General features: G+C 47.9%; 2 protein-coding genes across 3 annotated transcripts in view; one reads left to right on the top strand and one right to left on the bottom strand.

The window, feature by feature from the left end:
• Positions 1 to 43,794, top strand: part of EGFLAM (EGF like, fibronectin type III and laminin G domains) — a 184,540-nt gene extending 140,746 nt beyond the window's left edge. The window contains exons 12-23 of the mRNA XM_069745931.1: positions 1,444 to 1,588; positions 1,672 to 1,861; positions 1,946 to 2,071; positions 2,647 to 2,890; positions 5,763 to 5,874; positions 12,273 to 12,389; positions 15,383 to 15,563; positions 19,037 to 19,115; positions 19,421 to 19,564; positions 37,435 to 37,518; positions 37,796 to 37,899; positions 38,784 to 43,794. Of these exons, the coding sequence (XP_069602032.1) occupies positions 1,444 to 1,588; positions 1,672 to 1,861; positions 1,946 to 2,071; positions 2,647 to 2,890; positions 5,763 to 5,874; positions 12,273 to 12,389; positions 15,383 to 15,563; positions 19,037 to 19,115; positions 19,421 to 19,564; positions 37,435 to 37,518; positions 37,796 to 37,899; positions 38,784 to 38,938 (1,681 nt within the window). The 3' untranslated portion in view covers positions 38,939 to 43,794. The remainder of the gene's footprint in view (positions 1 to 1,443; positions 1,589 to 1,671; positions 1,862 to 1,945; positions 2,072 to 2,646; positions 2,891 to 5,762; positions 5,875 to 12,272; positions 12,390 to 15,382; positions 15,564 to 19,036; positions 19,116 to 19,420; positions 19,565 to 37,434; positions 37,519 to 37,795; positions 37,900 to 38,783) is intronic.
• Positions 43,795 to 54,468: 10,674 nt separating this feature from the next.
• On the bottom strand, positions 54,469 to 123,359 carry LIFR (LIF receptor subunit alpha). 2 transcript variants are annotated; one of them, XM_069745929.1, is made up of 20 exons: positions 123,254 to 123,359; positions 82,667 to 82,812; positions 79,914 to 80,031; positions 79,130 to 79,278; positions 78,038 to 78,198; positions 75,094 to 75,268; positions 74,628 to 74,909; positions 67,300 to 67,432; positions 63,027 to 63,193; positions 62,675 to 62,820; positions 62,332 to 62,500; positions 62,108 to 62,184; positions 61,532 to 61,754; positions 60,430 to 60,606; positions 59,796 to 59,897; positions 58,538 to 58,705; positions 58,104 to 58,268; positions 56,612 to 56,705; positions 56,232 to 56,310; positions 54,469 to 55,425 (listed from the first exon to the last, which is right to left on the bottom strand). In XM_069745929.1, exons 2-20 carry the CDS (start codon positions 82,743 to 82,745, stop codon positions 54,805 to 54,807), a joined length of 3,285 nt encoding a protein of 1,094 aa, XP_069602030.1. In that variant the 5' UTR covers positions 82,746 to 82,812; positions 123,254 to 123,359; the 3' UTR covers positions 54,469 to 54,804. The 2 variants fall into 2 exon arrangements, with proteins under 2 accessions (XP_069602030.1, XP_069602031.1); XM_069745930.1 differs by lacking the exon at positions 123,254 to 123,359 and adding an exon at positions 91,038 to 91,169.
• Between the last annotated feature and the right edge of the window lie 20,820 nt (positions 123,360 to 144,179).

The following is a 144,179-nucleotide window of genomic DNA, read 5'->3' as shown; positions in this document are numbered from 1 at the left end:
TCTCTGTATGCAGGGAGCTCCCCCTAGTGGTGACTGCAGACAGGATCTTATCATGTATCTCTGTATGCAGGGAGCTCCCCCTAGTGGTGGCTGCAGACAGGATCTTATCATGTATCTCTGTATGCAGGGAGCTCCCCCTAGTGGTGACTGCAGACAGAATCTTATCATGTATCTCTGTATACAGGGAGCTCCCCCTAGTGGTGACTGCAGATAGGATCTTATCATGTATCTCTGTATGCAGGGAGCTCACCCTAGTGGTGGCTGCAGACAGGATCTTATCATGTATCTCTGTATACAGGGAGCTCCCCCTAGTGGTGGCTGCAGACAGAATCTTATCATGTATCTCTGTATACAGGGAGCTCCCCCTAGTGGTGGCTGCAGACAGAATCTTATCATGTATCTCTGTATACAGGGAGCTCCCCCTAGTGGTGACTGCAGACAGAATCTTATCATGTATTTCTGTATACAGGGAGCTCCCCCTAGTGGTGACTGCAGACCGGATCTTATCATGTATCTCTGTATACAGGGAGCTCCCCCTAGTGGTGGCTGCAGACAGGATCTTATCATGTATCTCTGTATACAGGGAGCTCCCCCTAGTGGTGGATGCAGACAGGATCTTATCATGTATCTCTGTATACAGGGAGCTCCCCCTAGTGGTGACTGCAGACAGGATCTTATCATGTATCTCTGCATACAGGGAGCTCCCCCTAGTGATGGCTGCAGACAGGATCTTATCATGTATCTCTGTATACAGGGAGCTCCCCCTAGTGGTGACTGCAGACAGGATCTTATCATGTATCTCTGCATACAGGGAGCTCCCCCTAGTGATGGCTGCAGACAGGATCTTATCATGTATCTCTGTATACAGGGAGCTCCCCCTAGTGGTGGCTGCAGACAGGATCTTATCATGTATCTCTGTATACAGGGAGCTCCCCCTAGTGGTGGCTGCAGACAGAATCTTACCATGTATCTCTGTATACAGGGAGCTCCCCCTAGTGGTGACTGCAGACAGGATCTTATCATGTATCTCTGCATACAGGGAGCTCCCCCTAGTGATGGCTGCAGACAGGATCTTATCATGTATCTCTGTATACAGGGAGCTCCCCCTAGTGGTGACTGCAGACAGGATCTTATCATGTATCTCTGTATACAGGGAGCTCCCCCTAGTGGTGACTGCAGACAGGATCTTATCATGTATCTCTGTATACAGGGAGCTCCCCCTAGTGATGGCTGCAGACTGGATCTTATCATGTATCTCTGTATACAGGGAGCTCCCCCTAGTGGTGGCTGCAGACAGGATCTTATCATGTATCTCTGTATACAGGGAGCTCCCCCTAGTGGTGGCTGCAGACAGGATCTTATCATGTATCTCTGTATACAGGGAGCTCCCCCTAGTGGTGACTGCATGGAGAATTTTTGTAAAATTAACCTTTTCTTCTCCAGGTATAATTGTGGTACTGGGACCGCAGTCATCACCAGTGACAGTAAAATTAGACCCGGTGCTTGGCACATTGTGACTCTGTACAGAGAAGGTCTTAATGGATGGATCAAGCTTGATAACGGAGCTGGGGTGTCTGGGAGATCACCGGTAAGACCTGAGTCTATAGTGTGGCCCCTTAATCTCATTTATAGTATTATATAAAGATCTGGGTTTGTGTTCTCCTCCACCAGGGTCAGTACAGTAAGATCACCTTCCGGACCCCCTTCTATGTCGGCGGAGCACCAAACATTTACTGGCTGGTAAAATCATCCGGGACCAACCGGGGGTTCAAGGGCTGCGTCCAGTCTCTGTCTGTGAACGGCAGGAACGTGGACATGAGGCAGTGGCCGCTGGGGAAGGCTCTGAGCGGAGCGGACGTGGGTGAGTGACCCTTGGGTAACATGTCCGCCCCCATTAATCATCTGCTGCGCCGCCGTAACCCGCTCGCCCATCGTTACTACACAGGTGACTGCAGCATCGGGGTCTGTGACGAAGCTTCTTGTGTCAATGGTGGCACTTGCACCTCCAGGTCGGCGGACTCCTACATGTGCCTGTGTCCCGTTGGATTTCAGGGGCGTCACTGCGAGGAAGGTGAGGCCGGCGGCGCGGCGCCCCATATACACGAAAACCCAAAAGTTTAGAAATGTCTTTTTTTTTAAACGGTCAGAGTTTAACCCCTGATGTCTCGTTGCCCGTCCTTGGAAGAGTGAGCGTCCGGAGAGCAGCCACCTAGGACGGCAGTGTACGGCGCTTGTTTCCGCTCCATGCTCTTTGGGATTAATTAACCCATTATTGATTCCCCCTAATGTGAGAGAGGGACGTCCGACACATGTTGTAGCAAAGAGAAGGGAAACCAAGTAAGTCGGCGTCCTCTTTCTCGAAGACTCCCATTGCAGGTGCATGGTCTGGTGAGAACCCACTTCACCTTGAGGCACTGAGGAGATCTAGCTGATTTATGGAGGCAATGCACTCTGGGAAATAAGTATGCAAATTAGCTCTGGTGGTATGCGGTATTACAGCTCAGCCTCATTCATTTTAGCGGAGCTACGCTGCAGTACCAGACACGTCCTGTGGAGAGATGTGGCGCCGTTGCCATGTCTTTCCGATCCTGTATAAACCCTTCATCTGGTCGCCTTGTCTCACGTCCGTTTTTTCCCTCCTCGCAGCCTTCGTCCTGGCCGTCCCCCAGTTTAACGAGTCCTCCCACTCCTACGCCGTGACTCGATGGCCGTTCGAGCCGCACCATTACCTCTCATTCATGGAGCTCGACATGACGTTCCGGCCGGATGCAGACGACGGCACCATCCTCTACAGCTACGACAAGGACAGCAGAGACTTCATCTCCATCGCCATGGTGGACGGCTACGTGGTCTTCAGGTTTGACTGCGGTTCAGGAACGGCCATGATACGGTGAGTGTGTGGGGCGCTAACTTTTTACACTTTTTGTCCTTTTTTTTTGTGTCCAACGTCTCCTACAATCCACAGAGCACAGACTGAGATCGATAATGGACGGGGATGGCTTAGCAATGGGGATGGCTTAGCAATCTTGTTCAGAGGGGGGAGGCTCCTGCTGCAGACAGTCGTTTTGGACAGTTTCTTGTTCCTTCAAACTGGAAATGACTCTTTTTTTGAGAGGAAATAATTATTTCAACCTCTAGCTCATCTCCTACATGTTATCATTCACCTGTTCCCACAATTAAAGGGGTCGTCTCATCTTCTATCTGCACAACCTCCTGATTGTCTGCTTGTCGGGGGATGGTCCAGTCCTGATGATTGACAGTCCAGAACAGCCGCATGGCTGAGGCACCGGCCCGAACTGGGCGATCGACAATGCTGCAAACAGAGGAGTGAAACTGACAAGATCCATTGAATCGGCCAGCCACGGAGCAGCGCTCACAAGCTCTATATCATCGAGCTCGTAAGCACTGCGCTCCTCGCCTACGAGACCGACCACCGCTGATTCACAGCAGTGAATTATAATATTCAAGATCCCTCCGTTCTCAAGATCAGAATAATTTTTATGTTCCTTTTTACAACCACTTTGGAATTTTACCCCTTTCAGAAGTAATAGTGAAAAAGAAGGAAAAGTCGACGCACCCATAAATGATCAAACAACTAGAAAAAAGGGAATTCCAACATCTGGATCTTCATTAAAACGACTCTTCATTGTAGAAAAATGAAAAAGTCGCAGGTCCAATACCGACTATGACTATTAAACGTGTTTCAGAGTTTCAGATTGCCGCCTTTAGCCAGTCATAGTCGGCACTGGACTCGCAACTTTTCCATTTATGTTCTACAATAAAGAGTAGTTTTAATGAAGATCCGGATGATGGAATTCCCTTTCATCTATTTCAGAAGTAATTTTACAAATTTTCAGGTACCAAGTGCGGCCAGTAGAGGACAGATTTGTGTCCGGTATTACTGTGTGCGGCCAGTAGAGGACAGATTTGTGTCCGGTATTACTGTGTGCGGCCACTAGAGGGCAGATTTGTGTCCGGTATTACTCTGTACGGCCACTAGAGGGCAGATTTGTGTCCCGTATTACTGTGTGCGGCCACTAGAGGGCAGATTTGTATCCGGTATTACTATGTACGGCCACTAGAGGGCAGATTTGTGTCCGGTATTACTCTGTGCGGCCACTAGAGGGCAGATTTGTGTCCGGTATTACTGTGTGCGTCCACTAGGGGGCAGATTTGTATCCGGTATTACTGTGTGCGTCCACTAGAGGGCAGATTTGTATCCGGTATTACTGTGTGCGTCCACTAGGGGGCAGATTTGTATCCGGTATTACTGTGTGCGTCCACTAGAGGACAGATTTGTATCCGGTATTACTGTGTGCGTCCACTAGAGGACAGATTTGTATCCGGTATTACTGTGTGTGGACACTGGAGGGCAGATTTGTATCCGGTATTGCTGTGTGCGTCCACTAGAGGACAGATTTGTATCCGGTATTACTGTGTGCGTCCACTAGAGGACAGATTTGTATCCGGTATTACTGTATGCGGCCAGTAGAGGGCAGATTTGTATCCGGTATTGCTATGTGCGTCCACTAGAGGGCAGATTTGTATCCGGTATTACTGTATGCGGCCAGTAGAGGGCAGATTTGTATCCGGTATTGCTGTGTGCGTCCACTAGAGGGCAGATTTGTATCCGGTATTACTGTGTGCGGCCACTAGCGGGCAGATTTGTATCCGGTATTACTGTGTGTGGCCACTAGAGGGCAGATTTGTATCCAGTATTACTGTGTGCGGCCACTAGAGGGCAGATTTGTATCCGGTATTGCTGTGTGCGTCCACTAGAGGGCAGATTTGTATCCGGTATTACTGTGTGCGTCCACTAGCGGGCAGATTTGTATCCGGTATTACTGTGTGTGGCCACTAGAGGGCAGATTTGTATCCGGTATTACTGTGTGCGGCCACTAGAGGGCAGATTTGTATGCGGCATTACTGTGTGGCCACTAGAGGACAGATTTGTATTCGGTATTACTGTGTGCGGCCACTAGAGGGCAGATTTGTATGCGGCATTACTGTGTGGCCACTAGAGGACAGATTTGTATTCGGTATTACTGTGTGCGTCCACTAGAGGGCAGATTTGTATCCGGTATTATTGTGTGCGTCCACTAGAGGACAGATTTGTATCCAGTATTACTGTGTGCGTCCACTAGAGGGCAGATTTGTATCCGGTATTACTGTGTGCGGCCAGTAGAGGGCAGATTTGTATCCGGTATTTCCACTAGAGGGCAGATTTGTATCCGGTATTACTGTGTGCGTCCACTGGAGGGCAGATTTGTATCCGGTATTACTGTGTGCGGCCACTAGAGGGCAGATTTGTATCTGGTATTACTGTGTGCGGCCACTAGAGGACAGATTTGTATGCGGCATTACTGTGTGGCCACTAGAGGACAGATTTGTATCCGGTATTACTGTGTGCGGCCACTAGAGGGCAGATTTGTATCTGGTATTACTGTGTGCGGCCACTAGAGGACAGATTTGTATGCGGCATTACTGTGCGTCCACTAGAGGGCAGATTTGTATCCGGTATTACTGTGTGCGTCCACTAGAGGACAGATTTGTATCCGGTATTACTGTGTGCGTCCACTAGAGGGCAGATTTGTATCCGGTATTACTGTGTGCGGCCACTAGAGGGCAGATTTGTATCTGGTATTGCTGTTTAGTGAGATAATGTGAGCGACTGTAAAAACAAACAAGCAGCTTTTGCATTTATAAAGTGATGAAACCTTTCTTCCAATGTTCTGATCTTCAGCCTCATTTTCTGATTTCAGAAGCGAAAATCCTGTAACCCTCGGCCAGTGGCATGAAGCGCGAGTCTCCAGAACAGCTAGGAACGGCCTCCTGCAGGTGGACAGCCAGAAGCAGGTGGAGGGGATGTCCGAGGTGGGATTTCTTCTTTCTCTACATGAAAAGTTCCACAACTTTTTAATAGACTTTTAGATTTCAATTTAAAAACATCTGCTGCTTGTCAGTGAATGAGAACAGTTGTTTCCATTCAGATTATTATTTATTATTATTATACATACATTTTTATAGCGCCATTTTTTTCCATGGCGCTTTACATGTGGATACGGGGCAAATATAGACAAATACATTAAACATGAGCAAAAATCAAGGCACACAGGTACATAATGAGAGAGGACCCTGCCCGCGAGGGCTCACAGTCTGCAGGGGATGGGTGAGGATACAGTAGGTGAGGATAGAGCTGGTCGTACAGCAGTTTGGTTGATCGGTGATTACTGCAGGTTGTAGGCTTGTCGGAATAGGTGGGTCTTCAGGTTCTTTTTGAAGGTTTCTATGGTAGGCGAGAGTCTGATGTGTTGTGGTAGAGAGTTCCAGAGTAGGGGGGAAGCACGGGAGAAGTCTTGGATGCGGTTGTGGGAAGAGGAGATAAGAGGGGAGTAGAGAAGGAGATCTTGTGAGGATCGGAGGTTGCGTGTAGGAAAGTACCGGGAGACGAGGTCACAGATGTATGGAGGAGACAGGTTGTGGATGGCTTTGTAGGTCATGGTTAGGGTTTTGTAGTGGAGTCTCTGGGCGATAGGAAGCCAGTGAAGGGATTGACAGAGGGGAGAGGCCGGGGAATAGCACAGATGGATTAGTCGGGCAGCAGAGTGTAGGATGGATTGGAGGGGTGCCAGAGTGCTAGAGGGGAGGCCAGAGAGTAGGAGGTTGCAGTAGTCAAGGCGGGAGATGATAAGGGCATGGACTAGGGGTTTTGTGGTCAAGGAAAGCACGGATCCGGGAAATATTTTGAGTTTGAGACGGAAGGAGGAGGCAAGGGCTTGGATATGTGGCTTGAAAGAGAGGGCAGAGTCAAGGATCACCCCGAGGCACCGGGCGTGTGGGACTGGGGAAAGTGAGCAGCCATTGACATTGATGGATAGGTCTGGTGGAGGGGTAGAGTGAGATGGGGGAAAGATGATGAATTCTGTTTTGTCCATGTTCAGTTTGTAGAAAGTGAGCAGAAAAGAAGGCCGAGAACAGACAGTGCGGGATTATGGTAATTAAGGAGGTGAGGTCAGGCCCGGATAGGTAGATCTCTGTGTCATCAGCGTAGAGATGGTACTGCATACCGTGGGATTCTATGAGCTGTCCCAGGCCAAAAGTGTAGATGGAGAAGAGTAGGGGTCCTAGAACAGAGCCTTGAGGAACACCAACAGACAAAGGGTGAGGTGAGGAGGTGGTGTGGGGGAGGGAGACACTGAATGTTCGGTCTGTCAGATATGACGAGATCCAGGATAGGGCCAAGTCTGTGATGCCAAGAGATGAGAGAATCTGTAGCAGAAGGGAGTGGTCCACAGTGTCGAAGGCAGAAGACAGGTCCAGGAGAAGGAGGACAGAGTAGTGTCGCTTGCTCCTGGCAGTTAGTAGGTCATTGGTGACTTTAGTAAGGGCAGTTTCGGTTGAGTGATGGGAACGGAAGCCTGATTGTAACCGATCAAAGAGGGAGCAGAAGGAGAGGTGGGAGGACTGTTCAAGATGGACGTGTTGTTCCAGTAATTTGGAGGCGTAAGGGAGAAGAGATATCGGGCGATAGCTAGACACAGAGGATGGGTCGAGGGAGGGCTTTTTGAGGATGGGTGTGATCTTGGCATGCTTGAAGGATGAGGGGAAGACACCTGTTGTGAGTGAGAGGTTGAAGAGGTGCGTTAGGGTTGGGATGAAGACCATGGAAAGGTTAGGGATGAGGTGGGATGGGAGCGGGTCAAGCGTGCAGGTGGTGAGGTGTGATCTTGACAGGAGGGTGGAGAGCTGATCTTCTGTCATGGTGGAGAAGCTGGTTTTGGAGGAGCAGGGTTGAGCAGCTAAGAGGGGCAGTGGGCGCTGTGTGCCAAAGCTTTCTCTGATCGTATCGATCTTCTGTTTAAAGAAAGAGGCAAAGTCTTCAACAGAAATGAGGGGGGAGGGGGAAGGTGCTGGGGGACGGAGTAGAGAATTAAAAGTGTTGAAAAGCTGTTTAGGGTTGTGAGACAGGGAGGATATGAGAGATGAGAAGTAAGTTTGTTTTGCGGCAGTGAGTGAGGACTTGAAGCTGGCGAGGGACTGCTTGTATGCAATGAAGTGGTCGGCAGAGCGGGATAGCTTCCATCTCCGCTCAGCGATCCTGGAAACCCGTCTCAGTTCTTTGGTCAGGCTGGTCAGCCAGGGCTGCCTGTTAATTGTACGAGTTTTACTATGCATGAGTGGGGCGGCCGAATCGAGTGTTACCGTTATTGTGGTGTTATAAAAAGTGGCAGCAGCATCTGTGTCATGAAGGGAAGCTATGTCTGTAAGAGGGAGAAGGGACTCAGAGAGTGACCAAAATGTCACGGTTCACACCGTGCTGACACCACTATGTCACAAATCGGGGGGTGACCTTTGTCCTGCACACGGCTATCACATGTGCAGGGGGCTTATCTTAGTTATCCCTCCACTGCTACAATGTGATGAAAACACAAACAAGGCTATTGACCTATCAATTTACCGCAGGGGCTTATTTTAGTTATCCCACTGCTGCTACAATATCACGAACTGCAGGGATTTATGTATATCCCGCTTTCCATTTCCGCTTCGGAACTTGCAGCTTTCTGGCGCCCCCTTTACCCTCAGGTCAGTCAGGGAACTACACGTGGGATAATTAGTCGCCGTACGGGCCACTTCACTGTGGACCGGCTAGCAGGCACGCTGCAGCGAGGGAATTATAAATGCTCAGGCCGCAGCCAGACAATAGCTTGCAAAACCACGTTCCGTACGTTTTAGAGCAAGGGAACGAAACTAGTGAATATTATAACTTTTACTCCATAAAAAGCTTAGGCAGTGTTTATAAAAGGTATATCAATATTTTACAATATGAGACAAAGTATGTACAGCAATTATAAAAATAAACAGGGATTAAAGAAAGATAAAACTCACATTGTGCTTAAGTCATTTCAGGCTAACCAGGCTGGTAGGCGGAGCCAAATGTCCCAGTTCATCAGACAAGACCTGCTGTAACAGCTCCTCAGGCAATACTGAAGGCTGGGTGGAGTGCAGTCACTATACCTGCAGGCTTGTGACATCACTAAAGGGGCTGAGTTACCACCGCCCTCCCCTTTCCCTCAAAGTTACAGATTTGCCAGCCTAACTTATTATTATCCTATCTTCCCTGGACAGCCTAGCAGAGTAACGGCACCCACATCATTCATCTTGAATTGAAATTAGCTTTCTATTGATACGAAATTTGTACTAGTTGTTCCACATGGTTCCAGAGAAGTCCGCACTTTGTACTCGTTGTATTTGGCTGCTAGCACTTACAGTGGTTGACAGATCTATCGATGGAAACTCGCAATATGGACTTCTTAGTTTTCTAGCCCAAATCAGTGGCCCAATGTATCCAGTGTAGACAATGCTCTGTGACTCCAGACTGATACAATGTATCCAGTGCAGACAATGCTCTGTGACTCCAGACTGATACAATGTATCCAGTGCAGACAATGCTCTGTGACTCCAGACTGATACAATGTATCCAGTGCAGACAATGCTCTGTGACTCCAGACTGATACAATGTATCCAGTGCGGACAATGCTCTGTGACTCCAGACTGATACAATGTATCCAGTGCGGACAATGCTCTGTGACTCCAGACTGATACAATGTATCCAGTGCGGACAATGCTCTGTGACCCCAGACTGATACATTGTATCCAGTACAGACGATGCTCTGTGACTCCAGACTGATACATTATATCCAGTGCAGACAATGCTCTGTGACCCCAGACTGATACAATGTATCCAGTGCAGACAATGCTCTGTGACTCCAGACTGATACAATGTATCCAGTGCAGACAATGCTCTGTGACTCCAGACTGATACATTGTATCCAGTACAGACAATGCTCTGTGACTCCAGACTGATACAATGTATCCAGTGCAGACAATGCTCTGTTACTCCAGACTGATACAATGTATCCAGTGCGGACAATGCTCTGTGACTCCAGACTGATACAATGTATCCAGTGCGGACAATGCTCTGTGACTCCAGACTGATACAATGTATCCAGTGCAGACAATGCTCTGTGACCCAGACTGATACAATGTATCCAGTGCGGACAATGCTCTGTGACTCCAGACTGATACAATGTATCCAGTGCAGACAATGCTCTGTGACTCCAGACTGATACAATGTATCCAGTGCAGACAATGCTCTGTGACTCCAGACTGATACATTGTATCCAGTGCAGACAATGCTCTGTGACCCCAGACTGATACAATGTATCCAGTGCAGACAATGCTCTGTGACTCCAGACTGATACAATGTATCCAGTGCAGACAATGCTCTGTGACTCCAGACTGATACAATGTATCCAGTGCAGACAATGCTCTGTGACTCCAGACTGATACATTGTATCCAGTACAGACAATGCTCTGTGACCCAGACTGATACAATGTATCCAGTGCGGACAATGCTCTGTGACTCCAGACTGATACAATGTATCCAGTGCAGACAATGCTCTGTGACTCCAGACTGATACATTGTATCCAGTGCGGACAATGCTCTGTGACTCCAGACTGATACATTGTATCCAGTACAGACAATGCTCTGTGACTCCAGACTGATACAATGTATCCAGTGCAGACAATGCTCTGTGACTCCAGACTGATACAATGTATCCAGTGCAGACAATGCTCTGTGACTCCAGACTGATACAATGTATCCAGTGCAGACAATGCTCTGTGACTCCAGACTGATACAATGTATCCAGTGCAGACAATGCTCTGTGACTCCAGACTGATACAATGTATCCAGTGCAGACAATGCTCTGTGACTCCAGACTGATACATTGTATCCAGTGCAGACAATGCTCTGTGACCCAGACTGATACAATGTATCCAGTGCAGACAATGCTCTGTGACTCCAGACTGATACAATGTATCCAGTGCAGACAATGCTCTGTGACTCCAGACTGATACATTGTATCCAGTGCAGACAATGCTCTGTGACCCAGACTGATACATTGTATCCAGTACAGACAATGCTCTGTGACTCCAGACTGATACATTGTATCCAGTACAGACAATGCTCTGTGACCCAGACTGATACAATGTATCCAGTGCAGACAATGCTCTGTGACCCAGACTGATACAATGTATCCAGTGCGGACAATGCTCTGTGACTCCAGACTGATACAATGTATCCAGTGCGGACAATGCTCTGTGACTCCAGACTGATACAATGTATCCAGTGCAGACAATGCTCTGTGACCCAGACTGATACATTGTATCCAGTGCAGACAATGCTCTGTGACCCAGACTGATACAATGTATCCAGTGCAGACAATGCTCTGTGACTCCAGACTGATACATTGTATCCAGTGCAGACAATGCTCTGTGACCCAGACTGATACATTGTATCCAGTACAGACAATGCTCTGTGACTCCAGACTGATACAATGTATCCAGTGCAGACAATGCTCTGTGACCCAGACTGATACAATGTATCCAGTGCAGACAATGCTCTGTGACTCCAGACTGATACAATGTATCCAGTGCGGACAATGCTCTGTGACTCCAGACTGATACAATGTATCCAGTGCGGACAATGCTCTGTGACTCCAGACTGATACAATGTATCCAGTGCGGACAATGCTCTGTGACTCCAGACTGATACATTGTATCCAGTGCGGACAATGCTCTGTGACTCCAGACTGATACAATGTATCCAGTGCGGACAATGCTCTGTGACTCCAGACTGATACAATGTATCCAGTGCGGACAATGCTCTGTGACTCCAGACTGATACAATGTATCCAGTGCAGACAATGCTCTGTGACCCAGACTGATACATTGTATCCAGTGCAGACAATGCTCTGTGACCCAGACTGATACATTGTATCCAGTACAGACAATGCTCTGTGACTCCAGACTGATACAATGTATCCAGTGCGGACAATGCTCTGTGACCCAGACTGATACAATGTATCCAGTGCGGACAATGCTCTGTGACTCCAGACTGATACAATGTATCCAGTGCAGATAATGCTCTGTGACTCCAGACTGATACAATGTATCCAGTACAGACAATGCTCTGTGACTCCAGACTGATACAATGTATCCAGTGCGGACAATGCTCTGTGAGCTGAACAGATCAGTAGCAGCGGAACAGATCTCTCTGCTGGTTTGTTTCAATGTATCAGTCACAGCATTGTCCGCTCTGGATACATTGTATCTACTTTCCTAATAATAGTAAATATTTATTTAATGTTGGTGCAATATAAATAAAGATTATTATTATTAATAATAAAATCAATTATTTCATATTCCAGGGAGGTTTCACCCAAATCAAGTGTAATCCTGACATCTATATCGGTGGCGTTCCTGATTACGATACGGTGAAGAAAAACTCCGGAGTCCTACGGCCGTTTAGTGGAAGCATTCAGAAAGTGAGAAATTTTGTTAATGATTTTTCTAAAGTTCTTTCTGCCAACACTAGAGGGAGCTCACAGAGGGTTTGTTATAGAGTTTTGTAGGAGCTCCCCCTGGTGTTTGCAGGAGGCATATGGAAAGTTATCATGTAACTTGTTAGCTATGGGCAGGGAAGCTGGGCAATGTTTAATGGGTAAATCAAGACTAAGATATTTATATAGGTCAAAAAATTTAGATTAGTGGGGTCTGACACCTGACATCTCCATGATCTGCTGTCAGCAGGTCCTGGAACTGTGATAGGTGCAGTTTATGGAGCCAGAAAATACTGCGCCACTCACTGTGTAGTGGCCATTCTCAGTACTGCAGGTAAGATCACACTCACTTCAATAGGAGCTGAGCTGCAGTACCGAGGATGGCCACTACACATCATACGGCGCTGTGCTCTGGCTCTATACACAGCACATCTGTAGGAGTTGCCAAAAGCTGATCAGTGATGGTGTTAGATGTCAGACCCCCTATCTGGTATCAATGACCTGTGTGGAGGATACGTCATCAATGTCTTCATCTTGGACAAGGCCTTAAGGAAATAGCACCAAGGCCTAATTACCATTTCTAAAGGCTCCAGAAACTGAGCAGACTCTTCAACTCTCCTGGTGTCACCATTAAAGGGGCTGGTCAGGTTTGTCACAATAGTCTGCAGTCCTGACCACATTCCAACTAGATGTGTCCAGCCTCGTGTATTGAGCAAGGCTGCGCATGTCTAGTCGGACTGTGGCCGGAGGTTCCTGACCGCACTTAGGGCTGTGCGACTGGGGACTTTCAAGCCAAACCTGGACTGAAGTGTATGCAATGCTCCCTCTAGTGGTCAATGTGCAATATTACATTCCTGAGTTTCTCTTTTTGGACAGCACATGGTTCTACATGTGTTAGAGCTCCGTCTAGACCCCAGAGTTGCAAAATAACAAGTGCTAACCCCTGAGCCACTGTGTAGCCATACTGGAACTCCCTAGCAATTGTCATTAAACTTCAGAGCTCCTTCTAATGGCCGGCACATAGTATTGTTGAGGCCGGCCAGGGCGGTAGTCATGGCTGATAGTAATCCCTGTATCAAGCCCCGGCCTCTTCCCATAGTAAAGTACAGCCTTTCGTTCGGTATATCCTCAACCGCCATTGATGCTTTGTAGACGGCACTGCACAAAGATAGACACAGTCCAGCTCAACTTTAACAACAACAGCTTTACTTGGTTCGGTACGCAGCATTTCCACATTCTTTCCAGCATCAACATCAGGTTTCACAACGTGCAACTCCTCTTCTGTCCCTCTCTCTCCATCGCTAAGCCCGCTTCCGGGACGGACTGTACATTTCGGTCCCTCAGCGTCCTCTCTGCTCAACCTTACTCCGTCTGGGGACTCCCTCAGCTGTTTCGCCCTGGTTCTGAGGGTGTTAGCCCACGCAATAAGCTGCCACATGATGAGCGACCTGCCCGTACTGTTTAGCTTCTTCTAACAACTGTAGTCCTACTAATACTGCACCGCTAGCACTGATGCTGTTGCTCCTTCCGATGAGGTACTGGTCAAGGATGCTGTATGGCTGGGCCTTATGCTTCTCCAACATTGTGTGGCACGGTGTTGCCCAGGGCTGGCTAGCCCAAGTGAGCTGCACGGACACCCTGGCCCCAACTGCATACTATCAGGAAGTCCTCCCTGCTTTATCCACTGTGCCCCTCCTATGTTTAACTATTTGCTACACAGAATACCTATTTACAACTAGGTCACTATAATGCCCCCATCTAGTGGCCAAAAAAGGAATACGCTACTTTCCCTATATAAATGCAGTACAGTGACAGCAACGCTACTTTACATAAATACACAGTCACATATACAGTAATAACAGAATTAAAGGGGTTGGGGCGCACATCAGTCCTAGTAACCCCTTACAGTATTACACACAGGAGCTCTCTCTAGTGATCGGCATGTTCTACTACAAATAGGAGCTCCCTCTAGTGGTCGGCATGTGCTACTACAAATAGGAGCTCCCTCTAGTGGTCGGCATGTGCTACTACAAATAGGAGCTCCCTCTAGTGGTCGGCATGTACTATTACAAATAGGAGCTCCCTCTAGTGGTCGGCATGTACTATTACAAATAGGAGCTCCCTCTAGTGGTCGGCATGTACTATTACAAATAGGAGCTCCCTCTAGTGGTCGGCATGTACTATTACAAATAGGAGCTCCCTCTAGTGGTCGGCATGTACTATTACAAATAGGAGCTCCCTCTAGTGGTCGGCATGTATTATTACAAATAGGAGCTCCCTCTAGTGGTCGGCATGTATTATTACAAATAGGAGCTCCCTCTAGTGGTCAGCATGTGCTACTACAAATAGGAGCTCCCTCTAGTGGTCGGCATGTGCTACTACAAATAGGAGCTCCCTCTAGTGGTCAGCATGTGCTACTACAAATAGGAGCTCCCTCTAGTGGTCGGCATGTGCTACTACAAATAGGAGCTCCCTCTAGTGGGCGGCATGTGCTACTACAAATAGGAGCTCCCTCTAGTGGTCGGCATGTACTATTACAAATAGGCGCTCCCTCTAGTGGTCGGCATGTACTATTACAAATAGGCGCTCCCTCTAGTGGTCGGCATGTACTATTACAAATAGGAGCTCCCTCTAGTGGTCGGCATGTACTATTACAAATAGGCGCTCCCTCTAGTGGTCAGCATGTGCTACTACAAATAGGAGCTCCCTATAGTGGTCGGCATGTGCTATTACAAATAGGAGCTCCCTCTAGTGGTCGGCATGTGCTATTACAAATAGGAGCTCCCTCTAGTGGTCGGCATGTATTATTACAAATAGGAGCTCCCTCTAGTGGTCGGCATGTGCTATTACAAATAGGAGCTCCCTCTAGTGGTCGGCATGTATTATTACAAATAGGAGCTCCCTCTAGTGGTCGCCATATACTATTATATATAATTAAAATCTTCTTTATATTGATACAGCATTTTTTTTGCTTGCAGCTAATACTCAATGACAGGATGGTGAACCTCGTGCACGGTCTGACTTCTGGGGTGAACATTGTAAACGCTCTCCATCCCTGCGCCAATGTGCCGTGCGCCAACGATGGGAGCTGTAGACCCAAACACGACAGCTATGAATGTGACTGCCCCCTGGGCTTTGATGGCAAGAACTGTCAGAAAGGTAACGCCTGCGGCCGCATTGTGCCTATGTGATTGTAGGTCTGGGCTTAGATTGTGACGCACGCAGCCATTACCCAGTGAGTAGTGTCCTCCTTTATTTTATTCCGTCTTTCTTTTTAATCCTACGTCCAGTTCCAGAGATATGGGCCGCTTTTTTGTTCTTTTTTTAAACTCTTTCCCAAGGGGCGTGGCTTATAGGATCCTTGGGGGCGGGGCTTCTCTGTATTATTACACTCTAAGCCCAGCCCAATTGGTAGATAATATAAAAAGTAGGCCAAAATTAAAAGGTTCATATCTATGGTGCCATATGAATGATTAAAATAAAGCATAAATATAAGAAGTGATACTTTATTAGATGTAATTCCTATATAATCCAGTAGGAGAATACAATCAGTAATGTCATATACTGTGACGTATTTACCCCGGAGGGGAATCTTCAAGTGTTGGGGTATAAAAGCCCCATTACTGGTATATCTATAATATAACGCTGGGAGCGTCACTCTGTCCGAAGCCTTTATAGACTGCGCAAGCGCCGGCGCAGTCTGGGCCTCACAGAGTGACGCTCCCGGGAGATCGCGGTGTGCGTTCACACTGAACGCACACCGCGATCTCCAACAGAGAAGCAGGGACCGCCAGGAGGGTGAGTATCGGCCATATTCACCTGTCCTGCGTTCCACCGCTGAGCGCCGCCATCTTCCCGGTCTTCGGCCTGTGACCTTCAGTTCAGAGGGCGCGATGACTCGCTTAATGCGCGCCGGCGCCGCCCTCTGACTGAACAGTCACAGCCAGGAGACCGGGAAGATGGCGGCGCGCAGAGCTGGAACGGGACAGACAGGTGAGTATAGGAAGTGCTGGGGGGCCTGAGCTGGCGGCGATACCGGCACCTGACCCCCACAGCGCGCCGGTGTCCCCGCCTGCTCAGGCCCCCATATGGGTGCAGCACATGACAGGATGGGGACGCAGGATGGGGACGCAGGATGGGTGCAGCACATGACAGGATGGAGATGCAGGATGATTGCAGCACATACCAGGATGGGGACGCAGGATGATTGCAGCACATACCAGGATGGGGACGCAGGATGATTGCAGCACATACCAGGATGGGGACGCAGGATGGGGACGCAGGATGATTGCAGCACATACCAGGATGGGGACGCAGGATGGTTGCAGCACATACCAGGATGGGGACGCAGGATGATTGCAGCACATACCAGGATGGGGACGCAGGATGGGGACGCAGGATGATTGCAGCACATACCAGGATGGGGACGCAGGATGATTGCAGCACATACCAGGATGGGGACGCAGGATGATTGCAGCACATACCAGGATGGGGACGCAGGATGGGTGCAGCACATACCAGGATGGGGACGCAGGATGGGTGCAGCACATACCAGGATGGGGACACAGGATGGTTGCAGCACATACCAGGATGGGGACGCAGGATGATTGCAGCACATACCAGGATGGGGACGCAGGATGATTGCAGCACATACCAGGATGGGGACGCAGGATGGGTGCAGCACATACCAGGATGGGGACGCAGGATGGGTGCAGCACATACCAGGATGGGGACACAGGATGGTTGCAGCACATACCAGGATGGGGACGCAGGATGGGGACGCAGGATGATTGCAGCACATACCAGGATGGGGACGCAGGATGATTGCAGCACATACCAGGATGGGGACGCAGGATGGGTGCAGCACATACCAGGATGGGGACGCAGGATGGTTGCAGCACATACCAGGATGGGGACGCAGGATGGTTGCAGCACATACCAGGATGGGGACGCAGGATGATTGCAGCACATACCAGGATGGGGACGCAGGATGAGGACGGAGGATGGGTGCAGCACATATCAGGATGGGGACGCAGGATGGGTGCAGCACATGACAGGATGGGGACGCAGGATGGTTGCAGCACATACCAGGATGGGGACGCAGGATGGTTGCAGCTCATACCAGGATGGGGACGCAGGATGATTGCAGCACATACCAGGATGGGGACGCAGGATGGGTGCAGCACATACCAGGATGGGGACGCAGGATGGGTGCAGCACATGACAGGATGGGGACGCAGGATGGGTGCAGCACATGACAGGATGGGGACGCAGGATGGGTGCAGCACATACCAGGATGGGGACGCAGGATGGGTGCAGCACATGACAGGATGGGGACGCAGGATGGGTGCAGCACATGACAGGATGGGGATGCAGGATGGGTGCAGCACATACCAGGATGGGGACGCAGGATGGGTGCAGCACATGACAGGATGGGGACGCAGGATGGGTGCAGCACATACCAGGATGGGGACGCAGAATGGGTGCAGCACATGACAGGATGGGGACGCAGGATGGGTGCAGCACATACCAGGATGGGGACGCAGGATGGGTGCAGCACATGACAGGATGGGGATGCAGGATGGGTGCAGCACATACCAGGATTGGGACGCAGGATGGGTGCAGCACATACCAGGATGGGGACGCAGGATGGGTGCAGCACATGACAGGATGGGGACGCAGGATGGGTGCAGCACATGACAGGATGGGGACGCAGGATGGGTGCAGCACATGACAGGATGGGGACGCAGGATGGGTGCAGCACATACCAGGATGGGGACGCAGGATGGGTGCAGCACATGACAGGATGGGGACGCAGGATGGGTGCAGCACATGACGGGATGGGGACGCAGGATGGAGCAGCACATACCAGGATGGCGACCATATACCAATATAAATGCTCGCCACCCGGGCGTAGAACGGGTTCAATAGCTAGTGTGTATATAATGTGGATGTACAGTGCTGTGAAATCTTTGCATTGTGGAGCCCCTGCTGATGCAGTATAACTACCTTATACCATATCTCGACATGGTGACAGGTATCTGTCTTCCACAGACTCACCTTTGTAGTAGAGTTTGGCTGTTCCTCACCCAGTTCTAAGCCTCCTACGCAGCTGTTTCCGTTTATGGCTTTGTTTCACCTTACATATTAAATTGATGATTATTATCACCCGTCTGGTATAATTGGTCACTCATATACCGGTCAGCAAATATTGGCTGTGCACGATCTATGTATTAGATGTAGTATATATATATATTATACGCCGGCGCTGAGCTTCTTCTCTGATTATCAATGTTCTTGTTTTTTGCCGACTGCCTGCAGAGTGTGGAAACTACTGCATCAATAGTAAGTAGAGTAAGAGCTTTGCTCCCTCCGTCTGCTGAGGACGACCCCTCTCCATGTCATATAGGGGCTCGGAGGGTCTTCCATTGTATTACCCAGCATGGAGGACAGTAGCTCCCCCTCTGGTTCTTTCATTACAGATTGGGTAGAGACCCCAGCACTGCGGTGATCAGATGATCGCCGGGTCAGTTAATGCATGTAGTAGACTTGTGGGGGGCAGGGGCAATTTTATAAACTGACCCCCAAAATGACCAGTAGAGGTAATGTAACGTGACATGACCTGTTCTTAGTCATTACAGAGGCCATCGAGATTCCACAGTTCATTGGGCGAAGTTATCTCATTTACGACAGCCGGGAAATCCTGAAAAGGTGAGCGGATATAGATGGGGCAGATCGCCACCAGTCGCTCTGTCTGTGCGGTTCTGATTTCATTTCCATTGCCTGATTTCATTTTCTGCCTTTAGAACAATATATATAGAGAGGTGTCAAAATTTACTAATTGATTAATTTGGGGCAATTTTGCTGCCTACAGCCACCACTAGGGGGAGCTTAGGAGTGCAAGTCTGGAAGTGTAAGCGCCTGTGCTCCCCTAGTGGTGGCTGCTGCAGTCTGTGCTTTGCAGTATGGCGTCTGCCATTCATATATTCATCATCACTATTTTTTATGTTTTCCAGAGTTTCCGGATCTCGAACAAATATTTTCATGAGATTTAAGACCACCGTGAAGGATGGGCTGCTCATGTGGAGGGGGGACAGCCCCATGAGGCCAAACAGCGACTTTATCTCATTGGGCCTTCAGGAAGGAAACCTGATGTTCAGGTAAATCGGTGCTGACTCTCTGTACAGTCACGGACTAAAGGTTTCAGATTGAGACAAGTTTTGGGTTTCACAAAGTTTGCTGCTTCTGTTTTCTTAGCTGCAATTTTGCATTAAACTCTCGATTGTTATGAAAAATGATCAGATGAATGGCAGATATAAATTCATCATTGAGAACTTCAAATCGAACGGGACAGTTGTTGTAAGATTTGGCTTTGGGGATAGCCAAGAATATCCAGCACATGCCAGGACCATCTCCTAAAGGGGATTCAGCTACGGGGTCGGGGAATGTCAGCAGGCAGGTGTCACTGCGTTCTACACCAGTGCGGAGCTTGCCCTGGAATGTCAGCAGGCAGGTGTCACTGCGTTCTACACCAGTGCGGAGCTTGCCCTGGAATGTCAGCAGACAGGTGTCACTGCGTTCTACACCAGTGCGGAGCTCTCCCTGGAATGGCAGCAGGCAGGTGTCACTGCGTTCTACACCAGTGCGGAGCTTGCCCTGGAATGTCAGCAGGCAGGTGTCACTGCGTTCTACACCAGTGCGGAGCTCTCCCTGGAATGTCAGCAGGCAGGTGTCACTGCGTTCTACACCAGTGCGGAGCTTACCCTGGAATGTCAGCAGGCAGGTGTCACTGCGTTCTACACCAGTGCGGAGCTCTCCCTGGAATGGCAGCAGACAGGTGTCACTGCGTTCTACACCAGTGCGGAGCTCTCCCTGGAATGGCAGCAGACAGGTGTCACTGCGTTCTACACCAGTGCGGAGCTTGCCCTGGAATGTCAGCAGGCAGGTGTCACTGCGTTCTACACCAGTGCGGAGCTCTCCCTGGAATGGCAGCAGGCAGGTGTCACTGCGTTCTACACCAGTGCGGAGCTCTCCCTGGAATGGCAGCAGACAGGTGTCACTGCGTTCTACACCAGTGCGGAGCTCTCCCTGGAATGGCAGCAGGCAGGTGTCACTGCGTTCTACACCAGTGCGGAGCTTGCCCTGGAATGTCAGCAGGCAGGTGTCACTGCGTTCTACACCAGTGCGGAGCTCTCCCTGGAATGGCAGCAGACAGGTGTCACTGCGTTCTACACCAGTGCGGAGCTTGCCCTGGAATGTTAGCAGGCAGGTGTCACTGCGTTCTACACCAGTGCGGAGCTCTCCCTGGAATGGCAGCAGGCAGGTGTCACTGCGTTCTACACCAGTGCGGAGCTCTCCCTGGAATGTCAGCAGGCAGGTGTCACTGCGTTCTACACCAGTGCGGAGCTTGCCCTGGAATGTCAGCAGGCAGGTGTCACTGCGTTCTACACCAGTGCGGAGCTTGCCCTGGAATGTCAGCAGGCAGGTGTCACTGCGTTCTACACCAGTGCGGAGCTTGCCCTGGAATGTCAGCAGACAGGTGTCACTGCGTTCTACACCAGTGCGGAGCTTGCCCTGGAATGTCAGCAGACAGGTGTCACTGCGTTCTACACCAGTGCGGAGCTTGCCCTGGAATGTCAGCAGACAGGTGTCACTGCGTTCTACACCAGTGCGGAGCTTGCCCTGGAATGGCAGCAGGCAGGTGTCACTGCGTTCTACACCAGTGCGGAGCTTGCCCTGGAATGTCAGCAGACAGGTGTCACTGCGTTCTACACCAGTGCGGAGCTTGCCCTGGAATGGCAGCAGGCAGGTGTCACTGCGTTCTACACCAGTGCGGAGCTTGCCCTGGAATGTCAGCAGACAGGTGTCACTGCGTTCTACACCAGTGCGGAGCTTGCCCTGGAATGTCAGCAGACAGGTGTCACTGCGTTCTACACCAGTGCGGAGCTTGCCCTGGAATGTCAGCAGACAGGTGTCACTGCGTTCTACACCAGTGCGGAGCTTGCCCTGGAATGGCAGCAGGCAGGTGTCACTGCGTTCTACACCAGTGCGGAGCTTGCCCTGGAATGTCAGCAGACAGGTGTCACTGCGTTCTACACCAGTGCGGAGCTTGCCCTGGAATGGCAGCAGGCAGGTGTCACTGCGTTCTACACCAGTGCGGAGCTTGCCCTGGAATGTCAGCAGGCAGGTGTCACTGCGTTCTACACCAGTGCGGAGCTTGCCCTGGAATGTCAGCAGGCAGGTGTCACTGCGTTCTACACCAGTGCGGAGCTTGCCCTGGAATGGCAGCAGGCAGGTGTCACTGCGTTCTACACCAGTGCGGAGCTTGCCCTGGAATGTCAGCAGACAGGTGTCACTGCGTTCTACACCAGTGCGGAGCTTGCCCTGGAATGTCAGCAGACAGGTGTCACTGCGTTCTACACCAGTGCGGAGCTTGCCCTGGAATGTCAGCAGGCAGGTGTCACTGCGTTCTACACCAGTGCGGAGCTCTCCCTGGAATGGCAGCAGGCAGGTGTCACTGCGTTCTACACCAGTGCGGAGCTTGCCCTGGAATGTCAGCAGGCAGGTGTCACTGCGTTCTACACCAGTGCGGAGCTTGCCCTGGAATGTCAGCAGGCAGGTGTCACTGCGTTCTACACCAGTGCGGAGCTTGTCCTGGAATGGCAGCAGGCAGGTGTCACTGCATTCTACACCAGTGCGGAGCTTGTCCTGGAATGGCAGCAGGCAGGTGTCACTGCATTCTACACCAGTGCGGAGCTCTCCCTGGAATGGCAGCAGGCAGGTGTCACTGCATTCTACACCAGTGCGGAGCTCTCCCTGGAATGGCAGCAGGCAGGTGTCACTGCATTCTACACCAGTGCGGAGCTCTCCCTGGAATGGCAGCAGGCAGGTGTCACTGCGTTCTACACCAGTGCGGAGCTTGCCCTGGAATGGCAGCAGGCAGGTGTCACTGCATTCTACACCAGTGCGGAGCTTGCCCTGGAATGGCAGCAGGCAGGTGTCACTGCGTTCTACACCAGTGCGGAGCTCTCCCTGGAATGGCAGCAGGCAGGTGTCACTGCGTTCTACACCAGTGCGGAGCTTGCCCTAGAATGGCAGCAGGCAGGTGTCACTGCATTCTACACCAGTGCGGAGCTCTCCCTGGAATGGCAGCAGGCAGGTGTCACTGCATTCTACACCAGTGCGGAGCTCTCCCTGGAATGGCAGCAGGCAGGTGTCACTGTGTTATACACCAGTGCGGAGCTTGCCCTGGAATGGCAGCAGGCAGGTGTCACTGCGTTCTACACCAGTGCGGAGCTTGCCCTGGAATGGCAGCAGGCAGGTGTCACTGCGTTCTACACCAGTGCGGAGCTTGCCCTGGAATGGCAGCAGGCAGGTGTCACTGCGTTCTACATGCAGCGCCCCAGAGACCTGGTCGTTGCAGAATGACACTCCGGCCACTAGGGGTAGAAAAAGGCTTTATTTATTGGGCCACTCCTCACACTGGTAAAACTAGAGGTTGGATAGGAAGTTAGACAGAAGCTGACTGGGTTGGATTCAGGCAAAATCCCGTGGCAGGAGGTGTTGCAGGGAGAAGATTCAGGGGGGTCCCTGTCAGGCGTGGGAACCTGGCAGGTACCTAGCGAACAGAACAGAACGTTATGGAACCGCGCCTGCACTACCTTGCGGCGGTATCCTAAGAAAGAGACACGAAGCGAAGGATATTGTGGAACAGTGAGAAATGAGATCAAGCACAAAGGAGAGCCAGTAGGAGTCTTGCCGTGAGACCGAGGCAACATCCTACTGAGGCGCGTAGCCGGTGGCCGGAACACCAAGGAAGTAACTGACTATGCCTCACTTCAAACTCCGCAGGACAGTTAATTATAGGTTGGCTAACTTAAATTTCCTACGAAGACATAGGGGGCAACGTGTGGAGAGGGGCGTCTCTGGGGTCCCGGAAGAGCTCTGAGCCTTCCCGTCATACAGGTGCGTCCTAGCCATAACATATCTGGGGGACGAGAAACTAGAAACATCTGGAACGAAAGAGAAAGAATTAGAAAGAACGAACGAACGAGAACAGAAGTTGTGAGGACTATTCCGAATGCTCAGCAGGGTAGCACTACGAAACACAGGCGCTAGTGGTAGGCAACGATTTCCACCTGCAAAGGGAACTCTGGATGTGCCCATCGGACCGGCCGGTCTCAGATAGCCCTGTTAACTGTGCTCTGGATTGAGGATCCTGAAGTCTTCAGTAAAGAGACTGCAACCCTGTGTCCTCGTTATTGACTGCACCTCACACCATCGCCACCTACATTACTGGGAAGCCCTGGGGACATACTTCACCTGTGGAAAGGTATACCATCTAGCTGCCATTCCATCACCCCAGCGGACCCCAAGCAGCGTCGGTCGCCCTGACCGAACACCACAGGTGGCGTCACGAATCCCTGACAAACTGTATTACCTTTATTGGACGCCCCTTAGCAGGGTCGTGGACCGGGTCTAGCCACCGTGACAGCCTCAGAACCGAACCAGAGAGGCCCAGTACCGAGAACTCGTGGCCCTGTGTCTGGGGGCGCTCCATACACCAGTGCGGAGCTCGCCCTGGAATGGCAGCAGGCAGGTGTCACTGCGTTCTACACCAGTGCGGAGCTTGCCCTGGAATGGCAGCAGGCAGGTGTCACTGCGTTCTACACCATTGCGGAGCTTGCCCTGGAGTGGCAAAAGGAAGGTGTCACTGCACAGTGAGGAGAAGGACTTGGGAGGCTGCCTGGGATTAAGGAGGGCAACACGAGTCACTTCTTTCCAAGAAAACCACTAAAGACTGACGTTCTGCAGGAAGTGCAGGGACCAGACTTCAGAAGACGGGGTAAAACTTATTTTCCATGATGAAGGCCCTTCAGACTGTTTGAGATATCTAGAAGAATGAATGTCCAGAGGACAAAAGTCAACGCTGCCATGAGTCCTGTGTCTGACCGCAGTAAAGCCTCCTGAGACCCTTCATGTGTGGAGACTTCTCATCCATGGAGAGGGTCACTCACAATTTACCTAAGAACATGGACAATAATAAAGAACGGGATCTAAATCTCCTCCAAGAGCAACTTCTCCAATCATCTAGGACAAAGTGGTGATAATGCTTTCTCCAGCAGGATGGCGACCAAGTCACAAGGAAAAGTGAGAAGTAAGTGGCTCCGGGAGCAAAATATTGATATTTTTGGACCACGGATGGAAACTTCTGACAACCTGTGGAGAACTCTCAAAAAGCGACAAACAAAGACCAGAATTTGTGATAACTCCGAGGTCTGATGAGACAAGAATGGGTGGCCATCAGTCGGGAGCTGCCCAGAAGCCAATATCCAGCTGCCTGGGGGAAGGGCAGAAGTGTGGAGAATAAGGGACAGTGCTGGGAATATTAAGGAGTCACAGAAACTTCATGGATGTCAATAAAAGTGTAAAAAGTTATAGAATGTTATAATTGTCCGTCAGTAACCAGAGAAACATTCGCCTTAGGCTCCCGTCACACTATCAGTATTTGGTCTGTATTTTACATCAGTATTTGTAGCCAAAACCAGGAGTGGAACAATTAGAGTAAAAGTATAATAGAAACATATGCACCACTTCTGCATTTATCACCCACTCCTGGTTTTGGCTACAAATACTGATGTAAAATACTGACCAAATACTGCTAGTGTGACGGCAGCCTAAAAGAGCGAAAAACACTGAAGAGGCAAAATGTGAAGAACAAAACTCTCAGTCTGAAAACTTTTGGCCCCAACTGTTCTGTACTATATGATCACCTCGGTATACCTATTCTCCCATGTAACTCACTACTGATACTGTACTGTATACAGCTATTACAGATCATAAAACCTGTATACAGGGAGCTCCCCCTAGTGATGGCTGCAGACAGGATCTTATCATGTATCTCTGTATACAGGGAGCTCCCCCTAGTGGTGACTGCAGACAGGATCTTATCATGTATCTCTGTATACAGGGAGCTCCCCCTAGTGGTGACTGCAGACAGGATCTTATCATGTATCTCTGTATACAGGGAGCTCCCCCTAGTGGTGACTGCAGACAGGATCTTATCATGTATCTCTGTATACAGGGAGCTCCCCCTAGTGGTGACTGCAGACAGGATCTTATCATGTATCTCTGTATACAGGGAGCTCCCCCTAGTGGTGGCTGCAGTCAGAATCTTATCATGTATCTCTGTATACAGGGAGCTCCCCCTAGTGGTGGCTGCAGACAGGATCTTATCATGTATCTCTGTATACAGGGAGCTCCCCCTAGTGGTGACTGCAGACAGGATCTTATCATGTATCTCTGTATACAGGGAGCTCCCCCTAGTGGTGGCTGCAGTCAGAATCTTATCATGTATCTCTGTATACAGGGAGCTCCCCCTAGTGGTGGCTGCAGACAGGATCTTATCATGTATCTCTGTATACAGGGAGCTCCCCCTAGTGGTGACTGCAGACAGGATCTTATCATGTATCTCTGTATACAGGGAGCTCCCCGTAGTGGTGACTGCAGACAGGATCTTATGATGTATCTCTGTATACAGGGAGCTCCCCCTAGTGGTGACTGCAGACAGGATCTTATCTGTTATGGCTAGCAATCAGGCAACACAGCGTGCAGTAATCAGCGCACATACAGAGATCTGGCAATAACCAAAAACAATAGGACGAGCTCTGAGACGTGGAATCTCTGTAGACTGCAGTACCTGATCTATCCTCACACAACTATAAGCAGCAGTGGATTGCGCCTAACAACTACCTATGCAACTCGGCACTGCCTGAGGAGCTGACTAGCCTGAAGATAGAAATACAAGCCTGACTTACCTCAGAGAAATACCCCAAAGGAATAGGCAGCCCCCCACATATAATGACTGTTAGCAAGATGAAAAGACAAACGTAGGAATGAAATAGATTCAGCAAAGTGAGGCCCGATATTCTAGACAGAGCGAGGATAGCAAAGAGAACTATGCAGTCTACAAAAAACCCTAAAACGAAAACCACGCAAAGGGGCAAAAAGACCCACCGTGCCGAACTAACAGCACGGCGGTGCACCCCTCTGCTTCTCAGAGCTTCCAGCAAAAGACAATAGCAAGCTGGACAGAAAAAAACAGAAAACAAACTAGAAGCACTTATCTAGCAGAGCAGCAGGCCCAAGGAAAGATGCAGTAGCTCAGATCCAACACTGTAACATTGACAAGGAGCAAGGAAGACAGACTCAGGTGGAGCTAAATAGCAAGGCAGCCAACGAGCTCACCAAAACACCTGAGGGAGGAAGCCCAGAGACTGCAATACCACTTGTGACCACAGAAGTGAACTCAGCCACAGAATTCACAACAGTACCCCCCCCCTTGAGGAGGGGTCACCGAACCCTCACCAGAACCCCCAGGCCGACCAGGATGAGCCACATGAAAGGCACGAACAAGATCTGGGGCATGGACATCAGAGGCAAAAACCCAGGAATTATCTTCCTGAGCATAACCCTTCCATTTGACCAGATACTGGAGTTTCCGTCTAGAGACACGAGAATCCAAAATCTTCTCCACAATATACTCCAATTCCCCCTCCACCAAAACAGGGGCAGGAGGCTCCACAGATGGAACCATAGGTGCCACGTATCTCCTCAACAACGACCTATGGAATACATTATGTATGGAAAAGGAGTCTGGGAGGGTCAGACGAAAAGACACCGGATTGAGAATCTCAGAAATCCTATACGGACCAATAAAACGAGGTTTAAATTTAGGAGAGGAAACCTTCATAGGAATATGACGAGAAGATAACCAAACCAAATCCCCAACACGAAGTCGGGGTCCCACACGGCGTCTGCGATTAGCGAAAAGCTGAGCCTTCTCCTGGGACAAGGTCAAATTGTCCACTACCTGAGTCCAGATCTGCTGCAACCTGTCCACCACAGAATCCACACCAGGACAGTCCGAAGACTCAACCTGTCTTGAAGAGAAACGAGGATGGAACCCAGAATTGCAGAAAAATGGAGAGACCAAGGTAGCCGAGCTGGCCCGATTATTAAGGGCGAACTCAGCCAACGGCAAAAATGACACCCAATCATCCTGGTCAGCGGAAACAAAACATCTCAGATATGTTTCCAAGGTCTGATTGGTTCGTTCGGTCTGGCCATTAGTCTGAGGATGGAAGGCCGAGGAGAAAGATAGGTCAATGCCCATCCTACCACAAAAGGCTCGCCAGAACCTCGAGACAAACTGGGAACCTCTGTCAGAAACAATATTCTCAGGAATGCCATGTAAACGAACCACATGCTGGAAGAACAAAGGCACCAAATCAGAGGAGGAAGGCAATTTAACCAAGGGCACCAGATGGACCATTTTAGAAAAGCGATCACAGACCACCCAAATGACCGACATTTTTTGAGAAACGGGAAGGTCAGAAATGAAATCCATCGAAATATGTGTCCAAGGCCTCTTCGGGACCGGCAAGGGCAAAAGCAACCCACTGGCACGTGAACAGCAGGGCTTAGCCCTAGCACAAATTCCACAGGACTGCACAAAAGCACGCACATCCCGTGACAGAGATGGCCACCAGAAGGATCTAGCAACCAACTCCCTGGTACCAAAGATTCCTGGATGACCGGCCAGCACCGAACAATGAAGTTCAGAGATAACTTTACTAGTCCACCTATCAGGGACGAACAGTTTCTCGGCCGGACAACGATCAGGTTTATTAGCCTGAAATTTCTGCAACACTCTCCGCAAATCAGGGGAGATGGCAGACACAATGACTCCTTCCTTGAGGATACTCGCCGGCTCAGATAACCCCGGAGAGTCGGGCACAAAACTCCTAGACAGAGCATCCGCCTTCACATTTTTAGAGCCCGGAAGGTATGAAATCACAAAATCAAAACGAGCAAAAAATAACGACCAACGGGCCTGTCTAGGATTCAAGCGCTTGGCAGACTCGAGATAAGTCAAGTTCTTATGATCAGTCAATACCACCACGCGATGCTTAGCACCCTCAAGCCAATGACGCCACTCCTCGAATGCCCACTTCATGGCCAGCAACTCTCGGTTGCCCACATCATAATTACGCTCAGCAGCAGAAAATTTCCTGGAAAAGAAAGCACATGGTTTGAACACTGAGCAACCAGAACCTCTCTGTGACAAAACCGCCCCTGCACCAATCTCAATCCCTATGCGGAGGTAGGGCATCAGACTTGGACTCTTCAAATACATCCTGAAAGTCCGACAAGAACTCTGGGATGTCAGAAGGAATGGATGACGAAATAGACAAAAATGGAACATCACCATGTACTCCCTGACAACCCCAGCTGGTTACCGACATAGAATTCCAATCCAATACTGGATTATGGGTTTGTAGCCATGGCAACCCCAACACGACCACATCATGCAAATTATGCAGTACCAGAAAGCGAATAACTTCCTGATGTGCAGGAGCCATGCACATGGTCAGCTGGGCCCAGTACTGAGGCTTATTCTTGGCCAAAGGTGTAGCATCAATTCCTCTCAACGGAATAGGACACCGCAAAGGCTCCAAGAAAAATCCACAACGTTTAGCATAATCCAAATCCATCAGATTCAGGGCAGCGCCTGAATCCACAAACGCCATGACAGAATACGATGACAAAGAGCACATTAAGGTAATGGACAAAAGGAATTTGGACTGTACAGTACCAATAACGGCAGAGCTATCGAACCGCCTAGTGCGTTTAGGACAATTAGAAATAGCATGAGTAGAATCACCACAATAGAAACACAGTCTGTTCAGACGTCTGTGTTCTTGCCGTTCTACTTTAGTCATAGTCCTGTCGCACTGCATAGGCTCAGGTTTACTCTCAGGCAGTACCGCCAGATGGTGCACAGATTTACGCTCGCGCAAGCGACGACCGATCTGAATGGCCAAGGACATAGACTCATTCAAACCAGCAGGCATAGGAAATCCCACCATTACATCCTTAAGAGCTTCAGAGAGACCCTTTCTGAACAAAGCCGCTAGTGCAGATTCATTCCACAGAGTGAGTACTGACCATTTCCTAAATTTCTGACAATATACTTCTACATCATCCTGACCCTGGCATAAAGCCAGCAGATTTTTCTCAGCCTGATCCACTGAATTAGGCTCATCGTAAAGCAGTCCCAGCGCCTGGAAAAATGCATCAACATTACTCAATGCAGAATCTCCTGGTGCAAGAGAAAACGCCCAGTCCTGTGGGTCGCCGCGCAAAAAAGAAATAATAATCAAAACCTGTTGAATAGGATTACCAGAAGAATGAGGTTTCAAGGCCAAAAATAGCTTACAATTATTTCTGAAGCTCAGGAACTTAGTTCTGTCACCAAAAAACAAATCAGGAATCGGAATTCTTGGTTCTAGCATCGATTTCTGATCAATAGTATCTTGAATCTTTTGTACATTTACAACGAGATTATCCATTGAGGAGCACAGAGCCTGAATATCCATGTCCACAGCTGTGTCCTGAAGCACTCTAATGTCTAGGGGAAAAAAAAGACTGAAGACAGAGCTAAGAAAAAAAAATGATGTCAGGATTTCTTTTTTCCCTCTATTGGGAATCATTGGTGTGGCTCCTTGTACTGTTATGGCTGGCAATCAGGCAACACAGCGTGCAGTAATCAGCGCACATACAGAGATCTGGCAATAACCAAAAACAATAGGACGAGCTCTGAGACGTGGAATCTCTGTAGACTGCAGTACCTGATCTATCCTCACACAACTATAAGCAGCAGTGGATTGCGCCTAACAACTACCTATGCAACTCGGCACTGCCTGAGGAGCTGACTAGCCTGAAGATAGAAATACAAGCCTGACTTACCTCAGAGAAATACCCCAAAGGAATAGGCAGCCCCCCACATATAATGACTGTTAGCAAGATGAAAAGACAAACGTAGGAATGAAATAGATTCAGCAAAGTGAGGCCCGATATTCTAGACAGAGCGAGGATAGCAAAGAGAACTATGCAGTCTACAAAAAACCCTAAAACGAAAACCACGCAAAGGGGCAAAAAAGACCCACCGTGCCGAACTAACAGCACGGCGGTGCACCCCTCTGCTTCTCAGAGCTTCCAGCAAAAGACAATAGCAAGCTGGACAGAAAAAACAGAAAACAAACTAGAAGCACTTATCTAGCAGAGCAGCAGGCCCAAGGAAAGATGCAGTAGCTCAGATCCAACACTGGAACATTGACAAGGAGCAAGGAAGACAGACTCAGGTGGAGCTAAATAGCAAGGCAGCCAACGAGCTCACCAAAACACCTGAGGGAGGAAGCCCAGAGACTGCAATACCACTTGTGACCACAGAAGTGAACTCAGCCACAGAATTCACAACACTTATCATGTATCTCTGTATACAGGGAGCTCCCCCTAGTGATGGCTGCAGTCAGAATCTTATCATGTATCTCTGTATACAGGGAGCTCCCCCTAGTGGTGACTGCAGACAGGATCTTATCATGTATCTCTGTATACAGGGAGCTCCCCTAGTGGTGGCTGCAGACAGGATCTTATCACGTATCTCTGTATACAGGGAGCTCCCCCTAGTGGTGGCTGCAGACAGGATCTTATCACGTATCTCTGTATACAGGGAGCTCCCCCTAGTGGTGGCTGCAGACAGGATCTTATCACGTATATCTGTATACAGGGAGCTCCCCCTAGTGGTGACTGCAGACAGGACCTTATCATGTATCTCTGTATACAGGGAGCTCCCCCTAGTGGTGGCTGCAGACAGGATCTTATCATGTATCTCTGTATACAGGGAGCTCCCCCTAGTGGTGACTGCAGACAGGATCTTCTCACGTATCTCTGTATACAGGGAGCTCCCCCTAGTGGTGACTGCAGACAGGATCTTATCATGTATCTCTGTATACAGGGAGCTCCCCCTAGTGGTGGCTGCAGACAGAATCTTATCATGTATCTCTGTATACAGGGAGCTCCCCCCTAGTGGTGGCTGCAGACAGGATCTTATCATGTATCTCTGTGTACAGGGAGCTCCCCCTAGTGGTGGCTGCAGACAGAATCTTATCATGTATCTCTGTATACAGGGAGCTCCCCCTAGTGGTGACTGCAGACAGGATCTTATCATGTATCTCTGTGTACAGGGAGCTCCCCCTAGTGGTGGCTGCAGACAGGATCTTATCATGTATCTCTGTGTACAGGGAGCTCCCCCTAGTGGTGGCTGCAGACAGAATCTTATCATGTATCTCTGTGTACAGGGAGCTCCCCCTAGTGGTGGCTGCAGACAGGATCTTATCATGTATCTCTATATATAGGGAGCTCCCCCTAGTGGTGGCTGCAGACAGGATCTTATCATGTATCTCTGTAAATCCAAAAATAGATAAATCTGAGTACTCGAAGATAATCCAAGAAAATAATATTTATTAATGTCACAACCGATCATACAGAATGCCAACGTTTCGGCTCATAGGGCCTTTATCAAGGCTAATTTATCTGTAAAATAAATACAACAAAAATATATAGCGTATCATATACATAAATATATTGACAGGTTGTGTACAGAAACAGAAAAACTCCATAATATTCGGACAAAATGAGTCCCATAAATGCAAAAGTGACTGTGGAGTGAAGACATACCCTAAATAAAGAGATGAAAGAGAATGTCCATATGAGTCATGTATATAGTACATAACAAATGCATCAAGTTAATCACCTCACGGTGTGGGAAAATGGAAGTGAACAAGCGAGGGAAAAGAATAGAGAGAGAGAGAGAGAGAAGTAGTGGCGCTCGAATCATGCAGGAGTGAAACAAGATACAAACAGATAAACATAAAGGGAGGTTACCTGTATGAAGGTAGGGCGAAACTACACAGAGAATGTAAAGGGCAAAAGAACGCAATTAGAAACCCATAGGAAGTGTCCTATAGAAACTGAAAAAGCCCCAGAGTAACCGATACCTACCGGGAGGAGTGAATCGCTGCGGATACAGGCGCCACCGCTAATGGAGGAAGGCGTAGTGGAAGAGGAGACCGCTCCTAATAAAGGGACGCTAATCGCCATACCGGAAGAGAGCGCGAGACGTATGGAGAACGCAGGGCGCATGCGCAAACGAAAGACAGGACGGAAGTGGGGCAAGGAGCCACCGGAAGTGTGGCACCGAACGAAACAGGAGAAAAGAGAAAAGGAGATAAAGGTGAGCGCATGCGCACAAGAAAAAAGAAGCGAAGACTGGGAGGACACAGATGGGAAAAGAATAAGCGGAGGAGATAAGTCTCACCGCTAGTAGAAGAAACCATCGGTATGAAGAGAAGGGGGAAGGGGGGAAGGGAGGAAGGGGGGGAAAAAAGGAAGGGAAGGGAAAGGGAAGGAAAAAAAAGGGGAAAAGAACAGGAGAAACAGAAAGGGAAGAGAAGAAAAAAGTAAAACACGCCACAAACCTGAGAAGATTAAGTAACACCACAAGGTGATAAGTCACGACTCATGTCTAAAGGAGAAAAAGGGAAAAAAAGAAGAAAGGGATCAATAACAATAGTATAAAAATAACAAATAAAGGATATGAACTCCACAGACACTATAATAAAATAAAGCAAATATAACGACTATAACAGGTAAAAAGAAGGGGAGAATATAAACATAAAGAGGTCAACCTGGCCTGTATAACAGCAATGAACCACTGGAATCAATAGAAGGTCTCATACTCCCTATTAAGACCATAAGGCTCCAAAGTCTGGAGCACATGAATCCAGTAGGCCTCCCTTTGCTTTAATTTCAGGATCCTATTACCACCTCTCCTCATAACGGGAACAGTGTCAATGATCTGGTAACGTAGCTGTGCTATAGAGTGATTATGTGAAACAAAATGAGCTGGTACAGGTAGAAGTAGTTTATTGCACCTGATAGTGGATTTGTGTTGTGAAATGCGGTCTCGGATATGTTGGGTAGTCTCACCAACATATCCGAGACCGCATGGACACTTAATGAGATACACTACAAAGGTGGAATCGCAGCTAAAATAGCCACGAATAGGAAATCTCTTGCCAGATCTGCGATGGGTAAATGTGTCGCCCCTAATAATATTGGAACACTGCCGGCAGTGTAGACATGGAAATGTGCCTGTGCGGGCTGTGGCCAAAAAAGTTTGTCTAGTCACCATTTTGGAACTGCCAACATCAGCTGAAACTAACAAGTTACGAAGGTTAGAAGGTTTTTTATGACACATAAGAGGGGCCACCTGGAATTCGGGAACACTCGGATAAGACAGGCCTAAAAGGGACCAGTGTTAAGTGATAAGAATAGTTTACTCCTATTTACTAGTTGTCATCCACGACACATTAAGCGGTCTCTGCCGAGATCACAGTATAGCAGGGTAAATAGGATCGTATCGGATCCGTCTCTACGCACTGTGAGACTTAACGAAATGACATCTAAGTTTCGTAATCGGGGATATCCCGAGTCATTATTAAAGACTTCATTAGACAATTCATCCTCTAATGTTCCACAACAACGTGTCAGTAGGATGGCATTTGTCAACACATATCATCCCTTTATGCCTATGTTCCATGGTCTGATTCGAAAACACTGGTCCCTTTTAGGCCTGTCTTATCCGAGTGTTCCCGAATTCCAGGTGGCCCCTCTTATGTGTCATAAAAAACCTTCTAACCTTCGTAACTTGTTAGTTTCAGCTGATGTTGGCAGTTCCAAAATGGTGACTAGACAAACTTTTTTGGCCACAGCCCGCACAGGCACATTTCTATGTCTACACTGCCGGCAGTGTTCCAATATTATTAGGGGCGACACATTTACCCATCCCAGATCTGGCAAGAGATTTCCTATTCGTGGCTATTTTAGCTGCGATTCCACCTTTGTAGTGTATCTCATTAAGTGTCCATGCGGTCTCGGATATGTTGGTGAGACTACCCAACATATCCGAGACCGCATTTCACAACACAAATCCACTATCAGGTGCAATAAACTACTTCTACCTGTACCAGCTCATTTTGTTTCACATAATCACTCTATAGCACAGCTACGTTACCAGATCATTGACACTGTTCCCGTTATGAGGAGAGGTGGTAATAGGATCCTGAAATTAAAGCAAAGGGAGGCCTACTGGATTCATGTGCTCCAGACTTTGGAGCCTTATGGTCTTAATAGGGAGTATGAGACCTTCTATTGATTCCAGTGGTTCATTGCTGTTATACAGGCCAGGTTGACCTCTTTATGTTTATATTCTCCCCTTCTTTTTACCTGTTATAGTCGTTATATTTGCTTTATTTTATTATAGTGTCTGTGGAGTTCATATCCTTTATTTGTTATTTTTATACTATTGTTATTGATCCCTTTCTTCTTTTTTTCCCTTTTTCTCCTTTAGACATGAGTCGTGACTTATCACCTTGTGGTGTTACTTAATCTTCTCAGGTTTGTGGCGTGTTTTACTTTTTTCTTCTCTTCCCTTTCTGTTTCTCCTGTTCTTTTCCCCTTTTTTTTCCTTCCCTTTCCCTTCCCTTCCTTTTTTCCCCCCCTTCCTCCCTTCCCCCCTTCCCCCTTCTCTTCATACCGATGGTTTCTTCTACTAGCGGTGAGACTTATCTCCTCCGCTTATTCTTTTGCCATCTGTGTCCTCCCAGTCTTCGCTTCTTTTTTCTTGTGCGCATGCGCTCACCTTTATCTCCTTTTCTCCTGTTTCGTTCGGTGCCACACTTCCGGTGGCTCCTTGCCCCACTTCCGTCCTGTCTTTCGTTTGCGCATGCGCCCTGCGTTCTCCATACGTCTCGCGCTCTCTTCCGGTATGGCGATTAGCGTCCCTTTATTAGGAGCGGTCTCCTCTTCCACTATGCCTTCCTCCATTAGCGGTGGCGCCTGTATCCGCAGCGATTCACTCCTCCCGGTAGGTATCGGTTACTCTGGGGCTTTTTCAGTTTCTATAGGACACTTCCTATGGGTTTCTAATTGCGTTCTTTTGCCCTTTACATTCTTTGTGTAGTTTCGCCCTACCTTCATACAGGTAACCTCCCTTTATGTTTATCTGTTTGTATCTTGTTTCACTCCTGCATGATTCGAGCGCCACTACTTCTCTCTCTCTCTCTCTCTATTCTTTTCCCTCGCTTGTTCACTTCCATTTTCCCACACCGTGAGGTGATTAACTTGATGCATTTGTTATGTACTATATACATGACTCATATGGACATTCTCTTTCATCTCTTTATTTAGGGTATGTCTTCACTCCACAGTCACTTTTGCATTTATGGGACTCATTTTGTCCGAATATTATGGAGTTTTTCTGTTTCTGTACACAACCTGTCAATATATTTATGTATATGATACGCTATATATTTTTGTTGTATTTATTTTACAGATAAATTAGCCTTGATAAAGGCCCTATGAGCCGAAACGTTGGCATTCTGTATGATCGGTTGTGACATTAATAAATATTATTTTCTTGGATTATCTTCGAGTACTCAGATTTATCTATTTTTGGATTTACTAGTGGTATTTTTCTGAGGACTCTATATCTATTTACAGTAGATCCCCCTGATCGTTTTATAATATGTATCTCTGTATACAGGGAGCTCCCCCTAGTGGTGGCTGCAGACAGGATCTTATCATGTATCTCTGTATACAGGGAGCTCCCCCTAGTGGTGGCTGCAGACAGGATCTTATCACGTATATCTGTATACAGGGAGCTCCCCCTAGTGGTGGCTGTAGACAGGATCTTATCACGTATATCTGTATACAGGGAGCTCCCCCTAGTGGTGGCTGCAGACAGGATCTTATCACGTATCTCTGTATACAGGGAGCGCCCCCTAGTGGTGACTGCAGACAGGACCTTATCATGTATCTCTGTATACAGGGAGCTCCCCCTAGTGGTGGCTGCAGACAGGATCTTATCATGTATCTCTGTATACAGGGAGCTCCCCCTAGTGGTGACTGCAGACAGGATCTTATCATGTACAGTATCTCTGTATACAGGGAGCTCCCCCTAGTGGTGGCTGCAGACAGGATCTTCTCGCGTATCTCTGTATACAGGGAGCTCCCCCTAGTGGTGACTGCAGACAGGATCTTATGATGTATCTCTGTATACAGGGAGCTCCCCCTAGTGGTGACTGCAGACAGGATCTTCTCGCGTATCTCTGTATACAGGGAGCTCCCCCTAGTGGTGACTGCAGACAGGATCTTATGATGTATCTCTGTATACAGGGAGCTCCCCCTAGTGGTGACTGCAGACAGGATCTTATCATGTATCTCTGTATACAGGGAGCTCCCCCTAGTGGTGGCTGCAGACAGGATCTTCTCGCGTATCTCTGTATACAGGGAGCTCCCCCTAGTGGTGACTGCAGACAGGATCTTATGATGTATCTCTGTATACAGGGAGCTCCCCCTAGTGGTGACTGCAGACAGGATCTTATCATGTATCTCTGTATACAGGGAGCTCCCCCTAGTGGTGGCTGCAGATAGGATCTTATCATGTATCTCTGTATACAGGGAGCTCCCCCTAGTGGTGACTGCAGACAGAATCTTATCATGTATCTCTGTATACAGGGAGCTCCCCCTAGTGGTGGCTGCAGACAGAATCTTATCATGTATCTCTGTATACAGGGAGCTCCCCCCTAGTGGTGACTGCAGACAGGATCTTATCATGTATCTCTGTATACAGGAAGCTCCCCCTAGTGGTGGCTGCAGACAGATTCTTATCATATATCTCTGTTTGCTGGTAGACAATATTTTTCTAAAGCTATTGCTATGGTTTGGAGCTCAGTATTGTAGAATGAGCCTCTAGTCCATATTAAGGTTTATAGGAAACAAATTAGAATTTTCCTGGGCTTTAATGCATTTGTACCAGGACCGGCAGATATCATATGCTATTTTGTAATACCAATGTCTTCTTTTGAGACAGAATGACTAGAAGACTGGGGAAGTCTTGCTGGAGGACCAACACATTTTGAAAACCCCCAGTAAGATGGTTCTGAAATCCCACTGATGACTTTATATTATGGATCCGCAATTTTCAATAAAACCAAAAGATCAATGCAGGGAGGAATGACAGGAGGGATCCAATAACACTTCCCCTTGGTTCTTCTCTCCATAGTTATAATTTGGGCAGCGGAATGGTTTCAGTTATCGTCAATGGAACCTTTAATGACGGCAGATGGCATCGAGTGAAGGCCGTACGGTAAGAGAATGTTATAATCTTCGATCTTGAGTTATACACATCAGCTGACTTTCCCTGAAACCTGCAAATCCATCGGGGTGCAAACTTCTAATGTTTATGGGGTGTATTAGCCGAGGTACAGGTCACCGATCACATCCTGCTCCTCCATATTGGCAGTTATGTGGCCCCTTTATGGACACTGGTGCAAGCGTGGAATAATGGCGAATGTATATGATAGAATTATTTGCAAACACACGTGAAATATCTATCCAGATACTAAATACATTTTCTGTTTCAGTGACGGTCAGTCGGGAAAGGTAACTGTGGATGACTATGGAGCAAGAACGGGAAAATCTCCAGGATTAATGCGGCAGCTGAATATTAACGGAGATCTATATGTTGGTGAGCGACGCTATCGGCTCTTATAATTTAACTTTGATCACAAATACTAAAACCCAACAGTATCTCCAACTCCATTTACTTCTAATAAACCTGACAACTTAACATGAACAGTATTGGTGCCACTGCGAGGCCTTCAACTATGTGGCGAGTGTCAATGGTAGGCAGCAAGGAGATGTGGTGGTCTAACCCCTCAGTGGTGGTCTCTGTTACTGATCCCTATCCTGAATATGGTCAGTGACGTGTAAACATATATCTGGACACATTTTTCATATTACCAAGGTTGACTGTTAAGTTAATGAACATGTGGGCGTTACATCGATGACATTTTTTTATGTTAAATTAGTATTCATTATACTTTCATAGTTATTAGTGCAAGTTTTGGTAGCATTTTTCTGTTTTTTTTGTATTAATCTAATTTCGTATTTGATTTTTATACATAAGTGGAGATTACACAGAAAATGTTAAACTTTTAGTTGATACATTTGTGCCTCATTACTTTTGTAACTTGTGCCTATTTTAAAGTCTACTTCACGCGTTCGCCTGTTTTTTATCTTTTGTGTGTCATTTTCGGCAGGCTTTCGTGGTTTCTAGATGTTTTTGACCATTTCATTAATTGTAGTTTTTAAGAAGTTACATCGTTTTTGTGCACTTTTACTCCAGTCCCCCCTCCCGGAGCAATTTTATTTTTTGTCTTCACTTTTTACAACTTTTTATTTCTTGAACTTTGGAAAAAAGTTTAAAGGCAAAAATAAAGAGCAGTTTTGATTTTGTGCATTATTCATTAAACATTTGCCTCAGTTTAAAGAACTAGGAGCAAAAAAAACATTAAGGTATGCTACATTTCATGACCCCTGTAAGTAATGATGTTTGGTTTTGGCTTCCAGGTGGGATGAAGGAGATCGCGTCACACACCAATCGGCAATATATCGGAGGCCTTATAGGCTGCATCTCTCACTTCACCCTCTCTACAGACTATCACGTGTCGCTGGTGGAAGACGCATCGGATGGGAAAAACATTAACACTTGTGGCACCAAATAGGAACAGGACACATTCTTAGGTTTGTTCGTTTTTTTATTCTGATGGGAGAAAGGACGACTTTTGCACTCGGAGGACAATCTGCAATCCTTGTCTTTCCAAGTCTGTTACAAGAAAGCCAGAAAAACCAAAAAGAATCTTCTAAAAGAAGTTTGTATTGCGCGGAGAGCAGACTCGTGTATGAGAAATGCGTGCCTTTTCCGCACAACCAGCCCAAAATGGTCATTGAGAACCCGGACGATGTCATAGATCCTTTTGTCCACCCCTTGACTGGTCATTAGCAGCTATTTATTTTCCGAGGACTCGGTTTTACATAACTATGTTTTTCCCCAACTCTTATTGCATTCCTCACGGTACCGGACCTCATTTTGTTGGTCTTGCAGCATTTGCAGTCATCTCCTGTCTGAATGGCCATCGTGGGAGTTGAGAAGTGATCTCTAGGTTATTTTGCTATAGAGTGGACTTTCTCTCCGTCCTGCACAGACTTGTTTTAGGCCCCTCCCTTCCAAAGGTTGAAAGGAGACAAAATGCAAAAAAAAGCGTCCCGCTCTGGAGGACCAGACACATCCTTTTATTCCAAGAATTTTGTAATGCTTCATTTCTCCTCTGGTGGTGCTGTAGGGAAATTGAGCACTTGTATTTTTTTATTTTTCACAGATCACAGCTGATTGCTGGAGGTCAACTTATTATTTTATTTTTTTTTAGGAAAAATTTCTAATGAAAAAAGTTTCAAAAAGTGGTCAACCCCCTTTTAATGTGCATTTTCATAATTAACAAGGCGATAGCACACCGTGGTGTCCCACCCGAGACCATGATTAGAGATGTACAGGTTTTATAGAAGGCCGCTGTCAAACATTGCATTATACATTTTTTTTTATGTTTTCGGTTTAAAGAGGACCATTTCCATTAACAGAGGAATTCGATGCAGATTATTTTCTCCTACATCTTCCCTTTAAGTCGTCATAATTGTCTTTTCTGCTGTATTCTGGTGCTATAATAAGCCGACTTAGAAGCTTTATGTTTAACTGGAAATGTCCACAGTCCCAATCCTCTACCATAGACCACCAGCCATGTCACAATCAACACCGCCTCAACCACATACCACCATCAAATTCTCCATCAACTCCTCCTCTTCCGTAGACCACCAGCCATGTCACCATCAACTCTGCTTCAACCACAGATCACCATCGATTTCGCCATCATCTCCTCTTCCGTAGACCACCAGCCATGTCACTCCGCCTCAACCACAGACCACCAGCCATGTCTCCATCAACTCCTCCTCTACTGTAGACTGCCAGCCATATCTCCATCAACTCATCCTCTGCCATAGACCACCAGCCATATCTCCGTTAACTGCGCCTCAACCACAGACCACCATCGATTTCTCCATCAACTCCTCCTCTACTGTAGACCACCAGCCATATTGCCATCAACTCCTTTTCGAATACAGAGCACCAGCCATGTCTCCATTAATGTCTCCTCTACCTTAGACCACCGATGTGTCCATTATTTCATTAGATACCATTCTTCGCAAACCATGTCTCAAACTCCTCTTCTACCATAGATCACCTTCCATGACTCCATCAACTCCTCCTATCATAGACCACCAGCAGTCTCCTAAATTTTTTTCTCTACTGTAGACCACCAGCCATGTGTACATAAAATCATCTACCATAGACCACCAGCCTTGTCTCCATCAACTCTTCAATTACCTTAGACAATTAGCAATGTGTCCATTAATTCATTACATACCATTGGTCATAAGCCATGTCTCAAACTCCTCTATCATAGACAACCAGCCATGACTATCAACCCCTCTATTGCAAACCATCAGCCAAGTCTCCATCAACTCCTCCTCTTCCATAGACCACGAGCCATGTTTCCATCAGCTTCTCCATTGTAGACCACGAATTTCTCCATCAACTCTTCCTCTACTGTTGACCACAGCTATGTCTCCATCAACTCTTCCTCTACTGTAGACCACCAGACTTGTCTCCATCAACTCTTCCTCTACTGTAGACCACCAGACTTGTCTCCATCAACTCTTCCTCTACTGTAGACCACCAGACTTGTCTCCATCAACTCTTCCTCTACTGTAGACCACCAGACATGTCTCCATCAACTCTTCCTCTACTGTAGACCACCAGACATGTCTCCATCAACTCTTCCTCTACTGTAGACCACCAGACATGTCTCCATCAACTCTTCCTCTACTGTAGACCACCAGACATGTCTCCATCAACTCTTCCTCTACTGTAGACCACCAGACATGTCTCCATCAACTCTTCCTCTACTGTAGACCACCAACAATGTCTCCTTCAACTCATTTACCTTAAAGCACCATAGATGTTTCCACCAAATCTTCTTCCAGCATAGACCACCAGCAATGTCTCCATTAATTCATCAGATATTACCGGTCACCAGAAAGGTCTCCCTTACACTTTTCACCTTCCTAGACCACCAGGGATTTCTACATTGTTTACAGCAGTGATGTGGATAATTGGGAAAGTTACCATCTTTCTTACTGGAATTCCACTAGCGATGTCGGAGTATTTATTTTCATTCATTTAAAGGTGGCGTTTGGACTAATTTCTTGTTTTAGAAGATAATAATTGGACTGTGTCTAGGGAGTTGTCCATCCATCTCCTTCTCACAATCCTATGTCTGGAAGGCAACTGGACGCAGCAGAAGTCTCCCCCACTGTTCTGTCTGGGGCTGCAGAGCAATACTGGTGGCCACCACCTCCTGGCCACCACGCAGGTATTTCTAGCTTCCTGCAAGGGCCATAAGGTGGGACAGATGAACATGTCCGGATGTAACCACAGGAGACACAACTCATTTATTTCCTGAATATTTTTCTATGTGTAGACATCTCGAATGCAGAATTTAGTAGTTTTACATTTTTCTATGCTACATTTGGCATAGATTGTATCGGCCATCTCTTACCTGAGCCCCAATTTGTGTCCTCCTTACATTGCAAAAGGTTTTTTTTTTCTTATATACAAATTATTTAGAAGAGAAAAAAAATCTCGTTACCAGTCCTGGTTGAGATTGGGAGTAGCAGGGTGGGCAGTTAGCGGGGGGTGCAGAGGTAAAGGTCATGGGTAGAACATGGTTTGTCTTTTGAGAATAGTATGGATAGACAAATACCAGTACAAAGCCAATGCGGTCTTTAGTCTAAAAAAAAAAAACACACAAAAAAATCTAATTAACCCCTGAAGGACAAACTCCTAGTGATCCCAAGAAGGGGACTCTGCAACCTCATCCTGAATGGAATACAGATGCCTCTGCTACCATCATTGTGTATGGGATTGCCGAGGACAGCAGAGGTGTCTGTGCAGGCGCTCCTCCCCGACATTCATTATCTGTAGGACTGCTGGAAACAGCCAAGCATTGTACTAGGCAGTTCCATAGACAATGAAAGGAGTAGAGATCGAGCATGTGGACCTTTGGTCCATTCATTGTCTATGGGATGGATGGAAATAGCCAAGTGCTGTACTAGGCAGTCCCGTAGACAATGAAATTAGCAAAGTCCAAGCATGCACCTCTCTGCTCCATGCGTCAGAAATATGCAAGCATTGCACTAGGCAGTCCCATAGACAATGAAAAAGCATAGACTGAACATGCGCACTTCCGCTTCATTCATTTTTTATGGGACCGATGGAAATAGCCAAGTTCTGTACTACGCAGACCCATAGACAATGAAAGGATCAAAGACTGAGCATGCACACTTCCACTTCTTTCATTGTATATGAGACTGATTGAAATAGCCAAGTGACGTAGTAGGCAGGCCCATAGACAATGAAAGGAGCAGAGACTGAGAATGCACACTTCCACTTCATATATTGTCTATGGGACTGATGGAAATAGCCAAGTGCCGTAGTAGGCAGGCCCATAGACAATGAAAGGAGCAGAGATTGAGAATGCACACTTCCACTTCATTCATTATATATGGGACTGATGGAAATAGCCGAGTGCCGTATTAGGCAGGCCCATAGACAATGAAAGGAGCAGAGATTGAGAATGCACACTTCCACTTCATTCATTATATATGGGACTGATGGAAATAGCCGAGTGCCGTATTAGGCAGGCCCATAGACAATGAAAGGAGCAAAGACTGAGAATGCACACTTCCACTTCATATATTGTCTATGGAACTGATGCAGATAGGCAAGTGATCGATTTGTCTTTCTTCCATAGACTGATGGAAACATTCGAGTGCTGTACTAAGCAGTCCCATAGACAATGAATGGAGTGAAGGTTGAGCATACGAACCTCAACTCCATTCATTATTTATGGGATGAAAAGAGCCAAGTGCTGTACTAGGCAGTCCTATAGGACGATTGTAGCCGAGGACACACATGCGCACCTCTCTCCTTTTCAGGATGAGGTTGCAGATCTCCATTCTCAGGATCGCTGGGCGTCTCAGTGATAGGAACCCCAGCAACCCCCACTTTAATCACCCTAATGTTCTATAGACCGAATAGCGGGGTTCCGGACTTTTCCATTTCGCTCTGCCGTAGTAATCAGATGTTCTCAGTAGTCTGTCGTGGTGCAGACCCTCCTCACGTTCCGCGACTTTACGACCCGACCGACCTATTTTGTATTGTGCTTGACTTTCCGTTTTGTAGATCGGACATCGGCATTTTGTACTTGTATATTTTTTATAAAACTTCTCCTGAACTCGTCATCCGGTGTCCTGTAGCATTTCGACCATCGTCCTTTTTGCACAGTTTACATGTGTTTGTAATATAAAATCTGTCTTTTGCCATTTGTCCATTTCCTTCGGATACTTTTTTTTTTTTTTTGTAATTTCATGTTTGTTTTACATCTTAATAAAATATTAAAAATATTGTAAATGTGATCCTGAGTGGAGATGATTGGAGGATGCGTGTAAATACGTGGGAGCCCTCGCCAAAAACAGTGGGGAATAAAAAAAGTATTTAGTCAGCCACCAATTGTGCAAGTTCTCCCACTGGTAATGATGAGAGGCCTGTAATTGACATCATAGGTAGACCACAACTATGAGAGTCACAATGAGAAAACAAATCCAGAAAATCACATTGTCTGATTTGGCAAGATTTATTTTGCAAATTATGGTGGAAAAAAAGTATTTGGCCTCCTAAAAACATGTAAGATTTCTGGCTCTCACAGACCTGTAACTTCTTCTTTAAGAGGCTCCTCTGTCCTCCACTCATTACCTGTAGTAATGGCTCCTGTTTATCAGTATAAAAGACACCTGTCCACAACCTCATTCAGTCACACTCCAAGCTCCACTATGGTGAAGACCAAAGAGCTGTCGAATGACACTAGAAACAAAATTGTAGCCCTGCACCAGGCTGGGAAGACTGAATCTGCAATAGCCAACCAGCTTGGAGTGAAGAAATCAACAGTGGAAGCAATAATAAGAAAATGGAAGACATTCAAGACCACTTATAATCTCCCTCGATCTGGGGCTCCACGCAAGATCTCACCCCGTGGGGTCAAAATGGTCACAAGAACGGTGAGCAAAAATCCCAGAACCACGCGGGGGGACCTAGTGAATGACCTGCATAGAGCTGGGACTAATGTAACAAGGCCTACCATAAGTAACACACTACGCCACCATGGACTCAGATCCTGCAGTGCCAGATGTGTCCCCCTGCTTAAGCCAGTACATGTCTGGACCCGTCTAAAGTTTGCTAGAGAGCATTTGGATGATCCAGAAGAGTATTGGGAGAATGTCCTATGGTCTGATGAAACCAGAGTAGAACTGCTTGGTAGAAACAAAACTCGTGTTTGGAGGAGACAGAATGCTGAACACCATACCTACTGTGAAGCATGGGGGTGGCAACATCATGCTTTGGAGCCGTTTCTCTGAAAAGGGACCAGGATGACTGATCCGTGTACATGAAAGAATGAATGGGGCCATGTATCGTGAGATTTTGAGTGAAAACCTTCTTCCATCAGCAAGGGCATTGAAGATGAAGCCTGAATGGGTCTTTCAGCATGACAATGATCCAAAGCACACCGCCAGGGCAACGAAGGAGTGGCTTCGTAAGAAGCATATGAAGGTCCTAGTGACCTAGCCAGTCTCCAGATCTCAACCCCATAGAAAACCTTTGGAGGGAGTTGAAAGTCCGTGGTGTGCAGCGACAGACCCAAAACATCACTGCTCTAGAGGAGATCTGCATGGAGGAATGGGCCAACATACCAACAACAGTGTGTGGCAACCTTGTGAAGACTTACAGAAAACGTTTGACCTCTGTCATTGCCAACAAAGGATATATAACAAAATATAAAGATGAACTTTTGTTAATGACCAAATACTTATTTTCCACCATAATTTGCTAAATAAATCTTACCAAATCAGACAAGGTGATTTTCTGGATTTGTTTTCTCATTGTGACTCTCATAGTTGTGTTCTACCTATGATATCAATTACAGGCCTCTCATCTTTACCAGTGGGAGAACTTGCACAATTGGTGGCTGACTAAATACTTTTTTCCCCCACTGTAACTCTACACAGTACCAATGAGATTTTCGATGACCTCCATAAAGAAGACTACACTTGACAAGGGGGATACCCATAATTAACCCTATATACTTCCCACATATCAGACCTCCTAGTTTATTAATTCATTCCCTGCATAAACTGTTGCCTTACATCACCACTAGAGGGAGCTCAATGTATAACAGTACGCATTTATCTCCTGAGCTCCCCCTAGTGGTGGATGCAGCCACCCAGAAACCACACGCTCACTGCTATAATTGTATATTAAACACAATAAAAGGACAAAAGATTTTTTTTTTTCTCCAATCCTGGACACTTCCATTAGCCAATTGAATATTCATAAGTTGCAGAATGCATATACATTTCTATTTTATTAACTTTCTTGCAGACTTTCTTCATAGTGAAGATTTTTTTGTGTGTCTTGCTGAACATCAAAATGTCTCTCTAGATTCCCCAGACTTGATATAAGTAGGAAAGGAGCATAAAAAATAAAAATTAAACTTGTAATTTGTATGTATCCAGGAGAACCGTGTTATAAATTGTCACCTTAGTAATATTCTCCCTTTTTTTGGCCCCAAACATAAGATTCTACGGTGCTGTGTCCACTAAAGATCCTTAACACCCCAAAAAACTAATGATGCATGTTCTGAGTTGTGCAGCAGAGGTTTGAGCCACACCCACTCTGACATCACTTCCTGCTCTGTTGCTATTGGCTGAAGTTGCACCCCATGGACGCCCTGCACTGCCCTGCTCCCTGCAGGAAAACTTCTTAGAATACTTGTCCTGTAAAGTCACTTCTTAGGATTTGGAGCTTTGTATTAGAAAACAGAACGAGATATTCTGAAATGTTTTCGCACGAGATCTTGGACCTAAAAGTGAAATCGTGTTAAAAGTTGGAATATCCCTTTAAGTATGATGGGATAACGCTCTTTTAAAGGGTTATCCCCCAACGGAAAAGAACAAAGTGAAGTCATATGCTCGTTAGTGTATTAACAAAACAAAAAAAAAAAAAAAAAAAAAAATGAACGCCAGGACAAAACCATCAATCTGCATCTCAGAGATTTTATTTATTTTTCTTACAAAACTCAAAAGCTCAAATTATGATTTGGCTCAAATAAAAAAAAAAAAAAAAGCAGCATCAAAAGTGACTTTATACAAAAAAACAAAAGAAAAATACTGATGTAGCTTATGTGACCGGATGACGTGGAGCGACTCACATACTTACAGCATTTACATACACGGATACTAAAGAACAATCACAAAAAAAAAATCTACTGGCAGTGACGATAGAGAGGAGGAGTTACAAAAAAACAGCGATGGACAGATCCTCGGGGGACGGCCATGAAATGCCCAGGAGGAACCTATAGATTACACATACAGGCAAAACAATTCACAGGGGGGTAAAAACGGGGGGGTGCAGAGGCGGCAATCGCTCCTGGGGCCCGAAGCTTCCTCTGCCACACAAGATGGCGCCGTTATTAGTAGAAGGGCCCCGCTTACATTATTTTGGGCCCCAAGAACGTCCATTACCGCCTCTGACCCTACAGTAGGAGCTTCCAGTGTCACTCTCCAGACCAGCTTTCCGCTAGTCAATCGCATAACTGGCAACCCCCTTTAAAAAACCCTGAGAAATCAATCGACAGCAGGAATCCGCGCTCCGCTCGATGCAAAACTACAACTCCCAGCATTCCCTGATATATAAGGGAACTGCTACTTACGCAATCAGGTGCTACCCGCTGAGTGCAATTTAAGCCAATGCTAGAGGTCATGTTTTTTTCCCCCCAGAGATGCCACTTTTGTCCAAGTATTGCAATCAAATATACGCCTGCAATACCGGACATAGCCTGTAGTCAGAGGTGGCGCCATTCCTGCGGAAAAATAAAAATCGAAAAACTTTTTTTTTTTTTTTTTTCGTAACTTCTAGTTGAAGGGGGTTCATAGAGGGGTTATCACATGCAGACATCTGTTACATTTTCTTTTTACATATATTTTACTATAAATACAGAATACATATAGAATTTTTTTTTTTTATGATCTTCTATCACTATAAATCTGAGCCAGCGCAATGCCCACCAGGAATAGATCTGTGGTCTGACCCGCGGATCTCTACAGTCGTTGCAAAGCTACAACCCCCCCCAAAAAAAAAAAAAAAAAAAAAGGCTGTCGTGACCTGCCGGGGGGGGGGGGGGGAGCTGTAATTGTGCAACATTTAAAGAGACCCCAGAAGTGCATTTGCTTCACATATAAGACCCCAAAAAAACGTAGTAGACTCCAAAAACTTTTTGGACTTTTCCCCCCTTCATCATATTTACACAAGAGATTAGCGCAAATAATCTGAACAGCAGCCAATAACAGCGTCTTATCTCCGATATACAGATACGATTACATTTACGCGTCCCGTCTGTACGAGGAGGATGTATGTGAACTTCCTGACCTATAAATCCCCTTCTAAGGAACCGCTCCTTGCGTTTTGAGTATACAGCTCCCATGCAGGTCTATGCGTCACCGTGGTAACAGACTACAAACCAGCCCTGTGTAGTCTGTCCCTGCAGTGATACGTCCCCTTGTAAGGGACAAGAAAGATGAGAGTATCACTGCGGGAACGGGCTATACGAGGAGACGCATAGCTCTGCATAGGAGCTGCATACACAAAACGATAATCAACAAAGAAAAAAAAAAAAGGTAGAACAAAAAAAAAAAAATCATCTTTACTACAACTTAATACTGGAAGCGCAGGCACAGATTCTGTCTTTGGTATAAAGGGCGCAGGTCTATCCTCATTGGATAAAGTGCAAAGAAGAGGGGAAAAAAAGTAACAAAAACATCCAAAAATCTAAATGTCTCTTAATATCATAGTGCATGTCGTAGTGTCGCCTCCTCCCCAGCGATGCGTATTATAGCAGGACTATACAGATTAGAATATCTCGTATACGCAGCAGTGGAAGTTATTCCGGATATGTAACATTCACAAAACTGCCGCGCAAGGTGAGAAGTCATCCACGACCCAGGGATGAGCCCGCGTTCTAGGAAATGGCCTCGATGTTTTCAGCGATTTTCTTTTTATATGTTTTACGTACTTGAAAGGGAATCTGACGGCGGATTTTTGCAATTTAATCCGATTCCAACGATGCTTCACTTATTAGGCTGCGTGCTGCAGTTTCAACGCAATCATTGTTTTATCAACAGGAGATTATCACAGACTAGGTCTCATGTGCAGGTTAGTCAGGCTAATTTGTGTAACTCCGCCCCCCCAATTACTGATTGGCACAGTATACAGGAAGCTGCCAATCCCTGCTGGGGGGGCGGGGTTATACGCAGCTCAGCATTCTGACCACTGCTACGTCTACAACAAAGAAAATGGGGATTCTAACAAAACTGCAGCAAGCAGCCCCCAATAAGGGATACATCACTGAAATCAAAGTCTCTGCCCCTACATCATTCTGCTCTCAGATTACATAGCAAAAAAAACAAGAACTACTGACAGATTCCTTTTAAATGTACGGTCGAACACTTGAGTCCCGAGACCTCGACCCTTCCAGCTCAATACAAAGACTATGCATGCACTAATGCAAGAGCGTGCAGAAGTGAGTGCGTCAGAAAAGTGATGGGTCAGGGTCTCAGGGCCGATCGGCAGCATGTTTAAAGGGGTTGTCCTCTTCATAATTGCAAAACAAAACCTGCACTCACCTCCTGAATCGGTGCTGTTCCTCTGTTGTCGGTGCAGTGTCTCCCGGCGATCCTGACTGCTGCAGTCAATCAGTGGCAGCTGATCGGCTGCAGCTTTCACTATTCCAGAGCGGATGTCTGTTCTAGTGAAATACTGAAAATTTCATTAGTAGTCACAAAATCGCTGGGTCAATGCACCGGACACCAGAGGAAAAGCAGCGCCGGTCCAGGAGGTAAGTATAGGCTTCTTTAGCCATTATGACTAAGACAATCCCTTTAAATATGCAAACAATCAGCAGGAAACCAGATTCTAAGTCCCTGACCCATCGCGCAAAACACGGGATTATTATATAAAGTGTGGTTCTTTAACAATTAAGTTTGTAGAACATATAAAAATGAATTAAAATAAATGGACAGGATCCCTTTAAATTAACTGATAATTAAAATCTGATGACCCAGTAAACTATTTGCCGATGCGAAGTCTCTTTAGCTGCCATAAAACAATCTCAAGCTCTCTCTGCCTCTCTCACAGCAGAAATCCCAGCAGTAGTCAGAAGATACAATGTATCCAGCATTAATGTTTACAGCAGCAAACCCAGGACCTAAGTCTAAGGTCACACTGCTGCCTAAAGCGCGTCCTGCCAGCCTCCACCCCATAATTAGCTGTGCAGTCGACAGCCCACAAAATCCTAGGTTTTAAAGGGACGTTACAGAACTTAAAGGCATTTTATAGAAATAAGACTTGATATTATATTCTAATTCCTCAATTGTTAATATATAGTTAGTGGATGAGACAAATTGCAAGACAGTATTCCAAATCATAACGAGCCCTGCCCTCAGCTGATACAATGTATCCAGTGCAGACCATGCTCTGTGAGCAAAACATTCCGGAATCCAGACTGATACATTGTATCCAGTGCAGACAATGCTCTGTGAGCGAAACATTCCGGAATCCAGACTGATACAATGTATCCAGTGCAGACAATGCTCTGTGAGCGAAACATTCCGGAATCCAGACTGATACAATGTATCAAGTGCAGACCATGCTCTGTGAGCTAAACATTCCGGAATCCAGACTGATACAATGTATCCAGTGCAGACAATGCTCCGTGAGCGAAACATTCCGGAATCCAGACTGATACAATGTATCCAGTGCAGACAATGCTCTGTGAGCGAAACATTCCGGAATCCAGACTGATACAATGTATCAAGTGCAGACCATGCTCTGTGAGCTAAACATTCCGGAATCCAGACTGATACAATGTATCCAGTGCAGACAATGCTCTGTGACTCCAGACTGATACAATGTATCCAGTGCAGACAATGCTCTGTGACTCCAGACTGATACAATGTATCCAGTGCAGACAATGCTCCGTGAGCGAAACATTCCGGAATCCAGACTGATACAATGTATCCAGTGCAGACCATGCTCTGTGAGCAAAACATTCCGGAATCCAGACTGATACAATGTATCCAGTGCAGACAATGCTCTGTGAGCTAAACCACTCAGATTCCGGACTGATACATTCTAGCAAACCAGCAGAGAGATCTGTGCAGCTGCATCTAAATCCCATTTATAGTGAATACTTCCCACAGATGAGACTTTATTACAATTATATCCAGTGTGGACAATGCTCTGTGAGCTCTGCACGATTGATACAATGTATCAGTCCTGATTCCAGCCTGTTTAGCGCACAGAGCATTGTCTATACTAGACACAACCATGGCAGCTGCACAGATCTCTGCTGGTTTGTTACAATGTATCAGTCCAGCCTGTTTAGCTCACAGAGCATTGTCTGCACTGGATACATTGTATCAGCAGAAATATCCCTTTAATTTGATAATTAGTGTATACAAATTCTCCATTTTTTTTTTTTTTTATCTTGCCATCTCATCCCTGTAGTCATAAACATCCAGTTTACCTGAACAATCACTTTAAATAATTGTGACTAACACAAAAAAAAAAAAAACTAAACTGGTTAGTTGCGAAAGTCATCAAAAAATGTCATAAAACAGCAAAAATCTAAAATAAAAATTGTTGATAAAAATCTATAAACTTTACTGGTGGCGATTAACTTTAAAACCCTATCTACAGTGCAAGGCCACAAAAAAAAGTGAAAAAAAAACAAAAAACAGTAGATAAAATAGTTCACTAAAGACTCCAAAGATTCTAAAAATAATACTTCTATGCAAAAGTAAAAAAAAAAAACCATTTAATATCTCGATTTTAACAGAAAAGTAGAAAATATCGGGAAGGGAGGGAGAGAAAGTGAAAACTTCAGATTAAAAGGGAATGTGCACCAATAAATATCCTCTGAAATCTTTCATGGCCTGTACTGGTGGGAGTTGCTCTAGCATGAGTCCGGATTTATTTTTCAACAGGTGGCGCCACTCTTGCCTGTAGGCCATGACTGGTATTGCAATAAAGTAAATAAGGCGGAGCTGCAATGCCAGCAATGGCCGACAGACAAAGGTAGCACTGCTTCTGGAAAAAACACATTCCATATCTGCTAGTTCTAGACAGTCCCTTTAAATTTAAAGGAACATTACAGTCCAATTTATATCAATGGGACAGAAACAGACTTTAAAAAAAAAAAAGTAAGGAGATATATCAACCTCACTCAAAGTGCAACAGTCCTTACTTCCCCAAAAACGCTGACGTAAAATGACATTCTATGCCGACCATTGCTACTTTCACAATTGAAATTATTTTGCTCCAATACTTAAAAAAAAAAGGCAATTTTGCAAATAGTCAGGATTAAAATACTATAATTTGGTGCCTGCAGCTCTTGAACAGACCTATGTGTCGCCATGGTAACAGACTACAAAACAACCCCACGTAGTCGAACCCTGAAGACGACCGTTACTTCTTTCCGTCTACCCCAATTTTTGATGACAAACATTTAGTTGATGAATAAGAACTAAGGGACTGACAAAAAAAAAAAAAAAGAGAGAGAGAGCGTGTATGGCGGCAGGACCAGACTACAGAGTTTGTTTGTAGTCTGTTACCATGGAGACTAAGAATTCTGCACAGTGATTTTTCAAATTTAAAGACAGCTTGAAAAGTTGCTACATTTTTGGATGCATTGAAGCAAAAATAGTTTCGGACACACGTGATCAAAGGGAAGCACCCTTGTCCTGGACAAAGACAGGAAAAACATAAGGGACAGGAAATAGATCATTGTCCATATGGATGGGATAAGTGCATAGACCTCTATGGACAGCTCCTCCACCCACTGGACTGTACAATACCCTGGTCACATGACTAGGACTGTAGGTGTTTCCAACGAACCAATCTCCAATCATAAAAGTCACCACTTTAACTTTTTTCCTCCATGTACCCCCTTTGAGTTACCCCAATAATTCCTATAGATGCTGGCTTGCTAAATTGGGTAATTTTCAAAATGGCCTAAAAAATTAGCACACTCCCCAAAACATCCTAGCAATATCCAAAAACTACAACGGCTGTGCGTTCATCTGAGGTTATTTGAAACACTAATTGGCCTTTAGTAGCACGACCCCCCCCCTTTTACCCCAACTTTACCCCCATCTTGTAGCAGGAGGTCCCGCACGTTGATCATTTTACTACATCCTGAACCTCTCATCTACATGATCATCGGAGTGCAACCATAAAAATATATATATATTAAAATCACAAACATTTGTGGAATTTTTGAAGCCCCTTTAAGCAGTGAAGTCTTTACTGGGCTAGAACAATCTAACAGAATTTAAGAAAACAAAAACAAAGTTTGCTGTAGTGAGAATTTTTTAAGCAAGTGCGCAAATCAGCTGATCGCTCTAAGAAATCTTGAGCGATCAGCTGTGATCTGGGGAAAAATAGTGGGGGGGCCACATATATTGATGTGGGGTCCATTATAATTAGTAATTAAAATGTAATATAATTACTGGTGGCGTCCACAAAACCCAGAGCCAATTTCCATTCTGGATAAAGAGGGGCCCAAAAGCTGGAGGAATAATTATTCTCAAGTGGCTAATGTGTTTTTGCATAAATTCTTGCATTTTCAGATAACTTTGTTAAAAAAAAAAAAAGAGCAAAAACAACAAAAAAGAACAAAGAAAAAACAAAATAACAAAAAAGAACAAAACAACGAAAAAACAAAACAATAACAAAAAAAGAACAAAACAAAAAAGAACAAAACAACGAAAAAACAATAACAAAAAAAGAACAAAACAACGAAAAAAACAAAACTATAACAAAAAAAGAACAAAAAAACAAAAAAAAAGAACAAAACAACGAAAAAACAAAACAAAAAAAGAACAAAACCAAACCAAGAAAAAAAGAACAAAACAACGAAACAAAAAACTAACAAAACAAAAGTAAAAAAACAAAATTAAAAAAAAGAACAAAAACTTAGAAATAACTTGCAAGGTACAAATAGGATTTTCAAGGATATAACTCAAGTAAAACATGGACACTTCACAGATTTCAAGGAGTTAGAAATAAAAAAAGAAACATACTAAATCTAATGCAAAGCAGAAGCGTTCACACGTATGGATTCACATTTTTTGCCAAGGATCTGATCACACGAATTATGCAGGATCCCAACAAATCCCACTGCTTTTTGAAGGGGGGTCCTTCAAATTGTGGTCATCAAAAGTGGTGATACTGCATAGCACAAGTGTGAACGGAGCTTTCAAAAGTGCGACAGGTTCACTGGGAAACAGATCACAAAAAAGTAACAAAACAAAAAAAAAAAATCATAATAAAAATAAGTAGTGTTCTTTAACAAAAATATAATGCAATACATTCATAAACCGGACAAAAATCAGGACGAGCCGATACAATTCCACCGAAAGGAAAGACATTTTTTTTTTTTTTTTAAACGTGATGGAGAAAAATGAAAAACATGTGGACATTCCTTTGGTAAAAAAGAAAAAAAAAAAACACACGATTTTGGAAAGACCGCTACGTATTAAAGTCACATTAGTAGGACAGCCACTTCCTTCAAGAACCTTGAATGTAGTGTTAACGCTTCTCATTGCTCGTTACTGTGTAGTGGTGTTGACCCTTTCAGAAAAGTGTGACCAGGATCTAATTATTTTAAAAAATTAAATAAAACATTTTGCGATATTTGGATGCCTGACCATTCAAAAGAAAATCCAGCGCTATCACACGCGTTCCTTTTGGAGCCTCGGAAAGCCTCCCCTACATCTGACAGACCAGGACCGCCACAAGTCCAACATTACCCCATACATGGAAATATCTGGACCACGGCGTGCACAGTTGCAACATGATCTTCTTCGGACCAGGTCTAATAATTCAGCAGCAGCCATAATAAAAACATTTGACCACTGGAAGCTTGATGTGATTATTGACATCCTCAACCATCACTATGACCAACGATGAACCCAACTAAGGCTGACACAAGTCAACCTGGATATTTTTGGGCACAATACCCTACAGCACCGGACTGGCACAAGCAAAACAAGGCGGACGGCTTTACTTCTGAAGAGATGAATGCAGCATCAAGGCCATATGGTAACATTTTTGAACGTTCTCCATGACCAATAAATCCCTTAAAAATCGGTCTCTGCCCTTTGAGAGAAGGAGCCAATGATTGTATTGATCCAATTAATGCCGTAAGACGCAACAACCCAAGTTCTACTCTTGAGTCCATGGACACCGCCTACCAAAACCTCCTTCATTGATGAGCAGCTGGTGGGGCATGCTGGATGGTGTTGCCCATGCTTATTCCTCTTGCTTGTTTTGAAACAAGGAAGATATGGACCACCCCACGTGGGCCGGTTTGAGGGGTTCTTTAACGTCCACTGGAGGGATGAGGAAATGTCTGGAGTTCACCGAACAAGGGCTCCCGAAAGAAGCATTTTCACTTCCCATAGACGTAGGAGAACCTGGAGAATCCCCACCCCATGTATTGGGGTGTTCCTGAGGCCTATACCCTGAAGAAGCTGTCATGTCATCTCTGGGTGCCTGGTGGTCCATGTTCACAGTAGTGATCGATAACTGCATCTGAGGTTTGTATCCAGCTGCATCAACCATGTCGACGTCAAGTTCTTCTTCTGAGCCAGCTTGCGGTTGGTACATGGACTGGACGTCGATATAGACCACAGAGGGTGACGCAGACCCATCGAGAACAGGATTGGATGTGTCTTCATGTATAGTGGGCTGGGAATATATAACTCCGGTGTGATTATCATCCGGACTCTTCGAGCCATCCTCCGGGGTCTGACCGTTGTCCGATAGCGGAGAGTTAAGCTCCGTGTCCAGGATTTTCGGGAATGGTTCCACAACTTCCACGCTGCTGGGGGTACACCGGTTCATCTCCAGGGTTTTAATGGTTTTGCTCCCCTGTAAATAAATAAAAGATCACAAACTTCAGACTCACGACGAGGAAAATGACTCTAAAATCTGAAAACACACGGAGCATTGGAGCTGCGAGTATCCAAACCTGACCTAAGGAGATCTGTCCAAGAATGGGGGGACAAAATGGAGGTCCATAGGTTGCAGCTCAACACCATTTTTTAATCAATGCCATTTCGGGATACATATAATATTTTGATCGCTTTTTATTACAATTATTTTTGGAGAGGGTATAGAGGGTGTGGTGACAAAAAAAAAAAACAACAATACCGACCTTCTCCCAACTACCTTACGGCATTTACTGAATGGGTTAAATAATTTCACATTTCAGCACATTAGATTTTTACAGCACAGACTCGGCAATGTCAAATACGCTTATTTTTGTCATTTATTTCTATTGGAAAAAACTAAAAAGTTTCCACAGGGACTACAAAGCTGAACCTTCAGTAGTTCCTCATCAAGGGGTATCATGAAGGACCCCCAACCCCAGATCGCACCTCTTAAATGCTGCTGTCAATCTCTGACACTTATATTTAAGTGGTTAAACTGCAGCGATCGCAGTTTGCTCGTCACTACTGTTAAGTTTTTACCACTGCTCCTGATCACACTTCATACATTTGCACCTGACATAGGACATAATATGTCACATATCAGGAATGGATTAAAACTTTTTAGGAGCATTTATTAATTTTTGCAAACTCCTAGAGATAAAAAATGGGAAGTTTATAATGTATTCTCTGATTTACTGAATGGTCGTCAATATGCAGGGGGACCGTAATGGGGGGCGCGGTTACCTCAGTGACGTTCTTCGGGAATTGCAGAGCTTTACTGTTTTCTGGATTTGGGATTTCAGGGTAAAAAGTTTCTTTGATCCTAGGTGAAGAGATAAAGAATATTTATATGCAAAAAAAATAAAATAAAATCTGGAACCGTCAATATCAGTTGATCGCTTAATTGGTAAAATAAAAACCAAAAAAAAGTGCAATATTTGTTTTTCTCCCCCAAAAATGGTAACAACGAGGGTCTTTGTCCAACTGTTCTAGAGTTCTGACTCTAACATTCAGGTCCGTCAGGCTGCTCCAAGAGGTTGAAGATCTGTCAACAGCAGTTTTCTGATGGTTTCAAGAGAAAAGGGATTTGTTTTAAACCTGGCAAAAAAAAACCCGTTTCTTACCATTCCCTTTTCTTGTAGCAGACGGCACTGGTGACGATAACGAGAACAACCACAATCACTATCGGGATTAGGATGGCGAGAATAATCTTGACCGCTGCAAAGATACAAGAAAAAGGCAGAAAGTGTTATCGACTAGTCAGGTTCTCAAAAGAAAAAATTGGGCCCCTGTGTCAGTCCGAAATCGCACTTGCCCCCCACACCTTGGCATTAATCACTTTAAAAAGGACCAGGTGATTTTTTTGCGATATTTTTTTCTCCCCTCCTTCTACGACCCATAACTACGGTAATTTTATTTTCCGACCACACAGCTGTACGAGGGCTTGTTTTTTCCAGGACAAGTTTTCCATTGAATGCCACTATTCATTTTACCTTACAATGTACTAAAAAACGGGGAAAAAAATACAAGAGGGAAGAAAAAGTGGCACAGAAAACACTAAAGAAGCAATAATTCAGCTATTGCTTTTTTGTGTTTTTTTTTTTTTAAGGCGTTCATATGCAGTAAAAAAAAAAATGACTCGGTAAGATGAATCTTCTGGTCAGCACGATTACAGAAATTCCTTTTATAGTTTGTATTTTGTTAATAAATAAAATTGTAAAAAAAAATAAAATAAAAAAAATGAATAAAATATAAAAAAAAGTTTTTAATTGCTATTTTCTGAAACCATTAATTTTTTTTTAATTTATGAGGATTATTTGCGCAGTGAGCTGACATTTTTATCTATACTATTTTGGGGTACACAAACATTTTGGTCACATTTTATCACTTTTTTTATGTGAATTGCAGCAACTGTAAAATGCTCATAAAAAAGTCTGGCTTATAAAATTAAGTAACCCATACGGTAAACACTAGAAAAACATTTTTTTATGGAGGAAATGTCAGATGACTGAAAAAAGCAATAAAATCATAGTATTTACCCGAAAATTGTACTAGTGTCCTCCTAAAGCCCCATTGATTGAAATATAAAAAGTTACAGGTGTCAGAAAATGGTAAAATAAACCCAATTATCCTCAAGTCTTAAACGTAATTTTTAAAACAAAAAAAAAAATTTCATCCTACCGACGTACTGTAGAACCTCTGTTTATTTTTTTACCGCACAATGAAACCCCCCCAAAAATGATGAAATCGTACTTTTTTCTTAATCTCATCACATTATTTGATAAAGTGAATGATGTCATTCAAAATTACAACTCATAGATCAATGGCAAAATAAAAGTGTAAAATTTATGACTCTTAGAACATGGGGTATTAAAAAAAAAAATGAAAAAAAAAAATAAAATAAAAATCACATGGTGTTCTTAAAAAGGGGGAAAAATAAGAGAAATACAAAAAAAATTTTTTTGAAAAAGTTGGGAGAAAATCAACAAGGAAAGGGAAAAGTTGAGTTTCTTCACGAGAATAAATTGGAAAATATATAGGGGATGCAGAAGTCACAGACAGCTGCATGTGGCCCCAATGCCTGAGATGGTAGGAGGGAACCCAGTAAACACTTACCATTGTCACTGGTCAGAACAGAGAAGTATTTGATTGGGCCCATCCCTCCGTTGGTATACGCTTGTAATCCCAGGGTATAACTTGTTCCACTCTGAAGGTCTTGGATCTTTAACACCCGCACCGCTGGGTCTGTGATATTCCTAATTTTTGTCTCTGTATGACGAACTACAAAGTAAAAGAAAAATGAAATAAATACATTTTTTATTCAATACTCGATTACAGATTAAAAGTTCACAGGAGGGGGAAGCGTTTGCACCATTATATTCAAAAGGACAATGGAAAGTGATCATAGGGGCCCCACAAATGGGGTCAACAGAGGTGCGTTACTTATACAAACTTGCATTAAGTTTTGGTGAAGTTTTTGGGGTGCTAAATGAACCATAGTTATGGATTCATATCTTTAGGAGGTATGCAAAATCATTAATATTAATTACCCAGATCCTGGAACCTTGAGAAGGACGCGTTATTTTGCTGTTTGACAACATAGAACAAATAACCCTGCAGGAATCCCCGTAGGTTTTCTTCAGATATATCTTCCCATTTCACCAGTACGGAACTGGACGTTGTCTCCTGTATAGTGAGATTTGGAGCCACTAACGGAGCTGAGAAAATAGATTGTTTTTAGCATTAAAAGGAATAAAGTGCTTATGTGCCATGTAATACTATAGACTGACTACACCACAGTAAAAGATCATTGCTCCAGATTATAAAAAGGGACCGCTATGGGGACAAATCACTCCCCTGAAGTCCTAATAGGGTACATGAACAGAGGTTGTGTTAATGACAAATTCCCTGTAAATCTATTTTTTTTATGCTAACGCTAATTAATCGCTGGTATTTGTTTTTAGGAATTAAGCATATAGAATTTTTGGACGTGAACTGATAAACTAGCGATATGAAATCCTTCCTGCTGTATACATACGCTGCATAATATCCAGGTTATATAAAACAGCAAAAGTGAGAAACCAAAATCAGTCTCTGGCTCCCAGGGCAAACTGGAAAGCAGTGAGTAAAAGATCCTTGCGAAAGAAGGGGAAATGGGTTTTTCATTCCACTCTGTTTTGTATACCCCCAATATTACGCAATGTAAATATACAGCAGGAAGGTTTTCATATTGCTCAGTTGTTAGATCACTGCCAAAAATTCTAGACACTTTATTCTTAAAAACAAATTCCTCATCTTAGCAACCAAGTAACATTAATACAAACAAATGTAAAACAGAGTTACAAGGGTTGTCTCATTATGACAACTTCTGTAGTGTGGTCTATCAAGACATATGGACTTTAATGAAGTTGTTTGTATGCATAGTGGTTCATTTTTACTAGCTGGAGCAGTGAGCTTTGACTGTGGTGGACTTGACCATGTTTATGTAAATGGCAGCAATTAAGTACTAAAATTAGTTTCACAAGCAATGAAAATTGGTGGATGAAGCTTCTTATGCAGTGAAATTTTAGATTGCTTAAATGTTTATGAAAAATGAAAAAACAATTTTTTCTTTCCAACTTCTGTTGTTGCGCCCTATAACAACTTATGGATATCATAGGGAAATGAAGGTGGGGTGGTTTTATGTCCCCATAGCGGTCCCTTTATATTTGCTGTCAAAGTGAACAGTGACTCTCAGAGCTTGATGGAAGTTGTAGTTACAGCTAGTTAGGTAGCAAGGCACTACAGGGGTCTTGCGATATTACTCACCTAGTTCCTCGGAGTACACGTTCATTTCTCTCAGGAGTTGGTGGTCATCATTTTCACAGCGGTACAGAGACACATTGTATTTTTGCCCTGGTTGGAAAAGTTCTGAGAATGCAGATAAGCAGAAAGTTACACAAATGTCGTAATGGTTGTAGATGAATCTCCTGATATTCTAAGAGGAGGCAGCACTCGAAGACACAGATCTCACCGCCTAGTTAAAGGAGGTATTGAGAATATCAACTCCTCTTCTGCGCAGAGTATGGGGGCAACAAAAAAAATTTGACAAATACATCCCGAATCTCTCTGGCTTTGCAAAAATGTTGCACAAAGCAACATTTTTGTGCTGAGGTCAATGCCAAAACATGGCATGCACGGCTAAATAAATGCAAGTCAATCGTTATAAATGAATTGTATAAAGCTAAGAAAGCAACTTCTAAAAACAGTGCCAACGCTTGTCCATGGCGGCAGCTGGTATTGTAGTTAGAGAGAACGTTTCAATACCAGATACGTCCACAGACAAAAGTGGAATCTTTCATGACAAGTTTCTAAAAATTTTTGGGGTCCAAGCGTGATCCTCACTGACTGATAGGAAGAGAGCCACGTTAAACGCATTCTGTTCCACTGGCCCTCTTCTTACTTGAGCTGATGAAGCCGCTGGAAGAACTAGAGGAAAACCTCTCCCACATCAGCGACGAATCTAGGGGGAGGCTGGATGGCACCCACTTCACCAAATATCCGCAGGAAGCATTCGGGTCTCGACTCCATGTGATGTTAATGCCATTACCGCCCCCATCAATCTGCTCCACAACCACCTCTGGAAGCAAGAAAAATGAAAAAACAAAAATACCATTAGACAAAAGCATGGAAATTTAGGTAGAATCTACAAAGTAATAGAAAATTTAATCACTTTCAGCGGTTAGGCACCGGCCATATTTTTTTATTCCTCCCCCCCCCCCCAGTCCTTCACAACCAGGAGATTTTCTGTGTTTTTTTCTATTTACCATGTTCACTGTACAGTAAAAATGACATGGCAATATGTTTTTCCAAGTGAGTATGAGTACACAGACAGCAAACATGTATAGTTTTTTTTTTAATTTAAGCTGTGATTTTTCCCCTTAAACATTTATAAAAATGAAAAATAAAAAAAAAATTTTTGTGTCTCCTTTCTCTGAGACCCGTAGTGTTTCCATTTTTCGCATTTGTGGCTGGGTGATGGCTTATTTTTTGCGCCCTGAGTGGACGTTTTTATTGATGCCATTTTGGGTTAGGTGCGATGTTTTGATCGCTTATTATTGCATTTTATTGCAATGTTTAGGTGCAATGTACTGGGAAAAAAAAAAAAAAGTTTGTGCTTCCGTTAATATTTTCCATAGCTTTCTTTTTTTCAGTCGGTGGAGCCGAGTGAGGGCTTGCCCTGTAGTTTTTATTTGAACCATTTTAAAGGTGCTTAAAATATGTATACATTTCAGCCTCTTTTATTCAATTATATACTATATGTTCACAGTATTAGAATCTATAGTAAAAATAATGGCCTTTGATAAAGCTCTGCTTGTGGCTTGGCTTCATTGGAGCACCAAAATGAAGCCTTAGATCGGCATTCTGATGCCTTTATGACAGTGTATATAAACATAATATAAATTATTTTAATATCTGCAGTGGACGGACGCGTTGCAGCTCTAGATGTGAATAGATTATTTTCTCGGTGGCGACACCCGCAGCTCTGATGTCAGGTCACTCACCACTTGACAGCAGCACAGTCGTTATCCTGGACGGCGGGGAAGACCCAGCAGAATTGATGGCCCTGACAGTGATTTCATAATCCCGCCCGTCAGTAAGGGTGATGCTGGTCCTGTTGCGATCTGCAGTCACCTGTATCTCCTGGATCGTGTCCGCACCATCCAGTGGTCTCCATGTAACTCCGTAGGCGATCACTTCTCCATTAGCTTCTCGGACGGTGAAACGCTGGAAGAGACGGTCAGATTGTCAGCACCGACAGCAATGCTCATCCCTTATCTCTGTACAGTGTTGTGCAAAATGTGGGCGCTACATCTGCATCTATGGTGACATCTGTACCCCCAGAACCTTTTTGGCCTTTGTTGAGGTTAATTGCCTCGTCTGCAGATTTATGTGTCGAGAATGCCATAGATAGTATCGAGCAGCCAGGATCAGACTTATCGACTCCGGTCCCGAATTTCGGGACAAGATGTCACCTCTGTTTATATTAATAACCTATTTCCAATATGGAAAGGGGAGGGGGATGATTAAATTTGGAAAACTAATGAGAACGATGTCACACTGCAGTTATGGCAGCTTACCTTCCAAAAAACCTCGATCTTACGCCCTTCTGCGCTCCAGAGAATCTCTCTCCAAATATCTAACTTTCTAAAAGGGGCTGTGGACAGAAAAAACTAAAATTAATAAAGTAACTCTCCTCCTGTCAAATTGTTCTTTAGAGGGTGAGAAGATGCTAAAAGAGACAACGTTGATGTGGGACCGCCATGGGTACCAGACACCCCCCATACAGGGATCAGGGACCTACTGGCAGTCAGTGTGCGGTGCCTCTTGGCGCTTCTCCAATCGCTCCACTTCCAAAAATGATCGTAAGATGCACATCGTACACCAAAGTCGTAAACATGAAACGGGTGGAGGTTGTTGATATCACAGTGGTAATGTGAATCTTTTATTAACCCTTCCAGAGTAAAATTGCGCTGTAAAAGACAATTGTTGGGAGACATTTTAATGCAATAATTTTACATATTTGGCCAATTTTTCAGGATTTGAAGCTACTAAACCCCTTAGACACTGCGGTCACTTCAGGCAGCAGCATCTAAAGCGGTTTGCCTGATGGCAAGTGTTGACCGATACAATGAATTGGTCCTTACAGTCTCCGGCTCTCCGTGCATCGGCTTGACTTCAACTTCACACAATAGATTGACAGATGTATAAGTTCCAGGCAGAATCCAGGAGAGGTAAACCTCGCTGGCACTGGTGTCACGGATGATGAGCTTCTCGATAGGCAGAGGGTGAACTAGAAAAAAAATATATAGAAAAAATAAAATAAAAGGTTAGATGAAAAGTAACAATAAAAACAAAAAATCTACAATGTACCAAAAAGGAAAACAAATATTCAAGTTGTTTCCGAGACACACGTGACAGCTGTAACGAAAGTATCAAACGAAGGCCCAACTTAATGAGAAAAGGTGGCCTTCCTCAGGGTAACGATCCCGCACTTACTTCTTTCGGTGACATGAATAGTGAAGGAGGCGTTGGAAGTTCCCAATGGATTTGTAGCGAGGAGTAAGAATTGGTGCAGCTCCTGCTCCTTCTTTATGTCGTAGCTGCAGTTGAATTCGTCCTGATCTTCTCGAAATCCGGAACACGAAGTGTTAACTCCCGAGAAACTAAAATATCAATCAGTCGTCTCCTTACCAGAAAAGTTCACACTTTTATTTCTTGTGTTAAAAATCACTGTTCACATTGTAGGGGTATTCTGGCGCCACTCATTTCTGTTTTGGGAGGTTCATGGAAACCCGCCAGGACACGTGTGCCATTAGCGGGAAATGAGGGCACCGGAATATCCCTTTAACCCCTTAAGCCCCGAGGGTGGTTTGCACGTTAATGACCGGGCCAATTTTTACAATTCTGACCACTGTCCCTTTATGAGGTTATAACTCTGGAACGCTTCAACGGATCTTGGTGATTCTGACATTGTTTTCTCGTGACATATTGTACTTCATGTTAGTCGTAAAATTTATTCGATATAACTTGCGTTTATTTGTGAAAAAAGTGGAAATTTGGCGAAAATTTTGAAAATTTCGCAATTTTCCAACTTTGAATTTTTATACCCTTAAATCAGAGAGATATGTCACACAAAATACTTAATAAGTAACATTTCCCACATGTCTAATTTACATCAGCACAATTTTGGAACCAAAATTTTTTTTTGTTAGGGAGTTATAAGGGTTAAAAGTTGACCAGCAATTTCTCATTTTTGCAACACCATTTTTTTTTTAGGGACCACATCTCATTTGAAGTCATTTTGAGGGGTCTATATGATAGAAAATACCCAAGTGTGACACCATTCTAAAAACTGCACCCCTCAAGGTGCTCAACACCACATTGAAGAAGTTTATTAACAATTCAGGTGTTTTACAGGAATTTTTGGAATGTTTAAATAAAAATAAACATTTAACTTTTTTTCACACAAAATTTATTTCAGCTCCAATTTGTTTTATTTTACCAAGGGTAACAGGAGAAAATGGACCCCAAAAGTTGTTGTACAATTTGTCCTGGGTACGTTGATACCCCATATGTGGGGATAAACCACTGTATGGGCGCATGGCAGAGCTCGGAAGGAAAGGAGCGCCGTTTGACTTTTCAATGCAAAATTGACTGGAATTGAGATGGGACGCCATGTTGCGTTTGGAGAGCCCCTGATGTGCCTAAACATTGAAACCCCCCACAAGTGACACCATTTTGGAAAGTAGACCCCTTAAGGAACTTATCTAGATGTGTGGTGAGCACTTTGACCCACCAAGTGCTTCATAGAAGTTTATAATGCAGAGCCGTAAAAATAAAAATCATATTTTTTCACAAAAATTATCTTTTTGCCCCCAATTTTTTATTTTCCCAAGGGTCAGAGAAGAAATTAGACCACAAAAGTTGTTGTGCAATTTGTCCTGAGTACGCTGATACCCCATATGTGGGTGTAAACCATTGTTTGGGCGCATGGCAGAGCTCGGAAGGGAAGGAGCGCCATTTGACTTTTCAATGCAAAATTGACTGGAATTGAGATGGGACGCCATGTTGCGTTTGGAGAGCCCCTGATGTGCCTAAACATTGAAACCACCCAAAAGTGACACCATTTTGGAAAGTAGACACCCTAAGGAACTTATCTAGATGTGTTTTGAGAGCTTTGAGCCCCCAAGTGTTTCACTACAGTTTATAACGCAGAGCCGTGAAAATAAAAATTCTTTTTTTTTTTTTCACAAAAATGATTTTTTAGTCCCCAGTTTTGTATTTTCACAAGGGTAACAGGATAAATTGGACCCCAAAGGTTGTTGTCCAATTTGTCCTGAGTACGCTGATACCCCATATGTGGGGGGGAAGCACTGTTTGGGCACATGGCAGAGCTCGGAAGGGAAGGAGCGCCATTTGGAATACAGACTTAGATGGATTGGTCTGCAGGCGTCACGTTGCATTTGCAGAGCCCCTGATGTACCCAAACAGTATAAAACCCCCCACAAGTGACCCAATATTGGAAACTAGACCTCCCAAGGAACCTATCTAGATGTGTTGTGAGAACTTTGAACCCCCAAGTGTTTCACTGCAGTTTATTACGCAGAGCCGCAAAAATAAAAAAAATCTTATTTTTCCCACAAAAATGATTTTTAGCCCCCCACATTTTTATTTTCCCAAGGATAACAAGAGAACTTGGACCCCAAAAGTTGTTGTCTAATTTGTCCTGAGTACACTGATACCCCATATGTTGGGGTAAACCCCTGTTTGGGCGCACCGGAGAGCTCGGAAGGGAAGGAGCACTGTTTTACTTTTTCAACGCAGAACTGGCTGGAATTGAGATCGGACGCCATGTCGCGTTTGGAGAGCCCTGATGTGCCTAAACAGTGGATACTCCCCAATTCTACCTGAAACCCTAACCCTAACACACCCCTAACCCTAATCCCAACGGTAACCCTAATCACACCCCAAACCCTGACACACCCCTAATTCTAATCCCAACCCTAATCCCAACCGTAAATATAATCCAAACCCTAACCCTAACTTTAGCCCCAACCCTAACTTTAGCCCCAACCCTAACCCTAACTTTAGCTCCAACCCTAACCCCAACCCTAGCCCTAACCCTAGCCCCAACCCCAACCCTAGCCCCAACCCTAGCCCCAACCCCTGATGGGAAAATGGAAATAAATACATTTTTTTAATTTTATTATTTTTCCCTAACTAAGGGGGTGATGAAGGGGGGTTTGATTTACTTTTATAGCGTTTTTTATATCGGATTTTTATGATTGGCAGCTGTCACACACTAAAATACGCTTTTTTATAGCAAAAAAGTTTTTGCGTCTCCACATTTTGAGACCTATAATTTTTCCATATTTTGGTCCACAGAGTCATGTGAGGTCTTGTTTTTTGCGGGACGAGTTGACGTTTTTATTGGTAACATTTTTGGACACATGACAGTTTTTGATCACTTTTTATTCCGATTTTTGTGAGGCAGAATGACCAAAAACCAGCTATTCATGAATTTCTTTTGGGGGAGGCGTTTATACCGTTCCGCGTTTGGTAAAGTGGATGAAGCTGTTTTATTCGTCGGGTCAGTATGATTACAGCGATACCTCATTTATATAATTTTTTTATGTTTTGGCGCTTTTATACGATAAAAGCTATTTTATAGAAAAAATAATTATTTTGGCATCGCTTTATTCTCAGGACTAACTTTTTTATTTTTTTCCTTATTATGCTTTGTGGCGGCTCGTTTTTTGCGGGACAAGATGACGTTTTCAGCGGTATCATGGTTATTTATATCAGTCTTTTTGATCGCGTGTTATTCCACTTTTTGTTCGGCGGTATGATAATAAAGCGTTGTTTTTTGGCTCGTTTTTTTTTTTCTTACGGTGTTCACTGAAGGGGTTAACTAGTGGGACAGTTTTATAGGTCGGGTCGTTACGGACGCGGCGATACTAAATATGTGTACTTTTATTGTTTTTTTTTTTGTTTTTTTTTAGATAAAGAAATGTATTTATGGGAATAATATTTTTTTTTTAATTTATTTAGTAATTTATTTTTTTTTTTTTTTTACACATGTGGAAATTTTTTTTTTTTTACTTTTTTACTTTGTCCCAGGAGGAGACATCACAGATCGCCGATCTTACAGTTTGCACAGCACTCTGTAAGATCGGCGATCTCATTCATCGCTGCAGCGTTACCAAGTGCCTGCAGGCGACCCGGAAGTGCTCCCTGCAGGACCCGGATGCAGCCCCGCGGCCATTTTGGATCCGGGGACTGCAGGGAGAAGACGCTCGGTACACGGTGAGTACATCACCGTGTACCGATCGTCTCAGGGAAGCCCGCAGGGAGCCCCCTCCCTGCGCAATGCTTCCCTGTACCGCCGGCACATCGCGATCATGTTTGATCGCGGTGTGCCGGGGGTTAATGTGCCGGGAGCGGTCCATGACCGCTCCTGGCACATAGTGCCGGATGTCAGCTGCGATAGTCAGCTGACACCCGGCCGCGATCGGCCGCGCTCCCCCCGTGAGCGCGGCCGATCGCATATGACGTACTATCCCGTCACTGGGAATTAAGTCCCAGGTCACCTGGACGGGCTAGTACGTCATATGGGATTAAGGGGTTAAAAGGGTACTATTTTTTTGTCTTACGCACATGCAATCATTTTTTCAATTGGATTTAATTACAAACTGTGCATAGTTTTTGCCTTCTGTAAACATGGAGTTTTTGATATGCCTTTATCGATTCGTACGGATGTGGATTTTACCTTTCATACAGGGTGTATTTTGTCCCACGGTCCACACCGTACAGTCCGGAGTCTCTTCCAGCCTTCCAGGTACAGTTGATCACATTGAGGTGCCGGGCTTCACAGCTGAAATCCTGGGGCTCGTCAGGGGGATCTAGGAGAGGCGAGTTCACTATTACTGTGCTCGATAAATGCAGATGAACGAAGGCCGAACAGATCAGATTCCCAGAGTGTCTTGCGAAAGTATTCCCCCTCCCCCCCAGCTTTTTACCTATTTTATTACATTACAACCTGTGCGTAAATATTTTTGTATTTGTGTGTGATGCATCAGCACTAAATAGTCTAAGTTAGCGAAGTGAGAAAAATATAGGTATAAATTAAATTTATGGGATCAAATAACTAAAAATTGGCATGTGCATATGTATTCACCCCTTTTGCGATGAAGCCCCTAACAATTTCTGGTGCAAGCAATTCCCTTCATAAGTCCCATGCTTCGTGACAGGACGTCCCCCTGTGTGTAATCTAAGTGTCACATGTCTGTCACTATATACACTCCAAACACCACCATGAAGACCAAGGAGATCTCCAAACACCACCACAGAGACCAAGGACATCTCCAAACAACATCACGGAGACCAAGGAGATCTCCAAACAACAACATTAAGACCAAGGAGATCTCCAAACACCATGAAAACCAAGGAGATCTCCAAACAACACTGTGAAGACCAAGGAGATTTCCGAACACCATCAAGAAGACCAAGGAGATTTCCAAACAAAACCATGAAGACCAAGGGACTCTCCTCCAAACAGTACCATGAAGACCAAGGAGATCTTTGAACAACACCATAAAGACCAAGGAGATCTCCAAACAACACCATGAAGACCACGAAGCTCTCCAAACAACACCATGAAGACCAAGGAGATCTCCGAACACCATGATAACCAAGGAAATTTTCAAACAACACCATGAAGACCAAGGAGATCTCCGAACAGCACCTTGAAGACCAAGGAGATCTCTGAACACCACCATGAAGACCACGCAGATCTCCAAACAAGTCAAGGACAAATATGGTGAGAAGTACAAGTCAGAAATGGGTTATAAATAGTGATGAGCGAATATACTCGTTACTCGAGATTTCCCGAGCACGCTCGGGGGTTCTCCGAGTATTTTTTAGTACTCGAAGATTTAGTTTTCTTCGCCGCAGCTGGAGCTTGAGTAACGAGTATATTCACTCATCACTAGTTATAAACAATATCTCAATCTCTGATGATCTCCTGGAGCACCATCAAATCCATTATCATCAAATGGGAAGAACATGGTACCACAACAAACCTGCCAAGACAAAGCGCCCACCAAAACTCTCAGCCCGGGCAAGGACGGCATTAATCAGAGAGGCAGCACAGAGGCCAGAGGTAACCCTGGAGGAGCTGTAGAGTTCCCAAGCAGAGACTGGAGTATCTGTCCATACGACCACAAAAAGCCGTACACTCCATAGAGATGGCCTTCATGGAAAAGTGGGCAGAAAAAAAGTTTTTACTTACACACAAATTGTAAGGCTCGTTTTCACTTTGCCAAAAGACATGTGGGAGACTCCCCAAATGTAAGGAGGAAGGTGCTATGGGCAGATGAGTCCAAAATTTAACTTTTTGGTCACTTGAGGAATGGGCAAAGATCCCAGTGGCAAGATGTGGAAAGCTCATAGGAGAATTATCCAAAGCGACTTCCAGCTGTAATTGCGGCAAAAGGAGGCTCTACAAAGTACTGACTTTAGGGGAGTGAATAGTTATGCACATTGAAGTTTTCAGTTATTTTGTCCTATTTGTTTGCTTCACAATAAAAGGAAAACCAAAATGTTCACAGTTGTATGACATGATCTTTACATGAACTGATGCAATTCCTCAACAAAAAAAGTGAAATTCCAGGTAGTAAAACAGAAAAATGCCAAGGGGGTGAATACTTTTGCAAGCCTCTGTACTTGGTTGAATGTAATAGAAAATTCCACTGTAAGAATTATTTCAGCCATCGTCTTCTCTCCACAGCGCTCCGAGTCTTGGTTTATGGCACGTTTGAGAACTGAAGTAGAAATAATACTTCCACTATCCAGCAGGTGTCACTACAACACTGAATTGAAGTGTGAAAACATAATAAATAACATCATGTACATGTCTGTGACCACTGCAGACAATCCCATCAATGGCCTCAGTGCTCTCATTCTTTACATGTATGTGACTGCTGCAGGAAAATCACTTACTCCATAGCAGATTGTTAATGTTATCATTCTCGGAGTATTTATCTCCCACAGTAAACGGTGAAAAAAAATAGCACAACTGCCAGTTATGTTCCATTCAGGAAAACAATGAGGTAAAAAGTGAAATTACAAGTTGTATGCACCCCATAATGGTATTTACTAGTGATGAGCGAATATACTCGTTACTCGAGATTTCCCCGAGCACGCTCGGGTGACCTCCGAGTATTTTTTAGTGCTCGGAGATTTATTTTTTTATTGCCGCAGCTGAATGATTTACATCTGTTAGCCAGCATAAGTACATGTGGGGGTTGCCTGGTTGCTAGGCAAAGGAGAAAGGGGAAAGGGTAACAGGGAAAGGGAAAAGGGGAAAGGGGAAAGGAGAAAGGAGAAAAGGGAAAGGAGAAAGGGGAAAGGGGAAAGGAGAAAAGGGAAAGGAGAAAGGGGAAAGGGGAAAGGGGAAAGGAGAAAAGGGAAAGGAGAAAGGGGAAAGGAGAAAGGGGAAAGGAGAAAGGGGAAAGGAGAAAGGGGAAAGGAGAAAGGGGAAAATAAAAGGAGAAAGGGGAAAGGGTAACAGGGAAAGGAAAAGGAGAAAGGAGAAAGGGGAAAGGAGAAAATGGAAAGGGGAAAGGGGAAAGGGGAAAGAAGAAAAGGGGAAAGGAGAAAGGGGAAAGGAGAAAGGGGAAAGGAGAAAGGGGAAAGGAGAAAGGGGAAAGGAGAAAGGAGAAAGGGGAAAGGAGAAAGGAGAAAGGGGAAAGGAGAAAGGGGAAAGGAGAAAGGGGAAAGGAGAAAGGGGAAAGGAGAAAGGGGAAAGGAGAAAGGGGAAAGGAGAAAGGGGAAAGGAGAAAGGGGAAAGGAGAAAGGGGAAAGGAGAAAGGGGAAAGGAGAAAGGGGAAAGGAGAAAGGGGAAAGGAGAAAGGGGAAAGGGGAAAAGGAGAAAAGGGGAAAGGAGAAAAGGGGAAAGGAGAAAAGGGGAAAGGAGAAAAGGGGAAAGGAGAAAAGGGGAAAGGAGAAAAGGGGAAAGGAGAAAAGGGGAAAGGAGAAAGGGGAAAGGAGAAAGGGGAAAATAAAAGTAGAAAGGAGAAAGGGGAAAGGGTAACAGGGAAAGGGGAAAGGGTAACAGGGAAAGGGAAAAGGGGAAAGGGTAACAGGGAAAAGAGAAAGGGGAAAAGAGAAAGGGGAAAATAAAAGGGGAAAGGGGAAAATAAAAGGGGGAAGGAGAAAGGAGAAAGGGGAAAATAAAAGGAGAAAGGGGAAAGGGTAACAGGGAAAGGGGAAAGGAGAAAGAATAACAGGGAAAGAGAAAAGGGGAAAGGGTAACAGGGAAAAGAGAAAGGGGAAAAGAGAAAGGGGAAAGGGGAAAGGGTAACAGGGAAAAGAGAAAGGGGAAAAGAGAAAGGGGAAAGGGGAAAGGGTAACAGGGAAAAGAGAAAGGGGAAAAGAGAAAGGGGAAAGGGGAAAGGAGAAAGGGGAAAATAAAAGGGGAAAGGGGAAAATAAAAGGAGAAAGGAGAAAGGGGAAAGGGTAACAGGGAAAGGAAAAAGGGGAAAGGAGAAAGAATAACAGGGAAAGGAAAAAGGGGAAAGGAGAAAGAATAACAGGGAAAGGAAAAAGGGGAAAGGAGAAAGAATAACAGGGAAAGGAAAAAGGGGAAAGGAGAAAGAATAACAGGGAAAGGAAAAAGGGGAAAGGAGAAAGAATAACAGGGAAAGGAAAAAGGGGAAAGGAGAAAGAATAACAGGGAAAGGGAAAAGGGGAAAGGGTAACAGGGAAAAGAGAAAGGGGAAAAGGGAAAGGGGAAAGGAGAAAGGGGAAAATAAAAGGGGAAAGGGGAAAATAAAAGGAGAAAGGAGAAAGGGGAAAGGGTAACAGGGAAAGGAAAAAGGGGAAAGGAGAAAGAATAACAGGGAAAGGAAAAAGGGGAAAGGAGAAAGAATAACAGGGAAAGGAAAAAGGGGAAAGGAGAAAGAATAACAGGGAAAGGAAAAAGGGGAAAGGAGAAAGAATAACAGGGAAAGGAAAAAGGGGAAAGGAGAAAGAATAACAGGGAAAGGGAAAAGGGGAAAGGGTAGCAGGGAAAAGAGAAAGGGGAAAAGAGAAAGGGGAAAGGAGAAAAGGGAAAGGAGAAAGGGGAAAGGAGAAAGGGGAAAGGAGAAAGGGGAAAGGAGAAAGGGGAAAGGAGAAAGGGGAAAGGAGAAAGGGGAAAGGAGAAAGGGGAAAGGAGAAAGGGGAAAGGAGAAAGGGGAAAGGAGAAAGGGGAAAGGGTAAAAGGGAAAGGGAAAAGGGGAAAGGGTAACAGGGAAAAGAGAAAGGGGAAAAGAGAAAGGGGAAAGGGGAAAGGAGAAAGGGGAAAATAAAAGGGGAAAGGGGAAAGGAGAAAGGAGAAAGGGGAAAGGAGAAAGGGGAAAGGAGAAAGGAGAAAGGGGAAAGGAGAAAGGAGAAAGGGGAAAGGAGAAAGGGGAAAATAAAAGGAGAAAGGAGAAAGGGTAACAGGGAAAGGAAAAAGGGGAAAGGAGAAAGAATAACAGGGAAAGGGAAAAGGGGAAAGGGTAACAGGGAAAAGAGAAAGGGGAAAAGAGAAAGGGGAAAAGAGAAAGGGGAAAAGAGAAAGGGGAAAGGAGAAAGGGGAAAGGAGAAAGGGGAAAATAAAAGGGGAAAGGGGAAAATAAAAGGGGGAAGGAGAAAGGAGAAAGGGGAAAATAAAAGGAGAAAGGGGAAAGGGTAACAGGGAAAGGGGAAAGAATAACAGGGAAAGAGAAAAGGGGAAAGGGTAACAGGGAAAAGAGAAAGGGAAAAAGAGAAAGGGGAAAGGGGAAAGGAGAAAGGGGAAAATAAAAGGGGAAAGGGGAAAATAAAAGGAGAAAGGAGAAAGGGGAAAGGGTAACAGGGAAAGGAAAAAGGGGAAAGGAGAAAGAATAACAGGGAAAGGAAAAAGGGGAAAGGAGAAAGAATAACAGGGAAAGGAAAAAGGGGAAAGGAGAAAGAATAACAGGGAAAGGAAAAAGGGGAAAGGAGAAAGAATAACAGGGAAAGGGAAAAAGGGAAAGGGTAACAGGGAAAAGAGAAAGGGGAAAAGGGAAAGGGGAAAGGAGAAAGGGGAAAATAAAAGGGGAAAGGGGAAAATAAAAGGAGAAAGGAGAAAGGGGAAAGGGTAACAGGGAAAGGAAAAAGGGGAAAGGAGAAAGAATAACAGGGAAAGGGAAAAGGGGAAAGGGTAACAGGGAAAAGAGAAAGGGGAAAGGAGAAAGGGGAAAGGAGAAAGGGGAAAGGAGAAAGGGGAAAGGAGAAAGGGGAAAGGAGAAAGGGGAAAGGAGAAAGGGGAAAGGAGAAAGGGGAAAGGAGAAAGGGGAAAGGAGAAAGGGGAAAGGGGAAAGGGGAAAGGGGAAAGGGGAAAGGGGAAAGGGGAAAGGGGAAAGGGGAAAGGGGAAAGGAGAAAGGGGAAAGGAGAAAGGGGAAAGGAGAAAGGGGAAAGGAGAAAGGGGAAAATAAAAGTAGAAAGGAGAAAGGGGAAAGGGTAACAGGGAAAGGGAAAAGGGGAAAGGGTAACAGGGAAAAGAGAAAGGGGAAAAGAGAAAGGGGAAAGGAGAAAGGGGAAAATAAAAGGGGAAAGGGGAAAATAAAAGGAGAAAGGGGAAAGGAGAAAGGAGAAAGGGGAAAGGAGAAAGGAGAAAGGAGAAAGGGGAAAGGAGAAAGGGGAAAGGAGAAAGGGGAAAGGAGAAAGGGGAAAGGAGAAAGGGGAAAGGAGAAAGGGGAAAGGAGAAAGGGGAAAATAAAAGGAGAAAGGAGAAAGGGGAAAATAAAAGGAGAAAGGAGAAAGGGGAAAATAAAAGGAGAAAGGGGAAAAGAGAAAGGGGAAAAGAGAAAGGGGAAAAGAGAAAGGGGAAAAGAGAAAGGGGAAAAGAGAAAGGGGAAAAGAGAAAGGGGAAAAGAGAAAGGGGAAAAGAGAAAGGGGAAAAGAGAAAGGGGAAAAGAGAAAGGGGAAAAGAGAAAGGGGAAAAGAGAAAGGGGAAAAGAGAAAGGGGAAAAGAGAAAGGGGAAAAGAGAAAGGGGAAAAGAGAAAGGGGAAAAGAGAAAGGGGAAAAGAGAAAGGGGAAAAGAGAAAGGGGAAAAGAGAAAGGGGAAAAGAGAAAGGGGAAAAGAGAAAGGAGAAAGGAGAAAGGGGAAAGGAGAAAGGGGAAAGGAGAAAGGGGAAAGGAGAAAGGAGAAAGGGGAAAGGAGAAAGGGGAAAGGAGAAAGGGGAAAGGAGAAAGGAGAAAGGAGAAAGGGGAAAGGGGAAAGGAGAAAGGAGAAAGGAGAAAGGAGAAAGGGGAAAGGGGAAAGGAGAAAGGGGAAAGGGGAAAGGAGAAAGGAGAAAGGGGAAAGAAGAAAGGAGAAAGGGGAAAGGAGAAAGGGGAAAGGGGAAAGGGGAAAGGAGAAAGGAGAAAGGGGAAAGGGGAAAGGGGAAAGGAGAAAGGGGAAAGGAGAAAGGGGAAAGGAGAAAGGGGAAAGGAGAAAGGGGAAAGGAGAAAGGGGAAAGGAGAAAGGGGAAAGGAGAAAGGGGAAAGGAGAAAGGGGAAAGGAGAAAGGAGAAAGGGGAAAGGAGAAAGGGGAAAGGAGAAAGGGGAAAGGAGAAAGGGGAAAGGAGAAAGGGGAAAGGAGAAAGGAGAAAGGGGAAAGGAGAAAGGGGAAAATAAAAGGAAAGACATATGGCTGTGCCTCAAGTCGACCAAGTGGATATGAACCCAATTTGGTTGGATGAAGCAATTCTGAAATATGAAACAGAAGAGAAATGACGGACTAATATAGAAGAGCTCATTGACTAGCAGAACCCTGGTCTAGCGGGCAGGTCAGTAATCAGACTGCGGGACTTGAGCACGTCAGCATTGCTGGCTTCCCTTTTAACTACCTGGCCTGGCGTGACGTTGTTGGTGTTTGACGCCATCATGATGACATTGCACCGGGCCGGCAAACCAAAAGAAAAGCAGTGGTCGGCGAGGTGTAGGAGGTGGATCGGAGGGCACTCGTCTTTCGGCCACAGACTACTGACCTGACCGCTGGATCCCGAGAGTCCGTTCCCTCCTCTCTACTATTCGAGCACCGGAAGGACACGAGTCCGATACTTACATCCGACAAAGACCACGGTCCCGGTGACGTACGGCGTCTCGTGGGTGTTGCAGAAGATGTTGTCTCCACTGGGGTGGGACATCGGGAGACTTGTTAGCCGGATCCCTGCGACACCGTCTCCCAGATCGACCAGCGGATACTCGTCCTTGTGGGACTTGAAGTTTATGGATTTGATTTGGTCTCCGCTTTTCAGTTTACAGCAGTAGTTCACATTGGAGCCGACGAGGACGGTTATATCCTCAGGGAAGACTCTACCTTCGTCTTCACCTTCATCACTGCTACCTGTGGACGACGGAGAGATGAGCATGAGCCCGAGACCACCATCACAGCCCGTCCATAGGGACCCTGTGTGCCGCCACATAGTGCACACAATGCTGCCCTGTACCGCCACACATGCATCATCCGAGGGAACAGGATGCCATTTTCCCAGCGGTTGCATTATTCTGCTACGTCCCCATATCGTTACCATTGACGGTTTTGGTGGCGCTCCAGCCGCTCTGCCTCTTTTCGCCGTTGTAGTGTTCTTCATGCACGAAGCAGCGGACCCTCACCGAGTGCGAGGTGCAATTTAAAGGGAAATCAGACTTCCATTTCCAGTGAAAAGTCTCTAAATGAGGAAACCAATGTTCTACCACCGTCTCCTGAAGGGAGAAAAGAAAGTATGTGACCCACAAAATGAGCAAAAGCCAGCGCCATGTACTCCAGACCACCAGGGAACAAAGCATCAACCCCTCAATATATAACCTACACCCCAAGATGTTCCATAGAGGAGACTTCATCTCAATTGGATTTGACAGTGAATTTCTATATTGTTACTTACAATATTTTGATTATCTTCAGACTTTGAATTTGTTCCCTGGTGGTCTAGTGTAAATAAGGGGCTAAAACCTACAGGTGAAGGATACATTTGAGGGATGATAGATTGATCCTTGCTGGTTTAGATTAACGAAGAGGGCGGGTGGGAAGGTTTAAACACAGTGGTCTAGTATATCCCTGGTGGTCTAGAGGCTTTAATGAGTTAATACTTGAAACCAATGGTATTTTTTTGAGGGGTGGGCTATTTTGTTCAATTGTGGAATTGAGTAAACAAGGAGTTAAATTGTTTACATTACATTTGAGGGGTGATAATTTGTGTCCCTGGTGGCCTAAAGTCATTAAAGGGTTTATTCCTACTGGTCTGGAGTATATAAGAGGATAATACCTGCCTAGTGATCCAGGGTATAGGGGGGTGAGATTGGCAGTGATTAATTCCCTGGTGGCCTAGTGATCTAACGTATGGGGTGAGGGAGGCAGTGATTACTTCCCTGGTGGCCTAGTGATCCAGGGTATGGGGGGCAGTGATTACTTCCCTGGTGGCCTAGTGATCCAGGGTATGGGGGGCAGTGATTACTTCCCTGGTGGCCTAGTGATCCAGGGTATGGGGGGCAGTGATTACTTCCCTGGTGGCCTAATGATCCAGGGTATGGGGGGCAGTGATTACTTCCCTGGTGGCCTAGTGATCCAGGGTATGGGGGGCAGTGATTACTTCCCTCGTGGCCTAGTGATCCAGGGTATGGGGGGCAGTGATTACTTCCCTGGTGGCCTAATGATCCAGGGTATGGGGGGCAGTGATTACTTCCCCGGTGGCCTAATGATCCAGGGTATGGGGGGCAGTGATTACCTCCCTGGTGGCCTAGTGATCCAGGGTATGGGGGGCAGTGATTACCTCCCTGGTGGCCTAATGATCCAGGGTATGGGGGGCAGTGATTACCTCCCTGGTGGCCTAATGATCCAGTGTATGGGGGGGTTGAGGGGGACAGTGATTACTTCCCTGGTGGTCTAGTGTAAATAATGAGTTCAAACCTTGGTGTATATTGAGACGGGTGGAATTGTTGGGGGGGGGGGGGGGGTAAATTTTTTCCCTGGAGCCTACAGTAAAAAAAGGGTCAGAAACCTGCGGTCTACGTTACATTACAGGGAGTGAGAACTTCAAAATGTAAGGGAACAAACGAACACCTTTTCATTTAACACCGACCACCAGGTTTTGCCCGTTATATACCCTATTCTTCGGGGACAGAATATTGACCCCTTCCCCAAACTAATACACAGCAGACTATAAGGTTTTAACCCATTATTTACTCTAGGCCACCAGGGAACAAAATCCTACTGCTCTTCCCCAGTATATACCATATCACCGGGTATTAGGTCATTATATACTCAGGGTCATCATGTGCTAGCCTCTTTCGGTTCACTCTAGAACACCAGGGGGAAAAAAAAGTAACAAAGGGGATTAAAAACAAGGCGGTCTATCTAATGGCTGAATATCTGGTGTACGGATAATTTATTCCCAGGTGGTGGAAAGCGAATAAGGAGATAAAATCCAGTTGTCCAGCTTACATTGGAGAAGTGATAGTGATTGGTGGCCTAGAGTAATGAGGTCATTGACCCCTGGTGGCCTAGAGTAATGAGGTCATTGACCCCTGGTGGCCTAGAGTAATGAGGTCATTGACCCCTGGTGGCCTAGAGTAATGAGGTCATTGACCCCTGGTGGCCTAGAGTAATGAGGTCATTGACCCCTGGTGGCCTAGAGTAATGAGGTCATTGACCCCTGGTGGCCTAGAGTAATGAGGTCATTGACCCCTGGTGGCCTAGAGTAATGAGGTCATTGACCCCTGGTGGCCTAGAGTAATGAGATCATTTACCCATGGTGGTCTAGAATAATGAGGTCATTTACCCCCGGTGGTCTAGAGTTATGAGGTCATTTACCCCCGGTGGTCTAGAGTAATGAGGTCATTTACCCCCGGTGGTCTAGAGTTATGAGGTCATTGACCCACGGTGGTCTAGAGTTATGAGGTCATTGACCCCCGGTGGTCTAGAGTAATGAGGTCATTTACCACTGATGGTCTAGAGCAGTGTTCCCCAAGTCCAGTCCTCAAGAGCCACCAACAGGTCAGGTTTTCAGGATTTCCTTAGTATTGTTCAGATGATAATTGTCAAACCTGCACAGGCAAGTCCATCACCTGGGCAATACTAAGGAAATCCTGAAAACATGACATGTTGGTGGCTCTTGAGGACTGGAGTTGGGGAACACTGGTCTAGAGTAATGAGGTCATTGACCCCTGGTGGCCTAGAGTAATGAGGTCATTTACCCCCGGTGGTCTAGAGTTAAGAGGTCATTGACCCCCGGTGGTCTAGAGTAATGAGGTCATTTACCACTGATGGTCTAGAGTAATGAGGTTATTTACCCCTGGTGGTCTTGTGTACACCGTGGAGGAGAGATCATTTTGTTTTCTGATGCTACAGTGTAGGGGATCACAGCTGGGGGCCGGGGTCCATTCTCCCCGTCAGGCTCATTTGGCTTCCCTTCCTGTCCTAGTGCCGCTACATATACCCGTCCTGTCCCCCAGGGCGCTGTGCACACAGGGACCTACGTTCAGGGCCAGCAGGTTGTCTCCTCGCAGCACGTTCATCTCGCAGGTCAGTTTCACCCCGTCCAGCATCGACGTGGCGTTCACAGCCCAGTCCACGGACAGCAGGTCGGACTGATAATCGGCAACCAGGGAGCGAATCTCCGGAGGATAGGGAACATAGGCTGCAAGAAACACAGACTCCAGATAGAAGAGCACAGGGAGGAAGGAAACAAGCGGCCATTACATCCATCTCACTAATGAGATCCTTCTAATCAGTGGATCGGGCGCATCGGGATACAACGTGTCAGCACCGGATGTAAAGAGGAAGAAGAATCCACCCATCCTCCGCTGCACCAGGGAAATCAGAGACCGGCGGGGCTCAATATATAAGGGGGTTCTAAGAGATGCTCATCGCCACATCCGCAATGTCGGCACTCCTGGGCTGTCCTTAACAAGTATGTAACAGCAGGTATAATGTAAAGGGGCGCCCTAACTAGTATATAACACCAGGGTGCGCCATAACAAGTATGTAACACCAGGGGGCGCCCTAACTAGTATATAACACCAGAGGGCGCCATAACAAGTATGTAACACCAGGGGGCGCCATAACAAGTATGTAACAGCAGGGGGCGCCCTAACTAGTATATAACACCAGGGTGCGCCATAACAAGTATGTAACACCAGGGGGCGCCATAACAAGTATGTAACAGCAGGGGGCGCCATAACAAGTATGTAACAGCAGGGGGCGCCCTAACTAGTATATAACACCAGGGGGCGCCATAACAAGTATGTAACAGCAGGGGGCGCCATAACAAGTATGTAACACCAGGGGGTGCCATAACAAGTATGTAACAGCAGGGGGCGCCCTAACTAGTATATAACACCAGGGGGCGCCATAACAAGTATGTAACAGCAGGGGGCGCCCTAACTAGTATATAACACCAGGGGGCGCCATAACAAGTATGTAACACCAGGGGGCGCCATAACAAGTATGTAACGGCAGGGGGCGCAATAACAATATGTAACGGCATGGAGGGGCTATAATAGCTGTGAATTGACATGATGCCTTTTGACCTCCAATGGTGGATGTGTATAAGGATACAGGAGACTTACGAATATCTAAGGAGGTCTTCTGAAACCGTATGGACGGGTTCCCCGGGACGTCTATAGCTTCTATGCTGATGTCGGACACAGAGAAGACTGGGAACTCCACTTCCAACTTGTTTCCAGTTGTTTCGAAACATGCGGCTGAGATTCCGGACCTGCGGCACAGAAGACCCCGTAATGTAATCCTATACCATCACATGTGTGGACGTCGCTGCGGCTCCGGCCCGTCACCTCCATGACCTCGCTGGGTTTGTGATCACGTTTCCTCAGATTGAAATCTAGTATTGTCTGTGGACTACTGAAAGGAGCGAGCTTATATAATAGATGGATGGGCCGGGTCAGCTGACTGACTGCGGACCCGTCTATAATGCGCACATGCTTTATGAGGGCAGACAATGCTCTGTGAGCGGCAATGTATCAGTCTGGGATGTTCAGCTCATTGTCTGCAGGGGATACATTGGATCCTCCTCTCCGCTGGGTGCAGGTTGCTGCCGCTCGTCTTCTCATCCATTGAGGGCCAGAATTCTAGAAGTTTGTTAGAACGTTATCGATGTGAATACTTTTCTGCCCAATGATGACAGAAGTATTTTTCTGGCTAACACGGTACCACAATACAATTTGTTATTGTACATCATCGTTAGAAAGTTATAAAACTTTTGATTTTTATATCGATCACCCTTTTTCGTTTAAATATAAATCTAGAAATCCCCTTTAATTATTGTAGGGGAAATCCATAAGTGATCGGTCATCACACTGTCTGCAGCTGCCAGAAGAAGTTTAGGTTTCTTACCTGGAGCAAACCTTGTAGACGATGATCCGGTCGGAGGGGTGCGGGGTGTCCCACCGGCAGGACATGGTTTCAAAATCATGCGTCAGGCAGTCAAGGTTCCTGAAGAAATCTGAAGAGACTGAAAAAGGAGAAGTCAGAAATCAGGGAGACGGGCAGCACTGCGGTGACCCCATGTGTAGCTCCCATAGAACATTACAGGCATCTGCGGTGTCTCTGGGGGTGTTGGCACTAATTACGGGGGCACGTTCCATCAGTGTTCCAGCTCCATACTGCCCCAGGCCCAAGCCCCCGACCTGCTGCGCTTATAGATGAGGATCGGGCACCTTTATGCACGACCACCAGCGTTAATATCTCCGCTGATTTATGGGTTTTTCGTCTTCCGAGGAGACAATATTTTTACATTTTTGCCAAAAATCCCTTACGATTTATCCCATGTCTGTCAGTTTTACAATCCACACTCAACATTTTCATGACTTTTATTAGTGCAGCACTTGAAGCTGCCACTATGGCCGAGTGCAGAGCGGATATCCCCATTATTAGCCGAGGTTGTAGCCAAAGACCAGCAAAAAAAAAAAAAAAAATCTGTTACATAACTGAAGGGAGCGGACGTCTACGCGCCGGGTCCTTAGGACTCCGCTCACGCGGACGTCTACGCGCCGGGTCCTTAGGACTCCGCTCACGCGGACGTCTACGCGCCGGGTCCTTAGGACTCCGCTCACGCGGACGTCTACGCGCCGGGTCCTTAGGACTCCGCTCACGCGGACGTCTACGCGCCGGGTCCTTAGGACTCCGCTCACGCGGACGTCTACGCGCCGGGTCCTTAGGACTCCGCTCACGTGGGCGTCTACACACTGGGTCCTCAGGACTCCGCTCACGCGGACGTCTACGCGCCGGGTCCTTAGGACTCCGCTCACGCGGACGTCTACGCGCCGGGTCCTTAGGACTCCGCTCATGTGGACGTCTACACACTGGGTCCTCAGGACTCTGCTCACGCAGTCGTCTATACGCTGGGTCCTTAGGACTCCGCTCACGCGGACGTCTACGCGCCGGGTCCTTAGGACTCCGCTCACGCGGACGTCTACGCGCTGGGTCCTTAGGACTCCGCTCATGTGGACGTCTACGCGTCAGGTCCTGAGGTCTCCGTTCACACGGACGTCCGCGCACCGGGTCCTCATAGTCCCAAAACAGGAGCATGAGTTCTATGCACAGAGTATTAGCTGGGCCTTAATAAACTGATACAATTGCTCCTGGCAGAAACTGCGACCATTAATAAGCAATTAATTAAACCCAACCAGTCTGGGGTCACCAGAGATTCAGGGTCTTCACTGTCTAATAGCAGCTAGCAGATGCAGCCGGCTACAAACACTTCTGAAGCCGTCCATACATAGAGGTTTACCGGCCGAGCACAAATTGTGGACGGACCTGCTGACCGGCTACTGTATAGGAGCCCCCAACTCTCCCCCGATGTCTGATGCCAGGGAACATGAGGATCCGGCACTGGGATTTTAACTTGCACAATACTTTTTTTTTGCCCCCAACAAAGCTAGGAGAAAGAATGACAATGGAGGCACCAGGAGAAAATTGAGGACGCTATGACTATGGAGGCGTCGGGAGAAAAAGGAGGACGAAAAAGGCGCAGTGAGAAAGGAGGAGGACGACGGAGGCGCCGTGAGAAAGATGAGAAGAAAGATGACGGAGGTGCAAGCAGAAAAAGAAGGAGGATAACTATGAGGGCGCCAGGAGAAAGGACGGAGAGAGAAAGGAGGACAACAATGGAGGTGGCAGGAGAAAAGAGGCACAGTGAGGCAAAGGAGAAGGAGGATGACGACGATGCCAGGAGAAAGACGATGACGGAGACGCCAGGAGAAAGAAGAGGACGACGACTATGGAAGCGCCAGGAGAAAGAAGAGGAGGATGACTATGGAAGCGCTAGGAGAAAGAAGAGGAGGATGACTATGGAGGAGTCGGGGTCAAACGAGGAGGATGACGACAGAGGCGCCAGGAGAAAGAAAAGGGGGAGGATGATGACCGAGGCGCCAGGAGAAAGAAGAGGACGACGACTATGGAGGCGCAAGGAGAAAGAAGAGGACGACGACTATGGAAGTGCTAGGAGAAAGAAGAGGAGGAGGAGGACGAAGAGAGTGACGGAGGCGCCAGGAGAAAGAAGAGGAGGAGGAGGACGAAGAGAGTGACGGAGGCGCCAGGAGAAAGAAGAGGAGGAGGAGGACGAAGAGTGACGGAGGCGCCAGGAGAAAGAAGAGGAGGACGATGACTGGAGAACCAGGAAAAAGAGAAGGAGGACGATGATGACAGAGGTGCCAAGAGAACGACAATGGAGGCGCCAGAAGAAAAAGGAGGATGGGGACAGAGGCGCCAGGAGGAGGACGACAGGATCTTATTTCCGGCTTCCTCCTGAGAATACCTGCATGCTTGGCCTTGTGTATGGAAGGGTCGGGAGAGATGATGATCATGTGATCGAGTGTTCAGTCCATGGCCGTCTAGTGTGTACAGCTAGCCGGACGCCAGATACAGCTCTGATTAGGCTTTGTATAACGGCTGTGATGTGCTCACTATATGGCGCCATTACTGTATGTAGGTAACATACGGCAGCGCTATGTGTGACCAGCATAGTTACTTATCACTGTATGGCGGTATTATACTTGCACAATATTATACTATACTTTGGGAAGCCATAATTAGATAGAATAGAGAGGACCCCAACATGCGGGGACCTCCCCTTACTGGTCACTCACCGGACCCCTGGCTGCAGACACGGGGCAGCAGACACTGGAAAGCAGCCAGGACACTGACCGCACCGACAATACTCCACATTCTCCTCACAACTCTTGGGGTTTCGCTACGTTGTCATCAGCTGCATTTTTAACTGATCCACAACATCCTGCAAAAAAAAAAAATTTAAATTAAAAAATACAATCTATTACAGCAATTCAACATTAATTAATACAGTCGCTCGCTGCCCCTACATATTATTCCCATGTCTTTGTTTCACCTGTAACAATTACATCACACAGTACAAGGCGTGCGGCCAAACGTCCCATTAATCTGGATATCCTACACCAGTCAGGGGCGGAGGGGCGGCTGCTGGGCGGCCACAGCTTTATACACCTGCAATCCAAGACTGGCAGCCTCTGAATAAACTAGTCGCTGTGACCCCTCGCCGAGAAAAAAGATCCCCCTCCACCCCCACAAAGCATCCATTATTCATGATTACTGGATGAGCAGAGTCAAGAGGAGGCGACTAAGCGAATATATTCCGCAGTTTAATTCAAACCTTCATTCAGTGCCATTCACACAAGCCGCATCCGAAGCGCTGCGCCACGGGACATCGGCCAACTCTGCCAGGAACCCAGTTCTCTGCCCAAGGAAAGTTGGTGCAAGCAGTTTAATAATATATTATGTGACTCCCAATAAGTGACAAGAAGGCGTCTCCTACACAAAGAAGCACATTCAATTTCTACTCATATTCAAGAACTACGCTTGTTGTCTTGACCAGTCATTCTCTACGTCATGATAAACCGGCTGCAAATCTATCCCTAGATCAACCCCAAAGCCTATCTGTAATATTAACCCTATTTCTAATACCATCTCTTACCTTAACACCAACCCTTATCCCTGACCCCAACCCTGAACACAAACCCTAGCTCTAACCCGATTCATAATCTTATCTCAAACCCCAACCCTAACTCCGACCCCAAGCCTGTACACAAAGTCTAGCTCTAACCCCAACCCTACCCCTAACTCCGACCCCAAGCCTGTACACAAAGTCTAGCTCTAAACCTATCCATAATACTACCTCATACCCCAACCCTCTACACAAAGTCTAGCTCTAAACCTATCCATAATCCTATCTCAAACCCCAATCCTATCCTTAACTCCAACCCAAAGTCTGTACGCAAACCCTAGCTCTAACCCTATCCATAATCCTATCTCAAACCCCAAACCCTACCTCCGACCCCAATCCTGTACACAAACCCTAGGTCTAACCCCAACCCTATCCCTAACTCCAACCCCAAGCCTGTACACAAACTCTAGCTCTAAACCTATCCATAATCCTCTCTCAAACCCCAATCCTATCCTTAACTCCAACCCCAAGCCTGTACACAAACTCTAGCTCTAACCCCATCCATAATCCTATCTCAAACCCCAACCCTAACTCCGACCCCAATCCTGTACACAAACCCTAGGTCTAACCCCAACCCTATCCCTAACTCCAACCCCAAGCCTGTACACAAACTCTAGCTCTAACCCCATCCATAATCCTATCTCAAACCCCAACCCTAACTCCGACCCCAAGCCTCTACACAAAGTCTAGCTCTAAACCTATCCATAATCCTATCTCAAACCCCAACCCTAACTCCGACCCCAATCCTGTACACAAACCCTAGGTCTAACCCCAACCCTATCCCTAACTCCGACCCCAAGCCTGTACACAAACCCTAGCTCTAACCTTATCCATAATCCTATCGCAGACCCCAACCCTATCCTTAACCCTAGGTCTGACCCCAAGCCTGTACACAAACCCCAGCTTCAACTCAATTCATAATCCTATCTCTAACCACAACCCTAACCCTAACTCCGACCCCAAGCCTGTACACAAACCCTAGCTCTAACCCTATCCATAATCCTATCTCTAACCCCAACCCTATCCCTAACTCCTACCCGAAGACTGTATACAAACCCTATCCATAATCCTATCTCAGTCCTCAACCCTATCCTTAACCCTAGCTCAGACACCAAGCTTGTACCCAAACCCTAGATCTAACCCTATCCATCCTCCTATCTCTAACCCCAACCCTATCCCTGACCATAGCTCTTACCCTATCTCTAATCCTAACCCTATACCCAAAACCCTAGGTCTAACCCTATCCAAAACCCTAGATCTAACCCGAACCCTATCCCTGACCCTAACTCCAACTCCAACCCTGTACCTCAACCCTAGCTCTAACCCTATCCATAATCCTATCTCAAACCTTAACCCTGACCCTGGCTCTAACACCAACCCTGTACCCAAACCCTAGCTCTAACCCTATCCATAATCCTATCTCAAACCTTAACCCTGACCCTAGCTCGAAACCCAACACTGTACCCAAACCCTAGCTCTAATCCCATCCATCATCCTATCTCTAACCCCAACCCTATCCCTATCCCAGCTTTGACCACAATCCTAACTAGGGTTACAAAAAGTGTTAAAATATAAAAGCAGATCTGAGTAGTGAATGAGGACATTTCTGAATCATGTGCATGTATTATGTGCACTCCACTTGATTCAATATCGTCTTCCTTCTTTAGGTGCTAATCATCTGTCTTGCTGCCTATGCAGAGCTCTTAAGTGTAGAGGAGTTTATCAACATCGGCTGTTGCGCTCTACATGAGACAGCGACCAAGATGGCAAAGCTCACATCATTATTCCAAGCTGTATGGTTGCTGCCTATGCAGAATTTAGTATTTTCCGAGTTATCAACTTCAGCTGGAAACTTTCCAGTCCTGTATTTCACAGAACGATTTTTTCGGAGATAATTCTCACATTAATGATCAAATCAAAGCTTTAAAACGAAATAAGAAAACCACACGGGGCATGGAGGCGGCTTCGATTTCCTTCTAGAAGTGCATAATCGCTAATGGTGCCGGTAAGACGCTCCTCACATACTGGAAATCTAATATAAAATTGTTAATATGGGACATTTAAAGGGGTCGGACACACTACGAAACACAGGATTACATTTCTCCAGAAATAGCAGCCTACCCCCCCACAAAGCCACCCGTCCATTGATTGGCTCTGGTATGGCCGCTCAGCTACACTGAAGGGTATGGGGCTAAGCTGCAATACCAGACACAACCTGGAGAGAGGTAGAGGCACTGTTTCCGGAAAAAAACAGACATGTTTTGATTTTTTTTTTTTTTTTACCTGGGTCTAACACCTTTAAAATGTCCTGTATGGGTCCCCTGGAAATAAGAGGAACAAGCACACAGTGCAGGAATGTTTCCGGTATAGGACACATGTGAGACATTTCTTACAGACGTCCAAGACCATGCAGACTGCAAAAGCTGCTGAGGTGCCGCTGACGTCACGTCAGCCCTGCCGATTGGCTGCAGTGCCGTTGCTGCGACGTCAGCCCTGCCGATTGGCTGCAGTGCCGTTGCTGCGACGTCAGCCCTGCCGATTGGCTGCAGTGCCGTTGCTGCGACGTCAGCCCTGCCGATTGGCCGCAGTGCCGTTGCTGCGACGTCAGCCCTGCCGATTGGCCGCAGTGCTGTTGCTGCGACGTCAGCCCTGCCGATTGGCCGCAGTGCTGTTGCTGCGACGTCAGCCCTGCCGATTGGCCGCAGTGCTGTTGCTGCGACGTCAGCCCTGCCGATTGGCCGCAGTGCTGTTGCTGCGACGTCAGCCCTGCCGATTGGCCGCAGTGCTGTTGCTGCGACGTCAGCCCCGCCGATTGGCTGCAGTGCTGTTGCTGCGACGTCAGCCCTGCCGAATGGCCGCAGTGCTGTTGCTGCGACGTCAGCCCTGCCGATTGGCCGCAGTGCTGTTGCTGCGACGTCAGCCCTGCCGATTGGCTGCAGTGCTGTTGCTGCAACGCCAGCCCTGCCAATTGGCTGCAGAGCTTTTGAGGTGACGTTATCCCTGCCAATTGGCTGCAGAGCTTTTGAGGTGACGTTATCCCTGCCAATTGGCTGCAGAGCTGTTGGATGTGAAGTCCGCTAAGGCTACTTTCACACCAGCGTTGTACTCGGCCCGTCGCAGTGCGTCGGGCCGAGGTACCGACGCTAGCAGTGAATGCGCCGCACAACGGGTGCAGCGGATGCATTTTTCCAGCGCATCCGCTGCCCCATTGTGAGGTGCGGGGAGGAGTTCCGGCCGTGCATGCGCGGTCGGAAATGGCGGACCGTCAGAAGCAAAAAACGTTACATGTAACATTTTTTGCTCCCGGCGGTCCGCCACAACCGTCGCACGACGGTTGCGATGTGTGTCAATGTGTCGCAATGCGTCGCTAATGTTAATCTATGGGGCAAAAACGCATCCTGAAGACAACTTTGCAGGATGCGTTTTTTCCCCTAAACGACGCATTGCGACGTATTGAAAAAAACGCTAGTGTGAAAGTAGCCTAACATTTTATAGCAGGACGTTTTCTTAAAAGGGAACAACACCTTTAATATCCATTGTCACCAATATGTGCCCACCAATCACGCAGACCCCATTGTAAAATCCTCATGCTGCGCCTCCTCATGTGTAGTCAGCCGGGTGTACAGTCTGCGCTTCCTCCTGTGTCGTCACCCGGGTGGACGGTTTGCGCCTCCTCCGATGTCGTCACCTGGGTGGACGGTTTGCGCCTCCTCCTGCGTCACGTGGGTGGACGGTCTGTACCTCCTCCTGTGCAGTCACCCCGGTGGACGGTCTGTGCCTCCTCCTGTGCAGTCACCCCGGTGGACGGTCTGTGCCTCCTCCTGCGTCTTCAACCCGGTGGACGGTCTGTGCCTCCTCTGCGTCATCACCCGGGTGGACGGTCTGTGCCTCCTCCTGTGTCGTCAACCCAGTGGACAGTCTGTGCCTCCTCCTTCGTCTTCAACCCGGTGGACGGTCTGTGCCTCCTCTGCGCCATCACCCCGGTGGATGGTCTGTGCCTCCTCCTGTGTAGTCACCCAGGTGGACGGTCTGTGCCTCCTCCTGCGTCTTCAACCCAGTGGACGGTCTGTGCCTCCTCCTGCGTCTTCAACCCGGTGGACGGTCTGTGCCTCCTCTGCGTCATCACCCCGGTGGATGGTCTGTGCCTCCTCCTGTGTAGTCACCCGGGTGGACGGTCTGTGCCTCCTCCTGCGTAGTCACCCGGGTGGACGGTCTGTGCCTCCTCCTGCGTCTTCACCCGGGTGAACGGTCTATGCCTCCTCCTGTGTCGTCACCCCAGTGGACGGTCTGTATCTCCTCTGCGTCATCACCCGGGTGGACGGTCTGTACCTCCTCCTGTGCAGTCACCCCGTTGGGACGGTCTGTGCCTCCTCCTGCGTCTTCAACTCGGTGGACGGTCTGTGCCTCCTCCAGTGTCGTCACCCCGGTGGACGGTCTGTGCCTCCTCTGCGTCATCACCCCGGTGGACGGTCTGTCCCTCCTCCTGCGTCGTCACCCCGGTGGACAGTCAGTATCTCCTCTGCGTCATCACGACGGTCTGTATCTCCTCTGCGTCATCACACGGGTGGACGGTCTGTGCCTCCTCCTGTGTCGTCACTCTGGTGGACGGTCTGTGCCTCCCCGGCGTCATCACCCCGGTGGACGGTCTGTGCCTCCTCCTGTGTCGTCACTCCGGTGGACGGTCAGTGCCTCCTCCTGCGTCATCACCCCGGTGGACGGTCTGTGCCTCCTCCTGTGTCGTCACTCCGGTGGACGGTCTGTGCCTCCTCCTGTGTCGTCACTCTGGTGGACGGTCTGTGCCTCCTCCTGTGTAGTCACTCCGGTGGACGGTCTGTGCCTCCTCCAGTGTCGTCACTCTGGTGGACGGTCTGTGCCTCCTCCAGTGTCGTCACTCTGGTGGACGGTCTGTGCCTCCTCCAGTGTCGTCACTCTGGTGGACGGTCTGTGCCTCCTCCTGTGTTGTCACTCCGGTGGACGGTCTGTGCCTCCTCCTGTGTCGTCACTCCGGTGGACAGTCTGTGCCTCCTCCTGTGTCATCACTCCGGTGGATGGTCTGTGCCTCCTCCTGTGTCGTCACTCCGGTGGACGGTCAGTGCCTCCTCCTGCGTCATCACCCCGGTGGACGGTCTGTGCCTCCTCCTGTGTCGTCACTCCGGTGGACGGTCTGTGCCTCCTCCTGTGTCGTCACTCTGGTGGACGGTCTGTGCCTCCTCCTGTGTAGTCACTCCGGTGGACGGTCTGTGCCTCCTCCAGTGTCGTCACTCCGGTGGACGGTCTGTGCCTCCTCCAGTGTCGTCACTCTGGTGGATGGTCTGTGCCTCCTCCTGTGTTGTCACTCTGGTGGACGGTCTGTGCCTCCTCCTGTGTCGTCACTCCGGTGGACGGTCTGTGCCTCCTCCTGTGTCATCACTCTGGTGGATGGTCTGTGCCTCCTCCTGTGTAGTCACTCCGGTGGATGGTCTATGCCTCCTCCTGTGTCGTCACCCGGGTGGATGGTCTGTGCCTCCTCCTGTGTAGTCACTCCGGTGGACGGTCTGTGCCTCCTCCTGTGTCGTCACTCTGGTGGACGGTCTGTGCCTCCTCCTGTGTTGTCACTCTGGTGGACGGTCTGTGCCTCCTCCTGTGTTGTCACTCTGGTGGACGGTCTGTGCTTCCTCCTGTGTCGTCACTCCGGTGGACGGTCTGTGCCTCCTCCTGTGTCATCACTCTGGTGGATGGTCTGTGCCTCCTCCTGTGTAGTCACTCCGGTGGATGGTCTATGCCTCCTCCTGTGTCGTCACCCGGGTGGATGGTCTGTGCCTCCTCCTGTGTAGTCACTCCGGTGGATGGTCTATGCCTCCTCCTGTGTCGTCACCCGGGTGGACGGTCTCTGCCTCCTCCTGTGTCGTCACTCCGGTGGACGGTCTGTGCCAAGCCTGCCACCTGCGCGCTGCCCCAGCGCTGCCTTCATCACATACAATGGGCTCATTAATAAAACACAAACACAACTGTTTATAAAACATATCGGAGCAGCTGCCGCCTGAATCCGCCGCGGTTTAGAGCCGTCGTCAGGATCCAGATGAGACCTAAATCCGTCACACAATAATTATTATTGGAATCGCTCCATTTACAAGTCCGATAGCAAACAAGACTAAGGCTCCCCGTGGCCCCGAACACGTCCGCCCGGGGCCGGGTGTGATACACCGAGCAGACACGGCAGCAAAGAGAAGACGCTTCATCTCTGTGGAAACAGAAAGTTCTACAACCTTCTAGAAAACTTTGGGCTGGTTCATCATTTTTTAAAGAAAAATGTAAAAAAAAAATTCTGCTGAAAACCCAGATTGGGGGAAATTCTTGCAGATGGCACCAATGGGAAGAATCTAAAGACTCTGAAAACTTCCAAACTCTTTTCTTAAGCTACGACCCGGGTCTTACTATTGCGGCACCCCATTCTTTTCACCCCTTTTTCTTTTATCTTCCCTCTCGTGTTTGTTTTCTCTTTTATTTACTTTCTCTGATAGAGCAACTGGGACCATTATCCACCATTATCGGACGATTCACGAGAATTCCGAGTGACATCGTACAACATCTCGGACTCAGAATTCGATTCTCCTGTCTGACTCCGGGTATGTGCACACGTCAGGATTTCTTGCAGAAATTTTCCTGACAAAAACCGAACATTTCTGCCAGAAATCCGCATGCGTTTTTACCGCGATTTTACCGCGTTTTTTGGTGCGTTTTTTCCCAAATGCATAGAATTGCGGGAAAAACGCAGAAAATCCGCAAAAATAACGAACATGCTCTTTTTTTTTTTTACCGTGATGCGTTTTTTCGCGGAAAAAAAACGCATCCATGTGCACAAAACATGCAGAATGCATAATGTATGCGTTTTTATGAGTTTTTATACCTTTTTTAGCGCGAAAAAAAAACATGAAAAAACCTGAACGTGTGCACATTGCCTTATTGGTACTAGTTTATTAAAAGTAATAAAACGGATTCAACATTAAATCTATCTGGGATACATAAAATCTGTCTGAGGAAGGGCTCGGAGTACATAGGTGACAATTTTTTTTAATCTTTTTTGAAAAGTTAAAAAAAAAAAAAAAAATAATGATGAATTAGGCAAAAAAAAAATATGGAAATGCCAAACTCTACCCAGAGTTTTAAACTTAAAAAAATAAATAAATAAAAGAAAAACACAACACAAATAACAGACACAAAAAAAGGCACAAATGGAATGATGAATTTGGTGTAAAAAAACAAACAAAAAACAAACAACAACAAAGTACAATAATGACTCGGACTGTTAATGTTGGACAATGCTCTGTGAGCTAAACATATAATCTGCTGCTCTACTACAATGCGTCAGTGTGGAGTCTAGGCTGTTTAGCTCACAGAGCATTGTACAATTGTATCCAGTACAGTGTACGGAGAAGGAAAACCCAATGTAACTGACAACGATCACAAGATAAGTGGAGAGGAGGAGAAGTAAAGTGATTTACCATACTTCGCAGCACGGATCTGCGGGATTACCGCGGAGTTCTCCTTTAGCCGTCCGGTTACCGATCAGAACACTCGATGATTTATTTCTCTTGTAAGACTGAATTTATTGACGTAATCGGAGGTGATAGTCTTGTGTGCTCTCCTCCAAAACAAACACCTTCCCTGCACAGAACCGGTTGGGTCGCTTTCCCACACGTTTGATTAATAATTGTACCATTTAATGACTTTAATAAACAATAGGCGTGTTGTGTATATACAGGTAGTATATAGCCGGCGGCGAGATGGCACCCGACAGCACTCCAACTATGCTGCAGCTCAGCCAAATCATGTTCATCAGCAAAAGTCGCCAAAGTTCTGGAGATTTCCAAGAAATGAGCAGGAACCCGCGAGAAGACGACTGCAGGTCTGAACATAAACTGCCATGGCCTGAAATCTGCAGCCCGGCGATCGTAGCTCCCACTATTGCCCCCTCCATCAGCCCGCAGCGTCTCGTCTGCAACCGCATTGCAAAACGCATACTAACGCTGTATTCTTTTATCCGCATCAACTTACGCATGACGGTTAGAAAAAAACGCAACGTTTGCGTTTTTTTATGCGCATGCGTTTGATATTTCCAGGAGGGCATGTCTCAATCACCGACACCGCTGCTACCTCATCACCAACGAAGCTACCGCCTCACCAACACCGGAGCTCCTGCAACCCTCAACCTACTGTCTCCTTCCCCATAATCCTGTAGAATGTAAGCCCGTAAGGGCAGGGTCCTCGCCCCTCTGTATCAGTCCGTCATTGTTAGTTTGTTTACTGTATGTGATATTTGTAACTTGTATGTAACCCCTTCTCATGTACAGCACCATGGAATCAATGGTGCTATATAAATAAATAATAATAAAAATAATAATAATAATAATCAGTTCCTGGACATGCGCAGTCCGAAGTACGCAAGCGCATCGAAACGCATTCCGAAGTACGCAAGTGCATCGAAACGCATGCGTACACAAAGACATGCGTACTCATACGTTCCCATAGACAGTAATGCGTGTTTTTTTTTTATTAACGCAATCATCCGGAAGCGCATATTTGACAGAAATTTGCCGCCTCAAAAATTTCTAACACGGTGCGTCAGCCGCGACCCGCGAAAAAAATGCATGCGTAAGCAAACGCGGGCGAACGCATGCAAATGCAAGCACCTGCGCCTACAATGTTAAAGATAGGAAATCAAGACGCATGCGGCGGATGTATGCGGCAGAAACGCTGCGGACACAACCGCAAATGTGAAACCAGCCTAATATGGGTGGGGGACTGCAGACAGGGAATGTTGGGGGTAATAGGAATTTTGAATCTTTTTGGTCTCAGGGTAGATAAGCGGCTAAAACAATCGGCCGTGTGGGTCTATGTACGGACAGCGCACTGACCAAGTGTACCCCTGTCTGAACGAGTCCTTAAGATCTGGAGCAGCCGCAGGTCCGCAGCCTCAAGCATATGACGTATTCAGTAAGGTGTCCGTGTTGCAGCACGGCTTTCAGTGCACCCTCCTGGCACTGCGATTACGTCTGCTAATGGCACTTCCACATAATTCAAGTCTCTCCCAACACGATTCCCCTAAATGCAAAAAAACAACAAAAACAAGACAAAAAAAAACCCAAACACCTCTTAAATGCATGTGCACGACCCTTTTAGACATCGGTGCACCCACCAAGTTTTTCAATCAGAATGCCGGCGGTGTTTTCACTTATTCAGGCAGCGGTTCGGTTGTTGACTCTTAATCAGCCACTTTGGGTCTTTACACTCCTGAAGAGCAAAAAAAAAACCCTAAACATAAGTAGAGCAAGTGGCTCTTACATCACGGTGCACTTCTTCATCGCTTTTCATGTTTACTTTTCCAGGCCGGTTACAGAGCGGAGGAAACTGGAAAAGTTGTCGTGTGCACAAAACCTTTGGACTGTAATTAGTCCTCAATTTTATGCATGTTTGCCAATATTGCCCCAGTATTGTCATTAGTTGTCATTAGTAATCCCTCATGTCACTGTTTAGGAGCGTGTTCACACAGCAGTGATTTTTCTTTAAAAAAAAAAAAAAAAAAAGCAATTTTTCATTAATATTTTTCACTATGTATCACTTTCAATTATCAATGTTTCAAATAATTTCTTTTTATTGACATATAAAAAAAAAAAACTTCCTGCGCCGATACAATTTTTATCCATCTGTTTTGGAGTTTGGGAGTCTGGAAAAAAAAAAAAAACACGGAAAAGAAAAAAACAGAACAGTTTCTCCTAATTAGGCAATATAAAAAATAAATACAAAATAAAGGCATTTACGTCTATGTTTTTATGGAACCTTTCATTTCAGTGGGTGACTTGGATTTACAAGTTTTTCTTTTTATTTCAGATGCACAGATGTGTGAACAGCTCCAAAAAAGACGATAATGAGAACATGAGCATGTTCTAGCCATTAACAAAACAACGAATAATGGGTGTGTTAATGCCAAAAACAGGAGGCAAAACCAGACATCTGAAAAGGGCGCAAGGCTGGAATTTTAGGTTTTTGATAGGCTTTTTGGCAACATGTGAGTTAATCAGAGACACACCTGTGGATGTATTTTAATGCACACCTGAAACACACTGCTTCTTTGCGTAGCATCATGGGAAAGTCTCAAGAAATCAGCCAAGATATCAGGAAGAGAGTTGTGGACTTGCACAAGTCTGGCTCATCCTTGGATACAATTTCAAGATACCTGAAGGTGCCTCGTTCATCCGTACAAAAAATTATACGCAAATACAAACAAGATGGGAATGTCCAGCCATCATACCGCTCAGGAAGGAGATGGGTTCTGTGTCCCAGAGATGAACATGATTGGTCCGACATGTGCATATCAACCCAAGGACAAAAGCAAAAGACCTTGTGAAGATGATGGCGGAAGCTGGTAAGATTGTGTCAATACCCACAGTGAAACGAGTACTGTATCAACATGGGCTGAAAGGCCACTCTGCCAGGAAGAAGCCATTACTCCAAAAGAAACATAAAAAAGCCAGATTAATGTTTGCAGATGCACACAGGAACAAAGATCTTAATTTTTTTGAGATGTCCAGTGGTCTGATGAAACTAAAATTTAACTTTTTGGGCATATTGACCATCGTTTCGTTTGGAGGAAAAAGGGAGAAGCTTGGAAGCCTAAGAACACCATCCCCACTGTGAAACACGGGGGAGGTAGCATCATGTTGAGGGGTTATTTCCTGTAGTAGCGACTGGTACACTTCACAAAATAGATGGTATCATGAGAAAAGAAGATCATGTGGTGATACTGAAGCAACATCTCAAGACATCAGCCAGGAAGTTAAAGCTTGGGCGGAAATTGGTCGTCCAAATGGATAATGACCCGAAGCATACTGCCAAAATGGTAACAAAGTGGCTTAAGGATAAGAAAGTCAATGTTTTGAAGTGGCCATCACAAGGCCCTGATCTCAATCCTATTGAAAATTTATGGGCAAAGCTGAAAAGGTTGGTGCGAGCAAGGCGGCCTATAAACCTGGATCAGTTACACCAGTTTTGTTAGGAGGAATGGGCCCAAATTCCCACCAACTATTGTGAGAAGCTTGTGGAAGGAGATCCCAAACGTCTAACCGAAGTCATTCAATTTAAAGGCAATGGTACCAAATACTAATGAAATGGATGGAAACTTTTGACTTTGCAGTAAGTAATTAAAATACCTTAAACATTCTCGCTCTCTTTCTTTATTCTGGCATTTGGCAAATAATAATTATGGTAATCCTAACTGACCTAAAATGGGAAAGGTTTATTCTGATTTCATGTCAAATATTGAGAAAAACATGCAGATGTGTCTTTATATATAGTGTATGGAAACTTGGTTTCAACTGTATACACGGCCACTCGTACAGGTCTGGAGACCCGAGTCTTTCCGGGAGTTCTTCCTACGGTCCACCACATGCAGGTGTGTGCAGCCGGCCATGAAGAGTCAGACCAGGCACGGATTGGCCCCATGTGCTGATCGGGTGCTGGAGGTGTAACGGGGTCTACCAAGCTGGGGTACCTCTTTCAGTACCACCCCGTGTTTCAGGAGGTCCACTCTGCTTCTGCTAGACTCCGAACGAAGGACGCTGGCAGAAATTTCTTGATTACATGAGAGCATATAAAAGCTGACTGCTTCTCCAAGTATTTCCAGTCTAAGAACAACCTTTATTTACAGCACACAGAATATATAACACAGATACACAGGTCTTTAGAAATACCCTGGTTTAGGGAAAGAGGGGGGAAAAAAAAAAAAAAAAAAGAGACAAGTGCGGCGCTTCCTCTGAGCGTAATACGTTTTTACCAACAAGTTAAAAACATTTCTTTTATTTGTAGTTATGCTCACCTTCTATCGGTAAGAAATGCACGTTGAGATTCTCAAGGAATCAATTCTTTAGGCAACTCTTCTTCGTATGTTGTATAATCCAATAAGGTGTGCAGCTCACTTTGGAGAACTATGTGTTGATCCTGCTTCAGATCCACATAGGTGGCAATTTCAAAGAGAAAAAAAAAAAAAAAAAAACTCCAAGTAAATGTGGCGCTAAGCACCTACGGATTTTTTGAATTCATCCACTTCAAGTGAAAAAATGTTAAAAAATTCATTTATTTTCTCAAAATAAAATATATTTGTAAATTTTTTAAAAAAACAGTACAACGCGTTTCGGCTGCTATTTTTACAGTGCAGCCTTCATCAGGTAGTAAAAAAACAAAAAGAACAAACAATACAATAAGCACTATAAAAAAAAAAATTATTAAATTTAAAAAAATAGCAGCCGAAACGCGTTGTACTGTTTTTTAAAAAAAAATTTACAAATATATTTTATTTTGAGAAAATAAATGAATTTTTTAACATTTTTTCACTTGAAGTGGATGAATTCAAAAAATCCGTAGGTGCTTAGCGCCACATTTACTTGGAGTTTTTTTTTTTTTTTTCCTCTTTGAAACAGATACACAGGGCAGGCCAATAGGAACACAGCAGGCCAGACATACATTACAATAGCCGCAGGGGGCCGGAGCCTGCCAATATTTACTGTGGGAATTACAAAGGTGGGGGGAGATCAGAAAGAGAATATCTTGTCCAGGGGCGCAGCCTGAGGACTGATGCATTTCACATGGAAACTATTATACATACATATACTGCATAACATTCTTGGTGCTGGGGGTGTTCTGTAACACGAGGCATCTTCATTTTCCTGTAGAGTTCTGGTCTGTATACAATAGACCACAACAGTGCATGCTGCCACATTTTTCCTGCAGACCACCAGTTCCCCCATGGGCACTAGCAAAGGGTCCATAGGTGGTTTGCAGCCCACACCTAACGATCTGGACGAGTCCTCTCATACGCCCCATGGATGCCCTCGGTGACCCCTGGCACTGGGACCAGGATCGCTTCGGACGGAATAAGTAGGAAAACTTCACTCAGTGAAAAGTTATAAAAAGAGATGGAACTCAGGGATCAGCTCCACCTGGAGTTCGTCAGCAGGGTGGAAGTGCTCCGCCGGTATACGCGGATTTCTTTGGTAGACCACTACCGTGTCGAAGGGAACTCAGGGATCATTTGCCCTCCACCGAGGCTCGTCAGCAGGGTGGAAGTGCTCCGCCGGTATACGCGGTTTTCTTCGGTAGACCCCTACCGTGTCGAAGGGAACTCAGGGATCATTTGCCCTCCACCGAGGCTCATCAGCAGGGTGGAAGTGCTCTGCCGGTATATGCCGCGCTCTACGGTAGACAGTCACCATGTCAGAGGGAATTCAGGACACGTTGGATCTTAATACCTCAGACCCTCCAGAGATAAGAGGCATCAGAAGTGATCAGCCGCTCATCTCCCGCACTTCCTCGTTAATAATGCACGCTCACAGCCTAACGAGCCTTGGCAGGTGGCCAGCCTCTCGCCTGGGTGCGCAGCCCCATGTCAGCTGGGTTCATCCATGACTGTTGTGGCTCAGGGGAATGATTTTTCCAAAAATGGGAATAGATCCAAGAGGAAAATGTAAACAGCGGAGGTCACGTCTCCAGAAGGAGCTCAGCGCCATAAGTGACTGCACTCAGACGGCTGACGGTCCGCTCCCCACACAGCTGCCTCCATGCAGCCACTCTGCCTATTAAAACTGACTTTAAGGGTTATAGTCACCGTATGCTCGGACATTATCGATCTTCGAGGGAGATTTTTTTTATTTATTTTTTTGAGCTTCAAAGCTCATATTCTTCCAAATTGGATTCATGGAGGATCTTGCCCAGTTTGGCCTTATAGGACGGAGAAGAGGCGGCCATGCTTAACCTCACCTTCAATCACTGTCAGCAGAAGCGCACACACAACTCGTCTCCTAACAGGGATACAGAGCCCCCATCTAGCATTACTGTGGGGTCCCGCTGCTTGGACAACCCAGAGATCCGCAAGTTATTCTATATCCCTATGATAAATTCCATTTTTTAAGGGTTAATATCCCTTTATGAGCACATTCTCACATCAGTTTTTCTTATCCGTGCTCAGGTTATTTTATGGATCCATCTGTTTCTTGGGCAGACTGCAGTATAAAATCAAAAAGGCTAAAATATCAAATTGTACAGTTAATTAAAAAACAAAAAAAAAACAAAAATAACAAAGGAAAGCTCAGGGGAGCGGCGGAAATAAGAGTAAGAACTGATGACTTTTGTCCCCCTTTAAAATTTGCTATGGTTCCTATAAAGCATTTTTTTAAGAATCCCCCATAAAAGCCTATAGGGAAAAGAAGCAATGAAAAACGCACATTTCAACAGAGTATTTAAAAAGAACAGCGAGCAAGAGTGGTCATAAAAACACATCCACCAAACAGAAAAGTGCAAAAAAAAAAACAACAAACTAAAAAAACCTACAGCGAAAAAAAAAAAAAGAGAGGTTCCCAAAGGGCCTGGATGTGAAAAAAAATAATTGATACTCACCTACTGTTATCCACCGTGATCCAGCACAGGTCACTTCTTGTTCTGCGCAGACACGGGAAATGGAGGTGTAACTGTTCCACAACCGCAGGACGGCTCCGTGTTACTGGGGGGGACTTTCGTTTTGCAAGGGCAACCCCTTTAAGCAAAGATCAAGCCTCCTTCTGCCCATAATTTAGCATAAAAAAAAGATGAAAAAGGTTACAGACCCCAAAAAGAGCTCGCTGCTGGATCACTGGTGACTCATTCTGCAGCCTATGTACAGTGATACAAGGAGGATGCAGAAAACAAAATTCTCTACTTATGAGTGATGAGCTGGAATAAGGCGTTATCCGAGCGTCTTCGGCATGCTCGAAATTAATGTTTGGGTGCATTTCTCGCGGCTGTTCGACAGGCGCAACACATGCATGGATCGCCTAACAAACAGGCTAACGCTACACAGGTTGACACAAGCAGCCGCGGGGACTCGAACATGTATTCCGAGCACACTGAAATATTCGCTCATCACTAAAATTCTGCAAAATTCTTAATAAAACACTACTGCAAAAAAACAAAAACAAAAGTGTCCATATCCTTTACGTCTCCGCTAATAATGGTTCAGAATCCGGAGAAAGCTTTTCTGTCACAGCCGAGAAAACAAGAAGCCAAGACACGGAAGCCACCGCAGTCTTCGGCCTCCTCCCTTCCCGCGGCCTGTCAGGACTGTGTGTACAATGGGAAGAACAATATCCGAAGTTTTCCCGCTTTCCTCCAGCAGCGAGGAGGTCAGAGGAGCGGAAATGTGGCCACACTTCCATACCCGGGATTTTTCCATACAAGTTCTCTGCGCTTCTCACTCCCAAGACATTATTTTTCTTCACTCACTATTAACCACATGTTCTCCGCCGCCCTCTGCCAAGAAGAGAAGAAGCAGCAGTGAGGTTGTGCCAAGACACAGTGTCCCATGGTGACACACACAAGTCATGGCGACGAGCCGGGACGTGATGTAATAACAGCCGCGTCGGGACAACACAGGAGGGAAAGAGCACAATGTAACTAAAATCGTGCTCTGGAACACCGTCCAATGCTCTGTGAGCTACACACAGCTATCTGCTGGTTTGTTACAATGTATCAGTCTGGAGTCACAGAGCATTGTCTGCACTGGATACATTGTATCAGTCTGGAGTCACAGAGCATTGTCTGCACTGGATACATTGTATCAGTCTGGGGTCACAGAGCATTGTCCGCACTGGATACATTGTATCAGTCTGGAGTCACAGAGCATTGTCTGCACTGGATACATTGTATCAGTCTGGAGTCACAGAGCATTGTCCGCACTGGATACATTGTATCAGTCTGGAGTCACAGAGCATTGTCCGCACTGGATACATTGTATCAGTCTGGAGTCACAGAGCATTGTCCGCACTGGATACATTGTATCAGTCTGGAGTCACAGAGCATTGTCTGCACTGGATACATTGTATCAGTCTGGAGTCACAGAGCATTGTCCGCACTGGATACATTGTATCAGTCTGGAGTCACAGAGCATTGTCCGCACTGGATACATTGTATCAGTCTGGAGTCACAGAGCATTGTCTGCACTGGATACATTGTATCAGTCTGGAGTCACAGAGCATTGTCTGCACTGGATACATTGTATCAGTCTGGAGTCTCAGAGCATTGTCTGCACTGGATACATTGTATCAGTCTGGAGTCTCAGAGCATTGTCCGCACTGGATATATTGTATCAGTCTGGAGTCACAGAGCATTGTCTGCACTGGATACATTGTATCAGTCTGGAGTCACAGAGCATTGTCTGTACTGGATACATTGTATCAGTCTGGAGTCACAAAGCATTGTCTGCACTGGATACATTGTATCAGTCTGGAGTCACAGAGCATTGTCTGCACTGGATACATTGTATCAGTCTGGAGTCACAGAGCATTGTCTGCACTGGATACATTGTATCAGTCTGGAGTCACAGAGCATTGTCTGCACTGGATACATTGTATCAGTCTGGAGTCACAGAGCATTGTCTGCACTGGATACATTGTATCAGTCTGGAGTCACAGAGCATTGTCTGTACTGGATACATTGTATCAGTCTGGAGTCACAAAGCATTGTCTGCACTGGATACATTGTATCAGTCTGGAGTCACAGAGCATTGTCTGCACTGGATACATTGTATCAGTCTGGAGTCACAGAGCATTGTCTGCACTGGATACATTGTATCAGTCTGGAGTCACAGAGCATTGTCCGCACTGGATACATTGTATCAACTATGAGATTAATGCATCAGTCACTGACAGCAAGAACAGATACGGAAAATAAAGAAAAGACAAAAAAGTAAATCAGAAATTTGTAGAACTTTACTTTCTTCTCACTGGAGAACAAAGCCTGAAGAGAAGCAGTAAATGGCTCAATAAACATCAAATGAAATGGGCCATTATTATACAGTTGTGGCCGAAAGTGTTGTGTCACCCTTGAAATTGATCCAGAAAATAAAGTATTTCTGCCAGAAAATTATTTCCTTTGTGTGTATTGAAACAAAACAAACACAAAAAAAAAAAAAAAAGATGTAAATTGGACATCATTTCACACAAAACCCCAAAATGGGGTGGACAAAATTGTTGGCATCTTTCCAAAAATTGTGGGTAAACAACTGTTTCAATCGTGTGATGCTTGTTCACACTCACCTGTGGCAAGTAACAAATCACACTTGAAACCAGATAAAAAAGGGAGATGACGACTCAATCTTTACATTGTGTGTCTAAGCATGGAGAACAGAAAGAGGAGAAGAGAACTGTCTGATGACTTGAGAACCAAAATTGTTGAAAAATATCAACAATCTCAAGAAGTTTACAATCCTAAGAAATACTTCATTTTCTGGAACAATTAAGGGGGCCAACACTTTCGGCCATGACTATAGGTTGGACTTATGGGACGATTCAGGCTCCTTTGTGGAACATCACAGACTGTTGCAAAAAAATAAATGTGAATTTTTACTTCGTTTTCACCCCTAAACCTACAATAATTAATCATTAACGCAGCATCTGATACATTATCGGTGACTTGTTCAAAAAAAGGAGTGAAGCCTTGTAACATTATTTTTTTCCTGCAGGAGGGTAGGGAAGTCGTTTTTTTTTTGTGGATCAGTATTACACGCTGCTCTCCTTGTCCTGGAGCATCGCACCACCGCGACAGTACGGGAAGTCGGAGCGAGTGTTCGGGAAGGAGAGACCTTCCCGGAGCAAACATGGACGCTGTCATTACCAGCTGGAAATATCAACCTTATGTAACTGGCAGAGCCGGGACGGCCACTAATCCAGGGGAAAAACTGCAGCGATGACATCTGCTGGAGAGAAAAGCCTCAAGGGACATTCATTATAGGAAGAGGATGACGAGCGACCGCGGAAATCAGGACTGTAACGCGGCCAAGAAGTTCTCACCCACCCAGCTGCCCCGGGAGGAGCGGAGTTCTGCTCGGCCACTTAGTTCTTTTTTCAGTTGGACTTTTTGCAGGGTGGAGAATAATAGTTTGTAAATTTTCACCATAATACGATTCCGGCTTTAAAATTGTGCAAGTTTCAGATGCGGATTCCCTAACGATCTCCCTAACGACCCTCTCCACACGGAGCGGAAACAACGCAGGAAACTCGGAGGGTGCCGCAGGCCGTCACCTGGGACTACACATGGAGTTTTTATAGCAAACACTGAGCAGAAACTTTACAAATCTTCCTCGGAAAAAACAAAAAAAAACATTTCCAATGCTTTTAACACTAGCAATTAGCGCTTTCCTCTGATTACTGTCAATAGAGGTGGATGGCACTTGTGTAACAGTCCCAGAGGCTGCTGTACTGGTACGTCCCATGTCAAGAAGGGGTTAAATAAATCTGTCTAAAAGTTGTTGTCCGCGCCTGCGTTTATGCAAAAAAAAAAAAAAGTAGCATAAATTGCTTGGGGGAAAAAAAATGTTGGCCATGAGATGTACATAATACTTGGAGTCACACACGGGCGCGATAAGAGCGCTGTTATTCTATTGTTTTAGTACTTTTTAAAAGTATTGTTTAACAAAAAGTTCTTAAAATAGAAAAGTCTTGTTATTCCAGCTCTTTGGAGAACTTTATGCTGAAATAAAAGGGAATGTTAATTTCCTGACACAGAATCAATCGGTTCACGTGACGGGAGTCGGCTGAATTTTATTCACAGGTCATGGACAGAATAATCATCTTCTCCAATAATGGTGAACCTGATAGGAACGAAGCCAAGAGACGGGTCAGGAAAAAAGCAGAAAAGCTTCATACATGGAAAAAGCAGTGCAAGACCCCGGTGGGGCGCTGGGCTAGCGACCGCTGCTCCCAGATACACTGGATTATTCACACACTTTATAGGTTTAAAATAGTCCTAGAAAAATGGCATCTAAAATTACTGATTAAAATGACACATGGTGATGAAATCAGTCTTGTGGTTGTTGTTTAATGCTTATTTTCAGTCCAGTCCCGGAGCGCGAGAATATCATTAACTCAAAACTGCAAATAAAGAGTAAACAACAACCACAAGACGGATTTCATCACCAGGTATCATTGTAATCAGAATAACGGCTCCAACCTGACACTGTCTGTAGTTACTGAGCACAATACTGCTGACAGGTTCCCTTTAAAAGAGAACCACTTCCGACATCACTTCCTGCTTTTTAGCCATTGGCTGAAGCTGCACCTCCCAGACTCCCTGCTCTACGGCCATTGGCTGAAGCTGCACCTCCCAGACTCCCTGCTCTACGGCCATTGGCTGAAGCTGCACCTCCCAGACTCCCTGCTCTACGGCCATTGGCTGAAGCTGCACCTCCCAGACTCCCTGCTCTACGGCCATTGGCTGAAGCTGCACCTCCCAGACTCCCTGCTCTACGGCCATTGGCTGAAGCTGCACCTCCCAGACTCCCTGCTCTACGGCCATTGGCTGAAGCTGCACCTCCCAGACTCCCTGCTCTACGGCCATTGGCTGAAGCTGCACCTCCCAGACTCCCTGCTCTACGGCCATTGGCTGAAGCTGCACCTCCCAGACTCCCTGCTCTACGGCCATTGGCTGAAGCTGCACCTCCCAGACTCCCTGCTCTACGGCCATTGGCTGAAGCTGCACCTCCCAGACTCCCTGCTCTACGGCCATTGGCTGAAGCTGCACCTCCCAGACTCCCTGCTCTACGGCCATTGGCTGAAGCTGCACCTCCCAGACTCCCTGCTCTACGGCCATTGGCTGAAGCTGCACCTCCCAGACTCCCTGCTCTACGGCCATTGGCTGAAGCTGCACCTCCCAGACTCCCTGCTCTACGGCCATTGGCTGAAGCTGCACCTCCCAGACTCCCTGCTCTACGGCCATTGGCTGAAGCTGCACCTCCCAGACTCCCTGCTCTACGGCCATTGGCTGAAGCTGCACCTCCCAGACTCCCTGCTCTACGGCCATTGGCTGAAGCTGCACCTCCCAGACTCCCTGCTCTACGGCCATTGGCTGAAGCTGCACCTCCCAGACTCCCTGCTCTACGGCCATTGGCTGAAGCTGCACCTCCCAGACTCCCTGCTCTACGGCCATTGGCTGAAGCTGCACCTCCCAGACTCCCTGCTCTACGGCCATTGGCTGAAGCTGCACCTCCCAGACTCCCTGCTGTACAGCCATTGGCTGAAGCTGCACCTCCTAGACTCCCTGCTCTGCAGCTATTGGCTGAGGCTGCACCTCCCAGACTCCCTGCTGTATGGCCATTGGCTGAAGCTACACCTCCCAGACTCCCTGCTCTATGGCCATTGGCTGACGCTGCACCTCCCACACTTCTTGCTCTCCCTCCTCCTGGATGCACTTTGCACATAACACCAGCAATTTTCAGACCTTTCTGAATCATATGTTTTATTATACTTCATCTGATCCAAAAGGCAAAGATAATTATTTAGGATAAGGGGTCTGAATGCATACAGGGAGTGTCTGAGAGGTGCAACTTCAGCCAATTGCTGCAGCAGGAAGTGATGTCAGAGAAGGGGGTGTGGTTTTAGCAACTTCTGCTGTAAGGTCCAGTGTGCAGCAGTAGTTGCCATTTTCTGTGGTGTTCAAAGCAGACTGGAAATGTGCATTTGAGGGATCAGAATGGAAAAAAATGGCCCTGGCAGGTTACATGACCCCTTTAGCTCCATTTTACGCCTTATAAAATCTGACTTTAATATTAAAACCACTAGTTTATAATTTGACCAACCAAAACTACAGAAAAACCATCCTGTTTCCAGCAATGCAATAATCATTCATATCTGTCTACATTCCATGGTAAAAATTAAAGTTGGCTAAAACATATATCTCAGATTTTCTCCAGAAACAGCCCCACATCTGAACATAGGTTGTGTCTGGTACTGCAGCTCAGCTCCCTGGAAACCAATGTTACCAAGCTGCAATACCACACACAACCTGTAGTGGCACTAGAGAGCAGACACTTTTTTGTAGTAAATAGATAATTCCCATTAAATGTCCAATGATTTGAAACTCAGATGTTGGTGACTAGGTTTGTATATGGACCCAGATTTCATGCATGCCTCAATAAAAAACAGGTAGAAACACCGCCCCCGCTAAGGTACAACCAACACTGGGAAAGCAAAAACTCCTGAGGGATCCAGATCAAATATTAAACTAAACAAAACACTTCAAATGAGCAATAAAAGATTGGGCAAATGTCTGAAAACACAAGTTAAATATTAGTCTATTAGTCCAAAAGATTCCAGACTGCGACAATAGAGATCTGTGGAAGAGATAAGTAGCCGTCCTGCAGCCACAGCGGCCCGTCCTGCAGCCGCACCGGCCGCCTCCGCCCATCTGCAGCACTCAGGAGAAGCCGGCCTGACTTCAATTACTCGGCTTATTGCTGGGAAAGTGTTATATACACAGAATTACCCTAATACACAGGACGAGGCGGACCATACCATCAACCCGACCAGCGGCTCGCTCTACGGGAGTGAAGAAGCCATATACAACTCCTACAATCCGGAATCAGATCCGCGCCAAGATCGGAGACCTCCAGCACTACCGCATGGCGTCTGCCTGGAGTTACAGGAACTAACAACCAACGTAAAGCGACATGGGACAAAGTCCAAAAAGATTCAACCAAGGCTGAGATAAGGAAACATATGGCTTTATTGATCTGATGCCTATGATTACATATAATCAAATTTAATATGTTAATTAAGTAAAAAAACTCAAACAAAAATAAAATATAAATCAATAAAAGCTTGCGCACACTGACAATATATATAAAAAAGCTATAGCAAAAACCTACCAACAGGATATAGTCTATATTTATGTATATATGACTGCACCAAAGAGTAAAAAAAATTATATAAAAATAAGTATAAACAATTTTATATATTATTTCAAAATATTGTGAGAAAAAAAAGGCGGGGGGGCAGTTTAATATATACAACCGAATTATACTGTGCCAAATCAAAGTGACTAGTGCAAAACAGCAGCAGGAGGAGGGAAGTAAATTTCCTGACTTATATCAATCTCTCTGTTGTATCACCCAGATAAAAAACAATAAAATGTGTGAGTAAACAATGGTGTAATTATAAGTTAAAAAAAACGATCCACTGCATATGCCACAAAATCCAATGTGCAAAATGTGCCAATTAAGGTGACAAAGTGCAAAGTATAAAAAGGGAAAGAGAGGGAACAAAATGAGAGATAAATATATACCCTATCCGACTGTTATTTATCAAGTAATTAAAGGACATTAAAAACATTGAATTCGACATAAGAAGATGATACCACATGTTGTTACAATCTATGGACATTTGGATTGGATTCTCAAAATATTTGTCTAGGACATTGTAAAAAATCATTTTTTCTTATATACATTATTTTTTTCTTTATATAAATGTTTTTCATTTATTTTTCATCTTCTGTTACCGTATTTATGGGATAATTTTCTTTATTTTATTTATACATATATAATTTTTTTATTTTCTTTTTTCTTTATTTAATTCTTTTCAATTTAATTATTACAATTTTATTTATTATTTATTATTTTTTAATTTTATTTTTATTTTTACTTTTATTTTTATTTATTATTATTTTTTCCTTTAATTATTTTTGTCTTATTTCTCATTATTTATTTAATCATTAATTATTATTATTATTTTTTGCCATTACTTATTATTTACTTTATATTTTTTATTTTTGTATATTATGTATTATCATGATATCTGTGATTGATATACATGGTATAATTCTTTCTTTTTTATAATATTTTTCTTTTTTATTATTCCTCTTTGGGGCTGGACCCATATGGTAGTTTTAGTGAGGTGCTGGTCTTTTCATAAGCATACATCGTAATACAGCAGCAGGATCTTGCAGCACAATATACTTATATATATGGTCATGGCCCCATTTATCATTTAATTGCGGTAACAGTTTTGTATTATCCCCTCCTTCCCCTGTCCCCTTATCTCTACATGTTCCTTACTGAGTTCATTTATTTTCCCACACTGCGGCCCTGGCTGTGCGCATGCGTGGTCTCTGTCCTGGGGGTTCCGGTTCTCCGCGTCCATGTTTCCGTGGTTACGCTGGGTACTCCGTTCCCATGCGGCCGGTCATGTGACGCGGGGACCGGAAGTCCCGGACCTCCCGACTGCGCACGCGCCGGACATACCCGGGCCGCAGCGCTCGGATTAAGACGCTATATAAAGCGTCTCAGCGCACACTATAGCCACCCCTGACGAAGGAAAGAAGAATCGTTCCGAAACGCGCGTCGGGTGAGCGCGCACACTGGCCTAACCACCGCAGGTACATTGACTAGATTCATGGCACCAATTTGTTAGCACTCTTGATTCATGGGTAACACTTAGGCTGATTATTTGCACTTGTGCACTTTATCTAAACCATTACCGATAGTCACGGTGCGTTTGAAGTAGTCCCTGGAGTGGACACGGATAAATAACAGTCGGATAGGGCATATATCTATTTATCTCTCATTTTGTTCCCTCTCTTTCCCTTTTTATACTTTGCACTTTGTCACCTTAATTGGCACATTTTGCACATTGGATTTTGTGGCATATGCAGTGGATCGTTTTTTTTTTTAACTTATAATTACACCATTGTTTACTCACACATTTTATTGTTTTTTATCTGGGTGATACAACAGAGAGATTGATATAAGTCAGGAAATTTACTTCCCTCCTCCTGCTGCTGTTTTGCACTAGTCACTTTGATTTGGCACAGTATAATTCGGTTGTATATATTAAACTGCCCCCCCCTTTTTCTCACAATATTTTGAAATAATATATAAAATTGTTTATACTTATTTTTATATAATTTTTTTTACTCTTTGGTGCAGTCATATAATTATACATAAATATGGACTATATCCTGTTGGTAGGTTTTTGCTATAGCTTTTTTATATATATTGTCAGTGTGCGCAAGCTTTTATTGATTTACATTTTATTTTTGTGTGATTTTACTTAATTAACATATTAAATTTGATTATATGTAATCATAGGCATCAGATCAATAAAGCCATATGTTTCCTTATCTCAGCCTTGGTTGAATCTTTTTGGACTTTGTCCCATGTCGCTTTACGTTGGTTGTTAGTTCTTCTTCACAGTGGGCTTTCACTGTACTCCTGCACAGCGCACCCTATATATTTTCTGGATTATTTTTATTTTTATTTTTAGATTATATTATTTTATTTATATTATTTTTGTATTTATATTTTTTTGTTTATAATCTTGGGTGTACTGTGTTATATACTTAACTGGAGTTACAGGGCATTCTGGGAAATGTGACTGGTAATTTATTTTAAAGTGAACCTGTCACCATGATATCGCAGTCCATGCCAAGCAGGGGCCAGCCTAGTGCCCCCCCCCCCCCCATGGCAAGCAGGGGCCAGCCTAGTGCCCCCCCCCACGGCAAGCAGGGGCCAGCTTAGTGCCCCCCCCCACGGCAAGCAGGGGCCAGCCTAGTGTCCCCCCCACGGCAAGCAGGGGCCAGCCTAGTGCCCCCCCCCCACGGCAAGCAGGGGCCAGCCTAGTGCCCCCCCCCCCCACGGCAAGCAGGGGCCAGCCTAGTGCCCCCCCCCCCCCCACGGCAAGCAGGGGCCAGCCTAGTGCCCCCCCACAGCAAGCAGGGGCCAGCCTAGTGCCCCCCCCACGGCAAGCAGGGGCCGGGCCTGCGTCACCGCCCCTCCCCCTTACACAGCAAGCAGGGGTTTGGCCTAAGTTGCAACCCCACTCTAATCCACAGAGCAAGCAGGAGCCCGGGCCGGTGTCTTCCATCTTACCGAGAAACTGCATATCAGAGGTGGGTGTTCAGTTCACGCAAGGCAATTAATTACACTAGCTGATCGCTGGGGATCCCTTTACAGAACACTAGCTGATCGCTGGGGATCCCTTTACAGAACACTAGCTGATCGCTGGGGATCCCTTTACAGAACACTAGCTGATCGCTGGGGATCCCTTTACAGAACACTAGCTGATCGCTGGGGATCCTTTTACAGAACACTAGCTGATCGCTGCGGATCCCTTTACAGAACACTAGCTGATCGCTGGGGATCCCTTTACAGAACACTAGCTGATCGCTGGGGATCCCTTTACAGAACACTAGCTGATCGCTGGGGATCCCTTTACAGAACACTAGCTGATCGCTGGGGATCCCTTTACAGAACACTAGCTGATCGCTGGGGATCCTTTTACAGAACACTAGCTGATCGCTGGGGATCCCTTTACAGAACACTAGCTGATCGCTGGGGATCCCTTTACAGAACACTAGCTGATCGCTGGGGATCCCTTTACAGAACACTAGCTGATCGCTGGGGATCCCTTTACAGAACACTAGCTGATCGCTGGGGATCCCTTTACAGAACACTAGCTGATCGCTGGGGATCCCTTTACAGAACACTAGCTGATCGCTGGGGATCCCTTTACAGAACACTAGCTGATCGCTGGGGATCCCTTTACAGAACACTAGCTGATCGCTGGGGATCCCTTTACAGAACACTAGCTGATCGCTGGGGATCCCTTTACAGAACACTAGCTGATCGCTGGGGATTCCTTTACAGAACACTAGCTGATCGCTGGGGATCTCTTTACAGAACACTAGCTGATCGCTGGGGATCCCTTTACAGAACACTAGCTGATCGCTGGGGATCCCTTTACAGAACACTAGCTGATCGCTGGGGATCCTTTTACAGAACACTAGCTGATCGCTGCGGATCCCTTTACAGAACACTAGCTGATCGCTGGGGATCCCTTTACAGAACACTAGCTGATCGCTGGGGATCCCTTTACAGAACACTAGCTGATCGCTGGGGATCCTTTTACAGAACACTAGCTGATCGCTGGGAATCTCTGATCACTTGAGCTGCTGACGAGCCCAGCAATGCGGGGATATAACATGTAATGATCCGCTTGCTGGGCGCCGCTGCGTACGTGGAGCGATCAGTGTTGTGCCTTCGTCTCTATTTGCATTATTTATTAGCAGAATTTATTCTAAGCTTGTTTGTCTTTATACAAAATGCAGATTTACTGCTCCTCCTCAACCGTCACCTTTGTGGAAGGTATGAATGGTCGAGTATTTGTTAATGGAAGACAAAAGAAATTGGGTCACTGATAGAACGCCCGGGACTGGAGAGATTAAAGCCTCTGGGGGGTGTAGTAAAATATGGAACCCCCTGCGGTTAGAATGGACTGACCCTAGTTCACCATAGAACCTTATGGTAAGTGGAGTTGCATCCACTTGATTTGCAGGGGTGGGTCAGGGTCGTGTAGCCATAACGCAAAATCTAAAAAAAAAAAATGCAGGCGTGCTGCGGACATCTGATACATAAGCCAAAAAGGGAAGCAACTAATGAGCGGAACAATCGCAAATGCAACAGACCTCAGTTTTGAAATGCAGCAGAGTCGGAGTTCACACACATTGTTTGTTTTTTTTGTTTTGTTTTTTTAACCCTTTAGGGCCTGTGCTGTAATAGCATTGGGACTTTGGGACAAGGTTATCAATGGGAATCCCAAAGATTTTACCCCAAAACACACACGATAAAAAGGATCTTGCAATATTAAGGGGCGACAATTTAAAAAAAAAAATAATAAAACATTCCTGCAAACTTCCCCCCCAGAAAACACAGGATAGTTATGGGGGGGCTATCTACCACCATAAAAAGAGCGGTATCGCCCAAACCGGACAGAACGCCCATTGATAAGAAGGGACGACATGAGCTTCCTCCGCTTACAATGGGCATCCTTGTTCCTGGGGACTGGGGCAGTCGCACCATTTCCTTTCCTCTGTGCCGATTTATAGCCACCAAGTTCAGTTCAACTTTCTGGAGGATCTTAAATCAGCTGAAAAAGAGTGAAACCAGTTACAGAACAAGCTCGCTGACGGAATCTCCGTCAACTCAATCTGCAGCCAGCGCACACAATTTGTAATGAAACCCAATTAATACAAAATTTGCAGTCAAACACATGAGCATTTTAGTAAAAGAAAATTACCCTGAAGGAGTTTATATTATTTAATGTCAGATTTTACAGGCACAACATGACGGAGAGTAACTAAGGACAACCAGCAGAGAGAAGAGGATACAATGTTTTCTGTTACCAAGAGCAACCAGCGGATAGAAGATACAATGTCCGTTACCAAGAGCAACGAGAAGAGGATAGAATGTTGTCGATTACCAAGGGCAACCAGCAGAGAGAAGAGGATAGAATGTTGACGGTTATCAAGGGCAACCAGCAGAGAAGAGGATAGAATGTTGTCCGTTACCAAGGGCAACCAGCAGAGAGAAGAGGATAGAATGTTTTCTGTTACCAAGAGCAACCAGCGGATAGAAGATACAATGTCCGTTACCAAGAGCAACGAGAAGAGGATAGAATGTTGTCGATTACCAAGGGCAACCAGCAGAGAGAAGAGGATAGAATGTTGACGGTTATCAAGGGCAACCAGCAGAGAAGAGGATAGAATGTTGTCCGTTACCAAGGGCAACCAGCAGAGAGAAGAGGATAGAATGTTTTCTGTTACCAAGAGCAACCAGCGGATAGAAGATACAATGTCCGTTACCAAGAGCAACGAGAAGAGGATAGAATGTTGTCGATTACCAAGGGCAACCAGCAGAGAGAAGAGGATAGAATGTTGTCCATTACCAATGGCAACCAGCAGAGAGAAGAGGATAGAATGTTGTCGGTTACCTAGGGCAACCAGCAGAGAGAAGAGGATAGAATGTTGATGGTTATCAAGGGCAACCAGCAGAGAGAAGAGGATAGAATGTTGTCCGTTACCAAGGGCAACCAGCAGAGAGAAGAGGATAGAATGTAGTCCATTACCAAGGGCAACCAGCAGAGAGAAGAGGATAGAATGTTGTCGGTTACCAAGGGCAACCAGCAGAGAGAAGAGGATAGAATGATGTCCATTACCAAGGGCAACCAGCAGAGAAGAGGATAGAATGTTGTCGGTTACCAAGGGCAACCAGCAGAGAGAAGAGGATAGAATGTTGTCTATTACCAAGGGGAACCAGCAGAGAAAAGGATAGAATGTTGTTGGTTACCAAGAGCAACGAGCAGAGAGAAGAGGATAGAATGTTGTCGGTTACCAAGGGCAACCAGCAGAGAGAAGAGGATAGTAGAATGTTGTTTGTTACCAAGGGCAACCAGCAGAGAGAAGAGGATAAAATGTTGTCCATTACCAAGGGCAACCAGCAGAGAGAAGAGGATAAAATGTTGTCCATTACCAAGGGCAACCAGCAGAGAGAAGAGGATAAAATGTTGTCCATTACCAAGGGCAACCAGCAGAGAGAAGAGGATAAAATGTTGTCCATTACCAAGGGCAACCAGCAGAGAGAAGAGGATAGATTGTTGTCCATTACCAAGGGCAACCAGCAGAGAGAAGAGGATAGATTGTTGTCCATTACCAAGGGCAACCAGCAGAGAGAAGAGGATAGATTGTTGTCCATTACCAAGGGCAACCAGCAGAAATTGAAAGCATTTATGTATACAAAGGAAATATAGCAATAGTTAAAAATATATAATAAATATCCATCTTGTAGTCATCAGCTAGAAATACCGGGATCCTTCATCTCTTGCTTCGGAATAGAAGCCTGGTTAAAGGGGCGTCATTTGCCTTGCAAGATCTCCATTGCAGACTGAGGAGTAGGAGGTTTATGATGCAGCAAGAAGTAGCTCAGACCGGAGGCAGCGCCCGAATATTGGAGGATTATTATTGGAACTTTAGCTTCATCCAATTAATTATTTTTGTAAAACTAGTTACAATCTTGTCGTCATCTGTATAACACTATTCTATAGGTCACACTAATTTTTGATGGAGCTAGGATGAAATTTTTTTTTCTGGGATTTTGAAAGCTTAGAGAAAAAAAAAATTCCGGAGCATTTTACTGATTTTAGTGATTTATTTCTCTTCGATTACATTGATTTTTTTTTCGGCGGGGTATATTTAAAGCAGCGTACAGGCCTGTAGTGGAAACACTCCAGAGGAAGAACGAAAAAAACAAAACAATAAAAAAAAAGCAGCTATAAAGCAAAACACACTGAAGTCTACAAAGAAACAGCGGGCTGGGGGCTGGGAACTAATATGCAAGAGAAAGGCAATGCACAAAGAAGGTCGAGCTTCAAAACTGCTTGGAAAACTCTCCCCATTGATTTCTATGGGAAAGCCACTTCATTGTTTGTAAGAGGTTTGCTTTTATTGTTTCTGTAGAGGTTTTAAAAAAAATACTTCTGGCATTAAAAAAAAAGAAAAAGTGGATGTCACTTCTTTGTAGAGGATCCTGAAAGAAACTTCTCCAAACTAGCCACTGTCCCATATAGAGAGCAGCGGATTGTTTTGCACAACCCCCGATCCAGCCTGCAGGCCATGGACAGGAGCTGCACAAATCTCCTTAACCCCCTGGGGTCAATGCTAGGCTAGAGAGCATTGACCTGAACCATGGACTGGGGTTGTATGAAGTGATCAAAAGGCTGGAGAGAAAGGGGAAAAAAAAAGAAAAAAAACTCCTGAAAAAGCTTCAACTTGCGAAACAGTAAACATTGCGGTATTGTGCAAATGAACATTTTTTTTGTCCATTTTTTCCCTACCTTGGATAGATGAAATTATGATTTGTATATGGACCAGAAAAGGGGTTAAAAACCTCAAAAAAAACCTGCAGATTGCCCGCCATGGAGGGTGTGGAGTGCACAGCAACCCCACAGGATGAAACAAGAGGGAAAACCTTGGAGACCCAATCATTACCGTCCAGACTGGAGATTCGGACCCAATGGGCAATTTCCCTCCTTGTCCGGGAAAATAAGGGATGCAATGCTATCAATATAATGCTATCAGACTGATCCGGTCGGTATTGAGGCCCTGACACAGAATCTCCGTGATGAATGACGCAGAGTGTCGGGCTCATCCCTGGCTTTCATCGGGACTATATTTAGCCGCCGGGTCGTCTCTCGCACCCTCCATGTGTTCGGACTCTCGGGCTTGTCACTATCAAATGTTCTTCATGGACAGAAGTTATACATGGAAAAGTTCAAGAAATAAACTCCAAAGGTTCGAATAAACTATGTTCGCCGTACACATCTAGGCCATTCGCTTTGCTTGTGCATTGCAAGAAAAAAAGTTACAATGTAACAAGTAAAAATGTTAAAATCCAGAAGAATTCAACTTTATTTCTTACATGTATTCCTAATGGGCAACTAGATATGGCCGTCATAGGGGCCCATCTGAGGCCCCCAGGTGCCGTATTTACCCCCCAACCATCACATGAAGCCTTCAGCATGGGTCTGGATGGTGCAGCCGCACACGGATACCTTACAATGGACGCCCATGGAGAAATCTAAATAAAACGTTTGGAACATTCAGCAGATACAGCAGCACTAATCCAGTGCTGACCGCAGAGCGAGCCGGGTCACGCAGAGCGAGCCGGGTCACGCAGAGCGAGCCGGGTCACGCAGAGCGAGCCGGGTCACGCAGAGCGAGCCGGGTCACGCAGAGCGAGCCGGGTCACGCAGAGCGAGCCGGGTCACGCAGAGCGAGCCGGGTCACGCAGAGCGAGCCGGGTCACGCAGAGCGAGCCGGGTCACGCAGAGCGAGCCGGGTCACGCAGAGCGAGCCGGGTCACGCAGAGCGAGCCGGGTCACGCAGAGCGAGCCGGGTCACCATCTCCTAACAGGACGGATACACGCAGCGAGAGCTGGCAACATAATGTCCTACAAGTCTCCTTACATGCCAGGCCTGGCTTGTCACTCTCCACATTTTTGCTGCTATTTTTTAATGCAAATTTTAAAGCTGCATTTTACAGTTCCAGCAATGTCTATGGGATATCAGAAACATCATGCATACTTTTTTTTTCCCTGACCGATTTGGAAAACTGCAGCATGTCACTTATTTCAACGTTTTTTTTTTCTGCGTATTTGTAGCTTTTTTTTTTCAGCCTTTGAAGACAATGGGAAAGTGCAAAAAAAAAAAAATGCAGTTTTTATTTGCTGCGTTTTTAGTGCAAAAACATAAGGAAGCTAAATCATGATTTTTGTTTTTTTTTGAGGGCACTAAACTTTATCAACATGCACAAGAGACAACAAAAACGCAACAAGAAAAAAAGAGCCATACAAACTCAGCAAGTTATGCTTTTTGTAAGCAGCTTCTTTACTGCCATAAAAAAAAAAAAAAAAAAAAAAAAAACAGCAAAAACGCAACGTGTGAACATTTCCTACAACTTCACTCTGTTGCCAAAATCTGCGGCAAGTCAAAGAAAATAGTTTGACAAAGTCGATTGGGGGCCGTTCCCAGAGACTGTTCGGACAGCACGAATCTAAGGAGAAGTTCCCTTTAATGCCACTGACAAGGTGCCTTTAAATTTTCCATTTTGGACAAATTTTAGCAATTAATATAAGTTAATGTAAACAGGAACATGAACTTTAGTTCAGCGCGATCGCACGGCAGCGTCCAAGAATGTTATTCTAAAAGGAAAAAGTTCTCACTTTCTATAAGGAAACAAATCAGATAAACATCAGTGCAAATAAACGCTTTTGCTCTGTGCACACGGTGCAGTTTTTCTGCGCAGATTTATCATTAAACCTGAAAAATTTCCTGTTGACAGCAAAGTGAAAGAATCCTGAAGCGATCATTTTTTTTTAATTTTTTTTTTACCAGTAGGTTGTAATCTGCGGCGTCGATTCTTGCAGCGTTTTTGCTGCAGATTTCACCCTCCGCACTAATGAGTGGGCAAAAATCTGCATGGAAACAAATGTACATTTTTTTCAAACATTTCTAGGGGTATGTTCACACATTGCTTTTTGCAGCATTTTTTAAGGTAAAATTTCAGCTCCGTTTTACAGTACAAGCAGAGTCTATGAGAACTCAGAAATCTCATGTGTGAACATTGGTTTTATTTTCCTGACTGAGAAGAATGCAAAACCAGACTGGTGCCAAGGCTGCGGCCGGCGGAGGCGCAATACCAACAGGAAGAGGGAAAACCTGACCACCAACCACACAGAGATCCGCAGATGTGCACAGACAGCGCCCCCTTAAGGCCATATTATTACCAAGCGCAAACATTGGTTTTCTTCTTAATTGCTAGGATGTGATTTCATAGAAGACAAAAAAACGCTACAATCAAATCAGAGAAGATCCCATTTTTTTATTGCACCATAAGGGCAGAATCAGGCGGCGGGCGAGGATCACAACGCAATGCACGGACTCCGGACCCGAGGGCGACAGCTGGATTGCGATACCGCCGGCCAGTCCAAGCGTTGAGTTGCGATCCTCGTCCGAGTTATACGGCCGTCTGACGCTGCCCTCATACTCCACAATTAAAAAGCAGCAGAAAAAAAATGCTAAAGTGCAATAACACACACAGCCATTAGATAACGATGGCGCCATTCGGGAAAGAAACAAGTTTTGTTTTGTTTTTTTTTAAATCTTTTAGAAGCCATTTAGCAAAATCCATAAAAAGCAATAAAAGTCATAATAAAAGACATTGAGGAGCTTATTAAAAAAAAACGACCTGCTCCTTCTCGCCCATCACTGCTGGAGACTAAACAGAGGGGCCACCGGCCTACACCCGCCGCGCACTGGTTAATTAGTGACTGCATTCATTACCGGGAAAGGATTAGTCAATAAGTAAAGAACCTTACAGATTTATACAGTTACAGTCGCCTCGCAGCAATATATACGGTACTAGTTCACATAAGTCATGTGCAAGCGGGGAATTTTATTGTTTTAACCATTGCACGTCTATTCTGAAACATCCTGGACTGATACATTGTAACAAACCAGCAGAGAGATCTCTGTAGCTGCCACTGATGAGATTAGCTCACAGAGCATTATCTACATTGTATCAGCTGAGAGAAGGACCAGATATGAAAGGGTTCCTGGTTCTGAATATAATCCGGAATGCTTTCTACTGATACATTGTAACAAACCAGCAGAGAAATCTCTGCAGCTGCCGCTGATGAGTTTCTGCCTCCACTGGATACATTGTGATAAAGTCTCATCTGTGAGAAGCATCTCTAATTGGGATTTAAATACATAGAACATAAGCAGCAAAAGCACAGATCTCTGCTGGTTTGTTACAATGCATCAGTGTGGAGTCCGGGATGTTTCGCTCACAGAGCATTATCTGCACTGGATACATTGTATCAGTCTGGAGTCACAGAGCATTATCTGCACTGGATACATTGTATCAGTCTGGAGTCACAGAGCATTATCTGCACTGGATACATTGTATCAGTCTGGAGTCACAGAGCATTATCTGCACTGGATACATTGTATCAGTCTGGAGTCACAGAGCATTGTCTGCACTGGATACATTGTATCAGTCTGGAGTCACAGAGCATGGTCTGTACTGGATACATTGTATCAGTCTGGAGTCACAGAGCATTATCTGCACTGGATACATTGTATCAGTCTGGAGTCACAGAGCATGGTCTGTACTGGATACATTGTATCAGTCTGGGGTCACAGAGCATTGTCTGCACTGGATACATTGTATCAGTCTGGAGTCACAGAGCATAGTCTGTACTGGATACATTGTATCAGTCTGGAGTCACAGAGCATTGTCCGCACTGGATACATTGTATCAGTCTGGAGTCACAGAGCATTGTCCGCACTGGATACATTGTATTAGTTTGGAGTCACAGAGCATTGTCCGCACTGGATACATTGTATCAGTCTGAGGTCACAGAGCATTGTCTGCACTGGATACATTGTATCAGTCTGGAGTCACAGAGCATTGTCTGCACTGGATACATTGTATCAGTCTGGAGTCACAGAGCATTGTCTGCACTGGATACATTGTATCAGTCTGGAGTCACAAAGCATTGTCTGCACTGGATACATTGTATCAGTCTGGGGTCACAGAGCATTGTCTGTACTGGATACATTGTATCAGTTTGGAGTCACAGAGCATTGTCCGCACTGGATACATTGTATCAGTCTGAGGTCACAGAGCATTGTCTGCACTGGATACATTGTATCAGTCTGGGGTCACAGAGCATTGTCTGTACTGGATACATTGTATCAGTCTGGGGTCACAGAGCATTGTCTGTACTGGATACATTGTATCAGTTTGGAGTCACAGAGCATTGTCCGCACTGGATACATTGTATCAGTCTGAGGTCACAGAGCATTGTCTGCACTGGATACATTGTATCAGTCTGGAGTCACAGAGCATTGTCTGCACTGGATACATTGTATCAGTCTGGAGTCACAGAGCATTGTCTGCACTGGATACATTGTATCAGTCTGGAGTCACAGAGCATTGTCCGCACTGGATACAATGTATCAGTCTGGAGTCACAGAGCATTGTCTGCACTGGATACATTGTATCAGTCTGGAGTCACAGATCATTGTCTGTACTGGATACATTGTATCAGTCTGGAGTCACAGAGCATTGTCTGCACTGGATACATTGTATCAGTCTGGAGTCACAGAGCATAGTCTGTACTGGATACATTGTATCAGTCTGGAGTCACAGAGCATTGTCCGCACTGGATACATTGTATCAGTCTGGAGTCACAGAGCATTGTCCGCACTGGATACATTGTATTAGTTTGGAGTCACAGAGCATTGTCTGCACTGGATACATTGTATCAGTCTGAGGTCACAGAGCATTGTCTGCACTGGATACATTGTATCAGTCTGGAGTCACAGAGCATAGTCTGTACTGGATACATTGTATCAGTCTGGAGTCACAGAGCATTGTCCGCACTGGATACATTGTATCAGTCTGAGGTCACAGAGCATTGTCCGCACTGGATACATTGTATCAGTCTGGAGTCACAGAGCATTGTCTGCACTGGATACATTGTATCAGTCTGGAGTCACAGAGCATTGTCTGCACTGGATACATTGTATCAGTCTGGAGTCACAAAGCATTGTCTGCACTGGATACATTGTATCAGTCTGGGGTCACAGAGCATTGTCTGCACTGGATACATTGTATCAGTTTGGAGTCACAGAGCATTGTCCGCACTGGATACATTGTATCAGTCTGAGGTCACAGAGCATTGTCTGCACTGGATACATTGTATCAGTCTGGAGTCACAGAGCATTGTCTGCACTGGATACATTGTATCAGTCTGGAGTCACAGAGCATTGTCCGCACTGGATACATTGTATCAGTCTGGAGTCACAGAGCATTGTCTGCACTGGATACATTGTATCAGTCTGGAGTCACAGAGCATTGTCTGCACTGGATACATTGTATCAGTCTGGAGTCACAGAGCATTGTCCGCACTGGATACAATGTATCAGTCTGGAGTCACAGAGCATTGTCTGTACTGGATACAATGTATCAGTCTGGAGTCACAGATCATTGTCTGTACTGGATACATTGTATCAGTCTGGAGTCACAGAGCATTGTCTGCACTGGATACATTGTATCAGTCTGGAGTCACAGAGCATTGTCTGTACTGGATACATTGTATCAGTCTGGAGTCACAGAGCATTATCTGCACTGGATACATTGTATCAGTCTGGAGTCACAGAGCATTGTCTGTACTGGATACATTGTATCAGCTGTGAGCAGGATTAGTGATGTACAGGGTTACTGTCTCTGACGTTGCCATTCACTGACAGAATGAAAGCATATTTTCAAAACAACGGAAAAATAATATTAGAGGGTTGAATTAGAAAGATTTCCACGCTTCTGCCATAATGTAATGTTCCACCCCTCCACCAGCCGGAGGCAGCGCCCTCGCGTTCTTAGAAGTAAAACCTTCTGCACTTCGCATCCTTCTGGGACCTTCTCAGGAGACCTGAATGTTTTAGTTCTGTCCCTTCACACTCTGTTCTGTTATCTCCGTATAGAAGGTCAAAAGCTGGAAAATAACATTATACCAGGACATCATCCAGATTACAAGACAAATACTCTGGACATCTGCAGGAAACAATAGTAGAGGCTGCTAAAAAAGTAAAGAAATAAATAACGGTAAAAGAGCAGATACCGTAATATACAAAAAAAAAAAAACAGTTAAAAAAATAAGAGAAAAAATTCAGTTTTCTGGGGTAAGGGGGAAGTCAATTCCATTTTTTGCTGATTTTTACAGATCAAGAGATTTTCAGAAACCGGGTGCCCATGCTATGAATAAATATCAGCAAGGTAAATTAACACAAACTGCGGGTTTGAAATCTGTCACGTGTCAATTTATGCTGCAGAAGTCAGTGCCAGATTCATGCTTTGCAATGATATCCACAGAGGTTATCAATACCGGACGCTGCAGAACATAAGATCAGTGGGTACGTACTCGGGACAGGCTCCGCCGCACAGTTATCAACTGCTGCAGGGTTTTTTCCCACAGTGATTTTTTTTAGCAGAAGTAGTATGTGATTTCCTGAGTGTTTATACCCACTGTGGGGTTAGAGATGCCGAGGAAAAAAAATGTGTTTCCCCTTTAATAAGAAAAAAAATACAATTTTTAAAATGTATCTTTAGTACAAAGTCTAAGCATTAAGGTAGGTAAAAAAAAATTGCAAAAAAAAAAAACACTCATGTCTGCACCAAAAAGGGAGAGACTCAATAATAATATTAATAATGATAATAAAATAATCAGAGCACATTGCTACTGCATATTTTGTGCAGTCACCTGCAGAATAAAAAGCATTTCTACAAGTGAGAACATGGACTAATAATATATTTTCTAACAATCCAATATTTATATTCAGCCCAGAATTGCAATAAAACATGGAATTCCACAAGACTAGAAGCAGAAGACTCAGCGGAGATAAGAGAAGATTGTGTTATTCCACAATCCGGAATGTTTGTGTGAAGATGTCGCTGTGTGCATTCCTTCCGGATTAATCTTATATACTAGAATCCGGAACATAGAACTCAGGTGCAGGATGAAAGGAATAACGAATACATCGGCCCGGAGAACACGGATGATTTGCAGCTGCCTGTGTTCTAACATGGAGCAATCGGTTTGTTTATCCGAGATAAAAGAACAAACAAAAAAAAACATTCCAGATCCGCAAAAATGTATTATTACAAGGATAGCAGGGGTGGGGTACGGGCAATATTTATTCTGGTGGACGCAAGAGCACTCCAGGGTTGGTGGGGGAAGATCTCGAGCATGTTTATGATTTCAAAAAGTTGCCAATGATAAATTAGACAAAAAAGAAAAAAAAAAAAAAAAATATATATATATATATATATATATATATATATATATATATATATATATATATATATATATATATATACACACACTGCAGTTTTTTTTCTTCTTTAGGACAAGAGTAAAATATCAAAAACTGCAGTGGAAATTATTCAAATGATTCCTAAAGGTTTTGGGTGACGTTGTACCAGCCCTACCTGTCTTTTTCATGGATACGACACTTACCCATCATAATCTACGGGGCCGTTCTCATGTCTGGGGGTTTTCTTTGGGGTCCGGAAGAAAATCACAGCAACGTGGCCATGTTTTTTTTTAATCCAAGATGATCCATAAAGTGGGTGACTATGGCAGCCAGCGCGCGTCTATGCACACAGTATATACCGTGTATACAGCATGGATTTAGCCATGATTCACCGTCCCCTCCGTATACACCCACAGACACCGCCGGCTCCCAGGATTCCTCCCGACACACGGAGGAAACCTTCACTGGAAACATTTACTGCAATATTGTACTTTCTAATTATAAACACAGATCATCGCATCCACAGGAAAATGGCAACAACGTCTGTACATCGTCCACACAGCGCGCAGCGGTCATACAGAGCCGGGAAGAAACGCATCTGCACCATCGCAAGAAACGGAGCAAAACCGCAGCAAAATCTGCAACAGAAGCGCAGCGGACAGAACAGTCACCCAGCTTTCCCAGGAGCAGAGAACGAACGTCACAATTCAATATTCTCCAAGGAAAACGTCTGAAATGGCGAAATGTGAAGCCGGAGCTCCGGGAGCGACCAGTCACCAGGGAGCTCTGGATGAGTGACACTACAGGCCTCCCATCCAGTGTGTAATAAACACTACAGCCCCCCATCCAGTGTGTAATAAACACTACAGCCCCCCCATCCAGTGTGTAATAAACACTACAGCCCCCCCCATCCAGTGTGTAATAAACACTACAGCCCCCCCATCCAGTGTGTAATAAACACTACAGCCCCCCCATCCAGTGTGTAATAAACACTACAGCCCCCCCCATCCAGTGTGTAATAAACACTACAGCCCCCCCCATCCAGTGTGTAATAAACACTACAGCCCCCCCCATCCAGTGTGTAATAAACACTACAGCCCCCCCATCCAGTGTGTAATAAACACTACAGCCCCCCCATCCAGTGTGTAATAAACACTACAGCCCCCCCATCCAGTGTGTAATAAACACTACAGCCCCCCCATCCAGTGTGTAATAAACACTACAGCCCCCCCATCCAGTGTGTAATAAACACTACAGGCCCCCCATCCAGTGTGTAATAAACACTACAGGCCCCCCCATCCAGTGTGTAATAAACACTACAGCCCCCCCCCCCCCCCATCCAGTGTGTAATAAACACTACAGGCCCCCCATCCAGTGTGTAATAAACACTACAGCCCCCCCATCCAGTGTGTAATAAACACTACAGCCCCCCCCCCATCCAGTGTGTAATAAACACTACAGCCCCCCCATCCAGTGTGTAATAAACACTACAGCCCCCCCATCCAGTGTGTAATAAACACTACAGCCCCCCCCATCCAGTGTGTAATAAACACTACAGCCCCCCCATCCAGTGTGTAATAAACACTACAGCCCCCCCATCCAGTGTGTAATAAACACTACAGGCCCCCCCATCCAGTGTGTAATAAACACTACAGCCCCCCCCATCCAGTGTGTAATAAACACTACAGCCCCCCCATCCAGTGTGTAATAAACACTACAGCCCCCCCCCCCCATCCAGTGTGTAATAAACACTACAGCCCCCCCCCCATCCAGTGTGTAATAAACACTACAGCCCCCCCATCCAGTGTGTAATAAACACTACAGCCCCCCCATCCAGTGTGTAATAAACACTACAGCCCCCCCCATCCAGTGTGTAATAAACACTACAGCCCCCCCATCCAGTGTGTAATAAACACTACAGCCCCCCCATCCAGTGTGTAATAAACACTACAGCCCCCCCATCCAGTGTGTAATAAACACTACAGCCCCCCCCATCCAGTGTGTAATAAACACTACAGCCCCCCCATCCAGTGTGTAATAAACACTACAGCCCCCCCATCCAGTGTGTAATAAACACTACAGGCCCCCCCATCCAGTGTGTAATAAACACTACAGCCCCCCCCCCATCCAGTGTGTAATAAACACTACAGCCCCCCCATCCAGTGTGTAATAAACACTACAGCCCCCCCATCCAGTGTGTAATAAACACTACAGCCCCCCATCCAGTGTGTAATAAACACTACAGCCCCCCCCCATCCAGTGTGTAATAAACACTACAGCCCCCCATCCAGTGTGTAATAAACACTACAGCCCCCCCCCATCCAGTGTGTAATAAACACTACAGCCCCCCATCCAGTGTGTAATAAACACTACAGCCCCCCCCCATCCAGTGTGTAATAAACACTACAGCCCCCCATCCAGTGTGTAATAAACACTACAGCCCCCCCCATCCAGTGTGTAATAAACACTACAGCCCCCCCATCCAGTGTGTAATAAACACTGCCGCCGTCCTCCCCATGTGATGCAGCAGTCCCACGTAGCGATGCAGCAGTCCCATGTACAGTCTTACACCCTCCGTACACAATCACTGCAGCTCTGCGCCCCAGCACCGGCCTCCGCCGGCTCCAGCCCGACCCTGCCCCAGTCACTGACTCACATGGCCGGTGTCCCGTGCTGTCCGCGGCCGCAGAGGATGCAGAGAGCGGGTGAGTCACGGCGGCGCCTCCGAGCACTGAGCATCCAGGATCCCAGAGCGACGCTCCAGGACTCCAGCCTCAGCCCGCCCCCGGACTCCAGCCTCAGCCCGCCCCCTACCGCCCGGAGGAGGAGCATACAGGCGGTATACTCAGTGCCGGAGCCCGCCCCCTACTGCCCGAAGGAGGAGCATACAGGCGGTACAATCAGCGCCGGAGCCCGCCCCCTACTGCCCGGAGGAGGAGCAACAGCAGCAGCATACATGCTGTATACTCAGCGCCGGAGCCCGCCCCCTACCGCCCGGAGGAGGAGCAACAGCAGCAGCATACATGCTGTATACTCAGCACCGGAGCCCGCCCCCTACTGCCCGGAGGAGGAGCATACAGGCGGTACAATCAGCGCCGGAGCCCGCCCCCTACTGCCCGGAGGAGGAGCAACAGCAGCAGCATACATGCTGTATACTCAGCGCCGGAGCCCGCCCCCTACCGCCCGGAGGAGGAGCAACAGCAGCAGCATACATGCTGTATACTCAGCACCGGAGCCCGCCCCCTACTGCCCGGAGGAGGAGCATACAGGCGGTACAATCAGCGCCGGAGCCCGCCCCCTACTGCCCGGAGGAGGAGCATACAGGCGGTACAATCAGCGCCGGAGCCCGCCCCCTACCGCCCGGAGGAGGAGCATGCAGGCGGTATACTCAGCGCCGGAGCCCGCCCCCTACCGCCCGGAGGAGGAGCAACAGCAGCAGCATACATGCGGTATACTCAGCGCCGGAGCCCGCCCCCTACCGCCCGGAGGAGGAGCTTACATGCGGTACACAGAGCGCCGGAGCCCGCCCCCTACCGCCCGGAGGAGGAGCATACAGGCGGTACACAGAGCGCCGGAGCCCGCCCCCTACCGCCCGGAGGAGGAGCATACAGGCGGTACACAGAGCGCCGGAGCCCGCCCCCTACCGCCCGGAGGAGGAGCATACATGCGGTACACAGAGCGCCGGAGCCCGCCCCCTACCGCCCGGAGGAGGAGCATACAGGCGGTACACAGAGCGCCGGAGCCCGCCCCCTACTGCCCGGAGGAGGAGCATGCAGGCGGTACACAGAGCGCCGGAGCCCGCCCCCTACTGCCCGGAGGAGGAGCATACATGCGGTACACAGAGCGCCGGAGCCCGCCCCCTACCGCCCGGAGGAGGAGCATACATGCGGTACACAGAGCGCCGGAGCCCGCCCCCTACCGCCCGAAGGAGGAGCATACACGCGGTATACTCAGTACCGGAGCCCGCCCCTTACCGCCCGGAGGAGGAGCATACATGCGGTATGCAGAGCGCCGGAGCCCGCCCCCTACTGCCCGGAGGAGGAGCATACACGCGGTATACTCAGTACCGGAGCCCGCCCCCTACCGCCCGGAGGAGGAGCATACATGCGGTATGCAGAGTGCCGGAGCCCGCCCCCTACCGCCCGGAGGAGGAGCATACATGCTGTACACAGAGTGCCGGAGCCCACCCCCTACCGCCCGGAGGAGAAGCATACATGCGGTATACTCAGTACCGGAGCCCGCCCCTTACCGCCCGGAGGAGGAGCATACATGCGGTATGCAGAGTGCCGGAGCCCGCCCCCTACTGCCCGGAGAAGGAGCATACAGGCGGTATACTCAGTGCCGGAGCCCGCCCCCTACCGCCCGGAGGAGGAGCATACAGGCGGTACACAGAGTACCGGAGCCCGCCCCCTACTGCCCGGAGGAGGAGCATACATGCGGTACACAGAGCGCCGGAGCCCGCCCCCTACCGCCCGGAGAAGGAGCATACATGCGGTACACAGAGCGCCGGAGCCCGCCCCCTACCGCCCGGAGGAGGAGCATACATGCGGTACACAGAGCGCCGGAGCCCGCCCCCTACTGCCCGGAGGAGGAGCATACATGCGGTACACAGAGCGCCGGAGCCCGCCCCCTACCGCCCGGAGGAGGAGCATACAGGCGGTACACAGAGTGCCAGAGCCCGCCACCTACCGCCCGGAGGAGGAGCATACATGCGGTACACAGAGTGCCGGAGCCCGCCCCTTACCGCCCGGAGGAGGAGCATACATGCGGTACACAGAGTGCCGGAGCCCGCCCCCTACCGCCCGGAGGAGGAGCAACAGCAGCAGCATACATGCGGTACACAGAGCGCCGGAGCCCGCCCCCTACCGCCCGGAGGAGGAGCATACATGCGGTACACAGAGCGCCGGAGCCCGCCCCCTACTGCCCGGAGGAGGAGCATACATGCGGTACACAGAGCGCCGGAGCCCGCCCCCTACCGCCCGGAGGAGGAGCATACAGGCGGTACACAGAGTGCCAGAGCCCGCCACCTACCGCCCGGAGGAGGAGCATACATGCGGTACACAGAGTGCCGGAGCCCGCCCCTTACCGCCCGGAGGAGGAGCATACATGCGGTACACAGAGTGCCTCAGCCCGCCCCCTACCGCCCGGAGGAGGAGCAACAGCAGCAGCATACATGCGGTACACAGAGCGCCGGAGCCCGCCCCCTACCGCCCGGAGGAGGAGCTTACATGCGGTACACAGAGCGCCGGAGCCCGCCCCCTACCGCCCGGAGGAGGAGCAACAGCAGCAGCATACATGCGGTATACTCAGCGCCGGAGCCCGCCCCCTACTGCCCGGAGGAGGAGCATACAGGCGGTACAATCAGCGCCGGAGCCCGCCCCCTACTGCCCGGAGGAGGAGCATGCAGGCGGTACACAGAGTGCCGGAGCCCGCCCCCTACCGCCCGGAGGAGGAGCATACATGCGGTACACAGAGCGCCGGAGCCCGCCCCCTACCGCCCGGAGGAGGAGCATACATGCGGTACACAGAGCGCCGGAGCCCGCCCCCTACCGCCCGGAGGAGGAGCATACATGCGGTACACAGAGTGCCGGAGCCCACCCCCTACCGCCCGGAGGAGGAGCATACAGGCGGTACAATCAGCGCCGGAGCCCGCCCCCTACTGCCCGGAGGAGGAGCATGCAGGCGGTACACAGAGTGCCGGAGCCCGCCCCCTACCGCCCGGAGGAGGAGCATACAGGCGGTACACAGAGTGCCGGAGCCTGCCCCCTACCGCCCGGAGGAGGAGCATACAAGCGGTACACAGAGTGCCGGAGCCCGCCCCCTACTGCCCGGAGGAGGAGCATACATGCGGTACACAGAGCGCCGGAGCCCGACCCTACTGCCCGGAGGAGGAGCATACATGCGGTACACAGAGTGCCGGAGCCCGCCCCCTACTGCCCGGAGGAGGAGCATACATGCGGTACACAGAGTGCCGGAGCCCGCCCCCTACCGCCCGGAGGAGGAGCTTACATGCGGTATACTCAGCGCCGGAGTCCGCTCCCTACCGCCCGGAGGAGGAGCATACAGGCGGTACACAGAGTGCCGGAGCCCGCCCCCTACTGCCCGGAGGAGGAGCATACATGCTGTACACAGAGCGCCGGAGCCCGCCCCCTACCGCCCAGAGGAGGAGCATACATGCGGTACAATCAGCGCCGGAGCCCGCCCCCTACTGCCCGGAGAAGGAGCATACATGCGGTACACAGAGTGCCGGAGCCCGCCCCCTACCGCCCGGAGGAGGAGCATACATGCTGTACACAGAGCGCCGGAGCCCGCCCCCTACCGCCCGGAGGAGGAGCATACATGCGGTACACAGAGCGCCGGAGCCCGCCCCTACCGCCCGGAGGAGGAGCATACATGCGGTACACAGAGTGCCGGAGCCCACCCCCTACCGCCCGGAGGAGGAGCATACAGGCGGTACAATCAGCGCCGGAGCCCGCCCCCTACTGCCCGGAGGAGGAGCATACAGGCGGTATGCAGAGTGCCGGAGCCCGCCCCCTACTGCCCGGAGGAGGAGCATACAGGCGGTACACAGAGTGCCGGAGCCCGCCCCCTACCGCCCGGAGGAGGAGCATACAGGCGGTACACAGAGTGCCGGAGCCCGCCCCCTACCGCCCGGAGGAGGAGCATACAGGCGGTACACAGAGTGCCGGAGCCCGCCCCCTACCGCCCGGAGGAGGAGCATACAGGCGGTACACAGAGTGCCGGAGCCCGCCCCCTACTGCCCGGAGGAGGAGCATACAGGCGGTACACAGAGTGCCGGAGCCCGCCCCCTACCGCCCGGAGGAGGAGCATACAGGCGGTACACAGAGTGCCGGAGCCCGCCCCCTACTGCCCGGAGGAGGAGCATACATGCGGTACACAGAGCGCCGGAGCCCGCCCCCTACCGCCCGGAGGAGGAGCATACATGCGGTACACAGAGCGCCGGAGCCCGCCCCCTACCGCCCGGAGGAGGTGCATACATGCGGTACACAGAGCGCCGGAGCCCGCCCCCTACTGCCCGGAGGAGGAGCATACATGCGGTACACAGAGCGCCGGAGCCCGCCCCCTACCGCCCGGAGGAGGAGCATACAGGCGGTACACAGAGTGCCAGAGCCCGCCACCTACCGCCCGGAGGAGGAGCATACATGCGGTACACAGAGTGCCGGAGCCCGCCCCTTACCGCCCGGAGGAGGAGCATACATGCGGTACACAGAGTGCCGGAGCCCGCCCCCTACCGCCCGGAGGAGGAGCAACAGCAGCAGCATACATGCGGTACACAGAGCGCCGGAGCCCGCCCCCTACCGCCCGGAGGAGGAGCATAGATGCGGTACACAGAGCGCCGGAGCCCGCACCCTACTGCCCGGAGGAGGAGCATACATGCGGTACACAGAGCGCCGGAGCCCGCCCCCTACCGCCCGGAGGAGGAGCATACAGGCGGTACACAGAGTGCCAGAGCCCGCCACCTACCGCCCGGAGGAGGAGCATACATGCGGTACACAGAGTGCCGGAGCCCGCCCCTTACCGCCCGGAGGAGGAGCATACATGCGGTACACAGAGTGCCTCAGCCCGCCCCCTACCGCCCGGAGGAGGAGCAACAGCAGCAGCATACATGCGGTACACAGAGCGCCGGAGCCCGCCCCCTACCGCCCGGAGGAGGAGCTTACATGCGGTACACAGAGCGCCGGAGCCCGCCCCCTACCGCCCGGAGGAGGAGCAACAGCAGCAGCATACATGCGGTATACTCAGCGCCGGAGCCCGCCCCCTACTGCCCGGAGGAGGAGCATACAGGCGGTACAATCAGCGCCGGAGCCCGCCCCCTACTGCCCGGAGGAGGAGCATGCAGGCGGTACACAGAGTGCCGGAGCCCGCCCCCTACCGCCCGGAGGAGGAGCATACATGCGGTACACAGAGCGCCGGAGCCCGCCCCCTACTGCCCGGAGGAGGAGCATGCAGGCGGTACACAGAGTGCCGGAGCCCGCCCCCTACCGCCCGGAGGAGGAGCATACAGGCGGTACACAGAGCGCCGGAGCCCGCCCCCTACCGCCCGGAGGAGGAGCATGCATGCTGTACACAGAGCGCCGGAGCCCGCCCCCTACCGCCCGGAGGAGGAGCATACAGGCGGTTCACAGAGCACCGGAGCCCGCCCCCTACCGCCCGGAGGAGGAGCATGCATGCTGTACACAGAGCGCCGGAGCCCGCCCCCTACTGCCCGGAGGAGGAGCATACATGCGGTACACAGAGTGCCGGAGCCCGCCCCCTACTGCCCGGAGGAGGAGCTTACATGCGGTACACAGAGTGCCGGAGCCCGCCCCCTACCGCCCGGAGGAGGAGCATACATGCGGTACACAGAGCGCCGGAGCCCGCCCCCTACTGCCCGGAGGAGGAGCATACACGCGGTATACTCAGTACCGGAGCCCGCCCCTTACCGCCCGGAGGAGGAGCATACATGCGGTATGCAGAGAGCCGGAGCCCGCCCCCTACCGCCCGGAGGAGGAGCATACAGGCGGTACACAGAGTGCCGGAGCCCGCCCCCTACCGCCCGGAGGAGGAGCATACATGCGGTATACTCAGTACCGGAGCCCGCCCCTTACCGCCCGGAGGAGGAGCATACATGCGGTATGCAGAGTGTCGGAGCCCGCCCCCTACTGCCCGGAGGAGGAGCATACAGGCGGTATACTCAGTGCCGGAGCCCGCCCCTTACCGCCCGGAGGAGGAGCATACAGGCGGTACACAGAGTGCCGGAGCCCGCCCCCTACTGCCCGGAGGAGGAGCATACATGCGGTACACAGAGTGCCGGAGCCCGCCCCCTACTGCCCGGAGGAGGAGCATACATGCGGTACACAGAGTGCCGGAGCCCGCCTCCTACCGCCCGGAGGAGGAGCATACATGCGGTACACAGAGCGCCGGAGCCCGCCCCCTACTGCCCGGAGGAGGAGCATACATGCGGTACACAGAGTGCCGGAGCCCGCCCCCTACTGCCCGGAGGAGGAGCATACACGCTGTACGCAGAGTGTCAGAGCCCGCCCCCTACCGCCAGGAGGAGGAGCATACATGCGGTATACTCAGTACCGGAACCCGCCCCTTACCGCCCGGAGGAGGAGCATACATGCGGTATGCAGAGTGCCGGAGCCCGCCCCCTACCGCCCGGAGGAGGAGCATACAGGCGGTACACAGAGTGCCGGAACCCGCCCCCTACCGCCCGGAGGAGGAGCATACATGCGGTATACTCAGTACCGGAGCCCGCCCCTTACCGCCCGGAGGAGGAGCATACATGCGGTATGCAGAGTGCCGGAGCCCGCCCCCTACTGCCCGGAGGAGGAGCATACAGGCGGTATACTCAGTGCCGGAGCCCGCCCCTTACCACCCGGAGGAGGAGCATACAGGCGGTATGCAGAGTGCCGGAGCCCGCCCACTACCGCCCGGAGGAGGAGCATACATGCTGTACAATCAGCGCCGGAGCCCGCCCCCTACCGCCCGGAGGAGGAGCATACAGGCGGTATACTCAGTGCCGGAGCCTGCCCCCTACCGCCCGGAGGAGGAGCATACAGGCGGTACAATCAGCGCCGGAGCCCGCCCCCTACTGCCCGGAGGATGAGCAACAGCAGCAGCATACAGGCGGTACACAGAGTGCCGGAGCCCGCCCCCTACCGCCCGGAGGAGGAGCATACAAGCGGTACACAGAGTGCCGGAGCCCGCCCCCTACTGCCCGGAGGAGGAGCATACATGCGGTACACAGAGCGCCGGAGCCCGCCTCCTACTGCCCGGAGGAGGAGCATACATGCGGTACACAGAGTGCCGGAGCCCGCCCCCTACTGCCCGGAGGAGGAGCATACATGCGGTACACAGAGTGCCGGAGCCCGCCCCCTACCGCCCGGAGGAGGAGCTTACATGCGGTATACTCAGCGCCGGAGTCCGCCCCCTACCGCCCGGAGGAGGAGCATACAGGCGGTACACAGAGTGCCGGAGCCCGCCCCCTACTGCCCGGAGGAGGAGCATACATGCTGTACACAGAGCGCGGGAGCCCGCCCCCTACCGCCCAGAGGAGGAGCATACATGCGGTACAATCAGCGCCGGAGCCCGCCCCCTACTGCCCGGAGGAGGAGCATACATGCGGTACACAGAGTGCCGGAGCCCGCCCCCTACCGCCCGGAGGAGGAGCATACATGCTGTACACAGAGCGCCGGAGCCCGCCCCCTACCACCCGGAGGAGGAGCATACATGCGGTACACAGAGCGCCGGAGCCCGCCCCCTACCGCCCGGAGGAGGAGCATACATGCGGTACACAGAGTGCCGGAGCCCACCCCCTACCGCCCGGAGGAGGAGCATACAGGCGGTACAATCAGCGCCGGAGCCCGCCCCCTACTGCCCGGAGGGGGAGCATACAGGCGGTATGCAGAGTGCCGGAGCCCGCCCCCTACTGCCCGGAGGAGGAGCATACAGGCGGTACACAGAGTGCCGGAGCCCGCCCCCTACCGCCCGGAGGAGGAGCATACAGGCGGTACACAGAGTGCCGGAGCCCGCCCCCTACCGCCCGGAGGAGGAGCATACAGGCGGTACACAGAGTGCCGGAGCCCGCCCCCTACCGCCCGGAGGAGGAGCATACAGGCGGTACACAGAGTGCCGGAGCCCGCCCCCTACTGCCCGGAGGAGGAGCGTACAGGCGGTACACAGAGTGCCGGAGCCCGCCCCCTACCGCCCGGAGGAGGAGCATACAGGCGGTACACAGAGTGCCGGAGCCCGCCCCCTACTGCCCGGAGGAGGAGCATACATGCGGTACACAGAGCGCCGGAGCCCGCCCCCTACCGCCCGGAGGAGGAGCATACATGCGGTACACAGAGCGCCGGAGCCCGCCCCCTACCGCCCGGAGGAGGAGCATACATGCGGTACACAGAGCGCCGGAGCCCGCCCCCTACTGCCCGGAGGAGGAGCATACATGCGGTACACAGAGCGCCGGAGCCCGCCCCCTACCGCCCGGAGGAGGAGCATACAGGCGGTACACAGAGTGCCAGAGCCCGCCACCTACCGCCCGGAGGAGGAGCATACATGCGGTACACAGAGTGCCGGAGCCCGCCCCTTACCGCCCGGAGGAGGAGCATACATGCGGTACACAGAGTGCCGGAGCCCGCCCCCTACCGCCCGGAGGAGGAGCATATAGGCGGTATGCAGAGTGCCGGGGCCCGCCCCCTATCGCCTGGAGGAGGAGCATACATGCGGTACACAGAGCGCCGGAGCCCGCCCCCTACCGCCCGGAGGAGGAGCATACATGCGGTACACAGAGTGCCGGAGCCCGCCCCCTACCGCCCGAAGGAGGAGCATACATGCGGTACACAGAGTGCCGGAGCCCGCCCCCTACCGCCCGAAGGAGGAGCATACATGCGGTACACAGAGCGCCGGAGCCCGCCCCCTACCGCCCGGAGGAGGAGCATACATGCGGTACACAGAGTGCCGGAGCCCGCCCCCTACCGCCCGGAGGAGGAGCATACATGCGGTACAATCAGCGCCGGAGCTCGCCCCCTACCTCCCGGAGGAGGAGCATACAGGCGGTACACAGAGTGCCGGAGCCCGCCCCCTACCGCCCGGAGGAGGAGCATACAGGCGGTACACAGAGTGCCGGAGCCCGCCCCCTACCGCCCGGAGGAGGAGCATACAGGCGGTATACTCAGTGCCGGAGCCCGCCCCCTACCGCCCGGAGGAGGAGCATACATGCGGTACACAGAGTGCCGGAGCCCGCCCCCTACCGCCCGGAGGAGGAGCATACATGCTGTACAATCAGCGCCGGAGCCCGCCCCCTACCGCCCGGAGGAGGAGCATACACGCTGTACGCAGAGTGTCAGAGCCCGCCCCCTACCGCCCGGAGGAGGAGCCTACAGGCGGTATACTCAGTGCCGGAGCCCGCCCCCTACCGCCCGGAGGAGGAGCATACATGCGGTACACAGAGTGCCGGAGCCCGCCCCCTACCGCCCGGAGGAGGAGCATACATGCTGTACAATCAGCGCCGGAGCCCGCCCCCTACCGCCCGGAGGAGGAGCATACACGCTGTACGCAGAGTGTCAGAGCCCGCCCCCTACCGCCCGGAGGAAGAGCATACATGCGGTATACTCAGTACCGGAGCCCGCCCCTTACCGCCCGGAGGAGGAGCATACATGCGGTATGCAGAGTGCCGGAGCCCGCCCCCTACTGCCCGGAGGAGGAGCATACAGGCGGTATACTCAGTGCCGGAGCCCGCCCCTTACCGCCCGAAGGAGGAGCATACAGGCGGTATGCAGAGTGCCGGAGCCCGCCCACTACCGCCCGGAGGAGGAGCATACACGCTGTACGCAGAGTGTCAGAGCCCGCCCCATACTGCCCGGAGGAGTAGCATACAGGCGGTATACTCAGTGCCGGAGCCCGCCCCTTACCGCCCGGAGGAGGAGCATACAGGCGGTATGCAGAGTGCCGGAGCCCGCCCCCTACCGCCCGGAGGAGGAGCATACAGGCGGTACGCAGAGTGCCGGAGCCCGCCCCTTACCGCCCGGAGGAGGAGCATACATGCGGTATGCAGAGTGCCGGAGCCCGTCCCCTACCGCCCGGAGGAGGAGCATACAGGCGGTATGCAGAGTGCCGGAGCCCGCCCCCTACTGCCCGGAGGAGGAGCATACATGCTGTACGCAGAGTGCCGGAGCCCGCCCCCTACTGCCTGGAGGAGGAGCATGCATGCTGTACACAGAGCGCCGGAGCCCGCCCCCTACCGCCCGGAGGAGGAGCATACAGGCGGTTCACAGAGCACCGGAGCCCGCCCCCTACCGCCCGGAGGAGGAGCATGCATGCTGTACACAGAGCGCCGGAGCCCGCCCCCTACTGCCCGGAGGAGGAGCATACATGCGGTACACAGAGTGCCGGAGCCCGCCCCCTACTGCCCGGAGGAGGAGCTTACATGCGGTACACAGAGTGCCGGAGCCCGCCCCCTACCGCCCGGAGGAGGAGCATACATGCGGTACACAGAGCGCCGGAGCCCGCCCCCTACTGCCCGGAGGAGGAGCATACACGCGGTATACTCAGTACCGGAGCCCGCCCCTTACCGCCCGGAGGAGGAGCATACATGCGGTATGCAGAGAGCCGGAGCCCGCCCCCTACCGCCCGGAGGAGGAGCATACAGGCGGTACACAGAGTGCCGGAGCCCGCCCCCTACCGCCCGGAGGAGGAGCATACATGCGGTATACTCAGTACCGGAGCCCGCCCCTTACCGCCCGGAGGAGGAGCATACATGCGGTATGCAGAGTGTCGGAGCCCGCCCCCTACTGCCCGGAGGAGGAGCATACAGGCGGTATACTCAGTGCCGGAGCCCGCCCCTTACCGCCCGGAGGAGGAGCATACAGGCGGTACACAGAGTGCCGGAGCCCGCCCCCTACTGCCCGGAGGAGGAGCATACATGCGGTACACAGAGTGCCGGAGCCCGCCCCCTACTGCCCGGAGGAGGAGCATACATGCGGTACACAGAGTGCCGGAGCCCGCCTCCTACCGCCCGGAGGAGGAGCATACATGCGGTACACAGAGCGCCGGAGCCCGCCCCCTACTGCCCGGAGGAGGAGCATACATGCGGTACACAGAGTGCCGGAGCCCGCCCCCTACTGCCCGGAGGAGGAGCATACACGCTGTACGCAGAGTGTCAGAGCCCGCCCCCTACCGCCAGGAGGAGGAGCATACATGCGGTATACTCAGTACCGGAACCCGCCCCTTACCGCCCGGAGGAGGAGCATACATGCGGTATGCAGAGTGCCGGAGCCCGCCCCCTACCGCCCGGAGGAGGAGCATACATGCGGTATGCAGAGTGCCGGAGCCCGCCCCCTACTGCCCGGAGGAGGAGCATACAGGCGGTATACTCAGTGCCGGAGCCCGCCCCTTACCACCCGGAGGAGGAGCATACAGGCGGTATGCAGAGTGCCGGAGCCCGCCCACTACCGCCCGGAGGAGGAGCATACATGCTGTACAATCAGCGCCGGAGCCCGCCCCCTACCGCCCGGAGGAGGAGCATACAGGCGGTATACTCAGTGCCGGAGCCTGCCCCCTACCGCCCGGAGGAGGAGCATACAGGCGGTACAATCAGCGCCGGAGCCCGCCCCCTACTGCCCGGAGGATGAGCAACAGCAGCAGCATACAGGCGGTACACAGAGTGCCGGAGCCCGCCCCCTACCGCCCGGAGGAGGAGCATACAAGCGGTACACAGAGTGCCGGAGCCCGCCCCCTACTGCCCGGAGGAGGAGCATACATGCGGTACACAGAGCGCCGGAGCCCGCCTCCTACTGCCCGGAGGAGGAGCATACATGCGGTACACAGAGTGCCGGAGCCCGCCCCCTACTGCCCGGAGGAGGAGCATACATGCGGTACACAGAGTGCCGGAGCCCGCCCCCTACCGCCCGGAGGAGGAGCTTACATGCGGTATACTCAGCGCCGGAGTCCGCCCCCTACCGCCCGGAGGAGGAGCATACAGGCGGTACACAGAGTGCCGGAGCCCGCCCCCTACTGCCCGGAGGAGGAGCATACATGCTGTACACAGAGCGCGGGAGCCCGCCCCCTACCGCCCAGAGGAGGAGCATACATGCGGTACAATCAGCGCCGGAGCCCGCCCCCTACTGCCCGGAGGAGGAGCATACATGCGGTACACAGAGTGCCGGAGCCCGCCCCCTACCGCCCGGAGGAGGAGCATACATGCTGTACACAGAGCGCCGGAGCCCGCCCCCTACCGCCCGGAGGAGGAGCATACATGCGGTACACAGAGCGCCGGAGCCCGCCCCCTACCGCCCGGAGGAGGAGCATACATGCGGTACACAGAGTGCCGGAGCCCACCCCCTACCGCCCGGAGGAGGAGCATACAGGCGGTACAATCAGCGCCGGAGCCCGCCCCCTACTGCCCGGAGGGGGAGCATACAGGCGGTATGCAGAGTGCCGGAGCCCGCCCCCTACTGCCCGGAGGAGGAGCATACAGGCGGTACACAGAGTGCCGGAGCCCGCCCCCTACCGCCCGGAGGAGGAGCATACAGGCGGTACACAGAGTGCCGGAGCCCGCCCCCTACCGCCCGGAGGAGGAGCATACAGGCGGTACACAAAGTGCCGGAGCCCGCCCCCTACCGCCCGGAGGAGGAGCATACAGGCGGTACACAGAGTGCCGGAGCCCGCCCCCTACTGCCCGGAGGAGGAGCGTACAGGCGGTACACAGAGTGCCGGAGCCCGCCCCCTACCGCCCGGAGGAGGAGCATACAGGCGGTACACAGAGTGCCGGAGCCCGCCCCCTACTGCCCGGAGGAGGAGCATACATGCGGTACACAGAGCGCCGGAGCCCGCCCCCTACCGCCCGGAGGAGGAGCATACATGCGGTACACAGAGCGCCGGAGCCCGCCCCCTACCGCCCGGAGGAGGAGCATACATGCGGTACACAGAGCGCCGGAGCCCGCCCCCTACTGCCCGGAGGAGGAGCATACATGCGGTACACAGAGCGCCGGAGCCCGCCCCCTACCGCCCGGAGGAGGAGCATACAGGCGGTACACAGAGTGCCAGAGCCCGCCACCTACCGCCCGGAGGAGGAGCATACATGCGGTACACAGAGTGCCGGAGCCCGCCCCTTACCGCCCGGAGGAGGAGCATACATGCGGTACACAGAGTGCCGGAGCCCGCCCCCTACCGCCCGGAGGAGGAGCATATAGGCGGTATGCAGAGTGCCGGGGCCCGCCCCCTATCGCCCGGAGGAGGAGCATACATGCGGTACACAGAGCGCCGGAGCCCGCCCCCTACCGCCCGGAGGAGGAGCATACATGCGGTACACAGAGTGCCGGAGCCCGCCCCCTACCGCCCGAAGGAGGAGCATACATGCGGTACACAGAGTGCCGGAGCCCGCCCCCTACTGCCCGGAGGAGGAGCATACATGCGGTACACAGAGCGCCGGAGCCCGCCCCCTACCGCCCGGAGGAGGAGCATACATGCGGTACACAGAGTGCCGGAGCCCGCCCCCTACCGCCCGGAGGAGGAGCATACATGCGGTACAATCAGCGCCGGAGCTCGCCCCCTACCTCCCGGAGGAGGAGCATACAGGCGGTACACAGAGTGCCGGAGCCCGCCCCCTACCGCCCGGAGGAGGAGCATACAGGCGGTACACAGAGTGCCGGAGCCCGCCCCCTACCACCCGGAGGAGGAGCATACATGCTGTACAATCAGCGCCGGAGCCCGCCCCCTACCGCCCGGAGGAGGAGCATACAGGCGGTATACTCAGTGCCGGAGCCCGCCCCCTACCGCCCGGAGGAGGAGCATACATGCGGTACACAGAGTGCCGGAGCCCGCCCCCTACCGCCCGGAGGAGGAGCATACATGCTGTACAATCAGCGCCGGAGCCCGCCCCCTACCGCCCGGAGGAGGAGCATACACGCTGTACGCAGAGTGTCAGAGCCCGCCCCCTACCGCCCGGAGGAGGAGCCTACAGGCGGTATACTCAGTGCCGGAGCCCGCCCCCTACCGCCCGGAGGAAGAGCATACATGCGGTATACTCAGTACCGGAGCCCGCCCCTTACCGCCCGGAGGAGGAGCATACATGCGGTATGCAGAGTGCCGGAGCCCGCCCCCTACTGCCCGGAGGAGGAGCATACAGGCGGTATACTCAGTGCCGGAGCCCGCCCCTTACCGCCCGAAGGAGGAGCATACAGGCGGTATGCAGAGTGCCGGAGCCCGCCCACTACCGCCCGGAGGAGGAGCATACACGCTGTACGCAGAGTGTCAGAGCCCGCCCCATACTGCCCGGAGGAGTAGCATACAGGCGGTATACTCAGTGCCGGAGCCCGCCCCTTACCGCCCGGAGGAGGAGCATACAGGCGGTATGCAGAGTGCCGGAGCCCGCCCCCTACCGCCCGGAGGAGGAGCATACAGGCGGTACGCAGAGTGCCGGAGCCCGCCCCTTACCGCCCGGAGGAGGAGCATACATGCGGTATGCAGAGTGCCGGAGCCCGTCCCCTACCGCCCGGAGGAGGAGCATACAGGCGGTATGCAGAGTGCCGGAGCCCGCCCCCTACTGCCCGGAGGAGGAGCATACATGCTGTACGCAGAGTGCCGGAGCCCGCCCCCTACTGCCTGGAGGAGGAGCATACAGGCGGTATACTCAGTGCCGGAGCCCGCCCCCTACCGCCCGGAGGAGGAGCATACATGCGGTACACAGAGTGCCGGAGCCCGCCCCCTACCGCCCGGAGGAGGAGCATACATGCGGTATGCAGAGTGCCGGAGCCCGCCCCCTACCGCCCGGAGGAGGAGCATATAGGCGGTATGCAGAGTGTCGGAGCCCGCCCCCTACTGCCCGGAGGAGGAGCATACAGGCGGTATACTCAGTGCCGGAGCCCGCCCCCTACCGCCCGGAGGAGGAGCATATAGGCGGTATGCAGAGTGTCGGAGCCCGCCCCCTACCGCCCGGAGGAGGAGCATACATGCTGTACGCAGAGTGTCGGAGCCCGCCCCCTACCGCCCGGAGGAGGAGCATACATGCTGTACGCAGAGTGTCGGAGCCCGCCCCCTACCGCCCGGAGGAGGAGGAACTTTCCCAGACTATTATCTCGTAGCTCCTTCTCCCGGCAGTAGGGGGCGCTGCACTCATGTTTCCCTGCACTCCGGGGTATCAGGACCTGTGTGTATCCTCTGCTGTGAGTCGCCCCCATAACGTTGGGATTGGTCATTTATGACCCCCAGGGCACTGCCGCCTCGGGATCTCAGGTGTCTCCGGCCCTCGGGGGCCGTCCTTTGCACTTTGCATTTTCTTACCTATCTGCTGATGCGGTGAGGTGACGGCTCGTTTTCTGTGGAACATGCTGCACTTTTTATCGGAATCATTTTGGGGTCTGTACAACATTTTGGTTCCTTTTTATTCCAATTTTTTTTAAGAGGCGAAGTCACAATGCTGATGCTCGTAGCAATACCAACATTTTTTTTTTAGTTTTCATTTTAGTTCAACAGGAAAAGGGGGAGGGGCGCAAACATTTTTTTTAAAAGATTTTTTTTAAAAAGGGGCGTGGCACAGATAATTATACAGAGCAGCCTAAAGACACGCCCCAGAGGATCCTGTCAGCCACGCCCCCTTACAAAAAAAAAAAACCATGAAAATTAACACTAAATGTAAAGACTCATATCTCTGGAACCGTATGGTGCATTTAAAAATAAAATAAAAATTGGCATAATCAGGGGAACAGCGGGAATAACATAAGAGCATAACTAGCCCCTTTTGATGTAGACCCTTTAAAAGGAGCATTTCTGAGGATTAGGAATGTGGGGCTTGTAGAGAAATCACTGTGCTGTTAGAATAGTCACGTCACTTCCCTAGCAGGGAGCCATAGACACAGAGCGCCACCTACTGGAATGGCTCAGGGAAACACCGGATGCCCTGTTGCCTCCATCTAGGCGCCGCGCCTTTGAAACCTTCTTTAATTCTATCGACTAAAAGCAGAAATTACTTTTTTGTAATTTGCACTAAAGAGGGTGTCTGTCACCAGGTCAGATTTAAAAAGATGTTTTCATCAGTAATATAATAATAATATAAATAATAATAATTAATAAAAACAATACGTTTGGTATAGCAGGAAACCATCATGAAATCTTTCAGGTTTTGCTATCACCACAGAGCCAGATATTGGGCTGACGCTCATATCATTAACATAACAAGGAGGATTGTAATAAAAAGATATCACAGGATCCACCATTCACAATAGGTGATATCACAGCTCACCTCCTCCTCCTCCTGTACAATGACTGATAGCACCTCTATATACAGTAGATAACACAGGATCCACCATTCACAATAGGTGATGTCACAGCTCACCTCCTCCTCCTGTACAATGACTGATACCTCTATATACAGTAGATAACACAGGATCCACCATTCACAATAGGTGATGTCACAGCTCACCTCCTCCTCCTGTACAATGACTGATACCTCTATATACAGTAGATAACACAGGATCCACCATTCACAATAGGTGATGTCACAGCTCACCTCCTCCTGTACAATGACTGATAACACCTCTATATACAGTAGATAACACAGGATCCACCATTCACAGTAGGTGACGTCACAGCTCACCTCCTCCTTCTCCTGTACAATGACTGATAACACCTCTATATACAGTAGATAACACAGGATCCACCATTCACAATAGGTGATGTCACAGCTCCACACTTCCTCCTGTACAATGACTGATAACACCTCTATATACAGTAGATAACACAGGATCCACCATTCACAATAGGTGATGTCACAGCTCGCCTCCTCCTCCTGTACAATGACTGATAACACCTCTATATACAGTAGATAACACAGGATCCAATATTCACAATAGGTGATGTCACAGCTCACCTCCTCCTCCTGTACAATGACTGATAACACCTCTATATAAAGTAGATAACACAGGATCCACCATTCACAATAGGTGATATCACAGCTCACCTCCTCCTCCTGTACAATGACCGATAACACCTCTGTATACAGTAGATAACACAGGATCCACCATTCACAATAGGTGATGTCACAGCTCACCTCCTCCTCCTGTACAATGACTGATAACACCTCTATATACAGTAGATAACACAGGATCCAATATTCACAATAGGTGATGTCACAGCTCACCTCCTCCTCCTGTACAATGACTGATAACACCTCTATATACAGTAGATAACACAGGATCCACCATTCACAATAGGTGATATCACAGCTCACCTCCTCCTCCTGTACAATGACCGATAACACCTCTGTATACAGTAGATAACACAGGATCCACCATTCACATTAGGTGATGTCACAGCTCACCTCCTCCTATACAATGACTGATAACACGTCTATATACGTAGATAACACAGGATCCAACATTCACAATAGGTGATGTCACAGCTCACCTCCTCCTCCTGTACAATGACTGATAACACCTCTATATACAGTAGATAACACAGGATCCACTATTCACAATAGGTGATGTCACAGCTCACCTCCTCCTCCTGTACAATGACTGATAACACCTCTATATACAGTAGATAACACAGGATCCACCATTCACAATAGGTGATATCACAGCTCACCTCCTCCTCCTGTACAATGACCGATAACACCTCTGTATACAGTAGATAACACAGGATCCACCATTCACAATAGGTGATGTCACAGCTCACCTCCTCCTCCTGTACAATGACTGATAACACCTCTATATACAGTAACATAGTAACATAGTAACATAGTTAGTAAGGCCGAAAAAAGACATTTGTCCATCCAGTTCAGCCTATATTCCATCATAATAAATACCCAGATCTACGTCCTTCTACAGAACCTAATAATTGTATGATACAATATTGTTCTGCTCCAGGAAGACATCCAGGCCTCTCTTGAACCCCTCGACTGAGTTCGCCATCACCACCTCCTCAGGCAAGCAATTCCAGATTCTCACTGCCCTAACAGTAAAGAATCCTCTTCTATGTTGGTGGAAAAACCTTCTCTCCTCCAGACGCAAAGAATGCCCCCTTGTGCCCGTCACCTTCCTTGGTATAAACAGATCCTCAGCGAGATATTTGTATTGTCCCCTTATATACTTATACATGGTTATTAGATCGCCCCTCAGTCGTCTTTTTTCTAGACTAAATAATCCTAATTTCGCTAATCTATCTGGGTATTGTAGTTCTCCCATCCTCTTTATTAATTTTGTTGCCCTCCTTTGTACTCTCTCTAGTTCCATTATATCCTTCCTGAGCACCGGTGCCCAAAACTGGACACAGTACTCCATGTGCGGTCTAACTATGGATTTGTACAGAGGCAGTATAATGCTCTCATCATGTGTATCCAGACCTCTTTTAATGCACCCCATGATCCTGTTTGCCTTGGCAGCTGCTGCCTGGCACTGGCTGCTCCAGGTAAGTTTATCATTAACTAGGATCCCCAAGTCCTTCTCCCTGTCAGATTTACCCAGTGGTTTCCCGTTCAGTGTGTAATGGTGATATTGATTCCTTCTTCCCATGTGTATAACCTTACATTTATCATTGTTAAACCTCATCTGCCACCTTTCAGCCCAAGTTTCCAACTTATCCAGATCCATCTGTAGCAGAATACTATCTTCTCTTGTATTAACTGCTTTACATAGTTTTGTATCATCTGCAAATATCGATATTTTACTGTGTAAACCTTCTACCAGATCTACCAGTAGATAACACAGGATCCACCATTCACAATAGGTGATGTCACAGCTCACCTCCTCCTCCTGTACAATGACTGATAACACCTCTATATACAGTAGATAACACAGGATCCACCATTCACAATAGGTGATATCACAGCTCACCTCCTCCTCCTGTACAATGACCGATAACACCTCTGTATACAGTAGATAACACAGGATCCACCATTCACAATAGGTGATGTCACAGCTCACCTCCTCCTCCTGTACAATGACTGATAACACGTCTATATACGTAGATAACACAGGATCCAACATTCACAATAGGTGATGTCACAGCTCACCTCCTCCTCCTGTACAATGACTGATAACACCTCTATATACAGTAGATAACACAGGATCCACCATTCACAATAGGTGACGTCACAGCTCACCTCCTCCTCCTGTACAATGACTGATAACACCTCTATATACAGTAGATAACACAGGATCCACCATTCACAATAGGTGATGTCACAGCTCACCTTCTCCTCCTGTACAATGACTGATAACACCTCTATATACAGTAGATAACACAGGATCCACCATTCACCATAGGTGATGTCACAGCTCACCTCCTCCTGTACAATGACTGATAACACCTCTATATACAGTAGATAACACAGGATCCACCATTCACAATAGGTGATGTTACAGCTCACCTCCTCCTCCTGTACAATGACTGATAACACCTCTATATACAGTAGATAACACAGGATCCACCATTCACAATAGGTGATGTCACAGCTCACCTCCCCATCCTGTACAATGACTGATAACACCTCTATATACAGTAGATAACACAGGATCCACCATTCACAATAGGTGATGTCACAGCTCACCTCCTCCTCCTGTACAATGACTGATAACACCTGTATATACAGCAAATAACACAGGATCCACCATTTACAATTGGTGATGTCACAGCTCACCTCCTCCTCCTGTACAATGACTGATAACACCTCTATATACAGCAGATAACACAGGATCCACCATTCACAATAACTGATGTCACAACTCACCTCCTCCTCCTGTACAATGACTGATAACACCTCTATATACAGTAGATAACACAGGATCTGTTGTGAATTCTGTTATCGAACTCCCTCCTGTGGTCATGAATGGTACTTCGGCGAGTTCTGTCCATGGACTCCCTCTGATGCCTGTGAGTGGAGCTGCTGCTTCTGAGGTTCCTTCCACAGGTGACGTAGTTTATTCTTTGGCTGGCTGTTCTATTTAACTCCACTCAGATCGTTACTCCATGCCAGCTGTCAATGTTCTTGTACTGGTTCAGTTCGCACTTGGGCCTTTTTGGTGACCTGTCTACTCCAGCAGAAGCTAAGTCCCTGCTATTAATTATTTGTTCTTTGTTTCCTTGTCCAGCTGGCTATCATGATCTTGCCTTGCTAACTGGAAGCTCTGGGATGCAGAGTGGCACCTCCGCACCGTGAGTTGGTGCGGAGGTCTTTTTGCACACTCTGCGTGGTCGTTTTGTAGCGTTTTGTGCTGACCGCAAAGATACCTTTCCTATCCTCAGTCTGTTTAGTAAGTCTGGCCTCCCTTTGCTGAAACCTGTTTCATTTCTGCGTTTGTGACTTTCATCTTTACTCACAGTCAATATATGTGGGGGGCTGCCTTTTTCTTTGGGGAATTTGTCTGAGGCATGGTAGGTTTTATTTTCTATCTTTAGCGCTAGTTAGCTCTTAGGCTGTGAAGAGGCGTCTAGGTCGTGTTAGGTACGCTCCACGGCTATTTCTAGTTGTGTGATAGGATTAGGGGTTGCGGTCAGCAGAGCTCCCACTTCCCAGAGCTTGTCCTGTGTGAGTTTAACCATCAGGTCGTTCCGGGTGCTCCTAACCACCCGGTCCATAACAAGGATCCACCATTCACAATAGGTGATGTCACAGCTCACCTCCTCCTCCTGTACAATGACTGATAACACCTCTATATACAGTAGATAACACAGGATCCACCATTCACAATAGGTGATGTCACAGCTCACCTCCTCCTGCACCTGTGTTATCAGTCATTGTGCTATCTACTGTATATAGAGGTGTTATCAGTCATTATACAGGAGGAGGTGAGCTATGATATCATATATTGGGAATGGTGGATCCTGTGTTATCTTCTGTATAGGAGGAGGAGGCGAGCTGTGACATCACCTATTGTGAATAGTGGATTCCTGTATTATCTACTGTATATAGACGTGTTATCAGTAACTGTACAGGAGGAGGCGAGCTGTGACATCACCTACAGTTATATGTAAAAGTTTGGGCACCCCTATTAATCTTAATTTTTTATAAAAATTGTTATTTTTGCAACAGCTATTTCAGTTTCATATATCTAATAACTGTTGGACACAGTAATGTTTCTGCC

This window comes from Ranitomeya imitator, chromosome 1 (assembly GCF_032444005.1).
Source record: "Ranitomeya imitator isolate aRanImi1 chromosome 1, aRanImi1.pri, whole genome shotgun sequence".
In the NCBI taxonomy this organism is placed as follows: Eukaryota; Metazoa; Chordata; class Amphibia; order Anura; family Dendrobatidae; genus Ranitomeya; species Ranitomeya imitator.
Note: the sequence above shows the minus strand (reverse complement) of the source record. Positions and strands in the feature narration are given on the sequence as shown.

What these genes read in the sequence shown, in the direction of transcription:
- LIFR (XM_069745929.1), bottom strand. Translation starts at nt 82,745, where the DNA reads ATGTGGAGTATTGTCGGTGCGGTCAGTGTCCTGGCTGCTTTCCAGTGT. An exon ending in GAAGACCTCCTTAGATATTC is followed by an intron (nt 78,199 to 79,129) that starts GTAAGTCTCCTG and finishes TGTTTCTTGCAG; the next exon opens with CCTATGTTCCCTATCCTCCG. An exon ending in TGCTACAAGAAAAGGGAATG is followed by an intron (nt 56,311 to 56,611) that starts GTAAGAAACGGG and finishes CTCTTCACCTAG; the next exon opens with GATCAAAGAAACTTTTTACC.